The 117,065-nt window shown below is 46.8% G+C and overlaps 3 protein-coding genes across 6 annotated transcripts; 2 read left to right on the plus strand and 1 right to left on the minus strand.

Moving 5' to 3' along the window:
- Positions 1 to 2,320: 2,320 nt before the first annotated feature.
- Positions 2,321 to 46,637, plus strand: LOC139050096 (putative ferric-chelate reductase 1 homolog). Its single transcript, XM_070526306.1, has 16 exons — positions 2,321 to 2,360; positions 3,292 to 3,526; positions 13,095 to 13,231; positions 17,444 to 17,529; positions 20,014 to 20,266; positions 21,695 to 21,895; positions 24,473 to 24,571; positions 29,494 to 29,656; positions 33,860 to 33,970; positions 36,144 to 36,259; positions 40,121 to 40,207; positions 42,021 to 42,077; positions 43,809 to 43,908; positions 44,085 to 44,243; positions 44,934 to 45,148; positions 46,333 to 46,637. The coding sequence occupies exons 2-16, from the start codon at positions 3,316 to 3,318 to the stop codon at positions 46,438 to 46,440; spliced, it is 2,103 nt and encodes a 700-aa protein (XP_070382407.1). The 5' UTR covers positions 2,321 to 2,360; positions 3,292 to 3,315; the 3' UTR covers positions 46,441 to 46,637.
- A 15,254-nt stretch (positions 46,638 to 61,891) lies between these two features.
- On the plus strand, positions 61,892 to 77,452 carry LOC139050097 (putative defense protein Hdd11-like). Of its 4 annotated transcripts, XM_070526308.1 has the most exons (7): positions 62,606 to 62,645; positions 64,621 to 64,723; positions 65,536 to 65,723; positions 67,798 to 67,925; positions 70,453 to 70,547; positions 71,589 to 71,664; positions 77,003 to 77,452. In XM_070526308.1, exons 1-7 carry the CDS (start codon positions 62,621 to 62,623, stop codon positions 77,150 to 77,152), a joined length of 765 nt encoding a protein of 254 aa, XP_070382409.1. In that variant the 5' UTR covers positions 62,606 to 62,620; the 3' UTR covers positions 77,153 to 77,452. The 4 variants fall into 4 exon arrangements, with proteins under 4 accessions (XP_070382412.1, XP_070382411.1, XP_070382409.1 ...); XM_070526311.1 differs by lacking the exons at positions 62,606 to 62,645; positions 64,621 to 64,723 and adding an exon at positions 61,892 to 62,011; XM_070526310.1 differs by lacking the exons at positions 62,606 to 62,645; positions 64,621 to 64,723 and adding an exon at positions 62,099 to 62,298.
- Positions 77,453 to 89,745: 12,293 nt separating this feature from the next.
- On the minus strand, positions 89,746 to 106,360 carry LOC139050100 (uncharacterized). The gene is made up of 6 exons (XM_070526313.1): positions 106,203 to 106,360; positions 104,657 to 104,844; positions 101,153 to 101,292; positions 98,562 to 98,656; positions 94,879 to 94,945; positions 89,746 to 90,049 (listed from the first exon to the last, which is right to left on the minus strand). Exons 2-6 carry the CDS (start codon positions 104,823 to 104,825, stop codon positions 89,894 to 89,896), a joined length of 627 nt encoding a protein of 208 aa, XP_070382414.1. The 5' UTR covers positions 104,826 to 104,844; positions 106,203 to 106,360; the 3' UTR covers positions 89,746 to 89,893.
- Between the last annotated feature and the right edge of the window lie 10,705 nt (positions 106,361 to 117,065).

A 117,065-nucleotide genomic window follows, 5' to 3' on the forward strand; every position in this document is an offset into this window, starting at 1 on the left:
TTGCTCCCTCGTGGTGTTCGTTTCGGGGTGGTTTGCGCTGTGTAGCGTGCACTCCCACGTAATGTGGTCGAAGGTCGGTGTGGCCTCGCATCTCGGGCATTCGTCCCTGCAGGCTGTGGGGTGTAGGCGACGTAATATGTGTTGGTTCGTGCAAGTGCTTGTCTGGAATGTACGCCAGACAGCGGCATCGTCCTTCTTTAGCTTTCGACAAGGTGGTGGATATCGTAAGCGGCTCCCTCCGTGGAAGTTCAGGACGGCTTCTGCAGCCTTCTGCAGTGGCCTGATGAGCGCTCGGGTTACGTAGGAGGCCTCGATCTGCTTTGTCGGCGTGCAGGTTACTCGTAATGCCAGCGTGGTCCGGCATCTAGACGATGGTTAGGGTGGTGAAGTCCCCAGTGTCCTCCTTTGGTATTTGGGCTGGGACTTGCACAGCGGGTCTTCCGATTCTTCCATGTAGGAAGCTGCGGCGAAACACCAGCGGGAGGTGTAATATGTCTCTTTTAATAATTTGGTGGCCTTCCTGGAGTCACTAAGTGCTGCACACAGCCGGATGGAAGTTCCTTTCTCGGGGGCCATTGAGTAGTGGGTCTCACTTCGCAGTATGGCAACGAGCGAAATCCTCCTGTTCATGTTTTCTTGTACCTGCCGTGGAATACATAGTCCAGTGGCTATGACTTTGCGCGCCTCAGCCCGAGGTAGCAGTTTCGATCTCGGCCAGTGCGGTTGCAACTCGATGGGAGCGAAATGCAATTAACGCTCGCGTATTTAGATTTTTATTGTGCTTGAAGTTGTTGACCTGAGTGGTCCTGGATTTAAGTGCACATTAAGAAACCCCAGGTGGTCAAAATTAATACGCAATCTCCCACTACGGCGTGCCTCATAATGAGGTCGTGGTTTTGGCTCGTGCCAAAACTCCGAACTTTTGAATGTTTTCCTTCGTGACTTGCGGTTTTTTACGCACAGTCACTCATGCAAACAATAGCGCATCAACTAGCCCACTGATATATCTCAATGACTTAAGCGGGGGCGCACGTCTTTCTCCGACCCATTTTGTTAGTTCATAGTCAGGTAGACGTGGTCCTGTTGCAACTGAAGTGAAGTGGAATTTCCTGCAGTGCCATTCGGTGAGTTGGACCGTAACCTCCGAAATGGGACAGCGCACCGTGTTTGATATACCGTGCGCACCACCGTATCACGAAGGCCATGTTTGTACCCATGGTGCCAGTGACGTCACGCCGAGACCAGTGGCATGCTTACTGTCGAAGTCCACTTTCAACCACGTCCGGAAGAAAACGGAAAAAATCATTTGAGCTTGTGAAACAGCGAATTCAAAACTAGCTTTCTAAAAGGTGTAAAGCATTAAATTTGACCTTCTTTACGATAATTAGCTTTTTTTATTTCTGCTGGGAATCTATGTATGCGGGCGCACTTCTTATGAGAAACTGCATCATAAGAAGTCTACAGAGACACCAAGGACAACATAGGGGAAATTACTTGTACGTATTAATTAAATAAAAAAATAATAATGAAAATGAAAGCGGATGAAAGAAGTTGTTGGCTAGTTGTATTTTTAATACACTTTCAACTCCATTAATTGATCATCCCTTTAATTCAAATAATAAGTAATTTCCCCTATGCTGTCCTCGGTGTCTTTGTTTGCTCCTTATGGTACGACCAATAAAAATCGGGCCCCTCGGTTAAGCCAGTTAGACGCGACAAACATAACGTGATTAACGTTCATAACGCGCGTGATGTGTTAAGTGCGGCCAACATACCGCGCAAGTCTGGACAGGTTAAGACAAAGAGTGGCCGTCACTGCTTGCACGCCGGTTTTCTTTTTTTTTCGAAGTTTTTCGATGAACCATTTGCACAGAAGATTTAACAGCATTTCTAGAGCCTCACGGGCTACAATATTTGCCATATGGCTAATAGTGGCTTGCAAGTACAATATAAAAAAAAGACAGAAATAGTATTGTTTCTTTTTTTTTTCGAGCTAGGGCAGGCAAAGTGGTGGTGTATTTTCTAGAGGCATCGCGACTAGTTAAAAACCCTATAGCCGCTGTAGGTACATTCACCGTGTTTGTGCAGACTAATGTTCATACTTTCTTTTCTCATCTTCTGTCCTGCCGATTTCTCTGCACATCGTGCGTGGGTTCAACGATAATTGCGTAATGTTTCAGCAGCATGAACGGCAATAATCTTAATGGCCCAAATATGACTCGCGATTAAATGAGAGTAACGTTTTCCGCCTACCGAGGAAAATGCCAGCCGGGAAAATTAGGCGGCTCCCTCATTCGAATGGTTAGCAAAGTAAATGGAAGAAGAGGCAGTTGAAGTCGCTGACGTCCGCTCGATCCCAGGTAAGCGGCGGAACGGGATAATGGCCGATAAATCAGGCCCCTTGTCTTCTTTTACTGCATGATTCTGCGTGTTGGGGGTTTAAAACCACCCTTGATCTTCTTCGCTGACGGGGACTATAAGTCTGTAACTTCAGAGGAGAGTGGTTATGAGTATGAGTTGGAGGGCGAGCGCCTACGCCAAATCTCGTTTTGCTGCTAACTTGATGTGGTCGCTTTTGTAGGTATAGTCTTCTGCCGGTGAGCACAATGTCGTGGGTACAATAGCATTAATGCATTAGCATAGCACTAGCAATAGCATTAAAATGTTGCTGTTTTGATATTTGCGTAATTGTGCGTGCGTTTGGAACTCTGCTGAATAAGGATAAGTAAATAAATAAATAAATAAATAAATGGATGAACCAACTAATCGATCGATCGAACGATGAACGTTTGAATAAATGAATAGTCTTGATTTCGGTTAGGCATTATCATACACCAGGCAAGTTTCCCATTACATGTCAGACGGGTACCAGGGTATTCCGCAAGAGTTGCGAAGGACCAAGTATAGCTCGCTTAATGTTTCAGGAGGATCAGGTTTGTTCGACATTTACGTACACTAAATTCGAGCTGGTGGCTATTGCAACGTTAATTGTAAGTAGGCTGATATGAACAACAGAGTGACATAGAGTGAGTTTGAAATTGCGTTTTAGGTGAAAGATCGGGGTAACAGAGGATTTTGATAATGGAATAGTTTATGATAAACTTGTTTCCTTCTACGAAACAGTGTAAATGCTTGGACGATTTCCACGAATCGAGATGATCAAAGAAAGTGTGAGTGCCTGACAGAGGGTTCGTGTTGAGACGCATAGTATGCCGCAAAAGCCATAGGACCGGCGAATAATCATCACTCATTATTCGTTTCATCATCGCCTTCTGCTCTGCACACGGACAGAACCCGAAAAAGCAGCGCACCAAGATGATGTCTCTTGGCAGCTACCTGATTTTTATTTGCTTGATGACTCGCTACGGCCACACTGGCTGGGCTCCCGAGGACCCGTGCGCTGCGTTCGAAACGTCGTCCGCGTCGCAGTCGCGGTCTGAAAGCGACAACAGCGCCGTCAGGGAGCACGACGGTGATGAAGCCAAGCTCGCGGCGACGCTGCTCCCGGACAACCGCAGCGCCGAAGGTGAAGAATAGGAAGGAGTTTGCAAAGCACCAGCATAATATTATTCGCGATGCGTGCATATTTATGAACATATTATTTATTTCTTGATCTATCTATCTATCTATCTATCTATCTATCTATCTATCTATCTATCTATCTATCTATCTATCTATCTATCTATCTATCTATCTATCTATCTATCTATCTATCTATCTATCTATCTATCTATCTATCTATCTATCTATCTATCTATCTATCTATCTATCTATCTATCTATCTATCTATCTATCTATCTATCTATCTATCTATCTATCTATCTATCTATCTATCTATCTATCTATCTATCTATCTATCTATCTATCTATCTATCTATCTATCTATCTATCTATCTATCTATTTATTTATTTATTTATTTATTTATTTATTTATTTATTTATTTATTTATTTATTTATTTATTTATTTATTAGTACCTCACAGAACCCTCGTGGGGCATTGTGTGAGGGGGCAATACAGTAAATATATAAAGATTAAAATAAACACTTTATCAAAGTGAAACATCGATTACTTCAGGAAGTTGCCAATGAACCCAATAACTTAACAAGATCCACTATAAAAGTAAGGCAGTAACAATAGCATTCAGAGACGAAAAACAAAAACAAAAGCATTCAAATGCAACGACGAAAAATAAAAATCAACTCCACGGCATTACTACTTCGGAAAATAAAGGCGAATGACAAAAGATCGTTTTCAGGTAAAGAAGACAAAAAAATGTTCATATCGGTAACATTTCTATAGGCAAAGGGAATGGTGAACGTGGCAAATTCAAAAACATTAGATTTTGGAGCATATATATATATATATATATATATATATATATATATATATATATATATATATATATATATATATATATATATATATATATATTTGAGAATAACGCAAAACTTTGCATGATCTCGCTTCGATGCAAGGTTTTCCGGAAGGTCATGCCACAAACAGATAGCTTGTGAAAGAGATAAGTTAAATGCGTCGGTATCGCTGTACGTGCACGCTTAAGCCAAGGTGTTATGCAGCCTTCGTGAAGTTTGATGAGCGCGATTAAGGTGTATAGAGGACGTCATACTGGTGTGAATGAAATTGTAGAATAGTGATAAGAGCACAATATCACGATGAGTAATTAATGGCTCAAGTGAAAGATCTAGTTTAATTTCCGTTACACTGGATGTGTATCTGCATGTATGCGTAATGAACTAACTGACTGGCTCGATTCTGAATGGTTTCTAACACGTTGATAAGATATTGTTGATATCGGGACCAAATTGAGGGGGTGAACTCAAGCTACGGTCACATTAAAGCGACATAAACCTGTTTACATATACAAACCTATGCAGGTTACGGCGAACGTAACCAAATGACCTTTATGCGTTAGCACAGATGGAAGTGATAGGTGCGGACCAAGAAAGTTTCGAGCTTAGGTTTGTGCCTAGCTACTTATAATGCTTAGTATGTTCCATAATGTTGTTAACAATTTTATATAGACCACTAGAGTTATGAAGTTTACCATTAAACATGATTAGTTTGCACTTGAAGACGTTTAAAGTCATTAACCAGGTCTTACACTGCTCACTAATACGTTCAAGGTCCTGTTGAAGGGCGAGATGGTCACTAGTGTTGTATATTGGACGGCAAATAATACTGTCATCAGCAAACATGCGCATACAAGATATGCTATCAGGCGAGTCATTAGTGCAGATGATAAAGACTAAGGGGCCTAGAACGCTGTCCTTGCGGTATCCCAGAGGAAACGTAACAAAGTGCTGAAGAATTGTTTACTACAGTAACTTGCTACCGATTTGTTAGAGAGTTACGGCGCCATGTTAGCGTAAGCGAGAATCTAGTGTTAGCGATGATAGCTTTAAAATTCAAGTGGCAGTGACCTATACGATCAAAATCCTCAGGAAAGTCAAGGAATATGCAATCTATCTGTACGTTAGAGTTCATGTGAGAACGCAAGTGAGTAGTAAATTCAAAAAGTTGAGTCTCACACGAAAATGTTAAGACTATAGGTGAGCGTAGATATACAAGCTATGATATGCTGAATCATTTTGCAGCAAATGTATGTCGTCAATCACAATGATATATATATATATATATATATATATATATATATATATATATATATATATATATATATATATACATGCAGGTTTGATGCCTGCAGGTAGGATACGGGGGTTTATTTTTCAGCCGAATGCTCACAAAGTTCGCGTGCTAAGTGGCGACATGTGGCAAAGACGTTCCACCTCAGCCGCGATGGCTATAACACTCTCAGGGTTTCACATACGTAAATGCCCAAGAATCCGGATGCTGTGACAGCCGCCGACGTAGTGCATCGCAGGCGTAATGCGTAGGTTGTGGGTTCGGCTCCCATCGGCGGCAAGTTATTTTTCGCCCACTTTCATTTCCTCTTCAATTTATTACGGCAATTTTTCAATTAAGCACTACGAATACGTTCCATTGTGCTTTCCTTCGACTACATGTACATTATCTCTCTGCTCCATATAGGTTGTGGTCGACAAAATCAGAGGTCCCCTCGGCTGTTTCCCTTCTGCGCATATATATATATATATATTGTTACGTCCAAGCGCGTCAAAGGGACGCGGGGATCAAGCAGAGAGGGGAAGAGGAGAACGAAGACTGTGCAGCTGCCATTCCTGTTGTTCGTAGACTGCCGTTCCTGCTCTGGCACGCCTCAATAAACCCCTTTTCCCCGTGCTTGTAACAAATTGGTGGACGGTGCGGGGTACACCTCGTAACCACGGAGCCTACGCTGCTACAACTTCGCCGAAGCCGTCGACTTGCCGGACTTCCGCCACCCTCACCTGACATGCCTGAATACGCCTGCCAGACTCCCGAAGGATCTGACGCGGCTTCTAGGCCAGCACCTGGTGTTCCGTGGCAATACTACCGCGTGCCACTCACTTTCGGAGGAAAAGCCGGAGAAGATGTCGACGAGTGGCTCACGAACTACCGAAGGGTGAGCCGGTCTAACGGTTGGAACTCGACCGCACAGTTGTCCAATGTTGTATTTTCCCTTACCGACACTGCGCTCGTCTGGTACGAGAATCACGAAGACACGCTCACTTCGTGGGAGCTTTTCGTCGAGGAGCTCAGAGCGTGTTTTGGAGATTCTAGCGCAAAAAAGAAACGCGCTGAACAGACGCTTTCGCAACGAGCTCAGATTCCCGGCGAGACCTGTACGACTTATATAGAAGAAGTGCTGAAACTGTGTAAAATAGTCAACTCTCAAATGTCTGAAGATGACAAAGTTGGACATTTGTTGAAAGGAATAGCCGAAGACGTCTACAATTTTTTGATCGGCAAGGAAAGCTTGGATTCCGTGTCTGACGTCATTCGCCACTGCCGAACCTTTGAGACGCTGAAGATGCGACGGATAATACCGAAGTTTGGTCGCCTGGCTAATGTCACGACGGTGGCGAGTGTAGACCCAAGCTCGTGTGTTGACCTTCCATCCACTATACGGCAGATTGTTCGCGAAGAGTTGCTCCATCAGGAAGAGATGTACCGTTGCACACCCGGCATCACTGGCACGTACTCACCACACGAGATGAGAAACACGGCCGTTTCGACGACATGGCAACCCACGGTGAACTCAGCGACCATCGAGTATAGGTCTACCCCACAAACGAGAGGGACCATGAGCTATCAAGGTCATGACTACGACCAACGCCCACGCCGCACACACGCCTCCCAGCGGCCGATGCCTAGCCATGATGAATGTCACCCACCTACTGTCTATGCAGTCGACAGCAACATGCGCGACTACATGGAAGAACATCGCAATTTGAGGCATCTGCCGGTGTGTTTCCAATGCGGTGTCACGGGCCACATAGCGAGGTTCTGCAATCGTCGCCCAACGACGTGGAATGGTCGATCCGGATCTTCAACAAGGCCCACACCTCCTACGAGGACAACTCAACAGCCGTACACCACCTCTTGGTCAGCTGGCGTCCCTTCTGGCAACGATTACTGGCAGAGAAGCTTCCGGAGCCGCTCGCCCGCATCTGACAGGAGTTTGACGCCACCGCCGACTTCTCGTGCACCGCGTTTACGTCAATCTCCATCGCCAGTGCGCCGCTCAGCCTCGCCTTCACAACCGGAAAACTAGCTAGCGCGGCCGATGGGGGTGAGGTCGCTCGACACGTGCTATCGACAGAAATGCCCCCTGCAGTTGCTATGATTAAGAACAAAGTGCATGTACTTGTTGATGGTGTTGCTACAATGGCTTTAGTGGATACCGGAGCAACTGTATCCGTAATGAGTCTCGGTTTTAAAGGTCGGTTGGGGCGTAAAGTTGTATTTCGGTGGGACCAGGCTGCAACGTTTTGTGGAGTGAGCGGCGAGTCGTTGCGCCCTGTTTGTGTGTGCACTGCTGACGTATCCTTGGCTGGTGGAGTTTTCGCGACGGAATTTGTAGTTATTCCCCGATCGACGCACGAAGTGATTTTGGGCATCGACTTTTTGCGACAGTGTGGTGCGACCGTCGACTGTCGCACGGGGGAAGTCTGCGTCGATGGCCATGTTTCGTCCGGGCTCTTAGAGGAGACTTGCAGTCAAGGTGAACTTTGTGTATCTGCAGATACTGTTGTGCCTGCGTCCACCTCTGTGTGCGTGCCGGTTGTGTGTCGCGGTGAAGTGCCAGACAGTTTCGATGCCTCCGTAGAGCCAATGCATCTAAATTGTATGAAGAAGAACATTTTTGTCCCTCATTGTGTGGTATCGATCGGCAAGGGGCGTGCTGGCTTGTGGACGGCCAACTGCTCGGCAGAACCCGTCCTGCTTCCAGACGGCCTGAAACTCGCCTACTTTACAGAATACTCGTCCTCGTCCGTAGCCGTACTAACAGATCCGCCGTGTGAACCTGCTGACCTTCGCCACGTCTCAGACAAAAAGCTTCTGTCTATGATAAACAAGTCACTCAGCACGAGGGAGCGCCATACCTTGGTGGATACGCTTTCTAAGCATCTGTCAGTGTTTGACTTTGCGCAGCCGGACAAAGCGTTCTCGATTCCCGAGTCACGAACACGCCATACTATAGATACGGGATCTGCGCGCCCGATCAGGCAAAAGCCTTATCGCGTGTCGCCTAACGAGCGGAAGATAATCGGGGAACAAGTTAGTGACATGATGAAAAATGGAATAATACAAGAGTCCTCGAGTCCTTGGGCAGCTCCGGTCATACTTGTCAGAAAGAAAGACGGTAACTGGAGATTTTGCGTAGATTATCGAAGATTAAACGCCGTGACTAAGAAGGATGTCTACCCCCTGCCCCGGATTGATGATGCAATTGATTGCCTGCATTCGGCCTCTTATTTTTCTTCAGTGGACCTGCGCTCAGGATATTGGCAAATCCCTATACACCCGGCAGACAAGGAGAAAACAGCCTTCATAACCCCGGATGGATTATTCGAATTCAATGTGATGCCATTTGGGTTGTGCAACGCTCCAGCAACCTTTGAAAGGTTCATGGACACCATTCTGCGTGGGTTAAAGTGGAACATCTGTATGTGCTATCTTGACGACGTTGTTATATTTGGGCGCACATTCAATGAGCACAATACGCGCCTGGATATTGTCCTCGACTGCATCAAAAACGCTGGCCTGGTTCTGAACTCCAAGAAATGTCACTTTGGTGACCGTCAAACCCTTGTGCTGGGTCACCTTGTTGACAAAGACGGTATCCGGCCTGATCCCCTCAAGACGGCAGCTGTCGAGGCATTCAGTGCACCGCAGTCAGTGAAGCAACTTCGCAGTTTTCTGGGCCTTTGCTCTTACTTTCGCCGATTTATTCCTGGTTTTGCTGACGTCGCTTATCCTCTGACAAATCTGCTACATAAAGACGCACGGTTTGACTGGACACCCGAGTGCGATTCTGCATTTCGTCAGCTGAAGTTCCTGTTAACCTCCCGACCTATCCTTCGCCACTTCAATCCTACTGCGCCGACAGAAATCCACACAGATGCTAGTGGCGTTGGTCTGGGTGCCGTATTGGTCCAACGCTATGACGACCGTCAGCACGTGATTGCTTACGCAAGCCGCTCATTAAGCAAACCTGAACGGAATTACACGGTGACAGAGCAAGAATGCCTCGCTGTAATCTTTGCGGTTCAGCGATTTCGCTCGTACTTGTACGGACGCCCATTCCAAGTCGTCACAGACCACCATTCCCTGTGCTGGCTCGTGAACCTTCGCGACCCTTGTGGTCGCCTTGCGCGCTGGGCTTTGAGGTTGCAGGAATATAACTTCACTGTTTCCTACAAGAGTGGCCGAAAACACGCTGACGCAGACTGCCTTTCCCGTATGCCGCTTGCCACGACGGACTGCGACGCAGACGATTTTGATCATCTCGTCGCTTCTGTGACACCCGCTTTTCCGGATATCGATGCGTTCAAAGCAGAACAACGGACAGACACTAAATTGGAGCCACTCTTTACTTCTGCCCATTCAAGTGCAACAAGCAGCTACTGTGTACGTGACGGGCTCCTGTACAAAAGGAACTACTCAAGCACGGGTGCACGCTTCCTTCTAGTGGTGCCGGAGCGTCTCCGGCCAGCAATCCTTCAGGCTATGCACGATGACCCTACCTCCGGTCACTTAGGCACTGTGCGCACACTTTATCGCATTCAAGAACGCTTTTACTGGCCCCGGATGCGACATTCGGTTGAGTTTTATGTCGCCAGCTGCATACAGTGCCAACGTAGGAAACGCCCAACCACTGCCCCATCTGGTCTCCTTCAACCTGTGCCGCCTTCCAGCTCACCCTTTCGGCAAGTTGGAATTGATCTGTTGGGCCCTTTTCCAAAGTCATCTAAGGGGAACCGCTGGATAATTGTCTGCGCCGACTATTTCACACGCTATTGCGAGACGGCGGCTATACCATCAGCAACTGCCACCGAAGTGTCGCTTTTCTTACTTTACGCTATTGTTCTACGGCATGGACCGCCTGGTGTTATCATAAGTGACCGGGGACGTCAATTCACGGCGGATATCGTGGAAGAACTTGTGCGTTTATGTAACTCGCACCTCCGGCACTCGACGCCGTATCATCCCCAAACGAACGGCCTCACTGAGCGCACTAATCGAACAATCACCAATATGCTTTCCATGTATGTTGCGTCCGATCACAAGAATTGGGATGAAGTTCTACCGTTTATTACTTACGCCTACAACACCGCCAAGCACGAGACAACCGGCTACAGCCCCTTCTTCCTTCTATATGCTCGGCCGCCCCGGTATACGCTCGACACTGTCCTACCTTTTTACGACCACGACAATCCTACGGTCGCCGATGCGCTATGCCTCGCTGAAGAGGCTCGGCGACTTGCGCGTCTTCGGACTTTGGCATCACAAGAAAACTCCAAAGCCCGCTACGACGCACGACATCGGCCTGTTACATATCACCCTGGTGATCTCGTTTGGCTTTGGACTCCCACAAGGAAGCGCGGTTTGTGTCAAAAGCTGCTGGCAAACTACGATGGACCGTATGTTGTCATCGACAAAGTCAGCGAAGTTAACTATACTCTCGCGCGCCTCACGAACACTGGTAGACGTTCTGCTAGGACACAAGTCGCACATGTCGCACGGTTGAAATCATGCACGCCACGACAAGCTAGTTGACTCGCCCAGGGGGCTTTGTCTGCGAGGGGAGGCATGTTACGTCCAAGCGCGTCAAAGGGACGCGGGGATCAAGCAGAGAGGGGAAGAGGAGAACGAAGACTGTGCAGCTGCCATTCCTGTTGTTCGTAGACTGCCGTTCCTGCTCTGGCACGCCTCAATAAACCCCTTTTCCCCGTGCTTGTAACAATATATATATATATATATATATATATATATATATATATATATATATATATATATATATATATATATATATATATATATATATATATATATATATATATATATATATATATATATATATGACTGTAGTGGATAATGCAGATGTATTCGTTTTCTGTGGCTAACATGATGGTACTCGCCTGTGCAACTAGGCTTGCAAACGTTGTTTACTAGTGGTCATTATAGCACCACTATGAGTGACTTCTGGTCTCCGATCTTCCGTGCTTTTCATTATTTGGTAGTTAGCTTAAATTATCCCGAACCTTAGCGGGTCAAGTTTTGTCAGGGTAAGGCAGCCCGACGCCATAGCGCGTGGTAAACTCCCATCCTGAGTGCTGAAATATCAGCGGTAGCCTGTGCCGAGGTGAGACAACACAGGAGCGAAGATGTCGCGTTTTATTTTTTTTCATTGCTGCTTCCAAACCAACACACCGAGCCGCCCGCGTCATAGCCTTCACCCCAGAGCAGATAAGCTTAGTCAACTTATGAGCATTTCGCCCGACGTGACTCTGATAACAACCCCCGTTAGCTTTGGCCTACACCCGCTGTTCAACATGGTTTGGCTGTAATTTGGAAACAAGAGAGAACCTGCGGGAAGGCGATAAGCCACAGATTCCCACTTGAGCCACTACACAGCGTTTTTACGTTCTTTCATCCAAAAAAAAATTACTACGTCCGAATAGCGGAAGTTTCGAATCGAAAAATAACGCTTGGAACACGGAATTGAATATCGAAGTTTTTTTCTGCTAAAGAGAAAGAAAGATGATGGCGAAAGTGGGTAGAAAAAAGATTTACAATTTATTTACTTTATTTCTTTATGCAATACCTACAGCGCCTTTGTAGGTATTACAGTGGGAGAAATACAGAACATCAAGCGCATTCGTTCAATACGACTTCAATTTCATTTACTTCAGTATGCGCGATGTTACATCGAGCGCCGTTCATCAGAACAGCTCCGATATGAGAAGATATGACAGACATGAGAACTTTCTGAATAACTTTCACAGGGCATTCGATGAGCTCTGTGTACCATATGTATGTTATTTTTTTCTTCCATGTTAGGCAGGTTCCCATAATCGTAATAACTTCGTACATTCAGCTATATTTAAGTACAAGAAGTAGCCATATATCAATCTTTCAAACAAATGCTTATATTCGAAACACCTGTATTCATGCTGTAATCAAGATCTCCAACATTTGCACACCATTAAAACCTATCAGCGAAATGTGTCAAAAGTTAAGGACCGCGCAAAGAGCGGTGGAACGAGAAATGTCAGGCGTAACGTTACCAGACAGAAAGAGAGCGGTGTGGATCAGAGAGCAAACGGAGATAGGCGATATACTAGTTGGCAGTGAGAAAAGAAAGTTGCTGGGCAGGCCATCTAGCGCTTAGGGCAGATAACCAGTGGACCATTAGACTTACAGAATGGGTGCCGAGGAAAGGGCAGTGCAGTCGAGGACGGCAGAAAATTAGGCGGGGTTATGAAATTAGGTATTTTGCAGGCGCAAGTTGGGATCAGCTAGCGCAAGACAGGGGTAATTGGAGATCGCTGGGAGAGGCCTTCATTCTTCAGTGGGCAAAAAATGATGGTGATGATTATGATGATGATGAAACCATATCATAGGCAACGGTTCATTTCTTCGCCATCATGTTTGTCTTTGGGGCAGTGGTCCTGGAGGGCTCGTTCCGAGGCTTCGTAATTCAAGCCAGGAAAAGTAATGAACGCGGTTCACTGGTGCTGGGAGAGTTCAAACCCGGGTCGGACGGCAGCACCCGGACCCACACCTGCAGTGGCCACGAGAACGTGAGTGACTAAAACACGTCATTAACCTTGCGTCACGCGTACATTTCTTTAGCTGTTCGACCGGTGAAACGTTTTGCAACGGGTTATCACTGTCATCGTGCCGCCTCTCGGCGCGAGACGTGCCCACTGCATCCGAAATGTGCTTGAATGTTGCCGCGAATCCTACAGCGAGTAAATCATGTCTAACTGAGTGCTTGGTCCTCTGTAACCTCGCAGATTCTCGGGTGTACGCGAGAATCGGTGATTACGCCTAACTGCACGGCGATACGTTGATAAGTAGCGAATGGATTCGACGCGTGAGATTGTTAGTCACGAATGGGGGCTGACCTCTATCACAGTTGCTTGAATGTTGCGTTTGTTTTTGTGTACAGGTTCGCGTAATGAGGATTCGAAGTCCATATTTGTAAAGACGTTCTTTTAACGGTGCATTTCGTAAGACCAGATGTCAGTGGATCGTGATGTCACACGTACTATTGAGCCAAAGGTAGTGATCCATTAGTATTAGTATTGTATATCGAAGTTAGTGATCCATTAGTATTAGTATTAGTATATCCAACACTTAGTATTGAAAAATTTTGTGAATTACTTCCGAGGGGCCGAATCTGCAAAGACATTTCGTTCATTAGGGCAGTTTGCTTGTTGGCAGGCATTACCCTATACCTTCGCTGGCATTAGGTGCAACGTCGCGGTAGATTTGCATCTGCTCTCACGAACAGTGACACTGAAACCGGCTCCCACCTACTGCAAAGTTCTTTTGCAAAGACGGCAAAAAAAGAGACGCTTTTGGCTAGAATGTTCTCGTAAAACCGAATTCCGGTCGATTCTGATGTCGTGCATGACATTAGCGAAGGCTGCAAGCCCATGGCAAGGAGCACTTATGAATGAAGCGCTTCGTGAATTTTACCCTTGAAGCTACATCGCAAATTTAGGGCTCAGTATTAATAGTTACACACTTCAAAAGAAACTAAAGACTCTTTGATAAAAATGAAGTGCTACTGAAAGCGTTTGGGATAGCGATTTTTGTAAAAGCAGGATCAGTGGGTCGCAGCAAGTACTAGTACCTGGCTGCCACGCAGGACTTCGCTATTTCATTACTTCTTCGAGTGTCTCTTGTACACGGTGTCACCGAGGTACCGGCTCTTACTCATCAATCACTATTTCAGCCGTGCGTCAAGAAACTTCTGCTACCAAAACGCTCATACTACGGTTTAAGTTTTTTTTTTAAATGTTACTAAATAGAAACCTGGTGCTAGCGTGTACAGAAACTGCAAGCGTAGCAGTTCAGCCAGCACGGGAACAGCGGTTAGTTAATGGATCTGTCTAAATTTTGTCCTTCTGGCTTCAAACGGCTTTGTGCTTTTCGGATATTGATAATTTGCATCAACATATTGCGTTGCATATGCCAGAACTGGCAAACGATGCTGGCAGAGACCATAGGTCTGCAAACTCATGAGCCGACTCACTCATGCTCAGTTAGGCCCAGACCGATTCGTGAGTCTGAGCCTGATGCAGTGAGGCTAAGAGAAATTTTGGTTACTCCGAGCCCAAGTGAACCTGCTTGAGTAAAATTTTGCTGTGCCTGAGTCCGCACGAGCCTTAAGGAAAATATGGAATTTGGGAATGAGTCTGAGTGAGTCCAATTCATTTTCGGGACCTTTGGTTCAAATATTTGAGTGCTTAGAAATTTAGAAGAAGAAAGCGTAATAAAAAACGTCGCAAGGAAGTTTGAAGGAACAAACACGAAGACACGACAAATTCATGTATTTAAAATCATTCTCATGGTACCTTAGTGATAGCAGCGCCACAGTCCCCTATAGTATTATCTGTATTACAAACTGTATTTTTCCGGCATTGGTGTAGCCTCTCTGTTCGCTGCTGTGTTGCTGCTACACAGCAATGGAGTGGTGGCACACGCCAGTAAACCAATTATTTTAATTTTCCTTGTTTTACTACGTTTCTTTTTTCACGTAGCACTAATCACCAGCGTCCTTATTCTGCGTTTATAAGCCGATAATCTGTTTATTATCGTTATCTCGGGCCGACCAATCCCCATTATTTCGTTGCTCCATAGTTGTAGCGCTCGTTGTGGTGTTAAACTCCGCCAGTCATCGTCATATACAATCTTCGTGGTCTGTCTAATTCCGTAGCTAATTTTTATACTCTAGTCAATATCATTCAATAGAGAAAGTTCGCTTCATCGCACGTTTTGCCTTTTCTTACTTTAAAGGGACACTAAAGGGAAACAATAAATCAGTTTAGACTAATAAAGCATTGTTTGAGAACCCTGCAGGCAGTCATTTCAAAAAGATAGTTTGAATATTAGATGAGAAAATGAAGGTCCAAATATCAGTATTTGAATTTCGCGCCGAAACCCCAGCGCCGGTACGTCAGCGTGACGTCAGGGTTTCCAAAGTATGTTTTCGCATTTCGGCCGCGTTGGCTGAATAAAGGTTCCCGAAACTTGCCATGTTTAATGCTTGGTTCCTTTAGAACACAATGTAGTCAATCTGTACCGCTATATATAATTAGTAGGCCCTAGAAAATGCCATCAAAATCCAAGACGTCACAGCCCCCAGATGCGGGAACTCAAGTAGGCGTCGCCACCCGCATATCGTTCTTGCGCTTTTTCTGGCTTACCAAACGTCTGATCGTTGTAAGAGTGGTGTTTTTGGTGTTGTAGAACGGTAATTTACTGACGCAGGAGAAATAATTTTTCACTTTAGTGTCCCTTTAACATTCTTCAAGCCGTCTCTGTGTAGTCTCCACCACAGATTAAATTATTTTCCCAACTGTGCTTAATACCCGACTTCGGTCAAACCAAATACTTCCGCATGTATAATTTGATCGATGCACCGACATTCTGCCACAAGTATGGTCAGTCGTTTCGGCACCATTTCGACACCTTACACAGGAGTCAATTTTCGATAACTATGTATTCTCCAACTCGGACGCGTTCTCGTTCACGCCTGGCTTCGAGCAGTTGGTCAGTTCCTTTTGAATAATCATAGAAGCTTTACCTTCATACTTCTTTTTTTTTTTGCTATTCTACATTGCTCTATATAATGCTTCCTCTCTGTCGCTCCCATCCAGCGCACTGTTTGTGCATCTTCGACTTTACATTTAACACCCTTTCCTCTGTTGTCGCCCACTACACTAGCATCATATATCTGCCAGTTAGTTTCGTGTTCTTTTCTTTAAATAAGGCGCCATCTACTTTGTACCTGGTGAATGATGTTGCCTCAGAGATGGTGCATAGATATGCGGCTTTCTCCCAGCTTTAGTGGTGGTGTTAGACATATTACACGCAACAGGCTTCAGATAAAATAAAAAAATGAGTCTAACACACTAACTGGCTTTTACAAGGAACACTAAATGAATTTCCTCGATAGCGCCCTTGGTTTCATTGTGTTTTGGCTTTACATGGTTCCTGATATTCGAGCACATCGATTTTCCTTAGTCTCACTCAAGCGCAGGGGCCTCACTAGAGGGTCAACGGCGCCCGGGCCGGGGGCCGTTGACCCCGTAGGGTAATACGATCCCGTAGAGCGTAGGGTAATATACAAGAAAACACTATGCTCGTTTGTCAGGGAAAGTTGAAAGAATGGCTTCCGAAGGAGGAAACTTGGAAAGGAAAAGGTAAAATGAAGACGAGCCAGAAATTGTAGGTGACTAGGATGAAGAAGAATACACTCTCACTAGAACGCGTGGTACTTTAAAAGAGCTTTCGTAAGAAAATTAAAGCAAAAATTATTCTAATCTCGCACTATCCGCTAGCGCTGTAGGGCCCCGGAAGGGAAGTATTTTTACAGCAGTTACAACGAAAGCTGCGCAGGTGTATCTGCGAAACATTTCACCAACCTCTCAGGGTCGACGTCTCTAATGTATATTTCACTTTAACTTCATGTTCTAGAGCACCCAGGCACCCTAAGCTTTCCTGAGGACACGTTACTACAAATTTCCACTTCTTATTTTTCATTTTTGTAGTCAGAGCACAGTGCCACTGTTCCACTCAGCGAAAGGTACCCGTAACCTTCTCGCTTCTGTGACGAATAATTATTTGCCACTTAACCGCCACTCCCTTTCATTGCCCTGCTGCGACCCCCTGAGTGCTGCACCCGGGGCGTACCACCCCGGGTGCAGCGTTTCGTGCCTGCCCCAGTGCAACTTTAAATACTAATTGTTTGTTGTTGTTGTTTCAACTGCATTTTTCAGGCTGTCATTTCCGGCGCAGGCGGTTCGACGAAGGCGACGGCGACTTGGCAGGCGCCGTCGGATTGGACGGGTGCCGTTGTTTTCCGGTGCGTCACTTCCGCGCTTTGTTCTGTTTCTGGTAATGTATGGTGTCTAAAACTCTATGACGCCTTCCCGGCTCCCGCAGTCACTTCTGGCGCGTGCAGCCAGCGTAAGCACAGCCTTCGAGATCCGTTCCGGTTAGCCAGAGAGAGCTGTCAGTGGGGCGGGAGTTTGGACGCCGCCCATACAGTGATAGTGATTACTCGCGTAACGAAATTCGAGAGTTTATCTGCGTGAATGATCTCGAAAAACGGAGTCAAAACGTGGCTAGTCGGCGATCCGGTATGCAAATTTTCTGTGAGGAATTAAGACAATAACCAGAAGTATGCGAACGGGGAATGGCGACGACCTCAAGTTTTTCTTGCAACTCTAAACCAACACGTTTTTTGACGAGTCTCTCTTTCTGAGATTGTGAAACGAAATGGTAAGTCAGTCATCTGACTTCATGCCGAAATAAAAACTTTGTGTAACGAGAGAGAAAGAGAGAGAAGAAAGGCAGGGAGGGAGGTTGACTAGAGGCGAGTTGCTACCCGGCAATGGGGTGAGGAATATAGGGGCGAAAAGAGGGGCGAGAGAGCTTTCCCATAGTAAGGGTGAGCCCAAATTTAATTATTGATGTTGAATGCGCTATTATTTTCTCCAATAAGTTGCACACGTGTATGAATAAACCTTCTTGCGTGTCAAAATCTGATGGTTTTTATTTGAAAGAAAAACAGAGGGCAGAATTATACTTGTTTACATTCTTCTCATTCATGTCTTGACAAATCTAAGGCCAACACCTTTAGAAAAATCTCCGTTTCTGAAAAATCTACTAAAGATGCATTGGCGTTCCGAATAAAATCTTTCCGAACTCCTAGTGCGACGTTTCAGAGAAACAAAACTGGAACGGCCATATTTAAAATAGTATCGCTAAAGTTGCCTTAGTCTCAACGTTTCTGCTCAGGGGACATAATTTCATTAATGGTCGGCTTCAGTTTCGGAAATTGCAATATGTCCTAAATATATCACTGAAAAGCTAATATTACCTTCGTTAATTTTCCGATCTTTCATTCAGGTATTTCTTCTCCTCTTCCAGATACAATACACACGTTGAGAGAGAGAGAAAAACAAATGTTGATTTTCCAGATGACTCTCAGTCACCTTAACCCTTTACTGCACAATTTTTTGTTTCCTCAAAATATTATTCATGGAGTTGTAGGGAAGCATAATAGTACCTGTACTCCCATGGAAACTTCAGCGAATGTCTGTGGTTTCAATTTGCAGAATAAGGGTATGTTGCATATCTGCAACAATGTGCAAATAAAGAAGAAGTTGAAAGTAAATAATAGATTTAGCGCGATTCATACTCAGACGCTTATTTGCATGAGACAATCATTGGTGTACCTATGATTTAGTGTGGAACAAAAAGAAGCACTTGTACATGCTTGTGCAGCACAGGTGGTTCCCACACTTCGTGCAGTACGTCATGCAGATTCCCGTCCAGCCAGGAAACAATGCAGTGTTTTCGGGTTATTTTCAAAATGTAGAACATCGAAGCACAGACGTAAAGCTGTGCCCATGACGACGTGACACGGCAACATGCGGAGGCACAGCGTACTTTTGAAAAGAAAAAAGGAAATTTGACCAGAGAACATCTTGTCCACATATTGAATCGAAACGCACTTACACTCGTGGCTGTCATGACTAATTGAATAGTCACTGCCTTCATTATAAGGAGGAATTGCTGGGCCATACCAGCGGTTCGGAGCCATTTCACTATTCCGAAGAAAATAAACCATGTACACGTTGTTGCATTTGTGCAATATAGCAACGCTCTGTCGCCAGGAACAAACTATTCCGAAATTACAATGTCTTTTTGAACCTACAGAGTTAGAAGGATGTGGAGCATAGCGTAACAATATTTTTTTGCGCTTTGTCTTATGGAGAAATACATTTACAATTTGTAAAACTTACCTATATCACTGCTCGTGGGCGCGCGCAGCCTCCGCCACGTTTGTTTTGGTAGAAGATGCAAAGAATTAGCACAGATTGCAGCACAAGGTGCCGCGTTTTACAGACCAATGTCGCGGATATGCAACAACGTGTACAGGAAGCTCCAAACTGACTTTCCTTCGGTTTTTATCGCCGTTCATCAGAATGTTGCGTAAATGCAACAAGGTGCAGTAAAGGGTTAATATTTGCTTAAAGAGACTTGCTTGGCGCTTTTTGCTTATCTACCCCCATGACCCGCCGTGGTTGCTCAGTGGCTGTGGTGTTGTGCTGCTCAGCACGAGGTCGCGGGATCGAACTCCGGCCATGGCGGCCGCATTTCGATGAGGGCGAAATGCGAAAACACCCGCGTACTTAGATTTAGGTGCACGTGAAAGATCCCCAGGTGGTCAAAATTTCCGGAGTCCTCCACTACGGCGTGCCTCATGATCAGAAAGTGGTTTTGGCACGTAAAGCCCCATAATTTAATTTGTCTACTCCCACAACTCTCCACCTTTCAGGGCGCTGGTTATGAGAGACCGCGTGGAGACCCCGCACTACGTTGTCTCCGATCCCGTCGTTTTGGGAGAGAAAGCACCGCGAATGCCGCAGTCGGCCGGGCGTCTTCGCGACGTGGAGGGCCAGCAAAACGAGGAGCAGCCCAGAACGACCGACTCCCCGATAATCACGGTCGCCGAAAGCAACGACGAGGCCAAGGGGGTCGAGGCGCTGGCGAAAGGCGACGAGAACCACGAAGGGAAGGAGAAGGCAAAAGTGAGCTGTGCAGGGATAATTACTGTCCCTAATCCCACTGCGAAGCATCATTCCCTGTAGTTGCACACCTTCTCGCAATTTTCCTTCATTTTTTTTTCGCCGTCGTCGTCCGAATAATCGTCTGCGCCGCGGCCACTTACGTCATGAAAAAGTGATTCGTTGATACCAGACGACACGTGGAGCTTAGTGTTGTACGCTGCACTTGAGGTGTCGTCTGGGTGTCTACAGTTGCCGATGAGATATGCAAAGGGGTTTCTCACACGAGCTCACGCTCCACAAGAAAAAAATGAAAGAACGAAAGAAAAGGACTTACGTGGCTGATTGAACCAGATGCCCGGGATCAAGAGTGAGAGCCTTTACCTTTTAGGCTACATGCGCTTGCATGATAACAGATGATAACAATATTAACGCACTCCTTCCCTTGTACGAGCTAGTGCTTCGAAGCGTCGGTGCGTCTCTCAGGTCGCATAGCGACAATTTGCTTCTTCGTGTGCCTGAGCGTGGCAATTCTTTCTCGTAGCTATGTCTTCGAGATGTTATACACCAGATCTGCCACCTAACTTTTGTGAACATTTAAAAAAACATGCCAGTGCCACGTAGCTGTGGAGAACCAAAGTAATGCTGTTTGCCGCCACTTGGAGCAAGTCTGGCTAATGTTTTGCATTTCGCTTACTTACATAAGTTGTTATCATTAGTTATAATCAACTGCCCGAATAATATATTTAGAGCAACAGTGACAATGGGAAATTTCAGACCATCCTGAAAAATTACCAATACACCTAGCTTTATGGTTGCTCAATACGTGCTGCGTAAAAGCTTTTTTTCCAGGCCTGAGAGAAAACCAGTGCACCGCGACTAGCCGTGCTACGACACTCGCATAATTGGGCACGTGTTGCGTGGGACACGTGGTATATCAGACGGCGTGTCTAGCTTAGTTCAAAAGGATATACAGTTGGGCGAGTAGGTACGGTAACATGATCTTGTCTTGTAGCGCGAAGTGAACATGGACACAGTGTTGTGACGGGGATGACACGGGGGATATCGGTTTTTGCAATCACCCATATATATGTTCCTCGTTTTAATAAAAATTTAGTTGAGAGTTAGCGCTCGTCCTGTCTGCTCCTTTCTGTGTCCGTGTTCACTTAGCGCTACAAGCCAAGGTCATGTTAGCTTAGTTCGTTGCGCTCTATTCGAGATGGCGTTGGGGCGTCTGCAACTGTCGATGAGATGCAGAGGAAGTTATGACACAAACTTTATCTCACACAGACATACACACACTCTCTCTCTCTCTCGCACAACCCTTGCCCTTTGGCGTCGATCGTAATCTCGAGCAAACTTCATTTAGATGCATTTATGCAAAGGAGCCACCCGGAAAAATCCAACGTTCTTGCTGCGGCATTCTTTTTTTTTTTGCTTCCTTTATTTCAGGATGGCATGGGTGAAATGCAGAAGGCCTGCGGTGTGACCAAAGGATGTTTCGGCTTTCCCGACGGATGCATCGAGAAGGGAAGCTGCCAAATGTTGGTCTCATACGTTGCCGAGGAAGAGGGCTACCGCTTCGAGCTTACCGGCCCTGCCGACGCCGAGCGGATGTGGATAGCCGCGGGGATCTCCGAGACCGCCAAAATGGTGGGCGCTCTTCCTTCTTCTTCTGTAACCACGCACACATAAGAATCCTTGTAGTTTTATGGCGATCACAGCAGCTAACATATGTATACACTAGAGGCGGTGAAGCTGTATGAGAAAGTTGTCACCTCCCCCGCCGCCCCCCGTTCTGTGATTAGCTCCCCAAAACTCACACAAACATTCACAGCAAACGCTTGACTTTATGTCCGTTGCAAGTCTTTTTATTTAGCTTAGGCTTTTCAACAGCTTCACTCTATCATGAGTTCTATACCTCTGTACTTCCCTTTATTGGCATTGCGCGCGATCGCTGGAGGCGCTGCGGACGGGGCTCCCATGACGTCATCAGGGCCACTTGTCTTTGTCCTTTGCTACATAGGTGCATTTTCGTTTGTTGGCTGCTGCTATTACTGTGTGCTCGCGTAGTATGGCATTCTCTCATAACTGTCTACGTCGTTTTTGGGTTTAAGTTCACGAGTCCAAGAAATGTTTCATGTAATGTGCGCTTGCCATAAAATAGTGGCCGTCGCCGTCAGGTCACGTGACTCCCTCACATAATATCACGCCGAGCGAACTCGAGTCTGCACAATTTCGGCGAGCAAACACGATTTTAAGGCTCGATTGCAGAAAGGCGTGTCGACTAAGCCGCAGCGTAGTCGATCGCAAATTTTGGACTTCGCTCATAATTCCACATCGTTTGGTTCTACCTAAATGGGGGGATCGTTGACATCAACTTTTCAATTTCACTAACAAACGGTTACTCTTGGAATAGTCGTTATGCTATACATCGTATTATGTATCGAAATTCTCAGGCATGTTTTCCAGAGTTGGTTTGCACTGCCTTCCCGAATGGGAAGCTTAGGATCAATTTTAATTTGAAAATTTGGTGTTATTAATTTCGGCTAGCATGATGAAACCAATGCTGTTTAATGCACCTTTAGAACATAAAAAACCAGTCGCCAAGCATCACTTTGTCTTTGTAAAAATGAGAATATTGTCACGGGGATGACACGGGGTGATATCAATCAGTTGAGGGAAAGCAAAACAAACAAACAAACAAACAAACAAACAAACAAACAAACAAACAAACAAACAAATAAACAAACAAACAAACAAATGTAAGGAAGTGTTTTTTAAGGCATCCGACTGCGTATAACATTTTATTGCGCTTGCGTGCGTCTTTTTTCATGTCTACATCTGCGTTGCACTTAATTCATGAAGCATTAGCAAGCTCAACTTTATCACTTTATTGACTTATAATTTGGAAATACACATGACTCGCCTACAGAAGAAAGGCTATGCAAATCGAACGCACATGTTGTAATCTGTGTGAATGGAAGCGTTAGTGAGTGAAAGTGAACCTACGCGCGTAGCTTTTCCTTTTTCCAGCTATTTTTTTGGTACTCCCGCGGTTCGTGGTCTACCCACTTTTCTACCATCAAACCTCCAAACTCCTTTCACTTATGTCTATGGCGGACATGTTTGCTTTGGCCCTGCTGTTCCTGAACGCCGGGGTTACGAGGAGGCCAGCGGAACCTGAACCGACAGCCGGGTCGATATTGTTACATGGAAGCACAGCAGTTAAACAATTTGCACGGTGTATATATACAAAGGATAGCAAGCACTGGCCAACATGGAAACCAGCCAACATCAAAACAGGGCACGTCGTCGTCCTCAGAAAAGCCAGTGACCGCTTATGTGTATATAGTTTATATATAGCTGTGTATATATAGCTCATAACAATATATTCACATTCTAATAAACTATAACATTCCATAGCATTACCGCAGCAAGCACATACTTCTTTTTCCTTGGTGTACCTCGCTTTATATCCACGTGTCCTAGGACATCCTGTACTCATTTCGAATAGTAGAGAGCTTCCCTGTGAGTTCTCCTAAGCCACGAGCGAGCGAGCTCGGCGCTCCAGCGTGCTTACGTCACACACCGTGCTTACGTCACACCCTGTGCTTACGTCACACGCTAGAGGGCGTGTGATGCGAGCCCCGAGAGCCACTCTCCATCGGCCATTGCAGCACGTGATGGTTTGCGCTTCCTATCACTGAAACTGTCTAGACCTGAAAGTCCATTCGCGTACGGAATTTCATGCCGGCTGAAAGTGTGAGCCGCGGAACTCGGCCCGATGTATTTTATTATTTTTTCTGTTTTATTGCCCATTCCCTGCAACAATATATATTTCCTTGCGCGGAGCAGGTTTGTGTTAAAATAACGAATACAGATACAAATAAATGATAGAAACAGGCGACGCCGTGTTCCTCCAGGAGTGTTCCGAATTCGTCGCAGGCATTTGCGAGAAGGAGGAGAAGTGACCGGGGTTGTTGGAGAAGTATGGGAGAGGCCTTTGCGCTGCAGTGGGCGTAACCAGGCTGATGATGATGATGATGCTGCTGCTGCTGATGATGATGATGATTTGCGAGAAGTGTGCTTTCCGGATGTGCTCGGTTGCCGTCGCTCGTGAAACGCGAGCGGTCGCTGCAAGTGATGGCGTTCTAATGGAAGCAGTACTTTGACGCACTCTATCCTCGGTTTACTCTTTTTTTTCTCCTTCTTTTTTCTGTGTGCCAGGAACTGACGAGCGTGGTGGAATGCATCCGTTCGGGAGAGAAAATTTTCATTCGCGAGTCTTGGAACCAAGAAGGAACGAAGAATGTGATCGTGGAGACGGTACGTGCGTTATGCTATGTCATCACTCAGGTATCGTTCTCATTATGTGCACTTTGGCATTTCTATTCATGTGGTACGTTTAGCCTAAAAGAATAGTAATACGGCCGAGATAAATGAATGAATGAATGAATGAATGAATGAATGAATGAATGAATGAATGAATGAATGAATGAATGAATGAATGAATGAATGAATGAATGCTTTGGTTATTTTTCTTTATGCAAGAATGTTGTTCGTAGCAAGAAGTAAATAAAAATAATTTTATCTACCTAATGCTATTTTAAGGCCTAAAACAATGTTAAACGTAAAATTCACATCAGTTGGAGTAACATTTGTCAGCTAACAGTTGCTAACTGCGCCACCAGCTACAATATTAAAAGAACTATTTGTCAATGCGCCAGGCGCTGAAGTTAAGTACCTAGCAAAGTATGTATTTCAGACGTATTTTGATCACACAAGCAGTTCACAAGGTATTCGAACATACCAGGTGTTTTTTTTTAGGGTGTAAATTTCTTAATATCGCCAGTGTCAGATGGCATAATTTTACTACTTCTGTTGGATTGTTCAATCAGGCGGTCAATTTACGGGAAATCAAAATGCATAATTGACTAATTGACAAAAGTTTGAAAATTATCGTTAACTAGGCTTTAACGAATACTTTAACGGCAAATATTGCAATTTCAAGTTGTAGCCGGTTAGTTCACAAGGAAATAAGAACGAATTTTCCGCCTGACACCGGTTTCGATATATTCATTTCCAAGGTGCGCGACAAAATACATGGACGCCCCATTTATATTTTGCACGTCAATTCAAAAACGTTTTTTTTTTGTTCAGAAAAGTTAAGTCGAACAACAGTGCACTTTTACCGCAAGTTTGAAGGCGCATGTCTCGAAACCCGTGCCATCCTGAGACATTAATTTAGACTCATACGCACTCAAAATTCATCGGCTACAATTCGGTGATTGCTTAAATTCGCCCCCCCCTCCCCCCCCCTAAAAATATATATATATAGTGTTTTCTGTGAATTTTTCTATTTTATGTATGAGATGTATTTATGAAAAATTATAGGCCCAATAGCTTACTCCCAGTATTATATAAAGTATTTACCAAAATAATCTCAAATAGAATGAGGACAACACTGGGAACGAGGGAACAGGCTGGCTTCAGGAAGGGATACCCTACAATGAATCACATCCATGTCATTAGTCAGGTTATCGAGAAATCCGCAGAGGTTCTACAGCTACCTTAATTCTACACAAGAAAAGCAGGAAGATACCTATAAAGAAAGGAGTCAGACAGTCAGCACAATCTCTCCAATGCTATTCACTGCGTGCATGGAAGAAGTATTCAGGATATTAAACTGGGAAGGCTTAGGAGTAAGAATCGACGGCGAATATCTCAGCAACCTTCGGTCTGCCGACGACATTGTTCTATTCAGCAACAGTGCAGGTGAGTTACAGCAAATGATTGAGGACCTTAACATAGAAAGTGTAAGAGTGGGGTTGAAGATTAATATGCTGATGACAAAGATAAGGATAAACAGCCGGGCAAAGGAACAACAGTTTAGGATCGCCAGTCAGCCTCTAGAGTCTGCGAAGGAGTACGGTTACCTAGGTCAACTAATCACAGGGAACCCTGACCATGAGAAGAAAATTCATAGAAGAATAAAAATGAGTTGGATCGCATACGGCAGACATTGTCAACTCCTGACTGGAAGCTTACCATTATCATTGATAAGGAAGGTGTACAATCAGTGCATTTTACCGGTGCTGACATATGGGGCAGAGACTTGGAGACTAACAAAGAAGCTTGAGAACAAGTTAAGGACCGCGAAAACAGCGATGGAACGAAGATTGCTAGGCATAACGCTAAGAGACAGAAATATAGCGGTTTGGATCAGAGAGCAAAATGGTATGGACAATATTCTAATTAACACCAAGGAAAAGAAAATGGAGCAGGGCAGGTCATGCAATGCGCCGGTTAGATAACCGTTGGACCGTTAAGGTTACGGAATGGATACCAAGAGAAGAGAAACGCAGTCGAGGACCACAGAAGACTAGGTGGAGCGATGAAATTAGGAAATTCCGGGCAGCTAGTTGGAATCGGTTGGCACAGGACAGGGGTAATTGGAGATCGCAGGGAGGGGCTTTCGTCCTGCACTGGACATAAAACGGACGGATGATGATGATTTAGACTGGAAGCAATGTCCCCGTCTTCGAGTAACCCACCTCAAAGGATAGAATTATGTTATCTGTAACAAGCGATCTAAAAGCAACTTGCCGAATCTAAAAAAATAAAAACGTATAACGTCCTATAAAATCTTACTTTGAAACTGCATCTATCTAACGGGAGAGTTCTTAACGGTTAATATTTGAAAACATAAAGTCGGCGACGAAACTTTTCTTTTTCTTTGTGCATTTAATAATGGCCAGTGTTATTGTTCGATTTTGCCTCAGTATAGGAGGGGAAGATCCAGAAGTAGCGAGAACTGTTGGTTCTTTTTTTTTTTCAAGCTCGCGTATTTCCTCGAACATTCCAAAAACATTATCCATCGCTGAAAACTTTTTGGCAACTCTTCCAAACTGATGTTCCCCAGTACTTTGACCGCTTTCTTCTTTATCTCCTCTGAACCTTGGAAACGCTTTCCGTTAAAGTCACCTTTCCCATTCGGAAATAAGGCAGAAGGTACTAAGCACAAATAATCGGGAGGACAAAGCAGCGTTGTCACGTGGTCTTTTGTCAGGAAGATTGACACGTTTTCAGTGTTTCAATTAATTTAATTCCATTGTTTTACGTACCGCAACCACTGTATGATAACGATGTATTGGTAGTAGCAGTGGACACCGGTTTAATTTCGACCACATGGTACCATTGGGTCACATGCACCCTATGCACGGCACATTTTTTTCTCTTTTTGTGTGCATTTCTCCTCCCGATGGCAAGGCAGCATTCGAGGTCGGGAATCGAACCCTTGATCCCGTTCTAAGCGGCGCAATGCCACAGCCACTCGGCTGGTTAATTAATTAATTATGGGGTTTTACGTGCCAAAACCACTCTCTGATTATGAGGCACGCCGTAGTGGGGGACTCCGGAAATTTTGACCACCTGGGGTTCTTTAACGTGCACCTAAATCTAAATACACGGGTGTTTTCGCGTTTCGCCCCCATCGAAATGCGGCCGCCGTGGCCGGCATTCGATCCCGCGACCTCGTGCTCAGCAGCCCAACACCATAGCCACTGAGCAACCGCGGCGGGTTGCTCGGCTGGTGGGTGACGTTCAGTGTTTTGTGAGTGACAGGCGTCGCTGTGCACAAAATCGAGTTCCAAAGATTGGGTCGTTTTCTTATGTTTCTTTTTTTCTTCAATTTGGTTTCGCGCTACAGCACGCAGGTTTTTTTTATGCGAAGCATATTACGAGAGCTCAACCCAGCTCCTCAGGCGCGGCGGCGTCGCCATGAAATCACGTGACACCGTGACGTCACGACAGAGGAGAAGTGGCTTTGGCTCAACTCTTGCAAGACGGGCTGGGTGGGAATCGAACCAGGGTCTCCGGAGTGTGGGACGGAGACGCTACCACTGAGCCACGAGTACGATGCTTCAAAGCGGTACAAAAGCGCCTCTAGTGAATGCGGTGTTGCCTTAGAAACGAGCTGTTTCTAAGGCGTGCGTCTCTTGCTCAGGCGCACATTTCGTTGCCGCGCCGAACGCTGCTTTGCTCGACGCTCACCGCGTCCAATGCGGGGCGCGTAGTCGCTGCCCTGTAGCCCATTGTCTTACACCCCTTGGCGGGTCGACGGGAACGCTGTCGCGTTCCACTCTTGAAGGCGAAGAAGTATAGCCAAGCAACCAAATATAGCCAAGCAACAGCAGTTCACCAGGCTAAACGGTGGTTCAACAACTAAAATAAAGGCTAGTATGCTTCGCATCCTGGGCTTAACCTTACCTAAGCCACAGCCATTTTTTTTTTGCGCACTTCAATTTAAATATGCTGGTCATGACTGTTGACCTTGCTATACGAATTTAACAAGAGCGAGCTCTTTCACGTAAAAAGAAATTATTGTGAAAAGTTTTCCCTAAACCCTAAACTTTTCGCGCATGCGTCGTCACTAGAAGGGCGCCATCGCGAAACCGTCGTGAACAACGACAAATGCTGGGATGGGTCCAATACCGACAAGTGTCGCGTGGCACGCCTCGATGTCAACTCCGCTTCCTTCTTAAACGTGCACCAAGGAGAAAAGATAATTTGAGCTGTCTTTGTAAAGTTACCCTTCTGCAATGCTATAAAAGCCACTGTTACTGCGAAAAAAGGAAAGCTTTACAAGCCAAAACAGACAAAAAACAACTAAACAAAAAAAGACGAAAGGCGATTGGCGACACCAACGGGAAGTTCCCGCACCAGTTCACCATGACGTCATACATATTGAAGGCATCTGCTCCCGCCTAGTTGCTGTCTTGTTATCGCTAATGATGGACTACGACGCATTCTAAGAGAGTCAAAGACTCAACTTATCAGGTTTCAGTAACTTTTATTGCTACTGCAACGACTCAAATATGCAAGACCCCTTTTGAAATTCGTGACCTCACAGCGACTTGCCGGTGCTTGGGTTTTGGGGCGAAAAAAAAAATAAGTTGGACTTTGACCATCAATTTCTCTTTTGAGTGATTAACCTATTTCCGCGAAATATAACCAAAATTGATTTGTAAAGGAATACTTTGCCAATAAGTCTACACGGATTCATGGCTTCCCTTTAACGTACGTCTCCTTTAAGGGTCGTGTCGCTACACAGCGCAGTCGTTATGAGTTTAATAGCATTTGCAGTAGTCTTGAGACTATTGGGAACAGTGTTTGCTCATTACGCGCCTTCGGTATCAGCTGCCAGAAATGTACTCGCTTTTACTTCGTTTTTGTTTTTTTCACTGCAGCCAACTGCAGGCATAACTTTCGGCAGTCACGCCATCACCGACGGCGTGCTTAGGTGCAGCTGGAAGAGGAACGCTAAGACCACCGTCCAAGGGAAGACCTTCGACCTGGCCAAGAACAAGTACTTTGTCCTCCTCGCAAAGGGAGACCTTAAAGACACGGATGGTACGGCGAAACCTTCGTTTTTTTTTTCTTTTTTTTCATTCGCTTGCAATGCTAATCCGCTCACACTTTTCCCTCGCCTAACCAGTCTGTGACACTTCGGCATCACGGCTCCGTTTTTCTCTCCGGGAAAGAGGAAAAGCTATTTCGCGCAGGAAGCGCAAATTTTGGGCCGAATACTTTTATTCCGACTAGCCGTCTTTTAAGACTTCACCCAGTTTGCGGCATATATATCCCTCCTCTATATCTAAATTTGCAAGCGCAAGTTGAAATCAGCGCAATACAAGGGTAATTGGAGATCGCTGGGAGAAGCCTTCGTTTTGCAGTGGACTTTAAAGATAGGATGACGATGATGATGATCTGGCTTCTTTCGCATACACAGTGGCCAAGGTAGTCAACTAGATTTGGCCCCAGGTTAGCACTTGCTACTGTCTTACCGGGCAGACAGCATGGATATATGCTTGAATAAACAACTTGCTGCTGGCCAGAATTGTACATGTTACAGTAAAGAAAGAAACTCATTACATTTAGTTCAATGAGAAATGCAACTGATTACAGTTACCAATAACTGTCCCAGGAAAGTAATTCAGGAATTACTCAGTAGTGATCGATTAATTCTACAGTAGTTTCCTCCGAAATTTTATGAAAATTGCGTAGATGCAGTAAGAAGTGTGAGCTGCACTGGCCCCCTCACTGTGTATTCAGCAGCTCTTAATTCATCGCTTATCTGCTTTAAAATCGATAACAGCTTTACCTGCATCGATAACTGCTTTAAAAAATTTTGTTGGTCATCGCGTCCCTCGTCTTCGTTGTGGAGACAGCATCAGCATCACCGAAACCTTCTCGCGGAGGGAAAAGTGAGGGGGATCAGCCAGTTCATTTGACAGTGCAGACTGCAACTTAGGGTGGTGGTGTCTTAACGCATGTGGATCTCGCGCACAAGATTGAGGTTTACTCTGAATCTGGGTCCTCTCTAATCTATCGCGCTTCATTGTTGCTGGGACTTTAAAAAAAAAAAATTCGTCCGCATGTGATTTCCTGGCGTCAACGTGGCCTTCGCTATCGTGACATACCACCACATGTTGACTTCATTGGTCAACCCCTGGCAGAGCCTAAAGATGAGCAAACGAATACTCAGTCCCCGGTTTGGCCTGTCTGAACATTGGCATCTGCGAAGCTGCTGGCGTGGCACGATCTTGGGCGTTCTATTGTGCTTTTCACGAAGTTCAGGATCTCAAGGCTGCTTCCCTTGTTGCGGCTTGTGTCGTGGATAAAGTAACTGGTTACATGCAACTGGTAACTGAAAAAAAAGTCATTGAACTATACTGAGCGTTGCCGAGTGAATAAGGTAAACGGTAAATTAGAAAATACAAAAACAATCTGATTGATTAGAAGTAACTATTTACACATAAATCATTACAAGTGTAATCAGACAGGCTGCTGTCTGGCCTATATAAACAACTTGCGTCCCAGTGCATAGCGCCACTGGTTACCTGCTCAAACAGACAACTATGACGCGGCGTATGCGATACCGGTACGCGCCCATTCTTGTTCATTACCACAGAAATGGACCTGTCAAGGTGCGGAACAAGGGGTGGGAAGTCTTAAGTGTGGACGGTACAGCAAATGTGTCATCTTTGTTTTAGCATTCTATGGCATGAACTACGTTAATCTTCAAATGTTCGTACTGAATTGCGATCCCCTTTGGTTGAGCAATCATTTTTTCACACCGAACGTGGTGGCGTCGTGCATTTGGCGTTGCATTGCGAAGCCCGGGGCGCGGGATCATATCCCGGCCGCGGCGACCGCATTATTTCGATGTAGGGCGAAATGCAAAGACGCCCGTGTATACCGCCCATTGGGTGCCTGTTGAAATTGAAGATCCCGATGAGGTGAAAACAAACTGGAGTTCCTCACTACGGCTTGCCTCTCATTCATTCATTCATTCATTCATTCATTCATTCATTCATTCATTCATTCATTCATTCATTCATTCATTCATTTTTCTTAAAGACCCCGCTGAGCGATAAGGTGGGTTATAGAAATATGTAAAATTAAATCGTGGTTTTGGCACGTAAAAAGTGCAGAATTTTTTTTTGCTACCTATTATCTCCAAGCAATTTCGTGAGGTTCGCTTTTCCTTCTTCGTCTTTCATTGCTGCCTGCGGAGCGTCAAAGTACTGCTTTGCGAATCCTGCCTCCACCAAGGTCATTGCTAGAAATACAAAAGGAATCTTGGCGGTAGCTTCGGCTCTCTTTTCGGCCACCTTTCATTTCCTTTTATTACTACTTCCTACATTTCAATTTCAACCATACCTAATTTCCCCGATGCTTTTCTTGGCTTCATTTCATCTCCCGCTCCACGTTCGGTCTTTCATCTTTCGCTGCGCTCGTTCGCTCGGTTACGCCGCCAGCGCTGCCGACGCCGACGCTCGCCGCAAGAACGGCCGCCTAACGGCTGAGCTCTAAAATCGAGCCCATCGGTTTCCCTTCTTCACTCATTCATTCACAGCGAGGGTCTCGAATATGGCAGCCTTGATGTCATTAGGTAGCCATAGAGTTTCTCACTATAACACCTAGAGGGTAATCTGGCGCCACCGTTTATGGGAGTTCCTTAAGGGGGCACCGTGCCGTCATGGGAATGACGGTATGTGTGACTGCGAGGCTCGTGTTGGCTGGTGTTGTAAGAGGCTTCGTCTAAAACGTGGATATGGCTACGCAAATAACGCGTTCTCAAAGTAAAATCTTCATAAAATGTTTCCATTCACGCATATTACATCTTTACTCACCCACGATGCATGACCAAGCGAAGAAAAGCAAGAACAGACGACCAACTGTTTCAAAGCGAGCGCGAACCTTGTCGTCTGTCCTCCAACTTTAGCGGCCCGCTGATACTTTTTACGTAACATGTAGTCGTACACACAATAACAAGTTCTCAAAATTAAACAAAACATGTTTTCGTGTAATATTAAAGCTAAAACAGCTTTTCACGTGCTGTGTTAGTAGAGAATGAATCAGTATGACAGACGGAACGGTACTTGCCAAGCGCGTCTTCAAGGTGTCCTGTCTCTAAGAGAACGATGCCGATCCGAATCCACAATATACCGGCATTGCCATGCATACCACAGTGCAGCAGCGCCAGATTTACCTCTAAGTAATGTAGTGAGAAACTCTATGTTAGGTAGCATGCGCGGTTTTTCTTTTTTTTAGCCACGTGCCTGGACCCCTAAATTCACGTGTTACACGACGCCATCAGGCAAAAATGATGTTCCACATCCACCCACCATGGTTCTGAGTGACGCCTGCTAACACTCCCAGCGCTAGGTCTAGTAAAACATAAATGCCCAAGTTAGCTGACGCATTGATAGCCGTCGCCGTAGCGCAATACGTAGGGCAACGCACGCGCAATGTGGAGGTTGTGGGCTCGGCTCCCGCCGGCGGCAAGTTATTTTCTCGTCCACTTTCATTTCGCTTTTCTTCAGTATTTCCTATATTTCCACTTCAACCACAACTAATGTCCCGAACGCTTACCTTGGCGTCATTGCTTGTCGGCTTGATATGGTCACGACTAACAAAAATCAAGCCTCTCGGTTTCCCTTATTCTCTCGCTGATATATATATATATATATATATATATATATATATATATATATATATATATATATATATATATATATATATATATATATATATATATATATATATATATATATATATATATATATATATATATATATATATATATATATACTAGAAAGAAGGGGTACCGAAGGCTCGATTTTTGCTCACACACACCATAATACTGACAATCGCACCAACGCCTCCCACCATCTCCCATGGATAGATGCGCCGCATCGGAGGTGTTGAAGGTGACAAGACATGTAATCGTACTCACTTGTGCGGTAATTCATGCACTGCGAGAATAGTTACAGTGTTTGGAATGCTCACCTTCCACGTGGTGGAGTTATCCAGGAGTCAGGGAACGCGATGAGATGTTTGTTTGTTGGTGTATTCCTTTTTTGTTTTTGCATGTGTGTATGCTTGTATGCTTGCTTGTTTGTTTGCTGCTCGTGGTTGGTATCATGCGTGAAGCCACGGTCTCAAGCATGATAATCTGATCACTTGAAAAAACAAAACAAGACAAACGCATATGTCGTCTTATCGACAGCACGTCTTGTTGGCGTTCCTTTTTTCTGTCTTACGCAGCTAAAGCTTACCACCACAAGCATCGCATAGCGTCGACGGAAACCTTGTCGTTTGGAGAAAAACGTCTGGCCAAGAGTGGTTCCGACAGGAACCCACTAATCTTAGTGCACGGTGAGTGTTTGCCACTTCTGCAAGGAATGGTTTATTTGCTGCTCGATATTTGTAACACCTAAAACCTCGATCGCCGTGGAAGCAAATTTTACCCGACTTATAGTGGCGAGGTGGCTGATTCCTTACATCAACAGGGACAAACAAACAGGCATGAAATACGCTGCTCTGCTTGAGTGTAGATGTTGTTACGCGCGTAAAACTATTTAAAAGATGAATTTACGAATGTAGAACGTTCGCGGAGGCAAAAGAGAGTCCGCCAGGCTGTGTCCACTTTTCGTCGTCTTTGGCGCCGTAACAATCGTTACGTAACACCGTAATAATAGTTAACATTTGTCCTACGGTTACATATTGCCACTCTCACTGAGAATTGGTGATCAAGAGTACAACCCCCGTATTCATGAGTGTGCCTTAACTTGAAGCCGATGCTTGTCTTGGTAAAGACAACACCTGACGTGAAGGTCCTGAGAGAAATGAGATGGATATCTTGGGCATGGTCAAGTGACGACGTCAAGCACGGGCTTTATGTTGAGGGGTATTTCTGAATACGGGGGTAAGAACCCAAATGCAAATGCTTTCTATAGATGGTCAGTTACTCTCTGGCTACATGTGAACTTAAAGCTTTGCAGCCACATGAAAACAGGAAGAAGTAGAGAAACACACGTAGAAACAGCGCTAAGAACTGCAATTTTATTTAAAGATTTATACAATAACGATGGGGCTTTCGTATCACTCATTACAAACCCGCGCAGACACATTCAAGTTTTTAGACACGCCGAAGCGCTACTGACGCAGCTATCTTTTGTTGCTGATTTTCGAAGCTTATCATCACGAACCAGACAAGTCCGGCGTTCACTCTCATGCATGTTGTTATTCTCTATAGAGACCACCCATCTTTATGGCCTGCGAACATTTAAATTCATAGAAATTTAATTTACGAACGTACAAATCGTGAACAGATGCACGTAAACTTTCCACCGAGTAGTATTGTACATTTTATGACCAAGACTGCTCGCGGTTATCGAGTAGACTTCTAATGTGGGTGTGTGCGTGTTCTAGGCTATTATAAAGAAACGTATAGGGCGTAGTGCGCAGGAGGGCTTGTTCCACGTGTTATCTGATAATAGTTAAGGCTCAGATTGATAATAGATAATAGATAATGGCGGATAATAGTTGCTCGACAGATCGCTATGTACAGGTGGCCAATCGAAATATTCACTAGGTATCTTTATTCAATTGTTCGGCGTAAATCGCACGCTAAGATTGCGAAACTGCAGCCGAGAAATAGCGATACCATGTCTGCTTATCAGATGTTCTAAGACTAGAGCTAGTATTCAGACATCCGTTACCGAAATTTGCTAAAAAAATGCCTGTTCACTAAAGCATAACATTATTTCGTAGCACACTTTAAGGGCCTACTATCTTGGGTAATAACAGTAAAATTTTTTGCTAGAATGCTTGATTTCATTGCCTGCTCACTTCAATTTCGCAATTGGAGTATGTGCCGAATGAGGCTTAGTAAAGATTTTAATTTGATAGTCTAATTAGCTACTTCGACACTGCGCTTTTTCTTGCAGGTACTTTCTGTATCTTCCAGCGGTTCCTCTGAACAGACTTAACAGTGATATGTGTCCCAGGAAATGTTTGAAGTTTGCATTCAACCAAAAACGAAAAGCGAGCGCGGGGTACATACTTGCAGGGTTTATCCAGAAATGATTATACACGCTGTGTGAGCATTCCGCCATCTAATATGTGCTCTGCCGCAGCGACTTCGTTTGGTACAATAGCCTGTTAGCAAGCAGTCTTAAGGACATGGCAGAAAGTTGTTTGCTAAATGACGGAGAGCTAAAAATTCAATCTTGTGGACGAATATCAGCGAAAACAGGGAAAACGGTAATCGTTAGCTCTCTCTCCTAAATCCACAATATGAAACACGCTGTTACCATGCGGCACATGCGATGTGTGTAATGGGTGTGCGCAAGCTTCCGTGGTGTGTCTAAACCGAGATGTGCCGCTTTCAAAGTGGACGTGTCATATTCCTTGCATATTCCACAAACGATCCTCATCAACGAATCCTCTGCTCTCATGCATAGCTGCACAAAAAATGTTTTTTTTTTTTTCACGTTATACGCCCGTACCCGCGTCCATAAGTATAGCAGTGCGGCTTCTTCGACAGGAAACATGATGATTCTGGCTTGGCTCTACCTCGTGAGTCTCGCTATTATGATCGCTCGTCACTTCAAGTCATCCTGGGAGGGCTCAATGATCATGGGCGACAAAGTCTGGTTCATCGTAAGTACACCTTCACTGACAGCATTGCTTTGGAGCAGGAATCGCTTTTAAGGCTCACATTCATTCTGAATGTAGTTTTTCTTTGCCCAAGCACTTGGTGTACATGCCCCCTCGTAAAAATTCTGAAGGCTATTCGGCTACCACGAAAGCCTACTCGTGCACTGGTACGTTGAGGTAAACAAATGATGTTACCGGGCTTCTAGAAGGCCATAGTTTCTAGTTACGACTTTCATCTCGTGGCCCATTGAGTGTAAGAGCTATTGCAGTGCAATACTGAGGCTGAGTCGAAATAGTTCGCACAAACTTAACCGCTCCCAGAAGTTCACTCAAGTTGAAATTTATTTGAAATGATGGCAGCGTTGTCTGTCAAGATGGATTCATGAAGTTCCCTAACTCGACTGAATAGTTCGACTGGCGCATCCCTGTGGCCAGCGCCAGCGTGGTTCCGCTGCCTAGATGCCTTCGTGCTCATTCCCAACAAGCGTCGTGGCAGACACACCAAGCTTCGGTACTCTAGGCTAGCCAAGCTATCGAAACCTGGGAGCTGCGTTTCGTGACACCTAACTTCGCGTGCGCATGGCCGAAGCGCTTTGGACTTTGATTATACGACGGCAGAGGGATCAACTAATGCGGACGGAGGGTGCACCAGTCCGTAGGTGACGTTCATCGCTTCCGTTGAACTGACAGAGATCCTGGGTGCATGGCCTCATCCAGCACCACCTCTGAGAGATGTGTTCATTCTAAGGACTTTGCTCAAATGAATGGACGTGAACAGACGTTTATAGGCATCTTGTGCTCGCTACTGCATGTGCACGGGAACTCTGTCTTCGTTTGCCTTTTTCTCCTTTCAATTCCGTCCCTTGTCCCCTATACCCCTTGCAGGGTAGCCATCCGGACATCCATGGGGTTAACCTAGCTATACCCTTACCATTTCTAGTTATATTTCTCTGTTCCTGTCTCTGGTTCACTGGATTGCCCAATCAACCTGTCGTAGGGTCAGAGATTTAAAACTAAAAAAAGGAATACTAGAAAATGCGTTTTGTGATCTCCTTTTTCAATAGTGTATAAGATACTTCTATGCATGTAATCGAAATGATGATGATGATGATGACGACGATGATGATGATGATGATGATTAATTGGCATCCCCCTTAAAACGGGGCGATGACAAAGAGTCACCTAGCCTTCTTGAGTTAAAAGGTATGCTGTACATGATTTTCATTCTAGGAGTTTTATATACATCTCCTTAATTTCTTTTTCTCTCCCTCAAAACTTCTACAACTGCCTTGTACCGCTGCCTATGCCTGTAACGGATCCGGTCATATCTATCTCTTCCCTGCTATTTTTTTTTCACCAACACTCTAAACGGCTCTTGTTTATCTCGAGTGCTGATCGGTTGATGTTTCCGTCCACTTCAAATCCAGGTGCCTCTGGAAGGTGTACGTTAACCTACAGGTCCACTGCATGAATACATTTGCATTCCATTAGGATGAGTGGCCTACGGAATATTGCTGCAGCACACACATATGCGTCATGTTGTTGGGAATATTTGCTCAGGTTTGTTTTTGTCCTTAGACAACCAGCTCGAGCCTCAAATAGCAAGGCACTTCCCTTTGCGTTATCTTACAGATTTTCCCTTCTAATTTCATTCTCGCTATTCTTGTAAATCTCCATGGTGTTTTTTTTTGTTTCCATTATTTGTATCCAATTCACTGTCACTGTTTCTCGTCCTTTCTTTTTGATTACTGCTGGTTGTCTATTTACCCTGTCTATAACACTGTCTTTTCTCCAAGCCACTGGGCTGGACGCACGGCTTTAGAGATCTAACAACTCTGTGAATTTGTATGTACACATCTCTTCCTTATAGCATCATCATTCATCAGCCCTTTCCGTCCCCGTCCCTTTTCCCCAGCGTAGAGTAGCAGGCCAGAGCAAGTTATAGCTCAGGCCGACCTCTCTACCATTCTGTAAATAAATTTCCCTCTCTTTTTCTGTCTCTTACGCCGTATTTGGTTGCCAACTTTCTTGATCTCTCTATCCATTCCGTGTCCACGCTTTTTAGGTACCGATACCTATGCACTTTAGCCACGCAATTTATTTTAATCCATGTTCCTGAGTCTTCTTCATATTTAATTTTGCTCTGCGCTTACCTGATGTTAAAGAGGCCCGACCGGTATCACCCTGCACTGCCTTATCTGGGGTTTTACCGTGGGCCTATCAAGCCAATCGGCCTACCGATCTTTTTTTAAATTGCAACCTCGACAAGATGTCCGATTTTAAGCACTTCAGCTCAACCTTGTTATAGAGAGATAGCAACGGATGAGCGCGTGATATCCATGGTACATTATAACTACGGCGTCGACTCATTTCGCACAAATCAGTTAATCGTGACCTGTACGGACATGCTGTGCTGAAATTTGGAAAAAAAACTCGTAGTTGGGCACACTTGAACGTAAAGCTTGAATCAGTCGTCTTAACCAAATTTGTAACTATCGCGCGAAAGGCTGCAGTGAGGCGTAAATTATGAAACTACAAAAGAAAGTCATCGACGTAGCAGTAGCACTAAGCAAAGCATGCAATCCTTCCGAGTTTCTGAGGGAAGAACACATTGCAATATGAAAAAAAAATGGTTCTCGTCCAGCGAACAGTGCAACAGTCTATGAGACAAATTTTTCCCTTTCATGAAATTTCGCCAACCTCGTGGATTTCTGCAAAACATTTGTCGTGTTCGGTGCCCCTGAGCTAAGAGTCGCCGAATAACTCAGCCTTATTCGGCAACAAGCTAGCCTCCAACTTAGCTAAGATGGCTAAGTAGGAGACCTACTTGGCCATCGGGCTAAGCTGGCTAAGCTGGCTAAGCTGGCTAAGCTGGCTAAGCTGGCTAAGCTAGCTAAGCTAGGCCCAGGAAAGTGTTAGTCTTTGTCTCGATAACAGGGTGAGGAGGAAATACAGACGAGATTTGACATAACAAAAAAAAAATATGAGCCGATACCGAAGGCAATGACAGCGTCTCAAGGCGCCCAGGATCACGAAGAAATGCGAGGAACCGATGCGTGATACATGCGCTGGACGTAGGCTTCAAAGAGCAACTTTGGCACGAGATAATCAAGCGCGCAATTGTGAACCAGTGGTTAGGGCATTGGGCTGGTGTGCGAAAGGCAGGAGGTTCAATCCAATCAGACGTCTTGAAAAATTTTTTTTTCGCAGCATTAGAGGCATACTTCATTCACTTAGGAAACATTTTACAGAAAACTCGAGGTGTGTTGTGCGTCGTACGCGAGTACGTCGCAATGTCCACGAGATGAGAAATGTAATTACTCTAGTTGATGTAACCCACTGTTATTTGTTTTTCATTTCTGAAAGTGTTATTTGCCACCGGTCTGCCAATGTGTAAAGGGGGCCAGGAACCACTCAAGCTGCCAATAAGCAGCTTTTACCTTGGCCCCCTCCATTTGCTTGTAAATTGGCCCAAATAAAATGAAATGAAATGAGATGGCAAGTTTGTAAGAGGTACGAGGCATAGAAACGTTACTTTGAGAAATGAGAGTGATATGTACGCACGGGCAGGCTGGCGAGACATTACAGTCTAGGTATGCTACTTCGTGAGTTTGTGGCGCTAAGTTCTGATCTAGTGTTTGTTCAACTGTGAAATCGTTTTGTGTTCTTATAAACTTGCCTGGGTTTTCTCGGTAGCTTCGTCTTACTCGCTGGTACATAATCTTTCCTTTCATCAGAATATATCCACCATGCGGATTTCCGCAGAACTGATTTGCCGTAATAATTGTATGTAATGTGTAATCCACCTGTGGCGATGTCGACCTTTGATTCCGCTGCTTTCTGCTCCTTTTCTCTCGATTACAGCTCCACCGATGCTTGAATGGGACTGCTGTAATCAGTGTGCTGATAAGCGTCAGCGTCATATTCTACACATCAGGAGGATGGATCTATGTAAGTGAGCTCTCGTGTAAACCAGGTTCCAAAGATTTGCAACTTTAGCGCTGAGATTTCAGTTTACAGAGCAGCCTCGAGATGGTGGGTGGGCACAATGGTTGATGAAGAGCTGAACAGGAGGCACAGGGCCCGTGTTCAAAGAGAATTTCGTAATCAGGAGTAGCTCTTGGGAACAGACACAGGCGTAGAGCGATAAGGAGCATGTCGAAGTTCGCTAGCGAAGACTGCCTTCGATAAAAGTTGTGAAAGTAGTGACAAGCACCATGTGAAGGTTTGCGGGTTTGGTGTAAGGCTTTTTCTCACAGAGTACTGGTTTTGTATGCAAAAAAAGAACCCTCAAGACCACTGTAGTTAGCGGCAAATATTTGTAATTCAGAACGTTCAGTGATCTGTTGTCCTGTTGAATTGCAGAATTTTTGGTGGTCAGAGCCTTTGGCAGTTTTTTAGAGCGCAGCTCTTAAGCACCCGTTCCTGCGTTGAGCGTCGGTGTGCCTTGACGTCGGCGTCCCTAGGCGTAAGCGAGCGGAGGATGAAATAGCGAAGGCGGAGCGCAGTGGTTGGCGAAAAGCGAGGAGAGCACGAGGAGGAAAGTGGAGGAGGAGGGTGTGGTGAAAGCGTGAGAGGAAAAGCGTAATGCCGCTCTGCGGCGACGATGTCTACGAGATGGCGCCACCGTAGCGCACGTCTTCTGTTCAACGATGGCATGTGGCGAGCGCCTCCACCGATAATATATATAAGGAAACAAAGCGCTGCATTAGCGGAGGCATTAGCGCGCCGCCCCTTGCGATCTCCTGATTAGCGAGGAAGTCGCGCTACGCTTTGCTCCCTTTGCAACGTGCCGCAGGAGACAGATTGTCCGCACCAGCCAATACATCTCGAAATGAAAACACGTATAGAGCTGCACTCGAATTTCGCATTAGGGAGCACTGTAATCGTCGGTGAATTTTTTTTTTTCAGTAAAGAAACACAGTTTCTTTCTTCGAGACAGGTTGAAGTTTGGAACTAACTCTATCAGCAGCAGACCCGTTGGGGATGGTGGCGAACCATTCCAGAACTTTCAAAATCAGCCCCACATCACGGGTCAGAGTTGTGCCCGAGCATTCGAGTTTCTCGATGGTGTTGGTTAAAGTGAAATGAGCGAACAAGCACGCTGAATTCCTTCGAAGTCTATCACGTCGTGTCGCAGTTTGTGTTCTTCTGATAGCGATGCTCTCGTCTGCTGCAAAGCTGCTAACAAGAACGTGTGCACCGTCAAAGTGTTTGTGGTAATAATGGGCTGTCTTAAGCCTAATTCCCGAGTGGGTTATAACATTGAAACAATACGAGCCTATAGCAAAGCGCAGGGAAAAAGACATTTTTAGGCTGTGAATATCGCATATAGGCACGAACGAAATAGGCACTTATAGGCACAATAAAAATGCCACCAAAGTGTTTTTATAGGCCCATAGCTCGGGCTTATGTGTTAAAGAGGCCCAATAAAGAAGTAGGAAGAGACAGCAATCTTTCCTAAAGTTCTGGTGTCTTCTTGTCCGGAAACGCTCTACCAAAAGTGGTAGACGGTTTCCGTATACCAAATGAAATATTTGTGAACTTGATGCAAATATATGTACGCAGTACAAGAGTACAGGAGATCATGCGCACCCGTTATGCACATTCTCCTTTTGGTCCAAAATTAGCGCGTTTTTGACACTTAATGCGCGCCTTTTGTTAACTGTGCGACACTCAATGTTTATCTGCATTCGCAGTACAGAGAAAAGACGGGAGTCACCGGAAAAACAATAAATTTTGTTTCATATTCTCTGTCATTCAGAGCGGGAACCTCCACCCGATTCTGGGAATAACAGCGGTGGTCCTGGGTTGTTTTCAGGTATGCAAATGACGCATTCTTGTACGGAGTTCTTCTATTTGACGCGGCCCTGAACCAAAGTTATCAGCCTTTTTCTATAACCCACCAATATTTCATTTATGAATAAAAAAAAAATGCACGTGAGCGAGCAGACTTCACTTTTACGAACTTACTACTAATTCGGCTTGTTTTTACCGCACTGCTAATGGGTTTTAGCTACGCGGATGCCCCTGGACTTCGTAGCCAAGGAAAAAAATGGCTGTGGCTCAGCTAAGGTTAAGCCCAGGATTCGAAGCATACTAGCCTTTATTTTAACGCGACAGCGTTAAGGAGCTCGTGTCGCAGAAAAGCCGGTGTCGTCGGCGTCGGCTCAGACGCGTGCGGCGCTTGCTCAGGCGCACATTTCGTTGTCGCGCCGAACGCTGCGTTGCTCGACGCTCACCGCGTCCGATGCGGGGCGCGTAGTCGCTGCGCCGTAGCAAAGCCACCTAGAAACAGTCTCTGCAGCACGCCGCAACCTTCGCTTCTCATTCCAACGAGCAGCTCCGTCTCCAGGAGGCATCTCACCTCGTGAGTGTCTAGCAGAGTCAAGCGCAGCTGCTTATATACCGCCGCGACGGCGCGAGTTGGAGCCCCATTTCTCCTCTGTCGTGACGTCACGGTGTCACGTGGTATTGAAGGCGACACCGCCGCGCCTGAGGAGCTGGGTTGAGCTCTCGTAATATGCTTCGCATAAAAGAAAGACCGAACGTTCAAGTTACTTCCCGAGCAATCGGAGGAGCCACGCGATCGCAATTCGGTCGGATCTCGGTCGCACTTTTATGCAGGCGTTCAGAGCTCGAAGGAATTAAAGCACGTCCGTGCATTCCGAGGCAGAGCACATCGCTCTCAATGAACAAGGCGAGTGTGTTTCGAACGTTCGAGTTCCACTGACCAAATGTAAAATGCTCCGCATCGACTTGGCCGAATGTCTTATAAACAATACATTGCTCGCCAAACGCTTCGAGGGGTTTTCGATGTTTGTAGCACAGGGGTAAACTCGGTGAGAAACGAAGGATGAAGCGAATTAAGGATGAAACGCAACATAAACAGGAGGAGCGAGAAAGGTTAGGGCGGGTTTAGGCACATTTTCAGGCATTCAGTTGCTTTTTGCCGCTCCTTCTTGTACAACAACCGCGTAAAAACTCACTTATTTGTCTGAATGAGTGATTGAATGAGTAAAGGAAAAGCAAAAAAAAAAAAAAGATAGCGGTTGTCCTGCCCGAACAGCTATATTGCGCGAGTTTAACGGTAGCATCTTTAGAGGTTATACTGGCACTGCAATCGTTCAGTAACCATTACTAGTGAAGGATTTTGTTACAAGCCGCGGTGGCTTTTGTGGTGTGTTACTCAGCACGAGCTTGCAGGCGCGATAACTTGCTGGGCCTGGCAGCGTTGCGATGAGGACGGAGTGCAAAAAAATAAGCGCATCGGGCTTTTTGATTCTTGTCCAGGTAGTGTTAAATTAACCCGTAGCTCTCCATTGTCGATGCCCCTCGTAGCCCGTCTCTTTATTTACACCTTAAATTTATAATTTGTACAGCATTTCTTCATAATTCCGAATGACTTCGTTTATTAAGCAGATTACGACTTTCTTTATTGCCCTTTGCGGTTTGGTAGCATTCATGCGATGGCTCTTCGACGCTTGTTCGGACGATGCAAGTGTTAAGAAATTTTGTCCAGAAATGTGACAACAAACTTATCTCCTTCCAGCCAATCATGGCAAGCTTTCGCTGCCACGCCGAAGAACAAAACCGGTACATCTTCAACTGGATGCACTGGGCAAACGGCAACACGGCGCACATATTCGCAGGTATTCGTTGCGTGTTTTTTTTTTCATTTGTGCATGTCTTGCGACTGCATCGCACAGCCTCCTTACTTGTTGTTAAGAGCGTGTGGTATAATATTGATCCCAACCCAGAGTCTGATGTAACATTTCGCGTGCAAAATGTTGTATCCTTGCTTTCATTTTTTCACACCGGTTCCTAGTGACCAACATCGTCTTCGCCACGGGCTTGAAGAAAGCGAACCTGGGCGGCTCGAAGTGGTTCCTCCCCGTCCTGGCGCTGCACGTCACTTTCTACGTCGTCGTCCAATTGGCGCTGCAGATCCACAAGTCGATGACGCTGTCGGCATCCACGTCAAGCCGTAAGTGGTTGCAACTCGCCACGCGATCTGCTTAACTAGAGATAGACTCGATAGACTCGAGATAGGCTCAAGATAGGCTTGTTGTCAGCTCATTTTATTGAACTTGCAAAAGCTCGCCATGAAAGGGGCACCACACAAGCAAGATGGAGAAGCGCCACGAATGTGGCCCTATAGCTACTTCTGTGCGACCCCAACCACCTCGGAGGCTCAGTTGCCACGGCGTCTTGCGGCTAAATTCGAGGTCGCGGATTCGAATCCGGACGCGGTAGCAGCTACCTGAAACAGTGGGGAAGTGATGCATAAATGTTCCGGATCCAGGTGGTAAAAATACCCGGCGTCCACCATTGCTAGCGTCTTTAATAATCGCCTGTGCAGTTTCGGGAAGTCAAACTTCGCAACTGTCTTCGTGATTAGCCAGTTTGTTCCTTGGCCGCTGTAACGGCGCTGAAGAACTACAGCCCCTTTGCTGCGGACGCTTCACATGATGCGAATACAGTTTCGATGAGAGAAAAAAATTACAGTATTTTACGAGTTAACAGAACGGCTGGGACCATTCTCCAGAAGCCTTCGCTAAGGATCTTTGCGCCATCAAAAATTCACCGGCGCCTATTTTTTGAACGCGGCATCCCGTAGCGTGAGAATCTGCCCGCGAAAATGGCTGCCGCGTGCGGTTCCTCTCTTCTGCACCAGCTTCACTGGCCATGGGGAACGACGGGCCCATGAAGCCCGAAAATGCGGCTCCGCCGCCCGTTGACGCGCCGCTGTCGCCGGCGGGGGCGGCGCCCAACCCACCCGCGGCTCCTGCGGCCCCTCCCGAGCCCGCCCCGGCCAAACCGGAAGCCCAGGCGCAGCTCAGTGCGGCGTCGTTAGGACTACCGGCGCCCGGGACGCCAGCCGGAGGCCAGGTACGCTATTACACGGGCGTATCACACCATGCACAGTCCCAGTGGCTTAGCGCCTACGGAGCGGCGCTGCTGAGCACGAGGGTTCGTCACACTGCAGCAGTGGGCCGCATTTCGGTGGGGACGAAAGAAAAAAATGATAAGAGCCCCTTTCTTAAAGAAAGAAAGATGGTTGAACGCGAGGCTTTCCCCCAATGCAAACTGAATCAAAGTCCAAAGCCAACGACCCCGCAATCAGTGGCGTAGCTAGGTCTTCTGCATGGCACCCGTGGCCCATAGGTCTTCTGTCACCCCCCTGCACGGGTGTAGCCGGCGGAAAGAGGGGTGTCTTCAGACGTATATGACACCCCCCCCCCCCCCTCACTGGCCCCTTGCACCCGGGGCCCACGGCCCCCGGCCCCCCCTGTTGCTACGCCACTGCCCGCAATGAACCCAAGAAATGCTGAGCGACCCGAGGCTATGCATGTGTGTTTTGATTGCTTGTTTAGGACTGTATTTTTTGAACATTGAGGTTGAATGCACATTTCGTTAAGTTGCATAGCCTTCATTTCAGATCATGTAGCCATTGATTGCATGGACACACTCACACCTTCATGGTTCGCGCAGCCGCGCGAGCCCTGGCTTGAATACGATCTGCGATGAGGACAGAGCAGGCGTATATGCGTATATGGCCGATAGTGTCGTGTGCGCCGTAGCACCCATGCGCTTGCGCGGCACCCGCGTTCATGAAGTGAAGCGTCACCGCAACTTTTTGGCAAAGCATTCACGTTCAGCTATATAGGACCGGCATGCGCACGACGCTAGTACAGGCAGCAGAACGTAAAAAGCTGTCCACGCTGCGCTACAGAGCTGATTCGTAGTCTCACAGCCAAGTTGTCCGCGCGTCGCTCGAGACTCCGGTATGCCTGCTTGTTAAGGTAGCGAAACCGGGGCGCTTCTCTGCAGTCACTTGAGCGCTTGAAATGCCAGTGGAGCCGCGAGTGACGTTCTGCTAAAAAAAATGTCTTGCACGTCTCTTCTCCTATTCGCTCTGCAGAAGGCAAAGTTGAGCGCTATAACAACTAGCAAGGAGGGAGTGTCTAGGCAATAGGTTTTAGAGGCCAGCGATAGGCGTAAGCGTTATTTGCGATTTGTGACGCATGCGACTGAGAAGGCCTGCACACTTCGTCCCGTTTGCGCGTCTCCAGGAAGGCGAGCGATTCCGGAGAACTTTGCTGGCCCTGTACGCCGTGGTGTCTCTGGTGTTTGCCGGCATCCTGTGCGGCATCGTGTGCACATCGGCGCCGCCGAACTAGTGACGAAGTGCGGACTCCGGACGACAATGGGTTCCCACGGCGTCAGAATAAACGTGCTCCGGAAACTAGCACTGGGGCTCTAACCACGCTTTCGCTCCTCGGATCGGTCTACCAAAGCTCTCTGTTAGCACGCTGTCATTATTAGTTTCCTTTTCTTTACGAGTTAGAAAGCAAAAATAAATATACGCTATTGTAAATGTTCAAAAGCCTGGCGAGGGAACAAGAATTCGTGACCGCAAGTCAGCCTCTAGAGTTTGTACCAGGAGTGCGCTTATCTATAGGTCAATTGCTCACCCGGAACACTGGTCATGAAAAGGAATTTTACAGAACAATGAAAATGGTTTGAAGTGCACATGGGAGGCATTACCAAATACCGACTGGGAGCGTACTACTGTCCTTGAAAGGAAAGTGTAAAATCATTACTATACCGGTGATAACAAATGGGGCAGAAATTTGGAGGTTATAAAAGACGCTCGAAAACAAGTTGTGGACCGCGCAAAGAACGATGGAACGAAAAATGTTAGGCCTAGCGTTAAGACACAGGAAGAGAGCGGTGCAGATCAGAGAGCAAATGGGGATAGTTGATAGCCTAGTTGGCATTAGGAGAAAGAAATGGAGATGAGCAGGCCATGTAATGCGTAGGGTAGATAACCGATGGACCATTAGAGTTGCAGAATTGGCGCCAAGCCAAGGGCAGCGCAGTCGTGGACGGCAGAACATTAGGTGGTGTTGTTGAAGCGAGGAAGTTTGCAAGCTTAAGTTAGAACCAGCTTGCGCAAGACGCAGGCAACTGGAGATCGCTGGGAGATGCCTTCGTCCTGCAGTGGTCATGAACGAGATGATGATGATTATGATGATGATGGTTAGGAGGAGGAGGAGGTTTGTGGATGAATCGACAAAGAATGAGGATTTCACGGGGTGTAGCTACAGAACCCAATGTACAAAGGCCCCTTTCGGTTCGAGCTCTGCGCTTTTGAACGCACTGGTAAATCCTTCTTTTGATGAGGTATTTTCTAACCTCTCGAAGCCGAAATTTTTTTTCTCGAACAAGAATAATTGTACAATAGTTAGGAATACTCCTATGCAGTGTCAGAATATCTAAAATTAGCTTCAGTATATTTAGCACCACAGGGCCAAATTTCCGGGCTCGTTATAAAAAAAAATCCTTGAACGGGTCTCTGGCTCAAAAGAACACGTGTATATTGGCAAGTTTTCGCACTGTACAAAGGCTCATTTGGTTGCTGAATTGTCTCAAATCTTCAGGCAGCCTTTAAAACAATCAGTATTGAAAGATGAATGCAGTTTGTGGCACCGTTATGGCGAGAGCTTCGTGAGGGTAATTCGAACAAAAAGACCCATGAATTGAGTTCATTCGATGACCGTGAGCAAGCACTCACGCTCATAGCTAGAGACGGAAACGTTAGGCGAAAACCTTTTTTTTTTCATCCTTGTGGTGCCTATTTAACACATAAGCATGAACTATTGCTCTAGAAACATTTTAGTGGCACTTTTATTGTGCTACATATTTAAGTGTCGATTTCAATGTTAGTGCCTGTAGTGGATTTTCAGAGCCTGAAAATGGCTTTTTCTGTGTTTTGTCCTAGCCACATTTGGTTTTTAGTGTTATATAGCACATGCACTGGGGAACTTGGCTGAAGGCAGACAATTGTTAGCAAAAGCACATTGCTGGTGTAAAAACTGGTATTAAAAGCTTAACAATAGACTGTATCATTGTTAAAAGAAGGGTGGAAACTGCTCTACGCAACGATAGATTAGAAGGTGACTAAGTATACTTGTCTGCTCACTTACGTGTTTAGCCGACATCATATAGAAGTTTGAATGTTTGCGTGCAACTGTATATGCATTAAATGACAGCTTTCGTGCCTGTTATGGGCTTATAAAACAGCAATTTCAGTGCCTAAACATCCGGTAACTAGTCGTACAATTGAAGACCGTAACTTCATGTACAGTGCCTATTTTCCCCTTATATTCCTTTATGACCACAGCGCGAACTATGGGTCTATAAACATTTTATCGGTACTTTTATTGCACCTATAAATAACTCCTGCGATGTTCGTGCCTGTAGTAGATTTTCAGAGCCCAAATTTGATTTTCCGTGTTATGTCCTAGCCTTAATTTGTTTATAATGTTATTACCTGCTGGGTAATTTGGTTGAAGGTATGAATGTAGTCGATTATTACGACAAACACTTTGGCAGTGTGTAGGGTGTTATCAACAGCTTTGCAGGTGACTGGATCATCGCTATTAGAAGGGCTCGAACTCCGTTATGTTACAGAACAGTTGAAGATGACTTAGCTTACTTGTGCGCTCACTTCACGTTTTCAGCCGACATGATCGGGCAACTTGATTGATCAGCTACAACTCTGACCTGGAATGCAGAGCTCATCTTGGACGTTCAGGAAAGGTTCGCCAGCATATCTAGTGGATCTTTTGCTGACAGAGTTAGTTCGAAATTTCGGTCTGCTTCGGTCAAAAATGCCGGGTTTTCGGTACTGAAAACAAAACTGTCAGAATATTCTGACCAGCGAACATTATGGAATTCCAGAGGGGGTTGGATTGTCAAAGGTTCCTAAGTACAAATGTGTGCCTAACTTCGGTGGATGTTGAGCGTTATTTTGCCCTATACAAATTAATAGTGAGTGGGAAAAGGCGCTAGATAAAACCTGAAAACCTTGAGATGGTGCTTGTTTGTCACTGCTCTCACATTTTTTTTCCATGGTGTCAAGGCACATCATATTTCAGATAAGTCTTGTAACCTAAGCAAATTGTCTCATTACATTTTATCGAGAAACTAATGTGAATTTCGACAAATAGGTTTAGTGGGCTGCATTACTTGGAAAATCGTAACTTATCGTAAATTACACAGCGCAAGTTTTCATTGTTTGTGTCTCTACACGGGGCCTAAAGGACAGGATCTGGCGACAATACATTTGGTAAAATCGTGCTTTAATGCCTGTTGTAGGCGCCTAAAACTATTTACTTTAGTGCCTACACATGTGGTCTCTAGTCGTAACGCTTGCTAATGAGGGGCACTGCAGGGAGCTTACGTGCCATGCTGGCGTTTCCTGCAGGGGGGGGGGGGGCAATAAAAACACGTTTAAAATTGTTTAAAAACGTACAATAAAGCCAACAGCTACAGTGTTGGTTTTGTACAACTTGAAACAAGCAAAAAAATATTACGAAAGTAAAGAAACAATACGGCATACATAAGCGAAAGAATACACTAGGCGAAGAGTGGACCGAGGTAGACTTTATTAAAATAGAGTGTTTTGTGACGAATTCTAAACGGCCAAAATTGGGAAGAGAAAGTTATTCAAAGTGATGTGTTCGGTATTCACGAAATTTCTTGCTATCAGGGCAGCTAGTAACGAAGTGGTCAGGGAGCGCATTAAAGAAAAAGAAAAGAAAGAAAACGATTTCATTAGGGAAGAAGGAAGTGATCATGGCGGTTGAGCGGTCGGGTAAAGGTGCTATGGCAGAGCTGTGACACATACGAGAGGATGTTCGCAATGGCTATTTAAGAAGGTGGTGGGTTCAGCGCGTATTGTAACAGAAGGAGAGAAGCAAACGAAGTCTTGATATGATTCGGAGTGGCTTCAGTGTTGGCAGACCGAATGATTGCTTCAAGGAAGTAATCAATCGGTCTAGGCCTAGGTGACGCTTCATAGGATATGCCAATGAGCCATCATCATCATCATCATCATCATCATATTGATATTCATATTCGCGGCAGTGGTGGCGTCGGCTGTGCAGATAACTCTCATTGACGCATCCATTCCATCGACGGGAGCATTATATTAGCCTCTCTGCAATGCCAGAATAAAGCCTTCCGCGTCACACTGTTCGGACATTAAATAAACACAAACTCGTGTTTCGATTCTTTATGCATTTGCACGAGGCTTCGCCGTATATACACTAGAAATCGTTGTATCTGATTATTATTACTATTTTTGTAGTGTGGCGCTGTAGAAAGCTTGCCTCATAATTTTAAAACTTTCCTGCACCCAGCGCTCCACCTCGACTCAGAAAGCGGATGGCATCGCGGCCCCTCAACATCGCCTCCGAGAATTGAGCTCCGAGATGGCACAATCTCGAAGGCAATGCATCGACACTTCACGGCGTAGTGTCTCTTTCAGTCAAGGGACGGCGCTATGATCAACTCGAAGGAGTGTCCACTTTTCTGAAGCGCTGGGATTCAAACCGGCTGCAAGGATTAACTGGTCAGCAGTTAATCCAGGCTCTGGAGGCTCTAGCACGGGTGTGTTGTGGCGTTCCGAAGGTTTAGATGATTTCCGTTGGCGAGGCCGCTGTGTGGCTTTTGTCTGCTTTACAGACAACCAGGAGTCATCAAAAGAAAGAGAAGGAAACAGATACATTAATTGAATGGAAACTAGAGAAACACAAATAACCACGAGGATTTACAAGTACGACGAGAAAGAAATTGCAAAGAAACATTTGTGCGATACCACAAGAAGTAGTGCCTAGCGATTTGACGCTGTAGCTGGTGGACTAAGGACAAGAAACATACCTTAAAACAAGTATTCGCAACAAGGTGAGGCACGTGAGTGCTGACGCAAAAAATCTGGAGGCAACTCGGCGCATCCTTATAGAATGCGAAGCTATTCACCCGGTGAGACCCCTATGTAACGTACACCTTGCAGAAGTTGAGGGATTGAAAATGAATTGATCCACTTGCCGGTCAGCAGTCGGAATAAGGAAGAGACGATTAGACTATAAGGGTGGAAAAAAGGAGGAAGGGATTGATAGGACTACAGGCGTAGGTAACGGTACACAGTATAAAACTTTAAAGGACGATGACAAAGATGAAGGCGACGTAGACAAAATTCTAGGCTTAAAAACATGCATAACATACCTAATAAGCCCAAGCCGGCTATTTGATCATTTGTCGCCACCCCGTCTTGAAGGGAGCGCCAATGGGAATTATCGTCATCATGGAAGAGAGTAATGGCTTCGAATCGAGAATCGTTTTGAGGATACTGGGGTTAAACACATACAATAGTTTGAATGGGAGCATACTAAGCGCCCAATGTTAGGGCGCGAAAATTCTCACAGTAGTTGTAAATTTTACTGTCATAGTATAAAGTTACTCCATGTGGCTGTGCCAATTACTTCTCACTCATAGATAGATTGTATTTCACTCTGTTTAAAATTTGTAGCAAGTTATACTCTGTTGCATCATATTTGTATTTATAATTGCGAGACCACTTGGTAAAGTGCATTTTCTGGACAAAGCGTTATTACATTTTTTTTATTTTAAGAAGGGAATTGCGCTAAAAAGACACGGACGTGTCTTTTTTAGCGCAATTCCCTTCTTAAAGTATGTACGACCGACTCGCCCAACAACGTGCTCTCCTGTTATTACATTTTTTTAGGCAATTTTAGGTACTGCGAAATATAAAATGTCAAGCGTTATCCAAATGTTCGTTCTTTTTCGAAATGACATTCTTGCTACGTGATTAGTTTTGGTGCAATCGTAACAGTCAATTTGCCTTCACACGCGTATATTCAAGTTAATTTTAGTTTAGGTGGTTGTCTTTATCCACGCCAATTTTGCCGAAGCCCCCATAGTGGGTATGTGCCATTTGTTGAGGGAACAAACAAACAAACTACTGAGTTCGGAAAGGAAGTACGTAGGTCCTATGCGGTAATGCGCCGATATACAGCGTGCATAGGAAAAGAATACAAATAGTTGTTAACCTTTAAATATTGCATATATGGTTAAAATTTGGTTCAGGTACACAGGGGAAGCATTACGTCGTGACTTTCTTTCCACCAACTAAACCTTAAACAAATAACATTAAAAAGCGGAACATAAAGAACTGAAAAGTGTACACGCCGATTTACGATGAAACCACTCAAAAACGCAATCCGTGGATCATGCGTGACATAATTCATACTAAACGTAAACTCAAGAGCTTACGAAAAACTAGCAAGCAACGGAATGTTTCAGGCTACCGTTCTCAACTAAATTCCCTTACTAGATTACTTAGCGAACAAGTGCGTAATTCTAAACTCTAAACAGAAGTTCTGCGTCTCTACATTGCACGAGTTGATTAAGAACGCGCCTCAGAAATTCGGGCAGTGTATGAATGCAAAGCTGACTAATCCAGCTTCACCAGATGCGCTAGATCAGGCCAGAGCTCATGATCTTAACGACTATTCTCGTTCGGTTTTCACAACTGTTAATGGTACTGCGAAACGAAATCCTTCCTTTACAATCAGGATAATCGATTGCTAGGCACGTCTAGTTTATCGGAGGCAGGTATCCTTTCACTCGTATTAGGCATCAATAAAAAGAAAAGTAGCCGTCCAGGCGCAATTCCCAACAGCTTTCTGAAACGGTACGCGGAGCAAGTCAGCAAATATCTCTATCTCATATATTTCAAATTTTTAAAAGATGGTTGCCTTCCTGCTGAATGGAAAATTGCTAAAATTACTCCCGTACTCAAATCAGGTAATACAGCGTCTCCTTCTAATTACCGGCCCTATTTTTATCACTTGCACTTGCAGCAAAATTCTGGAACACATTGTATTAAAATTTTTAATAAGTTTTATTGAGTCGAACAATATCTTCCAAATGAATCAGCATGGCTTTAGGTCAGGATTATCCACTGTTACACAGCTTGCCGAAAGACTGCATGACCTGGCCCTCGGCATTAACGAGCGCATCCAAACTGATGTAATTTTTCTCGATTTCTCGAAGGCTTTCGACCGTGTCTCGTACACTAAACTACTCCTTAAACTTCATTACATATTAGGTAATGGCCCAATTTACCAATGGAATAATAATCACTTAACTGACCGATACCAATTTGTACAGAATGGCTGTCACTCTTCCGAACTTGCGCCAGTGTTATCAGGCGTTCTCCAGGGATCCGCATTAGGTCCAGTTTTGTTTTCAATATTTATGAATGATATAACTAACAATGCTGACGTGAAACTTAGACTCTTTGCAGATGACTGCATGCTCTATAATAAAGTACGAGACCACAAAGACCAGGTGAAATTAAATAATGCCTTAAATAAAATAGCTCAGTGGTGTGCAGATTGGCAAATGACAATAAACATTGATAAAACCGCCTTCATGTCCACTACAAATAAAGCGTCTAAGCTTGATTTTCCATGCCATTTTAACGATGTGCCACTCCGAAGTGTAAACCATTATAAATATCTAGGTCTCATAATATCGTCTAATCTCAGCTGGACAGAGCACGTGCGTCAAGTGTCAAATAAAGCATTAAACGAACTATTCTTCATTAAACGGGCCTTGTCATATTCTACACATACCCGCCGTGGTTGCTCAGTGGCTATGGTGTTGGGCTGCTGAGCACGAGGTCGCGGGATCAAATCCCGGCCACGGCGGCCGCATTTCGATGGGGGCGAAATGCGAAAACACCCGTGTACTTAGATTTAGGTGCACGTTAAAGAACCCCAGGTGGTCAAAATTTCCGGAGTCCCCCACTACGGCGTGCTTCATAATCAGAAAGTGGTTTTGGCACGTAAAACCCCATAATTTATTATTCTACACACAAAACAAAGCTTCCCGCATACGTCACTTTTGTCCACCGAGCCTTAGAATACGCCTATACTGTGTGTTTCTCTCACACTGCGCACTATATCACAATTTTGGAAAGGGTGCAGCCGAAAGCGGTGCGTTTTATCTTTAACAGATACGGACGCCTTGACTCGCCTACTGCTCTGTTAGAGCGTGCTGGTCTAGCTACCCTTGAAATTCGCGCAAAGCTTTTTCGGCTCAAATTTATGTACCAACTATTGTCTAGATCTTTCCGTATAAACCTTGACACTTACTCGAAATTTCGTGACACTAGACCGACTAGAAGGAGACATGCATGAGAACTTGTAGAATACCCGTTTATTAATAATACTTGTCGCTATTCTTTCTTCCCATGCTCAATTCGTGAATGGAATACACTGGATGTACTCGCAAAACAGCAGACAACACTAGCAAAATTGATGGAATTAATTGAGCATGCTGTATTAGCCTAAAATGAATTGTCAATATAAGTAATTAAATTGCTTTCGCCATGCAATCCATCCCGCTTCAGTTTGTGATAGGAAAGAACTTGCCTACACTTTTTGTTCTGTACATTTTGTATCGGAATGATGCTTTCTTCTCTGCATTCTTTGCTCTAGTTTCCCTGCTGGTTGGTGTACATTGGCTTCGTTGTGTGCATAATTATGTATTAATGTACTACTGCTATTCTTGTATAGTCTCCAATCATTATGTGCTCTTCTTCTATAGAATGTTTTAGTAGTGTTCACTGATGAGTTTTGACTTGTTGCTCACCCCTGTGATAGCCCCCACGGGGGATTGACTGTATTCTGTAAATACCTAAATAAATAAATAAATAAATAAATAAATAAATAAATAAATAAATAAATAAATAAATAAAATATGTTGCTTCGCGCATTGCCGCTTGTAGCAATTGCAACGCAAAATTTCTTTTTTTTTAAGTGGCAAGTTGCTAAGTCACAAAGCCACTAGAAGCCCTAACGTTGCCCTAACGTTGAATCTGTATTTTTGGAATTCGATAAAACTTTTCTTTCAGCTAACAGTCAAAACACAATAATTGGATCAGTATACCGTTCTCCATCATCTTGCTCTGCAAACTTTTGTTCTCAACTAGATGCTATCTTGAACATCATTGCAAACGAAAACAAAAATGTTGTCATCCTCGGTGACATAAACATAGATATTACTAACCCCAATGATAGTCATTGCTCTAATTATACCAACTGCTATGCGGGATATGGCCTAGATTCATTAATAACCGTACCCACAAGATGTCCTCCGTCCGGATCTCACACTTTAATAGATCATGTATTATCTAACTTACACGTAGAGCATTGTGCTGGCGTAGTCACTGTTCCCATAAGAGACCACTATCCCATATTCGTTCTATTAAAGTCTATTAACACACCGTACCAACGAAACATAAAAACGGCAAACTTTCACACCACTAAGTTCATTAGTCAAATTGCTGAAATCGACTGGAACCCGATTCTTTCTATAACAGACCCAATCCTAGCATTCGAACAATTTAACAACAAAGTTAAAAGCGTGTACTCGGAGTGTACTAACATAACACAACATACTCACTGGTTCTCCGCCCCTAGAAACCCATGGATAACAGGATCCCTCTTAAAAAGTATTAAAAAACGTGACAACCTCCACAAAAAATTAAAACGCCAACCTTTTAATGTAACTTTAAAGTCGCGGTACATAACTTATTCTAACACACTTACCAGACTCTTGAAAGAAGCCAAGCGTTCCTACTTCGAGACAATGGTTGTTAAACACACAAATAACACCCGCAAAACCTGGGATACCATTAGGTCATTTCTTCATCTGTCTTCACCAAACCACGCACTGAACCAACTTAATACAGGAACAAGGGTAGTAACGGAAGCCACTGACATCGCAAATGAATTCAATACTTTTTTCTGTCCTACACATGATCATTCACTAGACAGTATACCACAGCCAGTACTCAGGCAAACCCCTTATTCATTTTACTTGTTCCCTACATCACCCAAAGAAGTATCTGATTCAATCGCTAGTTTACGAACTACAGGTCCCGGCCTTGATAATTTACACCCTTCTAAAATCAAATTAGTATCGTTCCATATCGCCGATGTACTAGCGCACATTGTTAACTGCATGTTCATAACAGGCGTTTTCCCCGATGAATTAAAACACTGTAAAATAACTCCCATATTAAAAAAAGGTAACAAAGAAATAATTTCAAACTACCGTCCTATCTGTATGCTATCTTTTTTTAGCAAAGTCATTGAGAAACTACTTGTAACCCGCTTAACAAACTATTTTCACAAATTTAATCTTCTCTCGCCTGAACAACACGGGTTTCGTAAAGGTTATTCGACCGAAACAGCTATAACATCATTCACTGACAAAATAAAACATGCCCTTGACAACTCCCATATTGTTGGTTCAGTTTTCATAGACTTCAGTAAAGCATTCGACACCATCTGTCATAACATACTTTCTTACAAGTTAGAAGCTCTGGGCATTCGTGGCCCAGCTCTTACGCTCATCCGCAGTTATTTGACTAACAGAACTCAAGTTGTAAATTTCGGAGGTTCACTTTCACGTACTAAACCAGTCACTAAGGGTGTCCCACAAGGCTCACTTTTAGGCCCTTTACTTTTCCTGGTGTACATTAATGATCTTCCTCACTGTTTAACCAGTACTTCATCTATTCTATATGCTGACGACACGACTATATTCACTCATAGCAAATGCATAAATACTGTAATAAAACGACTAAATTCTGACCTAAGCAACTTATCTGCGTGGTGCACAAGTAACAAACTTCACATCAACACTTCGAAAACTCAGTTTATGCTTTTTCATACACATAAACGCGTCATCGCACCCGCGCCACCACTCGTCTTACAAACCCATGTTCTCTCACCTGCACATGAAGTTGTCTTCCTTGGCGTCAAACTTGATCCCCAACTTAAATTTAACTTGCATGCTGACATGGTCTCAAAAAAAATTGCCTTTGGAATAAGAGTACTAATCCTAACGCGCTCGTATTTTCCACAAAACGTTAGAACTTCACTTTATTACGCATTTATTCACTGTCACTTGCAATACTGCATCTCAGTTTGGGGAAACACATATTGCTCGCACATAATACATCTACAGCATTTACAAAATCAAGCCTTAAGGATCATTACTTTCTCCAGTTACATGTCACATGCAGTACCAATTTTCAGTTCCTTAAAAATACTACCATTACGTTACATGCTCCAGCTCAAATTGGTTTTACTAATGTACCGCACACTAAATCATGAAATAATTTCAGATGCATTTAATAACTCTGCTCTTACCAACACTAACAATACGAGATTTTCCTCTAACAACAATTTTTTACTCCCTCGAATAAACACTAATTATGGAATGTTTACTTCGCTTTTTACGGCCATTAAATACTGGAACAAACTACCACCCCATATTAAAGCCTGCCGCACAACATTAACATTCAGGAGAGAGACGAAGAAATATTTACTAACGACACTACTGGCTACTGATTCATTACTATAAGTATATATTGTGTACAAATATATTTCGCAGTTTTCAATGACTCTGTACTTACCTATTGTATCCACAGCCTTTATTTATTCGTTATTCTGTATCTTCCTTTGTCTTCTTTTTTAATCCTTTCTTAGACATTTCAAATTTTTTGTCGCATAGCCTATATAACATTTGTACTTTGCGTATTGTAAGCATATATTTATTTTTAATTATCTGTTGCAATAACCCCGTGTTCTTTGACATGTGTCATTTCCTGTGTTTCATTAACGTGTCAATTACCACATATTTATTTATGCATACGCTGTATCTGTTTTATTTGCTGTATTTTGAACTTCAATTATTATAAGCAACTTTTTGTATTTGTTTATTTTTTTCATTAACTTCGTGTTTTCTGATGTCTGTCGTTGCTATGTTGCCAAAATGTATTAATTCATGCAATGTTAAATTACTAATAGGAGGTCCCCCTGACAGTTCTTGTAATTCCGGGACCTCCTTCTGTACTAATGATGAATGATGAAAAAAATAAAATAAAGCCTGAAGAACTACGTTTGTGCAAATCCGCGTAGTGCACCCATCATTCCCACGATGTCTGAACCACCATGCTTACAGCTCTAATATATGCTATAGTGCTACCGTTTTATATAATAATTTTTTTTTGAAGCTCTATCACACGCTGCTCTCCTGACCGGTTACCCCAGCCAACATGAAGCAAGTTCTATTGCTGTATGTTCTCAGCAAGACGAGGTATCGTGTAATATGTTTTTAATCTTCATATTACATCTACAAGTTGCCTAACTTACCGTTCGTTTCCAGAAGTTCATACAAAAAACTCAGATCCCAGATAGGCCAAATTCGTCGGAATTCAGCTTGGAAGAATTTGTGTTCAAAGAAACACAATGAGACCTTTTTCGCAGATAAGACCAATTAGATTTTATTTGCTACTTTCCGAAAGAGCTGTCATAATTTCTTGCGTCCTCGTCATATATTAACACTTATGATTTCTCCAACAACGTAATTATTAACTTTGTGGCAATAATATCAGCACAAGGTTAGTGGTAGAGCATTTAAAAAGTCACGTTAACTTGTTTGTGACGCACAACCTTTCGTGTAGCTCTTTTTCATTTACAAGAAAAGACAAAAAAATCTTTAAAAGAATGCTGCTCTTAGAAACGCATATGCGTTGTAATGGCGGCATTTACACGTACCGTTTGCTGTTTCATTTCGTAAGTGCAGGACGTCGCCAGGAAGAACGAAAGTGACGTTTCCAAATGCGCTCTACAAGATTTGTAGTGAACATTGTGGCTATAAATATATTAATAAAAGTTTGTTAGTTAATGAGTACTCGTCGATCAAGAACAGGAACACATAAATACGGAAGGGCTCTCCCAGGAGGTTGCAAACGATATGCTATTGGTTTTAACTGCACAGAATGACCTCGCACCGTTTTTTAAACGTTACTCCGCGTTAAGTGGCCCCCAGCACTGATATATTGAATACGATTCGTGAAAAACAACCATCTACGTAACTGCGGCGCTCCGGTCGGTACGGTGATGATGCGTAGTACCTGGACTTGCCTATGCTTCATACTTCCCGCTTCGGAAGACTGGCTCTGCAAATTTGCGGCTTTGAATGCATCACATTTTGTGCCGCAGGGGCAGACTTTCGAACTAAAAAGACAATTGTAGCTTTGCGAATTGACCAATTTCAACAAATATGGTGCATTATAAGGGCAACCATTCGCAATGAACACTGAGTTTTGCGGTGGCTTGTTTTTTGTAGTGGTGAGCTATAGATACAGGTCGCAGTTTCGACCCTGGCCGTGGCGGCCTTTTTTTCGATGGGGAGCGATACGCAAGAACTCTTGCGCCTAAATATAGGTGCACGCCAAAGAGCCTCTGGGGGTCAAAGCTGATCAAGACTCTGCCGCAATTATATGGGAGGCGAAATGCAAAAACGCTGTCGTGCCTAAATTTCGGTGCGTGCCCAACGAACTTCAGGTGGTCAAAATTGGTCAGGAGTGTCCCGCTATGGCATGCCTGATTATCAAGACTGTGGCTAAATTTTTCAACGTAAAACCCCAGGATTTATATTTTTTTAGACTCGTTGCATGTGTTTATAAATGTGTGGTTGTTTGGGTGAGAAAAGGATACGCGGCAGAAATAATGCGAACACAATGTATGAAGCCGCAAGCATGAAGCGAGAAAAGGCAATGTTATGCCATCAATGAAGTAAATAATTAATTGATATTTAACTCTACTGTCCATACAGCAGAAATCCAGGGAACAGGGACAAAAAGTTTGTAATACAAAATCTTGAAGTAGCGAGGCCGATGCTTGTTGACAGCAGTGTCAAACAAGCCGGTAAGTGTTAAACAAGACGTAAACGATAAAAAAAAAAGGAAATCCTGATCCGCGTAGTCAGATACAAAGGTAACACTGTGATTGACAATAATCGCCACACCAACATATGAAAGGCTTCGGAGGACGGAATGAACACTGCCACGCCCCACAACAGAAACTGAAACACGTTCAGCTACCACATTCCTGCGGCTGCTGAAGGGTATCGCAGTGCCAGTGGTTCAATTGGAAAGTTTAACAGAAAAAAAAATTCTGCAGATCCAACGCATATTTTGGAAACTGGCTGAAGTGAAGCCTTAGTGAAGTGGTTAATGAAATGCCATAAGCTTTCACCATTTCATTCCTGCATCCTTTACACAAAGGAAACTGGGGTCCGTGCGCATGCGCTTTAGCGCAGCCGTGCTCCGCTTTGTGAAACACGCGACGTTTGTCTCAGAGAGCCAGTTAGTGTTGGCACGATAGAAGTATGCGTGTGGCTCTCACCAAGTGGTTATATTACGTGGATACAGTGCCGGGGGACCGAGGTTCGATCCCCGCTATGGGCCGCATAATTCACTATTATAAAGTAAAGCATTCGTTACCTCTTCCTTGGACTTTCCCACTGCTGCTGCTGCTGTCTTTCACGCCGCGTTGGGGTGTGCTTCAGAGCGTGAATATACACGGAAGGAGCATGGAATAGAGGAAATGCGACGCGAGCAACTCGTTTGGACCTTTCCGTCGCGTCATGTGCACAACACATGTGCATCGAGCATGCGCACAACGGCTTCTTGAGCTCCCTGGGCGTCGTCACATTAATCATTTGAATGCTGTAATTATCCGCGAGCCCCCGCGAAACCACTGCAGAAACTGCAGCGTGCACCCTTATGCTAAGGTGCCAAACCTAAGGAGAGGTAGATGGAATGGCACAGAGGGGGGCAGGGAGAAGAGGCAGAGAATAGGTAGAATCGCGCAGTCGCGAAACGAGTGAATGTCGAGTTATTAAAACAGCGTGTCCGGTATTCGGGTAAACGCAAGCGGACCGATCGTTTTACCGGGTGAGCGTAGACGCAAACGCGAATGACCTGCATGGTGCAACCTGCACAGTCTTCGCTCGCAGTTTCCATACAGGGGCAAATGGAGGGACAGGGAAAACGCGACGTCTGACGGCGACTGAGCACCATTACTATAAACACGACAGCGGTTGAGGGCAAACCGAAGGTATGGTACTTTCCTTTTTTCAAGGGAGCTACTGATGGAGGGTGTGTAGACGCAAAGCCGCATTAAATCACCGTATAGCGTCCGTGTAGGCGGCACTATGGAAGCGGTCATGCATCCAATCAACACTTCTGTGCCCGCCGCAATAGCTATGCGGCTGGAGCATTGCTCGAAGTCGCGGGCTCGATGCCGAAAACAAACAGGTCTCCGCTGTGTGTTCCGTGTACTACGCAGACAAATGGCTGTGGTGCACGCAAGGTAACGTTTCACATCAACTCAACACTCCCGTGTTAGACCAAACGCTGAAGAAATTACACATTCGCCGTCAACATCACCGTTAATTATCGTCAATCGTAGCAAACAGCACAGGAAGCTTCGCCTCCATCGATTACCCCAGTGCGTATAGGATCCGCATATTATTTTTTGTCATGAGCTCTTTATCGAGGCAGCGGCAGCGTCCAGCAACCCCGGTAAGGAAAATCAGGGCGGGTTCGCAAGAAAACTTGGCTTTAGTATATCTAATGTCAAGGTCGCTGTGCGCGGCCTGGCGGCGTAGTAGCTATCTCAGCGAAAATGTCCGTTGTTTCTTCCTGCGGCCGGAAAAAAAGAAAAGAGAAGACGAACGGCAATTTCCGTCCTGTTGCAGGCGGATGTGTAAAGGAGAGTAGATGACACAGACGCTGAAAAGAGTAGACGACTCCTGGACGCTTCTTTTTGTTCTCTTTTTGTGGGATTTACCCTCCTCTCCTGTTCAATATAAGCGGTGCACAGAGGTCGGTCTTTTTTCCCTGCACTCTGCCGTCTCGCGTTGGCTGATCAGCCTCTCTTCCCACGCATTATTTTTTACGTGGTACGTTTAACGTTTATTCATTTTTATTTCCACCGACAAGATAAGGTGAGCAAGTGGATTTTTTTTCTTTACCTTTATTAAAGCAGCGTCTGCTACGCCTAGCAGCTCCGTGAAGTGCAACCTGACAAGAAAACAGACATCCCAATCGTCACTGGCACTGTACTATCGCTGTCACGAGTTTGCGCGCGCCTCACTTTGGGTTCTTTTGCGTGTCAGATGCGCCCCTGTCTACGCGTAACTTCGGCTAGTGCGTTGGCCGGCGGATATTTTAACGCCCACGTCAACACTTTTGCCTGGAACTCTCGAGCGTACTGACCAGCCGAGCTACAAGCGTGAGTAGATGGTGCCGTGACATCCGCTCTCATGATTTGTGTCTCTTACCAAGCAACAGCGGTATAACTCTTGTTAAGTATTGCCGTGCGCCGCTAGCTCAGGGTTCCCGATAGATTATACCGTCTACGTTTCGTGTGCTATTGTCGCAGATGGCTGTTCTCTAGATGGACAACGCCCAAGCTATGTGGCCGACATTTCAAGTAGTTGCTTCCGTATGCTACAAGTTGTAAACCACTTGTGGCCGGGTCCCCCTAACTGCTCGGCGTGAACGCTGCTATCGTCGCGTTTGTCTCGGCATCTAATGAACAACGAAGCTCTGCAATGAGAGCCACGGGTTGGCTGCAAAGTAAAGCACTCCAAGTAGTTGTTTATCCGAAGTTCCCCTCCTCCCCTCTCTTCCACTATGACGTGCGTCGTAATCATATCGCATGTTTGGCACGTTCGCTAGGTTCAATTAGGTTCAGAGTGACACCACCGAGAAAGGTGGAGTACAAGGTACATTGGCCATGCAGGAAACCAGGAAAGCAGAAGTGCTGTGCATGGAGCCCGAATCAGTAGAGGGCAAAAGAAAAGCGCGTTACTCGAAAAACAACTCGACGTGACCACTTCATACTTAACGTCCGGCATGCGTGGTTCTTGCACATAACCGACTCTGCTTCGTGCCGTGGGTGCTTCTTGTGGAGGAGAACACGCAGGTTGTGTGGTGCGCGTCCCGTATTGTTTTCATTTGCCGCGCCGTGAAACGGGTGGGCACATGAGCATCCGAAATCGTGTAGAAATTCCTGGCCTCATTCGCAGCTCATGCGCTTGGGATGCTTACGTATCATAACCTACCACCCAACAATGACCTCGGCGTTCCAGCTCACCGCATATCCAACGGAAGATTCCGCTAGCAGGCCGTTTACACACCGCGTGTACTGTTTTTTTTTTTTGTGAGAACCTCCTGTAGGCTGCTATACTGTGGTATAGAAGTTAAACAGTAATAAACTGCCTCAGAAACGATATTCCCAACGTCATCGTCCTCACAAACGCGTCACATTTCCCGGTCGTTGTTGAATCAGTTTTCATGGTTATGGCTTCGTCCGCCTACCTTTCTCCTGCTCCTTTTCTTTTTTAAAAACTTCTGTTGCGATAATGCGTTTCGCATTTTTCTGCATTTTAATATTAGAGCATACTCGCAACTGTTATTCTTGCTTTTTTGCTCGTGGTGAGTGCCTGCATGGATAATTGAACTTTGATGCCTGCTGTTAACTTTTTGTATCAGTCATTCTTTTTTAATGTTCAAGACGATGTTTCTCTAATTTGCACTACGCGTTTCTGAATACATTCGCACCTGCAACAATATGCATTATCGCGATCAATGTGATCTACAGCGCGCGAGCGCTCGACCAAGTGCACTCCCAGTTTGAATAGTGCCGTCGATTGGTCGCGCGCTCCACGCATTAAAGAAGAAAGGTCCCGCTGTTTCTCTTTTTTTTCGAGCATCACCCCTTCATTAATGCTTCCGCCCGCTCTCCCAGGCTTGTGGATGGAATGATCATTTCGAGAAAATAATCTGAACAGACCGATGGCCGCCTTTGACACGAGCTGGGTATCATGCCTCTGCAAATTAAAGCGACGGTTATCTCGGATTATTTACGCTTGATTTATCTCCCCTCGTTGCGCCGTCACACAGGCTTTCTGCATTGCCGCTGAACGCCTGCGTCAGCCTTTTCTCTCCGTCGTTTCAACATCGCTACCAGTTCTTCGTCTCATATCGGCGATGTTTCGCCCGTAGCACGGCGCAGCACAATGATGGACGCATTGCTCGCGCATTAAGGTGGCCGCCGTCGCTGGTTGTCGCTTTCGTGAGACCAATGTCATGCGCGCTAAAATTGCGTACAGGCCACAAACGACTAGACATGAAAAAGGCGTTATTCGAAACAGCAGGACCCTCTCCCTCGGCAACACTATCCAAGCAGGGAGAAGCGGTTCGCGACGCACTCGTACATAGCGTGATGCACGGTAGTCTTTGGCAACCCCTCATGTAAAACCCCTACACGAGGTATGATGAATAAATTTCAGGTATATCCGAACGGTTTCGTAGATCTCGACAAGTATAGATGTTGATATGAGCAGCTAGTCGTTTTACGCGATCATGGCATGACGCTTAGTGGATTCTTTTCGTAGGTCTGGGTTTTTAACACCGCTCTGGCCGAGATGCAAGAGCGGGTCATATTGTGTGAAGTGACATTCAGTCTCGGGTTTTCGATAGAACTATCTCGGGCTCTTTGAAAGCACGTGTCGTATAGCCTCCGAACCAAATTTGTGTCTACGCGCAGTGGTCGCCGTGAAAGTGGAAAGAAGCACGGTTAGGGTCACACCCGCCCAACCTGGTATTTCTAGAAGACGCCCTGCACCTCATCGGCAACCTGCAGCGATAATGTGCGTGTATTTTGCAGACTGACGCTTAATGTGCTCGAGTGTATTACGATGAAAAATGCAACTGCTGTGGTAACACGTAACGTTACGAGTGTGAGCGGAAATGAGCGAGGCCTGATCGGGCACTGCCAGCTCTAGATGGGATGCTGCCCGTTATCGTAGAAACGAAGCGCGCCGTGAGGGAGCGAGTGAGTGAGTGAAAACTTTTATTGAGTCTTTCAAGAGTTCCGCGGTTACGAGGTCTCCATCGTCTTCATCTTCTTGGCGCTGACGACTTGAGACTTCTCTTCAGCAAGGGTGGGCCCCTATTCCAAGGCTCCACTGAGTCGTGCTGCATCGCTCGCGTGCTGCACTAGGGCCCTTTGAGCCGTGAGCTCGCTGCTGGTGAGCCGACTCTCCCATTGCTCCGCACTCGGGTGTTCGTGTTTGTGGAATGCTTTGTTGCGTTCGCATGCTCCCAGGTGATGTGGTAGAGAGTAGGTGTGGCACCGCACCAAGGGCAGGTGACCCTGTATTGTGTCGGAAACATCTTATTGAGCACGTTGAGCACGTATTGAACAGTTGTGCGGAGCAAGAGGCACTGTTTTCTGCACCCTTGCAGGCAGAACTTCTCTGCGCTCATCGGTGAATTCTATAGCACCTCCCTTTCCCACTCGGTTTTCGGCAGCGACCGCGCGGCCTATGGCCCCAACTCGGATATCAAGATATCCAAATCGAGCAACCCTGTTTCCTTCCACACTGCTAACAATATGACCTTTCGACGTGACGAAATTTATTTTATTTGACCTTGTTCTCTCTGTTGCTGTCTCTCGCAGTATCAGCGGTATGTCGCTACGGCATCTGTTCTTCTTGGTCGTGCTGGGCCGTGGGGCTGTGTGTTACCCCAACGGAGCACCGCCCACGGCCTGCGGCGACATGACGCCCAATCATGGATTTACGGCATCCACTGACAAGGGCAACCTCACGCTGACCGCCACGCCCCACGACAAGCGAAGCGCCAAGGGTGAGTCAACGCGCGAGCTGGGTATCATCATCATCAGCCTGGTTACGCCCACTGCAGGGCAAAGTCCTCTCCCATACTTCCCCAACAACCCCGGTCATGTACTAATTGTGGCCATGTCGTCCCTGCAAACTTCTTAATCTCATCCACCCACCTAACTTGCTGCCGCCCCCTGCTACGCTTCCCTTCCCTTGGAATCCAGTCCGTCACCCTTATGAACATCGGTTATCTTCCCTTCTCCTTACGTGTCCTGCCCATGCCCATTTCTTTTTCTTGATTTCAACTAAGATGTCATTAACTCGCGTTTGTTCCTTCACCCAATCTGCTATTTTCTTATCCCTTAACGTTACACCCATCATTCTTCTTTCCGTAGCTCGTTGCGTCGTCCTCAATTTAAGTAGAACCTTTTTCGTAAGCCTCCAGGTTTCTGCCCCGTAGATGAGTACTGGTAAGACACAGCTATTATATACTTTGCTCTTGAGGGATAATGGCAACCTGCTGCTCATTATCTGAGAATGCCTGCCAAACGCACCCCAGCCCATTCTTATTCTTCTGAGTAAGCTGAGTATTCTGAGTATTCTTCTGAGCTGGGTATCGTGTCTCTGCAAACGAATACTACCGTTACCTCGGGTAATTTATGCTCGTCTCCCCTCGATGCGTTGTCAGACAGGTTTTCTGCATTGCCGCTGAACGCCTGCATCGGCCTTTCCACTTACACCCTTTCCAGACGCAAGCGATGATACATGTTGGTATCGTAGAGTTTTTTGGGGTCACATTGAATCCTACAGGGTCAAAGTTCATCTGGAGACACCCCCACCCCCTTCCACATAAGGCGTGCCTCATCAGATGTTGACTTTGGCACGTTCGATAATTTTGTGCTTTACCCGACACGTGTTCTGTGCTAATGGCACATCAACAGGCCCAAACGGTAACTCGAGTGAAGTGTCATTGGTAGCATCTCTCCTTTGTCTTCCTACTTCCCTCTCCAAGATGATACAGCAATTACTTTGTGGGGGACCGTAGCTAATGGCTAGGCAATGGTGAAATTAGTAATGTGTACTCAGAAGCAGCCCAACTTATCAGCAATACGATGGCAACAAGAATCGAAGCGTAGCAGGGGGCGGCAGAAAGTTAGGTGGGCGGATGAGATTAAGAAGTTTGCAGGGACAACATTGCCACAATTAGCACATGACCGGGATAGTTGGAAAAGTATGGGAGAGGCCTTTGCCCTGCAGTGGGTGTAGCCAAGATGATGGTGAACTTTGGGTGCTAAAGAAACCAAAACTCTACATCGTCGTCTTTGCCATAGCGAGTGATTCTATGTGTTCTCCCACCTCGTGACCAGTCGGTGGCGATGTTCCCGGTACGCTTGCTTGACCGCTAGAAATGGAACCACGGACTAAGCCACAGTGTTAAGACGAGGGCTGCATGTTCCTGAGGGGTCGGAACGAAATGCCGCGCGTGCGCACTGCACTTAAGCTCAGCGGGCGAATTGTCCATACCCTCACTGCAGCTCGACTTTTTGATTGCGTCTGTGCGAGTTGTGTGCGCTCGATGCGATAGCTGTACCTCCATTCAAGCCGGATGTCGCTGGCGTTACACTGAAAGATGTTTGGCCATTCCTTTTGGAAATACTTTTTTTTTGTTCATAGAAGTTTACGCGTAAAAACGTTTAGTGTTGACCTTACGTTCACGTACGTAAATTGCCAAATCCAAATAATAAATTTGATTTTTAACGAAGTATATTTATTATTTGATTAATAGGTCGTGATAAATCAGTGTTTTTTAAAAGTCCGAACATGCAAGCGACTGTGGTTGGCTAGTTCAGGTTTCAAATGGCCAAATAAATAGTAGGCCCTTGAAAGAAAATTTCGCACATGCGAAATGAAAGGGAGGCAGATGTAGAAAGCTCCACCCTTCTCTCTTCTTGAAATCCTCCCCTGGCACCAAGCTATGATTGCTGACAAAGCTGCAAAGCAATCACGTGATGAACACCTAGAGCGAAGGTTTTGTCTACACCGCCAGACATCCTGGGGAAGTGTGGCAACGACACATTTCTAAATGATCTCTGGTGCAGTGACTTTGGAAGGAACCTTCAAAGGATTTCTGATCAAAGCAGTGGACAGCAATGGAATGGTGGTCGGAAATTTCACACCGGACATGCCCGCCATAGCGAAGGGAATCGAATGCGACGGTCACCATAACGTGAGTATTGCTCTTTCTTTTCTTTTTTTGTATAAACGAAATAGTACTGTCTTATGTCCATGATACGAAGCATAGTCTATCACTTCCAGTGCCACAGTCTCAGGGGATAACGTATACAGACTACTATGGCTTCGCCAGTGCTTTCGCTACGTTCTCTAGTGCTTTCCTTGGGCTTTTATTATTTTTTCCATTTCTGGTAACTTGTGCGTTTGACCACAAGTTCGGCCTTCATCACGGAGAGCTTGTTAGAACATGTTCAGTGCAAAGAACGTTAGTTCAGGTCACGCTCGCATCGACCTCTGCCTTTCTTGATCGCCATTGACCAACGCCTCGATGCGTCTGGCCTTGTGAAGGCGCTGAGAGCATGTGTAAGCTTTCTCAACGCTTCTTGTAACTTGCACGAGACTGCCATCTCTACTACCTTGATGAGCATTTACGCGAACATCTAAATAAACGTTCTTTTCAATATATTGATTCATGGTTGTAACAAATCGGTCGGTATTAAGAAAAAAATTGAAAAGCGTCCATGCGTCTGAATTGTCTCTAGGCCCGAGGAGGATATCTGTGCATCTGCCAAGAAAAACCGTTGCCTTATCGAACACGTCTCCCGGATCAAGCGTTGGCTGCCGCCGAAACATCGCTACTTCAGCTACTATTCATTGTTTCGTTTTCACCGTTCTGTGAACGTGTCTTGTCTGGAAGCACACCAGCTGGTACTGCACAAGAACTCTCAGCACTACCTTAGTTCTTTGATGGACATGTGCCTTCCTGAATCATTGCTAGCTGTTCTGTAGGTGTGCAGCGTTTGCCTACGCTTTCGAGGTACGGCATTTAGGTGCTGATAAGCAGCCCCGCTTCAAGCATCTCAAGGTACATTCGATTGGTCGTCTCCGAGCTCTACGGTGCGCTCTGGCGGCGTGCAATACATAGGGCTAATTTTTGGTCGGCTCTTTCAGAACGCCGCGCTCAAGCTCAGCGCACGAAGGAGCTCACTTTCGACCTAGGAGCGTGACCGAGATCTGGCGGAGTTGCGGTCACGTTGCGGCTCCGGCAACCTCGGTTTTTGACGCGATGTCAGCCGCTTCCGTCATGGCGCTGTGCCTTGACACCTGTGCGCCTGTTGCTTGCTGGTGAGCAGATGAACCCGGGAGGTTGAAGGAAACGAGAAACGGGTTCACTTTACATGTTCACACAACTGGCTCCAGATGTGGGCACACACTCATGTCGCTACATCACTACATGTCTGATTGAGCACACACGTGTCCGCTCGCAACTCACTACACCAAAGATATCCCCTTTTGAAACATTCATTTTCCCTAGGTAACTATACGAGGCGATCTTAACATGGTGCCTCGTCCAATTATAACGGTCGAACTCTTCGCAAAATCCTACTCACGGTCGCACCACTTTGCTGGACTCGGGCTCTGATGTACAGCCTTCGAACCCACATACGGAACAATGGCTAGACAATCTGGAAACGAATCCATGCTGTTTTCACGGAAGTTGTGTGCACTGGCTCATTGCTCTCCGCGACGGTCAGCTTGTCAGGGTCATGAGACCTCCACGGTCGTTACCGCCTTGACGGAGTACAGCGGTTGTTGTCGCCTCGAAGGGAGCGTGTCTGTTTTCCTGACGAAGTCGGCGTCAAGCCCAGTCGCCGTCCCGGCGTGCGCTGGTGAAAGGGCTATACCTCGTGCGAGACACCCAAACAATGCGCACTCCTGTTTTTTGGGACGCAAAACTACCGGCCACGACTGCCGACCAAGAAGTGGCTCACGATGACTGTTTTTCACGCCGGCAAGCGCTACCTACCAGTCGCCGCACCGAAATGTTTTACGGTTGGTACCGTTCAAGTCTACTCGTACCTCTACCTCCACGTAATCTAAGCGTCAGCCTATACGGACCATATGTTTCTGCGTCTCTGATTGGCTCAAAAGCTTTGCGTCTGCAGTGTAACGACTGAAAAAAATAGAGCAGTGAACGGCTGACCCAAAACGGCAGAAAAATGATAGAGGGCTTCTAAAAGAATAAAAATAAAGGGATGCCGTGCCTGTACCACGAGTATCACAGAGGCAAAGGTGTCGCTGTTCGACCAAAGCGGCCATTAGTGACTATTTGATACCTACTTCTTCCCAAGACCTCTGCGATTCGCCAATTCGAATAAAGCCTAACGCCAATGGTAACCCATCGGTCTCGTCTCGCGTCCGAACGAGGCGCAATGCCTGCAACGCCAGTGGCGAGGCTGTTCATGACACCACCGTAGTGAGACGCCTGGAAGATACCAGGGCGCTGTTTCTGCTCAGTAGCGGTTATCTTGCGTGGTGCGTCGCGCCATGCTGCACCCGTGTGTAACTAAAACACTATCAGAGAAGCTCAAGGTCAGTGTTGAACCGCGTTATCACTGTGAAATACTTCGCACTTCGTTCAAAACTGCCATTCTTTTTTTTCTTCTGTGTCTAGTTTTCTGTCTAGTTAATGATTGATCGACCTCGTGGAAATGTGCATTTTCGACTGCTGTCTATCGCAGAGTGCCATCACTCACACGAGCAGAGTGGAGAAAAGTTCTGTTCCAGTTACGTGGACAGCTTCGGACGACTATAAGGGAGGTGACGTCATATTCAGGTAAGAGAACCTGTGCTATCGCAAATTTCTGCTATTGTGACTGCGTCCAGCTGACATAAACGTTGCACCGGAAATGTTTGCCGATGTATACTTGCACTGTTGGCCAAGAAAAAAATTGGATCAAGTACCACGTAACTTAACCGAGAAAGGTCCATGCTCTGTCAAGCGCGCACTTGGTAATCTTATGTAACGTGCTCTTTGAACTGAAGTCCCTGCATTAAGCATGTTCAAATGTTCGATTTCTATTTGCTGGGCGAGAAATGTAATGGCAAATTCTATGTAACATAGTTACAAAAATTTGCGATAAACTGGGAGGGTAAGCTCGAATTTCTAGGGGTATTGCGTGAAGGATAATGAAAACGCTGAAAAATAAGAGAGCCGAAGGGTCGCGTGACGCGCATTTTAACTGCTTGCGTGTACGAACCTGCGTGCGCGCACCATGTAGCTTGCAACATGCGTGTAAGAAAACCTGACCATGTTTTTCTCTCAGCAAACGACCTTCGCGTCAAGTTTTCAAACTTCCTGCTCAGGAGCCATCTTGTTCGAGCAGCAAAGTAGCCTGCATCGTATTGTACTTGAATTCTTTCTTCGTGAAGCCTTCTTAAACGGTTTCACCATTTGAAAGAGACTCAAGATGACCGCTGTACGCTTAGCCGTCTATATTGCCGCCTGCGGCGAATACTGGAACACGTACAGCTCCAGTCCGTCAACATTATTCCTAAGCCCTCCGCTGTTTAGTTCCTTACGGACCCAGGGCTGGTTTGAGACGGCAAACCCACACATACCGAATGAAGTCTATGTTGTGTCCTCATGAGCTTGCAGGGTTTTTCTTACTGAATTCCTATTCGCGTGTTTCACGAATTGCCAGTGGTAAGGTAGCGCCAAATTGCTTTACACCCAGCGGTGAGTATCACTTACTTGCTGGTTTCTTGATTTTCTTACACCGTATGTATAGTGTGTACTACTTCGCTGCCATAAATTGCAGTAATTATACTTATGCTAATGGCTTTGCAATCTCGCAAAACTGCTTTCCATTGTCAGGGCTACGGTTGTGAGATCGAAGGCTGACTACTACCTCAAGCTGGAGTCATCTGCCTTGAAGATTGAAGGGCCGTCGGTGAGTGCGAAAGAGAGAACTTCAAGAAGCACTTTAGAAATTCGTAGATGGACAGTCCAAAGAAATGGTTAGCTGAAGGGCCTCTCACCAGGCCCCGTTGCAAATTAGTTGTGATGTTGATGTTGGTGCGAATTCACTCTATGGTACGGGGTCGGTGCAAGTTCCCCGCCACGGGTGTGATAGCAAAAAATTGAAACAATAAGATAAGTGTAACAAAAGGAAAAAAAGATCATTCCCCCCAGAAAAGCCTAAATTGTTCCTGTCTACTGCATTCTAATACCCCTGTCAAGCGGGCAACTTAATTACACTTACGGGGAGTGCACTTCAGGACCTTGAGTGACAATTTAGGCTATGCGAAGCTAAACGGGAAGACGGAGCACACTCTCAATAAAGAAAAGAAAAAAAAGGCGACAGTTTAAGAGCGCCTTTTTTTAAAGATGTAGATTTAAAGGAAACTCCTAAAAAGTGGTTGTTTTACGTTGTAACACAAATAATAAACTTAATCTATATTTTTAAAAAAAAACGAGACAATCCGTGACCGCTCTCCTTGAAAGGGCCGGTCTAAAACGCTTGTCTTAACGAAGAAAGATAGGGAGGCTGGAATTCCTGTATGAGCTTTATAATAAAAACTCGTAAATAGATCCAGACGTCTACCTACGGCGTCCAGTACGAGTGTCAGCTCGTACAAATCACTCTCATGCCATTCAGCCTTACGCGCCAAGGTTGGACCCATTCAAATTTTAATTTCATTAGAACCATTGTTGAATGGAAAAAGACTCGACGCCAGTGTGTTCACAGGGTGCCACTCAGCCGAAATGTTTCAGCAGAGGCGTGAAATGCTTTTTGCGCAAATGTGTTTAAAATGTTCCCCCACTCTATAACAGCCCGTAAGGGTTTAACTGTATTGGAAAGAAGTAAATATTTTTATTATAAGTGTGTTGCAAGTCAATGCCGGCCAAGACGAATGCCTAGCCAATCCAGAACATGGTGACCTACAACGAGGCGGCATTTGATCCTGTTGTGCAAAAAAGGGTGAGGCGTGCAGACAGAACACAAGAGAAGTAGACAACACAATCATGTCGTCCACTCCTCTTGTCGTGTTGTCCACTTCTCTTTTCTTGTGTCCTGTCTGCACACCTCACCCTTTTTTTTTGCATAATGAAAACTTACCAATTAGCTCAGCTTTCTGTCGTTCTAAAATTTGATCCTGCTAGAGCAGAACTTTAGCGAGTTCGCTTCTGATCATGTTGGTAAGAGCTGTTCAACAACTAAAATTAACATATTTCCTTTTTTATGCATTGCATTTTGTACCGTTTAAACCGCTGGCGACGAGGCTTACACACTCGACCAGCAAAGTGCGCTCCGTGAACGCAGTGTGGCCGGAGCGCACTCTTTGGCAGGTGACGCTTCACTTGCGACTTTCTGATTTGGTAATGTGCGCTTAAACCGAGTGACTCTCCGTAAGTGCACTTGCCCGCTTGGCAGGGGTATGACATCAGCCGTCTTCAGGGGTATAACATCAGTATAACTTTGTCGTTCAGTGAATGGTGATGATCGTTCACCGAGTTAAAGATACTCGGACCGTGGCCACACTCGTCACTGGCTCGAAAACGATACGTGCACTAGTGCAGTACTTGAAGTGCACGGGCTTAAGAGACCGTTTATAGTGTCCTTGTGTACGGTGTCCCTCTCACACGTACTCAGTGCTTACTCTCTCCCTTTCTTACTCTTTCTTAGGGTAGCAAACCGGATGCTGTTCTGGTTGACCTCCCTGCCTTTCCTACACTTGTTCTCTCTCTCGCTCATGGTGATGATGGTAATAATTTATTAGCGTCCCCTTTAAAATCGGGCCGCCGGCAAATAGTCACCTAGCCTGCTTGAGACAATCAGGTGTGCATACATGCTTCCTTTTAGTATTTTCGCATACATGTATTTTTTTTCATTTCCTTTTCAAAACTTCTCTACTTATGCCGTTCATTTCATAGACGCCGTCTAGCGAGCGTTTTTTTTTGCGAATTTTTCGAGTCTTAATTATTGCAGGGGAGAAAAAATTGACTCTCCAGTTCATGCCGCCAGGGCACGAGTGTCACTGCCAAAGGAAACAGTCTGTCTCTCGGCATTCAGTAGCATTCCCACCTGGTGTTCCTTCCCTGCTTTCTCTCACACTGGAGACGAGGGAGGTACAGCGGCGTCTAGCCTTGCCTCCTTCTTTCAAAGTGGAGCTTTTCTGGCCTCTTCCTCCGACTTCTTCACTGCTGCTGCTGCTGCTGCTGCTGTTGCTGCTGCTGTCTTGCACGCTGCGTCGAGGGGGTGATTGAGAGCTGACCACAAGGGTCCGGGAGACGAGATAGGCGGCGTCGACGACGTTTCGCTAGAGCGGGGCCACAATGCTTTCTGAAGCGCCCTGGGGGACGCAACAATGCCCTCCGGTCGCCGTAATTAGGCCGTGGTAGAGTGTAGAGGTGCGACTGAACGAGGACGAAGAAACAGACACAGCGCTTCGTCTGTGTATCTGTTCTTTCTTCGTCCTCTATCAGTCGTGCTTCTACACTCTACCATGGATTCTAACCAACTAGCCCGCCAACGTGTAACCACATAATTAGGCGCGACCCCTCGAAAAAAGGATTGCAGGAGCTGCCATGCTTGCCTTTGTGCTCACGCACTGCAGCAGCGACAGTCCAGGGAGGAGGTAGGGAGAACGCTATAGAGGGAGTACAGAGAGGAGGCAGGGTACGGGTACAACTGTATCCCGTACCGACACGCTCGGAAAATGGGTGATTAACCTTATCACTCTCCGCTCGTGGCATTTCACTTAACATGACACGGGAGAAAGCAAATGCGTCGTCAGAAAGCATTGCTCATTTGGGCTCTCTTCAGTAAAGGAATGAGTGAATGAATGACACATAGCTGTCTGGTATGTGTACTGCGGCGACAAACACGAGGGGAGCAGGCAAGGTAACGTATAACGTCGCATCACGACTGTCGCTCGCCTTCAACGTCACCGGCAAATACCATGCGTGGGATCTGCATATATTTTATTTCTTATTTGCTGCGCGGCGCATTTGCAGCGACGACGTTGCACCTTCCACATTGAATTAGTCATCGTGAGTGGCGTACATAGCACAACGAAAAGGCATTTGTTCGTGCGACTATCTGGCTTGGAGCGCGGTTTCCTCAAAGAGAAGGCTGGGCGCCGTTTCGTTTGAAATTTCATCAGTAGTTGCGAGAGCTCGCAGTGCTCTAAAACTTCGCAGACACTATCATCAGTGCTTGTAGCATACGCTACGCTTGTTTAAAGAGGCCAAATTTCTTGAGTTCAAGTTACATTTGGAGTTTACGATTCTGGGTTGAAATAATGGTAAGTCCCGCCTTTATCAGAGGCCTTGTCATCTAAGAATGACGCATAGGAGAAGCGTTGACAGTGACCCAACCAAACAGATCCCGTGCCTGCCCCCCCCCCCCCCCGTTATGTCATCAATTTTGAACTTGACACGAAGCATGAGCTACTTGTAGACGAATAGATGCTTTTAGGTATGTGGTACACTACGACAATGACGGTGATGAAACAAGAAAAAGAATGCCCAACCAGGTTCACCTACAGAGCCGTGCTCATTCTACAAGATAAGGATGACGCTACTACATCACCGCACGTTTTTATTGACATGCAAACATAAGTCTGCACAACCATAAAATAGCTTTAACTAAATCGAAAAAAAATGTGGTCATGTAGGCGGCATCAAGGCAAATAATTCTCGGAGAATGACGGAAAGTTATTGAGCAGAAGTCATCTGCCTTGCCCGTTCGCTCAGGAACTGTGTGCCACTGCAACGTCCACGCTCCCCTGTAAAGTTGCATATTTGTTTTCGAGCTTCAGCTTGGATTCGCCTGCTTTTACGCTTACTGGGTGCAGTTGGTCTGTTTCTTCTTGTCTAACTTTACTGTCTTCAAATTGAGAGAAATCCTACCTCCCTAACCTGTGGCCCCTACACTTCACCTTAACGCTTCTAGATCCTGCAGCATGCTTGGGTCAGTGGAGTGTATGAAATCTATTTCATTTCTTGCTTCTCCATTAGGGCTTTTCCGGGTCCACTTCCTGTTACTGCTCTTACTGAACAAATTATACATTATTCGGAGCCTATTCATTCCCGCGGATACTACCAACATCTGTACTCTATTGTTCTTATAGAATTGAGATGCCGTATATAGTTGCCCATTGCTTGATCCTTCTATGTGTTTTCTATAGAGACCAATATTGAGATTGAATATTCGTCTGTATATAAAACACACGGGACCGACAAAACCCTTGTCTGCATGGTGTTGTGCTACCTCGTAACATTTCAATAAACTTAACGAACATTGTGATTCTTGCAACATTCAACCCCTTCAGCGCCAAGCTCAGCTTACTACGGTATTCCAGAGTCCGGTTCTCGGAAATGAACCGCGCGTATACACACACACATTCTCTCTCTCTCTCTCTCTCTCTGGTGCCGTTTGCTCCCACGACGAACTAACTAGCGCTTAAATACGTTTGTTCGTCGCCGGTTCTTGTGACCCAATAGCGTATTTCAGTTCGACATGTTCGGAAGTTTTTCCGACAGTCTCCATGCAACTTTACTTGTACAATGTGTGATCTCTGCGAAAGTATTGCTCCTCGCCTGTTCATAGGTTTCGCGGGCCTTTTTTTGGTTCTTCTTTGAAATGCCGCTACTTTCAAGGAATGTCTTAGCCCTGTGATGAAAGATTAAATTTATGGGGTTTTACGCATCAAAACCACGATATGAATCCGAGGCACGCCGTAGTGGGGGATTCCGGATTAATTTTGGCCATATGGGGTACTCCAGCGTGAACACAATGCATGGTACACCGGCGTTTTTGCATTTCACCTCCTTCGAAATGCGGCCGCCGCGGCCGGAATTCGGTTCCGTGCCCTCGGGTTACATCGTACCAACTGTGGTGGTGGTGGGTACCATGTAACACCACGGTGGGTACGTACCACGTAATGCACAAATACATTTCCGGCGCAAGCAAAATTGGAGCAGCTCCACCTTTATTTTTGGCCATGGAAGCTACATTTCCATAAAAGGAAAAAAAAATACCGAAATAAATGTTTAGGATTAGAACTTCGTTGGTATAGTAATAAATTTGGCTGAACTACTCGCAACTGAAAAGTCGCTCAATCGTATCAAGAACTCTACTGTAGGCTATATGCGGTGCGTTTACAATTCTTAAACCGGTATTTCGAGGTATCAAACTCAGACCAACGTCTATGACACGACGTTGGGAACTACGGGTTGACAAAGGTTTGCCATTATTTGATGTTCTCTTTTGTTTTGCGCAGCCAAGCGACCGAAACAAGAGTGACAAAAAAGAGGAGGGGCCCGGTAGTAGCCCCACATCGCGCTCCACATCGCACACCGCCTGGCTGGTGGCCCCAGTCCTCGGCTGTGTCATTCTGAGCGTCCGACATCGCTGCCTTGCGTACCTTTAGGAAGTCGCCGAACAGACGCGGGTCACCACCGTGCTGCCGGTTTTGTTTCGAAGAAGCTGTCGTAGATTTTGTGACCACGAGATGGCGCCCCCGTGCACGTACCGATCGTAGTCCTGAAAATTACTGGACCGGTATATGCGCACAGAGCGTCCGGAAGCTTGTTTTTTACAGGACTGCATCTTTTGTGCGCTGTTTGAACGAGTGATATTTTTTTCGAACGATATGTCCTCGGCGCCGTGCAGTCGGTGCTCGCACGTTTATCGTTGCTTCTGTTATAATATTAAAAGGTTGGAATTCCGGCGTTCTCTCCATTCTCTGCTACTTGAACACGTGAAACTTGTAGAGAAGTTTTACAGGTCTTTAGAGAATATAAATGTATTGGAGTGCATACGGCAGACATTGTCAGATCCTGACTGGAAGCTTAACACCGTCTTTGAAAATGCGTACAATCAGTGCATTCTACCGGTGCTAACATATGAGGCACTAACTTGGAGACTGACAAAGAAGCTCGAAAACAAGGACCGTGCAAAGAGCTATGGAAGGAAGAATGATAGGCGTAAGGCTGAGAGGGTGGGAAGAGAGCGGTGCGGATCAGAGAGCAAACGGGTATATCCGATATTCTAATTGACATTACGAGAAAATTGGATGTGGGCAGGCCATGTAATGCGTAGGTTAGATAAGCGGCGGTACATTAGGGTTACAGATTGGGGCCAAGGGAAGCCCAGTCGAGGACGGCAGAAGACTAGGTGGGGTGACGAAATTGGGGGGAACTCGCAGGCGCTAGGTGTTAACGGAGGGCGCAGGGCAGGGGTAATTGGAGATCGCAGGCAGAGGCTTTCATCCTACAGTGGCCATAAAATAGGCCGATGATGAGACAAACGAGAAGGAAAATATTGATTTGAGCAACAAAATTGAGAAGTCGAAGCTTTAGCTCGGGGGCAATTGGCTCTGGATTTGTTGTTCAGAAGCACATTAAACGCGGAAATGCGTTTGAGACGACCGTTGGACGGATTTGAATGAAATCTGTTGCAATTGACAGGAGTAGGCTAGATTTTTCAGAAATTTAGGGTGTTAAAAATGATATAGATGCACCAAATTATTAAATCCGTAACTCTATACGCACAAGAAACAGATGCCTCAGTTCTGCAAACTGTTTCTGTTGTATTGTGTAGGTGCTGTTGACAGGACTATATCTTCAATTATTACTGACTTGGGAGTTTTACTGATTTGCAGTCCTGTCTTAAGGATCGGCTATATAAATAGACGGACAATAAGAGGCCGCACCATCACGACTGAACATGGCTGAAAAAGTGAGCCACGGAGTCTTTCCTCGAAAACGTCCTCTTTCCGTGTGACGTGTGCCGTCGCAGCCTCTTTTCTCGCCTCTTTGCTTAACGCTGGGTACATTTAAGTTCAGCCTCCTTATAACGTAGTGAAAACGGCAGCCACAGCTGCTTCGTTATATCCATTCATGCGTTGTATCCAGTATTGCATGTACTGAAATATGAATCCCTGGGGATTTCAAGGGGTAGTTTCACTTCATTAAATCCCGTTTCGTTATAGCATGTTTTGTCTTGGAGCATCGTCACCCGCTAGGGCAGCTCAGCGTCTATGATGTGGCGCTGCTGAGCTAATACAGATCGCGGGTGCGACTCCGGCCACGGCTTGTGTTTGTGTTTGTCTCGCTCTTCGTGCTTGTGGATTCAGATTTTCTTGTGGCTTTGTTTGTTGCGCTTTTTATGCCTTCATTGTCGTAAATTTGCAGAGCAACCTATACTTTTCGAAGTGCAGAAGACGTTGCGAACGCGCACAAGCCCTGCTAATTGCGACGGTTCAGCTTGTCGAGGAGGCCAAATCGAAACGCGGCAAGCGTCTCCAGGCACCGGCTTGCCCACGACAAGTTTCATAAGGCCGCTGTAGGTCGCTTGTCGATACATGCGTCCGTGGCGTAATGATTTCAATATCGGCCCTCCGTGCTAGTGGAAGTGCTGTGTTTGAATCCTGCCATCGGACAACTTTCGTATTGGTTGCATAGCAGCTCCCGTAGTCACTAAGCGCCAGAGTTCCCTCTAGTGATTACTGCATGAAACTGTGTCTGTAGGGCGAAAAATGCTATGGCGGCTGTGGATGGTCTTTTTTTTTTCGCTGTACATGGGGAAAGGGAGGAAGAGTGTGGAGCGCGTGATGACTAGATGCAACAACGGGTTGTTTGGCAGTGCATGTAGAAGCGACCACATTGCAAAAAAGCAGAGTGACAAAAGTCGGAGACTCGCGAGTGTTACCCGACAGACAGACAGACAGACAGACAAGAAACTTTAATTGGTCCGAAGGGACTACGTTGTCGTAGTAGCGGGCCGCACCCGCGCCGGGGGCGGAAGACCGTGATCTTCAGCCCTGGCGCAGGCCCTTTGGACAGCCCGAAGTTGGACTTGAAGCTTGTCGCTCTTGACGGCTTCATCCCAATCTTCTTGCCTGTTGAAAGGCGAGTGGCGCAACACAGAACATTGCCACAGCATGTGGTTCAAAGTGGATCGTTCCTCGCCGCAGTCTGGGCAGCGGGGATCCACACCCGGAGTGTAGTGGCTCAGCCTTGAGCGAGACGGAAAGGAGCCCGTCTGCAGCACTCTCAGCACCGACGCCTCGGGCCTGCCTAGCTTCGGGTGAGGAACCGGAAACTGTCTGCGTCCCAGCTGGTAGTGAGCAGTTATCTCGTGGAAAGTTAGCAGCGGGTCCGTGGTTCGGTCGATCCCCTGCGAAGCTGGGCCCCTCGGACCGGCGCGGTTGATGAGACCTCGCGCCTGGTCGTGGGCCAGCTCATTCGGGTTGATAGAGCCAGGGGAGACGTTCCGGCCCATGTGAGCCGGGAACCAAGTGATGACGTGACGGGCCGTGCCTGTCTTGCGGGTCCTCAGCACTGCTGCAGCCTCGGCCGAGACCGAGCCGGCGAGAAAGGCCATCGCCGCCGACCTGGAGTCTGTGAAGTTATGCGTGCGCCCGGGTTCGCACAGAGCCAGCGCCACTGCGACTTGCTCTGCGACGGACGCTGTCGAGCGCTGTATAGACGCCGCATTCAGGATCTTGCCCTGGGGGTCAACCACCGCGGCCACGTAGGAGTTTGATCCCGGATACCGCGCCGCGTCGACAAAGGACGCGAGCTCTGGGTGCTGCAGAGCAGTCTTGATGAGTGCTCGGGCTCTGGCTGCGCGCCGGGCCTCGTTGTGCTGTGGATGAACGTTCCTCGGGAAGGGGGAGACTCGAAAGCTTTCCCTTTCACTCTGGCAAAGCGGGACGGCGCACGACTCCTCGGCCATGGCTGCCAGACCCGCCATCTCGAGTATTCGACGGCCGGCCTTGGTGGTAGAGAGGCGAACGATCTGTGCCGTTTTCTGTGCTTCGACCACTTCGCTCAGGGTGTTGTGGACCCCGAGTTGCATCAACTTCTCCGTGCTGGTCGTCACGGGGATGCCGAGGACTCGTTTGATACTCTTCCTCATGAGTGCGTCGATCTTGTTCTCCTCCGACCGCGACCAGCTTAGCGCAGAAGCCACGTAGTTGATATGGCTCATGAGGAAGGCGTGGTAGATCCTTATGAGGTTGGCTTCGCTGATGCCCCCTTTCCTGCTCGTCACTCGCGAAACGAGTCTGAGCATGTTCTCCGTCTGTGCGCTCAGGCGCGCGATCGTTTGCGCGTTGCTGCCCTTTGCATTGAGGACCAGTCCGAGCACCCTGAGAGAATCCACCCTCTGGATTCGCTGACCCGTCTTCGTTCTGAGTTCAATCGGTACTTGGTCCAGCGTCGTGTCGAACTTGTGGCCTTTTCTGTCGGGCCGATACAGCAAGAGTTCCGACTTGGTCGGCGAGAGGACCAGTCCCGTGCCCTCGAGGAATTCTTCCGTGACGTGCAAGGCCTCTTGCAGGGCCCGCTCCACCGCTGCGTCCGACCCACCGCCGCACCAGACGGTGATGTCGTCCGCGTAGAGAGCGTGATTAAGATTGGCGGCCCCGATTCGGTCGAGTCGGACTGATAGGTCTCTCATGGCGATGTTGAAGAGCAGTGGAGATAACACCGCACCCTGCGGCGTGCCGCAGGCTCCCAGCGCGTATCCGTCCGACTTGATCTGGCCCAACTTGATCGTGGCCGTGCGATCTCTTAGGAAAGAGCTCACGTACGCATGGAAGCGTTCGCCAAGGTTCAGTCTCGTCACAGAGTCGAGGAGGTGCTTGTGTTTGACCGTGTCGAAGGCCTTGGCGATGTCCAGCGCCAAGATGCCTCGGACGTCTCTCGTGACCACGTCGACTATCTGCCTCTTGATCAGCAGCATGACCTCTTGAGTGGACGGCGAGGGTCTGAAGCCGACCATATTCGGTGGGAGGAGGTGTCGTTCCTCGACATGTCTCGATATTCTGTTGTGAATGACATGCTCCGCCACCTTGCCAACGCACGACGTGAGCGAAATGGGTCGCAGACTGTCTATGGCTGGTGTCTTGCCCGGCTTCGGAATTAGAATCACCGTGGCTTCCTTCCAGGCATCCGGTACGATGCCGGACTCCCAGACGTCGTTGATTTCTTTAGTGAGCAGTTCGATCGAGCCGTCGTCCAGATTTCGAAGGAGTCTGTTCGAGATACCATCCGGCCCGGGCGCCGATTTTCCGTTGAGGCCTTGAAGGGCCGCTCTGACCTCCGAGACGGAGAAGGGGGAGTCCAGCTCCTCGTCCGCCTTGCCGCCATAGGCCGGGTAATCTTCTGGTCCGGACTGCCCGATGGGGAGGTAGCGACGCGCCACTTCGTCCATCACTTCGTTCTTAGATGCGCCTTCGCTATTGAGCTTGTGGACCAGCCTATCGATGGCCAGAGTGTGGTTTCTCTTGGACTGTGTGTCGTCCAATAACTGCTTGAGGAGGTTCCACTTGCCTCCCGCACGCATCTGGCCGTCGACCGACGCACAAACTTCGTTCCATTGCTGCTGGCCGAGCTCTTTGCAGTGTGATTCGATCTCGCGGTTGAGGGCCGTGATCCTCCTCCGGAGGTTGCGATTCAGCTTCTGCGTCTTCCATCTGGCCGTGAGGGAATTCTTGGCTTCGAGCAGGTGCGCCAATCGAGCGTCCATGCGGTCGACCTTGAGGTCCGTTTCAACGGTCCTGGTGACCGCAGCTACGTCCCTCTTAAGCTGCGCTGCGAGGTCCGCAAACGAGTCGTATTTTTCGTGGTCATCCTGCCTTCGCTTTCGGAAGGCGTCCCAGTCGACTATTTCGAAAGCCCTCTGCGGGGCCGCGCTGACCGGTAGGGAGATTTCCACGATGTAGTGGTCACTGCCCAGGTTCTCTTGTAAGTTGTGCCACTCCGCTCCCGGCGCGTTCTTGACGAAGGCCAGGTCGGGGGTGGTGTCTCTCGAGACCGAGTTTCCCATGCGCGTGGGGTAATTGGGGTCGGTTATCAGTTCCAGGGGGCTGTCAGTCACTGCCTGCAGGAGTCTGCAGCCTTTGGGAATGCTTCTCACATAGCCCCAGGCTTCGTGCGGCGCGTTGAAATCTCCAGCCATAACAAGCGGCGTCTTCCTCGCCTTAGATGATGCCTTGGTTGTTAGGCTGTAGAAGGTCTGCCGGTTGTCCCTAGGAGAGCTGTACACATTGGCAACGTAGACGCTGTTCTTCAGCCAACTGTTGGGTATGAGCTCGACGAGCAACGTTTCCAGTTTGGTGTTGCCAAGACGGAGATCGTGCTCCTGGAAGGCGCACTTCTTTGCAATAAGTATAGCGATGCCGAGCCCACTCTCCGCCAACGAGGAGACAGCTCGGTATCCCTGGAGGGAAATAGTTTCCATTCCTGTTTCCTGTAGTAAAATGACGTGGGGCCTCTCTTGCGGCTCCCGGGCCTTGATGAACTGCACCAGTTGAGGCCTGCGCCTCCGGAAGCTGGCGCAGTTCCACTGCCACACGATGAGCTTACTATCCGGTCTGGCCATGGCTGGGCATGTTGGACCGGAGGTGGGCTGGGGTGCCATCTTGCTCGTCAGCCCCCGACAGCTGATCGTCCTGTAGCATTTCGCTGGACACCGCCTCCGGCCTGGCGGCGTCGCCGTAGTGTAGGTCACATCGCTTGGCAAGCTCGTTCTCAAGCAGTTGCACTCTGATTAGAAGGATCTGGTTACTCTGTACCAGCTCGGCAAAAGATTTTTGCATGCGGTCCAAGGACCTCTGCATGGCAGCCTCCGCCGTGCTCACATCCTCAACCGTAGCGTGGGAGGAGGTGGCTCTGCGCTTGACCGCCCTTGCTGTGGCCCCATATTCCGTAGACGTTTGCCTTGCCGCGGCCGCTTGGATGGCGCTGGCGTTGCGGAAGGCCTCAAAGTCGGCCTTCATTCTCTGAATTTCCTCCTTGAGACTGGCGTTTTCGCTCATCAACTGCGCGATCCTGGGATCGTGCGCCCGCTCGCTCTCCTGTGCGGCGGCGTGTTGCGTCCGGCCCGTCTGCGTCGTCTGTTTCACTCTGTCGGCCCAGATGGGACCTCCTGCGATGCGCACCTTGGACTTCGAGCGGCCCCTAGATTGAGAGCGCCCTCGTTGCACGGAGCGCCCACGTGAGCGGGAGCGCGTTCTAGAGCGGGAAAGACTGCGCGAGCGGGAGCGTCCCCTCGAAGAGCTCCTCTTCCGTAGCGCTGACGTCAGTGCCTGGCTCACCTCACGTGCCGCGTTTGTACCCTTCTTGGCGTTGCCAGTTTTCTTCCGCCGACGCCTTCGGCGTCTCTGCCTGACGACATACGGCGTTTGGAAGCGTTGCTCGCACTTACGATCAGCCGTTGGGTGAGGGCCTCCGCATATGCCGCATTTCGCCTCACATTGGTGGCCTTCAGTGGGGGACGCGGCTCCGCATCCCCTGCACTTCTTAACGCTCGGGGTCGGGCATACGTCGGCCCTGTGGCCCAGTTCCCCACAACCGTAGCACACGTCAACTTGCCTTCTGTATAAAGAGCGGGGCAGCATGCCCGCTCCACACATGACAAAGTGCGGCACCCTCAGTCCGTCGAACAGGACGATAACCGTGGTGGTGGTCTTGATGCGACGCACCTCCAACGCGGTGGGGTTCCGCTGGTGTACGATCATGGCGCGGAGCTGAGCGTCGTTAACTCGATGTCGACTCCCCTCACAACACCCTTGCATGTATTGTCCGAGGCGGCCATGTACGCGGCCACTTCAAGGACCCCTTCGCGCAGGTGGATCTGCTGAACCATCGCGTAAGCACGCGCGTTCCTTTCTTCTGGCGTTGAGACGACGTAGATGTTCTGCACGTTGTTTGGGCAGACGATGTCTTCGCCAACCTCGTTGGGTGAAAGCGCCGCCGCCATAGCCAGCGCTTGTGCCACTCTAATAGTGCTGATCTTTTTCACGTCGAGACCACCCCTTGGCCTAACGATGATTCGAATATGGTCCCGTGGCAGTCTCGGGAGCCTTGAGGCTGCGGCCAGCTTCTTCAGCGCGTTCCGCGGGGCTGCCGTGCGGCGGCCGCCCCTGCCGCCTCCCTGCTGTACCGGGCTCGGCGTCGACTTGGAAGTTTCTTGCCTCGCCTTCTTAGTCTTGCCCGTTGCCGTGGTCCAGCCGGGGCACCTTGCTTCTTCGGGGGTGATTTCTACCCCCTCCACCATCTCGACTTCGGGCATGATGCCCCACCACACCGGAGTTAGGCCAAGGCCTAGCCCGTACTCCTCACCAGCGTTAACCCGTTAGGGTTAGAACCGCCCGGCGTTGCGAAAAGTTCAAGGTCGTTTAAAAGTTCGAGAAAAGCACCTACCGATATAATTCCGGTATCGGCTTGATCCCCGCAACAAACTGCGTCGAATGAAGCACAATGTTCAGGCGTTTTCGCGGACTGTACCACCGAAAACATTTGAGGAAACGGGAGCCGATGTTTGCGCGTCCACACTTCTCGGCGCCCCCCTGTTACCCGAAGAATCAGAAATACGCCGGATCTTTCTTTCTGTCGTATTTTTTTATAAGCTGCAGTAAAAAAATTTGACAAAAGAATAAAAGTGATGGTGCAGTGGCAATAGGATTCTGCGGCTGAGCGTAAAGTCGAGTGCTCGATTTCCAGCTGCGACGATCGCATTTCCATAAGAAGGAGGTGGAAACGCAACAAGGCTCGTTAACTTTAATTTGCGCGCGTGTTAAGGAACATCATGAGGTCAAAATTTATCAGATAAACACCGCACCATGTGGCGTTTATCGTTGGCCCCACTGATAAACTCCCCGTTAAATCACGTCCATGAATCGCATCTACATGGAAGCGCAGGATCAGATGAAGGACGAATAAAAGAGAACAACACAAGCGCATTATTTGACACTTTGTTTCCATGTTGTAGTCGCATCAATGAGGCGGGGCGGCCTGAGGATGACGCGGTAAATGAGGACGACTTTATTGTTATTACGGCCGTCCTCGTCAGCGTAATGGAAGGGGCTGACGGGACGGATAAAACACAACCACTTTTGAGCTCACCAGGCCCCGTCTGAAATTTTGACCGCCAGGGCCTCTTTTTGCGTGCATCCAACGCATCCGGCTAGGGAAACTACGGAGCATGTTTCATTAGAATGTGAAGACGTCTACCCAGCGGTCGATTTAGGCACCACTGGCCTCCTTGAAGCCCTTGTGTTCAGAGAGAGCAGTGGTAAAGCAAACATGTCCGCAATAGACATTAGTAAGAGGCGACTGGAGGATTGGTGGAAGAAAAGTAGGGAAACGACAAAAGACAGAGACGTACAAAAGCACAGTTCACAATAGGGGATCAGAAAATTTGGGCGTGGTAGTTCATAGTGTTTTTTTTTTGGTCTTTTTTCATTGTTTAACCTAGGTAGAATATTAGGCAGTATGTAGCAAGAGCTTGGTGGAGCAACCCACCGCCCCGTTCCAAAGGGGACGCTCATAACATCCATCCATCCATCCAACGCGCGGTATACACGGGCGGGTTTTTTTTGTTTCGCCCTCATCGACATGCGGCGGCGCCGCGACCGGGAGTCGCTCCCATGACCTCGCGCTAAGCAGGGCAATGCCACAACCACCAAGCTACACCGCGGCGGATGCGAGCTATATATACCTTCGCTGCCAACACGGATACACTCTCGCCATACCTCGACTGTAGCGTCCGCCTAGGAAAATTACTTCCCCTGCATCCCTTCATACAGCATCCCATGGGCCCCGTCACTTGCACGTGACCAGCCCCGCCTTCTTTTCCTATTCCTGACCCCCCCCCCCCCTAGCATGGCGTAAATTGAGTGGCGGCTCTGCTCGCTTTCTGCATCGAATTGACACGTGACCGAAGTCACGTGTCATAATCGGTGACGCCGTAGAGCAATGCGCCTTGCGCAGAGGCCTTTAAGCGTGGAACCTCGAATCTCCGGCAGGAAGCACGCATCCCTCTAGGCGAAGGGCGGAAGGAATCAAGTTGAAGTTTGAGCTGTTTTTCACTGTCCTGGGAACGGCCATGGCTGTCGCATTTCGATGGAGGCAAAATGAGAAAACACCCGTGTACATAGATTTAGGTGCACGTTAAAGAACCCCAGGTGGTCGAAATTTCCGGCGTCCTCCACTACGGCGTGTCTCATAGTCAGAAAGTGGTTTTGGCACGTAAACCCCGATAATTAATTTTTTTTGCTCAAGGGAGCAGTTAGATACTTTGCAGATATGATAACGAGCGCGTGATCTAACGCACCGCACTCTTCCGAAATGACGAAACATAGTGGGAAGCCCTTTGGTATGAAGCTTTAGATCGGGAGCTCGCATCTGAATACATGAGAACGCAAAAATGGGCATCTACAGCACCGAATATGATGTTTTTTCTTCTTTCTTTTGTATTTAAAAGAAACGTGTGAATTGCAGTGAGAAACAAATTTCATACTTAGGGTTTTAATGAATGCAAAAATATTGTTATTGCAAAATGAAAAAAACAAAACAAAGTCCAACTCTAACTGGACGAAAAAAAAACGATATCTGGATTCCGTTCGTATTCTCGCATTATGTGGCGTACGAAGACGAATACTGACCACAGGAAGGGAGACAGAAACTAACGCAAGGAAGTGGAAACTACCGACTGGTTTATTGTGAGATCAAATGACATATTTAAAGAAACAAAACGAGGCATTGCAACTGCTTGAACGAGTGGCGAATGAAATCGACAGATCGCCGGTTCTTCCCGGCATTCCTGGCAACGAGGTCGCAAACCACGTGGCTCGAGATTTCGACCCACCGAGCCGACGCCGAGGAATCCGAACCGGAGCGTCGGCAGCCTCTAGTCTCGTGCCAAGACATCACACAACGTTACAAGGTAACCCGCGCAGCATACAGAACACCCACAGAACATACAGAACACAAATCACCACCTGGAGAGCAGCGGTGATTCCTCCGAGCTCTACAAGTTAATACATTCCCCGACTTGACGAGAAATCACCTCATAGCACCTACACAATTCTCTCCGCAATGCCGCTTCCGCTTAGAACGCGGGTCCCTCAGGCCTATAGTAGGGGGTGGCAGACAGGCACCATTGCATTCTCCGAACCTTTATCAAACCGACGAGCTTTGGGAGAGAGCCTTGGCTAGCGCCGACCTTGAGGATCAGCAACGGCTGATTGCGAGGGCCCAGGACGCGGTCCGAGCTCAAGGCATTCTGGAGTGACGACGCCTCTCCAAAGCTTCCCTTAATAAATATGTTTATTCGCTTCTCCCAGATTAGGTCTTCACATTTTCTTTCTCCTTATATATTAGTATTTTCTGTGTATGCGTGCTTCACGGGCGTATGTAATTTCGGCGTCAGTCATACGACTGAAGGCTCATTTATCGATTTCCCTTGTCAATATCCTTTTTTTTTTTTAATGACGACTGTTAATTGTCACAGTTCGGCGGGCATTTACACAATTCTACAATGCCTGATCAGGTTGCTAGACACAGCTATCTGCTGCCACCTGTGTCGGTGTTCTCTAAGCTTGTCACAGAGACAACGTCCGGTTGGGCCTACGCATATACCTAGAGTGCATTTTACCGAAATATTTTTTCAAGTTGGTTGATTATTAGAGGAGATGGGCATACAATTTTAACTGCCCCGTTACCGTGACCCCGAGAGGCGAGCATCTCGGCTAACGGCGAAACTCTCTTTTACTCGACTAACGTCAGCCAGCGCCATTCCCTCCCTGGCTCCTCCTACACCAAAGCCCAGAGACCACGTCATCAACGTCAAAAGCCAGGCCAGTTTTTATGCGAAGCATACTAGCCGCACAACCACGCTCTTCCTTGCTGCGCCGCGCGCGGCCGCGTAGCTACCATATGACGTCATAACAGCTGCAAAAGCGGAGGGTCAACTCGTGCGCTCGCTAGCGGCCGCGTAGCTACATGGCCGGGTCTCAGCTCGCGCGCTCGCCTGCATGAGTTGTTTCTTCGTCTAGCCGAACCAAATATAGCCAAGCAACAACAGTTCACCAGGCTAAACAGTGGTTCAACAACTAAAATAAAGGCTAGTATGCTTCGCACCCTGGGCTTAACCTTAGCTAAGCCACAGCCATTTTTTTTCCTGGCTTTTTTATTTCCGTGGGATGTAAGGAGCGGCGACGTTCTAGTAGCGGCATTAATTCGCGCCCATCTCATTAGGCGAGTTGCCGAAGTCGCGTGCCGTATATTCGGCGACGTTGCAAGCAGTACGAGGCTGTGTGCGTCACGCTTGACACCCACTGGAAGTGGGGCTCTTTCTAGAGAAAGGGCTGGCGGCATTTTTTTGTTAAAGGTTCAGTCAATATTACGCATCGCTTTAGTTTTTCGCAGGCAGAGTAGCCAGTGCCTGGTCCATGCACAGTCATTGTCTTTTCTCGGGGTGCAAACCTGGCGAGGGGCCCTTTACACGAGAACCTTGAGGTAATCAAACTCGGCGAGCAAGACTGATCCATTGGGCATTAATTACGTGAGCCGCGTTCACATGAATGCGACAGTGGCGCGTCGCATTTCTTAGCGCATCGCGGCAGCACCAGGCGACAACGTTTACATGTGGTGCACGGATCTATGCCCCCGCTTTCTTTTTATCGTTCGAAGCAGCCTGGCGCTAAGATCTCCCTGCACCCCTTGATGCGACACGCCGGCGTCTACACGTACCGCGCGTGTCGACATACCCGTGTCAGTGTTGCCATCTCCTGGCGTGGTGCATTACCGCCGTTTACATGGACGCGACGCGCTCGAAATGCGATGCGATGCGTCACTGTCCCGCTGGGGCACACCCGGCTACGGTTAACTGCTGTCGCGGATTCACAACAGATAGGAATCCAGCGGCGACTTGACCATAAATGCGCGACAAATGCGTTTGCAGCGTGTGGCACCTCAAGACTTCAACCCCGTTCACCGCATTGTAAGGTGTCGTTCAGGAGCTCGCTGGACACACGTCCCGCCTCTTCGAAGAGCGAAGCGCAACTGACGGTGGCGGTCCGGGCCAGAGACGCACCGTCAGCTGCGCTTCGCCTGACCACGTGACCGGCTTCCCCCACTTCACGTGCACTTTTTTTTTCTCACTTGGACGCGCCTAGACTCCTCTCACGCATTGCAAAAAAAAAATGATGACAACGAAAGACAAATGGCCGGGACAAGCAGGTGAAGCCTCTTTAAGAAAAGAAAATGCCGAGCATTCTGCGGAGACCGTTGATCGCATTTGATGCAGCATCAACCATCGCTGTTCGCACGCTGGCGAGTGGGATCCCTGCCGGACGGGCCCCTGTAGTGAGCGGCTAGTTCACAGCCTCGCTCAGGCGATGGCCGCAGACCACGATGACTCCCATCGCGACCATGACCATCCACGCGGACAGGCCGGCTGCGGCCGCCTTCGAGTCTTTCTTTTTGTCCTTGTCCTTGTCTTCCGCGTGCGGCGCGTTGCTGTCTTTTGCCTGCGCAGAGATAAGCACAAAGTGTTGGTGAATGAAACGGTTCCCATGCGCCAGTGACAACCTGAGCATAAAAGGCAACTCGAAACACGACGCGCACGAATCGGAAGAAAAGTTATTCACCCGTAGGCACGCGCACGACTGCGTTATGAACATTGAGTACAATGCAACGTATCGCAAATGCTTGATGTATGCACCATTACTTTCGTGTGAACGAAACAAAGGAACAAGCAAAACAGTGAAAGTGTGTCTGCTTGACACCGGCTTTGCTACTCGCCCATCCAGAACACTATTACGGTGTGCATGCAAAAAACGTTATCGTCAGCCTCAACCTCACGAAGGACAACCGGGGAAACACACGAGTACAGTGTTTGTACTCAGGCAGAGAGAATTTGGGCATCATTCTGGCTGGGAGAAGACTTTGCCTCGAGAGACGGTTAGGTACCGCGTAGAGCAGCGGCGAAGGAACTCGTCTTCGCCGAGTGTGAACAGTTGTTCGTCCAGCTGAACCCATACTATGACCCGCAGTCTGCGAAGTCTGCCGTACATTGCTCTGTTGGATTGCCGAGGTCATTCTGCGGTGTATCGGAAGCTCCCCGCAGCATGGCTAGCGCTGTAGCGGACGAGTCTTGCAAGCTGATTTCACCGCTGTGGTGGCCACATGATGAACATTACGTTCTCGCAACCAGCTTGCAGTTCTATGACGCATTCCTTTACCACATGCGTGGTCGTCTCTTTTGGTGCAGTATGTGCATTTATCATTACGTACCATACCACAGCGTTCAAGCCTGTCTCTTGTAGGTAGAATGCCCCGCTGTTGTTGCCAATGAAGATCCTTCACTTGAGAGGGCAAATCAGGTGAAAGCACGGCTGCATACGTTTGTGTAGTAGCTGTCCCTGGAGGTATACAGCCGTCTCGGACAACATTTCACAAAGCCGTGAGGTAACGCACGTCACTTTGTCATTTGTTAGTTGTGCGAGCTGGCTTTATAAGCGCGCAGCCGCTGAGCAATGCGGTTGCCGCTGTCGGAAGCAAGTTGCCTGGACTTCGCGGCATTAGCGTTCGAGGGCTACCCAGCCAATAAATGAGCAGCGGCCTATACTTCGTTGCTCATTGTCATCAAGGATGTGACGTGCACTCTTAGTGCACAGCGGTCCACTAAATGTAACTATGCTCGGCAAGCTTCATCATCGCTGCAGCTTTCAGCAGACGCAATAGTTGCTGCGCTACGTATTGTGACTTCTTTAGCCAGAACTATGAGAATATAAAGATTGTTTACTATGCCGACTATTGGTGACGGCGGGAGAGCTGCCCTAGCAGCAAACAGAATTTACTGCACAATGGGTTCTTAATGACCAAAGCCCTTTCTGCTAGCGGTAGTGGTGACGTAGTCACCTTTTCCCGCTTTTCTCTAATGGAACTGGCAATGCCTCGCCGCGTGCGAAGTAGATGCGCCACCCAACTATAGGTTAGCTTATTTCTGTGACGTCGACAGTTTTTACGGTTATTTTTTCTATACACGTGTCTTCGTGGTTTTAGAGTGAAGCACGGACGTCTTGGCAAGTTTTATGGGTCGTGCAGATATCAACGCTCAGCCGGAGGTTATATTTTATCTCCATACAATTACCTTTTCTCTCTACAATTAGCTTAGTGTTTACATTAGCTGAATAAAGTCAGCAATTTGTGCGAGGACTCCAGCTGGCTTAGTTCTCTGTCAGATGTGAAGGCAGGTACACTGCGATTTTTTTTTTTTTGGGGGGGGGGGGGGCTTGTACTGAATTCTTAGGTTTTCACCGATTCACTGCAACATAATTTGCACCCTTCAAGGTGAAATTGGGTGCGAGTTAAATTGGGTGCGACCCTTTCACTTCGGAGTGTATATATATATATATATATATATATATATATATATATATATATATATATATATATATATATATATATATGTATATATACCTTGCAGAATTGCAGAAATATGCAACCGCGTAGCCATAGCGTTTTACCGGCACTGATATAATAACATATGGGGTTGAAATTTGGAGGTTAACATAGAAACTTGCCCTTACTAAGCAAGCAATGACATGAAAAAATGTTAGGCGTAAAGTTGAGACAGAGGAAGCCGGCGGGGTCGATTAGAAAGCAAGCGGGCGTAGCCGATATTCTCACTTTCGGCAAATGTGGCTTTGCAGTTTTTTTAAACCACTCGGCAATGGTCTCAAATAGTAGTCGATATTAATTCTTTCTTTAAAGTAATACTGTGAGGCAAAAATAATTTGCTAGCTTCCTCGATATGTTGAGCAATGTTGGTTATTTTCCACCACTCTCACAGTCGGATACGAAACTGCAAACTTCCGCAAGGTACCATAGTTTATCTGCTTTTAAGGGGGAACAGAAAAATAAGTAAAAAGAAAAGCTTTTGACGAACTAAAAATTTGGACGACGCTTAAGCTTCGCCCTTTGGAGTGGAACGCTGATAGCATTGAAAGATCCCTGACTGCTTCTCACGCTTCCCGGGCAACTGCAGAGCATGTAACAGTAATGTTTACCGGCCAACGCTCGCGGCGAACGCTATGCAAGAAGGCGGACTTCCTGGCAGAAACGCGGCCTCTTGCATGGGCCGCGATGCGGCGGAGGCGAGCGCCATCTGGAAGTGCTTCAAGGAAGCGGGCGCGCCGCTCCGTGGACTCTGAGATACATACGCGCCGGCGCGCGCAAATGGCCGACCTCGTCTCCGGTCTTTACATCGTAGAAACGCTATTGGGGTTTAAGTTTTCGCGTAAGATAATTATGCTATCTCGTACATTCCATATACAACCAGAGAGCTATCGTGTCTGTAGGTTGTGCGTAAGTCATAGTTTACGATTTTTCCACGTATTTTAGCTTCAGAAATTCAGTTAGTTCAGTGAATTCGTTGCGTCACGTGAACGGACTGGGTATGTGTGGTGCGAAAATATTTTTGCTGTAACGACGTCTGACGCAGCACGCCGCACGCGTTACGCTGCCGCCAACACCAGATTTTCTGCGACACGGGTCTATTGCCTCAGAATTACTAAAAATGCGAGACTATATAGAATCTGTACAATAAATAAACTTCATTCAGTTAACGTTATTGTTAAATAAGAGACTTCAGAGGCTCGTTTCACGTTATAATTGACGCTCTAGGTGAAAAAGGAATGGCTTTTGTTCGACAGCACAATTTTCATTTCATTTCCAACAAAATGTTTAGAGCATTTTATGTACGTTTACGGCAACATATGGCACTCTGGAGCGATTTAAAGTGAGCGACAACTGTGTTGTGCAACGCTTATCGTCTATAGACATCATAACCTTGGCCACGCGGAGCTACTGTCCCTCTTGAGAGCACCCTCAATGTTTAAAAAAACGAAACGGGACCTCCCAGAACGGAAACTGTCCCAGATACGCCTAGCATTATATGGTGGTTAGCGCTGTACGGAATGTGTTTTGCGTGTTAATGATGTTCGTTAATGATGATAGGGAGGCGTATGCTGATGCAATATGCGTTATATATATATATATATATATATATATATTTATATATATGCATGAGGACTACGAGCCGAGAGATGTAGTACATGTATACACTTCCCAGCATAGCTTTGCCCCGGTTTAACACATTTATTTACTTAAATACCTCAAGGGCGCGAGGGCATTACAAAAAGGAGTGGAACGCATTAAAAACAAACGTATATAACACAGAAATGCGGCAACACAGAAAACAATAGCAAACAACAGTTAACTATGTTGCAGCGAAATGCAGATTACTGAAAATAAACAAGGCCTTCAATGGTAGATTTAAACAAGTCAGCGTCGGTAATTGCGGCAATTGAGGTGGGAAGGCGGTTCCAGTGGTTGCTTGTCTTGCCCTTAACGTTATTGCGTTTAAAGTAACTGGAACGCCACTGCATTGCCTCGGACACATTGAATATCTCCATTGTCTCTTTAACGGGATAGCGCAAGGGCCCCGTGTGGCTAAATATCCGCTGTCGGACGTCTCTTGGCGAAAAAAAAATCATGCGGACGCACAACCACGCAGGCCCTCCATGTGGTCCGGGTTCGCTAATGAACTAATTGAGTGACTCATAGTAAAATACGTAAAGAAAAACATTAAGTACGACTTAAACACGACCTACAGACATGAGAGCGTCGGTCTGTAATTTGAATGTACCAGAAAACATAATTCTGTTGCGCGGAAACTCAAACAGAAACCCTTTTTCCGAGCGGCGTGCCCCACTCGGTACCTTGCAACAACGGCATCGCGCTCGGCCCCGCTAATCCGCAGTAAAGCTGCCGTTGCCGGGAAGCGTGACAAGCAGTCAGGGATCTTAGAAGTCTATCGCCTTCTACTCTTACCGATGCTTAAGCGCCCTCCGATATTTTCGTTTTTATTCTGGTTCCCCCTCCCCTCCCCCACCCGGTTGTTCATTTACACTTTCAAGTACCCTGTATGGTGGCGCCCTGTAAGATGGCGCTATCAGCAACAACGCTGGGAGCACCATCTTCCGGCGCTTCGTCTAACTACAGTGCCTCTAGACAGGTTTTTGTGTTCCGTAGCGCTCTTGTAGAGAAACAAATACACTTAAAATGGCGTCTTCACGAATACGTCGCTCCTGAACATGTACACCAAACCGCGAACTAGAATGCACTTGGGGACTGTAATAATAGCTTCATGTTTATCTGGTTGCGCTCTGCCCCACCAGGTGGCGCGACCAACCAGGCTGCTCGCGTTTACGCTCCCAATAGCCTGGTAATTCGCAAACAGTAAGAAGTTTGTGGATAAGGTAAAGCTCTCTAATAGCAAACGTGTACATACCGGCTCGAAGTCGTTTGCGGCTGTTGTGCTATTGTAGGTGGTCGTTGCATTATGGATGCCCAATGCCCTGCGAGATAAAAAAAAAAAAAAACGTGGTGGAAGAAGGACGCCATCCGTGTTTATATACAGACATTCGGAAATCAAGTGCACGTGCGAAGGCAAGGCCCTTCTTTTAGCTGACGTCGATAAAGGCAGTGCACTGTGTTGACACTTCTGCAGTGATAATCTGTGCGGAAGGCGAGCCTGCTGTTTGCCATTTTTTACAGGCGTCTTCAGAGGGCGCTGTTCAACTGTAGCGCTGTGAATGGAAAACTGCGAAATCGCCTGTAGCCGACAGAAGAAAAATCATCGCGAGAACCATTTCCCGCCGAGGCCTTCCACGCAAAGCCTGGTGCCCTCGCTGCGTGGCGTGAGTGGATGAGATGGAATTTCACTTTGATTTGGCTGCACTTTCTTCCCGAATTTGAGGGGGGGGGCGGCAGCGCCTGCGTCCCCGATTTGACGACGCAGCGCCCGCCAGGTGCCCGAATCGCGTCCTTCGATAGCATTTCGTGCCCAAACCTGTTCAGGAAGAGGCCGAGGTTCTCTTACATTCGCTATAGTTTGGGAGTGCGGTGTCGAGGAATGTCCCTCCGTAGCGGACCGCGTGACACAGCGCGAGGTGTGCGTGCTTACCTGTTCTCAGATATTGGTTCAATTATTTTTCAATGCCCAGAAGCGTTAATTCAACTAAAAATGTAGTCGTTCAATAAAAACTGTATCTTTATTAACAACTTTCTCTAAGCAGAAAGCCTGCTATGTGGAATGTCAAATTCGAAGAAAATGTATTCAAGGAGTGCAAAAATTAAATTAATTTCATTTAGTTCAGTAAACAAAAACGCGATATTGCAACGAGAACGTGAAAGAAGTTTCATCGCACTAGTAAAATAGTTATCATAAAAATGTTCCTTAACCATGGTAACGAAATTGTTTTATATATGTTTGTATAATTTCTTATTCCTTGATATTTTGACTGAATTTCTCTATGGGACAACTAGAGACTAGTCATGATATGTCTGCAAGTTTTTAAGCGTTTATAACATGCAGAAGTTCAAATGTTAGCTAAAAAAAGCTCAAGATAATAAATTTCGGTACCGTCCCCTTAAAGGCAACAGCTTTCGTTGGCTCTTCCTCCCCAATTAGGGTTAGCCAGTCCGTGGCCCCTTACAGACAACTTGGGTCCTGGGGCACTGGTTGCCACTATTTGCCACTATTTGCCACTATTTGCCTCTAGGCACCAAATAAAGGTACCAGCGAGCATGATTATGTAACGCTGGTAGGCTGACCAAGTATGGCCACCTCTGTTCAACGCAAGGAAAAAGAAAAGAACCTCCTACATCGTTCCTGTGCATATAATGTGCGCGCACAGGTCTAAACCACGCCTGCCTATTTATTAAAGGATTGGCGAAATATGTTTACCGGATTCTTTGACTTTTTTTTTTCCATTAGGCCACTCGGAATCTGCCAGTGGACGTGTGACTGTTCTAGCCAATCCTGCAGTTTGGGCATGTTCTACAACAATTCCGAGATAAAACTCGCCAAACCAAACCAGATTAAAGCAGTCTTCGCATAGGAACCAATGGATATGATCAATAAGCAAAGGTTCGCATATCTGCGAAATGAAACGGCAATATATATATATATATATAGACGCGTATGAAGTGATTTCTTGTATTTCGGCTGGGGTCCGGTTCATCAGATTACTATGCATGACATAAGTGCAGTTAATATACACAAAAAAATGAACTTCGATATGCAATGGCTAGGTAAAAACAGTAAACGACATCAAATAGGTGCTACGTTAGCAAGAAAAAACAAAAAAAATGAAAACAAGGAGTAGTGATGCGGTAGCAAAAGGGAAACGAGGGAATGTGTGACGAGCTACGAAGACAGGCAACTCAATTTTCCCAGACTTTCATTTAGACCAGACGCGAAGGTATTAAACATATAGGTCAGAAAGGATATATATATATATATATATATATATATATATATATATATATATATATATATATATTGTGATCATGTCAACGCTACTCTTCATAACATGAAGTGTCGAGGGACGCTTACAAAAATAAACCGAACGTTGACTCCACCTGGATTTTTTTAAAGGGTATATTAGACCACATACTGCGGGCACTGTATACAGTATTACTGCAGATAGGCAATCTTAAATTGCGCGGGCGTTAACTCAGTGTTTATATTTATATTAGCATGTGCCTGTTGGGTTCGTTCATTCTTTGTATTTATTTTAAGTGCATTGTAATGCCGTAAGTGTTGTTACCATTCTTTCTTTTTGCCTATGCCCCTGCCCTCTGTTATGCACAATGTACCTTGAAGGTATAATAAATAAATAAATAGATAAATAAATAAATAAATAAATAAATAAATAAATAAATAAATAAATAAATAAATAAATAAATAAATAAATAAATAATATTTCGTGTGACATCAAAATCGTGGCGTAATCGCCAAATGCGCTGCTTGGTTGCCAGTTAGCATATTTTACCTAGTGCGCGCCTAATGCGATTGCGGTATTGACGCCGGGCAGTGGGCAATTCAGTTTGGATTTGGCGGGAAAAAAAATATTGGGAAGAGCACTAGTTTCCAGATTTACTGTCCCAGAAATTCGATCGACGGCGCAGTACATCGCTGCTCCGCGCAGTTTTTTGTCCCGCGCAAGGCGTTCAAGAAGCACGTTGTAAGAAAGGCGAGAAGTGCAAACACATTTCGTTCCAAGCTCGGATACGAATACCCGGACAATTGCACAGTCGCTGCTGGTGCGCTAACCCTCCCTGTTTCAACGGTTACAAGGTGTGAACTTTGGTCGACACCTCAAGAGGGCTGGTGAAATTGTAATTAGCTCTGTAATTTATAGGCCCTTGTCGCACAATTGCCGTGCAGCTCCTGTGAGGGTAGGCCAATTGAAGCAATAATTGTCCAATTTTTTGGCTCATTGGCTCGAGGGGTTCGCTGCTGAAACAGCCAGAATATTCTTGGAACGCGAGGAAAGTGCCGTCGGCTGCTGTTCTGGGGTAGGTAATGAGCGTCGTTACGTGGCATGCCATTGGCTTGAATGTTAAGCCTTAAACTGGCCCGTTGCAATGGCTCGTACCCGAAATCAGCGCCATCTAGTCCAGCGAGACGAAACATATCAGGAATGGCTCATCCCCGGCCCATAAGCATTTAAAGATGCAATGGCTGAGTATAAATGAAGAAACGCAAGGAAAAGAACGAAGGAAGGAAATAAAGAACGGAAGAAGGAACGAAAGAACGAAAGAAATGAAGAAAGACGGAAAGGAAAGGGGCGATGAAAGAAAGAGCTTATAGGTATACTGCATTAGGTGCCCACATGCGTTGTTGAGACCTACAGCGCCGATACGTTTACTTCGCACTGCGGCTGGTTATGTCTTGCGTGAAGTCTGACCAACTCCGAGCGCATAACTTATTGCATGACCACGTGTCACATATAGTGGTCACGTGTTACATGTGTTCTCAAGAACCAAGTGAATTGGAAATATCGAGGTATTTTGTCACAGATTGACGAAATAATACTATTTTCTTTCTTCCACCCTTTCCAGCAGGCGTGTTGAGTGAAGCCCATCAAACCATGACGTCAGTTACGATACGTTTACAATACTTACTCAAACATGACCTTGCCCTTATAATCAGGCTTAGCCATCCACTTGACTGTGATTTTAGTCGCAGTACCGGGCGGGTCCATGTTCACTACACCGTTCTGCACAGAAAACGAGCGAGGTCCACGCTTATGAGGTTTTTATGCATCCGACTGTACTCGTCACAATGTTTCAAACTTACTTTCTGAACGGTTTGCAAAGAAGGAGAGAATGGTGAACCCACTCAACCATTTAGATAAAATAGAAAAGCGTCACAGCAACGAAACGGACAACACAAGCTATCAAGCTTAGTCACTTAGCAAAAAGGTCCAAGTATGGCTAGGAGTACAAGCACCTCAACAAACGCGCGATGATCGCACGTGTAAAGTTCTGGAACTTAGGAGCGCGTTTGTTCACTTAGGTTATCCACCACTTGTATCGATGAGCCTGTTGCCCGACCGTACAACTGTGCACTGACACCCTCAAGGCTGCATAAAGGCGTAAATCGGCCTATAGTCCCCCTACCCTACACCCTTAAAAAAGTTGCACCCTTCGGGGTTTGTCTTGTCCCACAACAATACTCCTTGAAATTTCACACCTTTACACTCTTTACACCCTTTACACTCTTAAGATAATTTACACCCTTTGGGACGTATCTTGTCCCACAACAGTAATCGTCATCTGTCTGGCCCGCGTTTCTTTAACGCTGCGAGCCTGGTACTTCCCAGTCATGAACGGTATGCGCGTTATCAGTGTGACGCAGCTTCTGGACAGGAAAGTAGCGAGCGCCGAGCTTTCAAGAAAGGAAACGCAAGCAAGGCAGATGACGATTATTGTTGTGGGACAAATATACACCCCAAAGGGTGCAACCGTTTTAAGAGTGTAGGGCTCATCTCGTCCCACAACAGCACTCTGAAAAAAGTTTACACCCTTTGGGGCTTATCTTGTCCCCAAACAATAATCGTCATCTGCCTTGCTTGCGTTTCCTCTCTTGAAGACACGGCGCTAGCTACTTTCCTGTCGAGAATGCTGCGTCAAGCTGATAACGCGCAAGCCGTTCGTGACTAGGAAGTACCGGGCTCGCAGCTTTAAAGAAAGGGAATCACCGTACATTCTAAAGGGAGCGTAAAGTGTACTATAGACACTGAAGGGGCCAGCTGCGATGAAATTTAAGGCCACGTAATAAGCGTACTGTCAAACAGTGTGGATATAACGCAGCCAGCGCGCAAAACCTTTGTTTCAAATAGGAGTGAGCCATGCGCGACACCCTTAGCCACACGCACACGCACACGCACGCACGCACGCACGCACACGCACACGCACACGCACACACACACACACACACACACACACACACACACACACACACACACACACACACACACACACACACACACACACACACACACACACACACACACGCACGCACGCACGCACACACACACACCTCCAAGCACGCAGAAGGCACTTTCCCAGAAGGCACAAGGCACGCAGAAGGCGGTGGAGCATGTGGAGCACGGTGGAGCATGTGGAGCACGGTGGAGCATGTTCATTTAGCCTGTGCTAAGAAGACTTACGATCCCGCATCGCTTGGTGCCTGTAACAAGAGGGCGCGCGGGATTATGGACTGTCAGTTGCTCCACCGAACCCACGGTGCTTCTTGATGGCTCGGAACTTGCAACCTTGTGGCAAGATGCACCTTCATCGGCAGACGCGGTTGCACATGTTTCGGCCGATCTAGTAACTTTCGGCTCGTGAGGACTCCGATATTTTAGGCACGGTTAGCAAGTCGCTTTGCACAAGTGAGCACCAAACCTTCATGTACATTCCATGGATGCACGCGCCATTGTTTTATTTCTCTCGTGACGCCAAAGCGTGAATCGTCCCCACATACCGGGAAGGGGGGGGGGACGCAGATACAAAATTACGGAAACCATGTCGGGTATCGGCATCGGAGCGCAAGGTCGTTGGTGAGCAAATCCACGAAATCCCCAAAAGAATTTTTTTTTTATTCTGGAAGTGGGCAGTTCATGGGCTGTTTCTGTAATACTCGTCAAAAAGAAAAACGCAGCTAACGGTCGTCTAAATTCAGTAACTAAAGAGGATATTTACCCGCTACCGGGATTTGATGATGCCATCAAGTCCCTCTATTCGATCCCTTGTAGGTTACAATAACCTCATTGTGATGTGTTAGATTTAGTTTACACATGTCCAAATGAAGATTCTGTAGGTGTCGGCGTTCTGAAAATTGTTGTGCAGTAGAATCACAGCTATAGTGAGTTGCGATGCCAGAGTGACATGCTTTGTCAAGAACGGCTAGGCCAGGCTTGCTGCCAGGAATCCACTTTAGGAGCTGAAGTGAATGAGCTTATCGTGTGGGCAGCGCAAAACGACCTCCGAGTTTAAAACAAAAAAAGAACGCAATTACATTCACGCCAGGAAGAAATACCCTGCTGGGTGCGGCCAGTAAACTTTCCCGCGGTGGGCATGACCTCCCGGTTTTCCACGAAAAAAAAAACCGTTTCTGCAACGCGATCCACCTTTTTTAACAACCTAGTTATGGCCATCTCTCAAGGAGAGGAAATAAGAGAGAACGACTCCTGCGGCCAGTAACTTACCTTGTTCATGTTTCCGCACATCATCTCCTTAGCTGCCGTTTTGGAAGCCTCGTCGACTGTAAATTCTCCCATCGCAATAGCTCCTGCGCTGTCCACGGGCGTTATTACGAACGTCTTGGCATCTCCCAGCATGAGGGTGACTGCGTGAACAACACTTGTTTTTTTCTGTGGGCCGCTACCACGTGCGATCTGAGCAGCAATATCTTTTCCTGGGGGAGGGGGGGAGGTGCTCTTTTCTAAATGCATGGGAACGAAAGAGTCGTTTGCCTCGGCAATCACTGCACCGAAGGTTAGTGGCACGAAAAAAAGAATAGCAGTAATTTAAAGCCTAGTGACCGTAGAAAGCGGGATCTTGATTTCGGTCGTCACTATCTTAATAACAATGACTCGAAATTGCGAAATTTCGAAAAAAAGAAAGGAGGAGCTATCACATTTGCAACTCTCTTTGTAAACTGGTCAATGAAAAGCGACGTCGCCATTATATACACTGTAGCTAATACTGCATCTAAAAGGGGCAACATAGATATATTACACATCGCTGTGAATATACGAATATTATATGAGGAGAACTTTGGCAAGACACATGTAAACATTCTAGCGAATTCACGTAAGCTTTAAGTTCGTATAACAAAATCGTTCCGTTTCGCGCGTTCTTTTGTGCTAGAATATGGTTGTTTCCTGCTAAAACTACTAGAGGCAACTTTGGCCCTGCGATCCTTCGGCCATCATGGGAATAAGGTTTAGTACGTGGATTCACGCCATTTCAGACGTGGTGTTTTTTACTACGCTTTGCTTGGCCTTATCGGTGAGAATTTCGCAGCAATCCCATTTTTTCTAAACGCAAGAGGTAGTAAAGCTTTAATAATATGGCGAACTGAGAGAGTTGGGGGTTGTGGTTCATAACACCGTCGCGTGCTCACAATCATTCCTTCCTAGGGCTTCAGTCGACTGGAATAATCTACCTACATCCTTAGTAAACATCAGTGACCCCACGCTTTTTAAGAATGCACTAATCAACATAACATAATGTATCGTGGCAAATGGCATAATTATGTACTTATTCGTGAACCTTGTCTGCTTGCTAAAGTGTACTCTTTCTGTATTTTCATGTTATGTAAGTCTCTGTTATTTGTTATGAATGCATTACTACTTTTTTTCATATTGCTTTTGTTCCTTGGAAATTCCTTTAACTAATCCTGCATTTTTTACTCTTCGAATGTATTCTCGCCCCTCCCCTCGGCAAAGTACAATTATGTATCTTGAGGGTATCACAAATAAATAAATAAATAAACCGTTATATGGCGCTTGCTTGCTTGGGGGTTTTGATATGTTGGGCGCTTTTGTTTTAACGCGCTAATAGAATTAAAAAAAAAAACTCCCGTGGCGTTTAGCGCAAGTCTACCTACTGAGGCGAAATACGCAACTTGATGCAAGTGCTTACCCTGATGGTAAACGCACGGAATTGACTAATTAGGAACATTTTAATACTTTTCGACTAATTACTTTGCCGCAGATCTTGCGCCGTGTGCGTACTGAAGCCTTCAAAAGGCGCATACACGTGGGACTAACCTTGAATCTAGCGCCTCGTTTGAGATAAACCGCAGTCAAACGTGCCTTAAGGATCCACTGTGGCGCTTTCGCGACAAAAAGTTTCTTTTATGCACTGAAGCGCAAAGGTTGCTGGAACGCCCGTTCATTGCGTCTCAGATTCTTTCAGCGCATATCTCTAATCTGGCATGATCCTCAGAATTTGTTCCAAGTGGATATGACTTCGAAAGAGGCCGGCTAAAATTCACAAGTTGCAATAGATGTGGCGCAAGGCAATTAAAAGCTAATCGACAATATTTCCTAATTATTCAGGTAATTTTCTTTTTCTTTTCGGTGCCTATAAAAAGGCTCTTTTATATAATGTCTGCCTCTGGGAGTAATCTAGCTTAAGGAATTTGAATTTCGCGACACTCCACGAGTGACATTTACAAATTCTACTAACGACGAAACGTAACACCGCGTGCGCCAGCTTCTAGTAAAATGATTTTACGTCCGCATCGAGGGCTCGTCCTTCGTTCTCCTGACGTCTTTGCGTGTTCGCGCTTTTTCGAACAATCATCATCATCATCATCAGCCTGGTTACGCCCACTGCAGGGCAAAGGCCTCTCCCATACTTCTCCAACAACCCCGGTCATGTACTAATTGTGGCCATGCCGTGCCTGCAAACTTCTTAATCTCATGCGCCCACCTAACTTTCTGCCGCCCCCTGCTAGGCTTCCCTTCCCTTGGGATCCAGTCCGTAACCCCTAATGACCATAATTTCTAACAATGAAATGCGTTAATTCAGCCCACACGCAGACTGACTGACTGCTAACTGTCTCTTAGAACGCAATAACGTGTTGAAATTCATATAACCGCCTGCAATGACGCAATGCCGCTGAGAGCCAAGGGCCAGGCTTCCACCAAATTCACGTATACTAAGCGTCTTTCCCGTGCTGCCCGAACCGCCTTGCTTACAGCTCCTGCGCATGCGCACTGTAGCGCCGAAAAAATCATTCCCTCCCATTGACACGTCACCGGAAATCTCTTGTGGTTAGGGCCATCCTACTCTCCGGAGAAGCTTCTGGAAGTATGACTACTTGTTCTGCTTAAACCTGTAGTATGCCCTTTTAAAATGTGTCACAAGATTGTTCTTATTTTTTTTTTTTTTGCTTGCGTCGTTGGCAAGACAAGTCGTGTCTCGCACTAATTAGTTTCCACTGTTCGTTTTTGATAACTGCATTTTCGGTAAGTTGTGTACAAGGTTTATCACTCTTACAGGAAACAAAAGGACAGTTACCGCTTATATATATATATATATATATATATATATATATATATACGCGGTTTAAAAGTAAGAACACATGCGCATTTCGTGGTACGTTCTCTCATGTGGGCCGTTGTGGCGAGCAAAACTTATCGTAACGTGCTCAGCGTTAAGGTAGCGTTAACGTAGCGTTAAAAGTGTTAACGTAGTGTTAAAATAATTTAGCTCAGCGTTAAAGTAGCGTTAAGTAGTAACGTGCTCAGCGTTGACAATGCCTACGGTACTGGTAAAACACTCAACGAGGCCAAAGCGCACTCCTCTTCAAAATCCGCTATGTAACGGTCCACTGGTGAGGGGACTTCAACTCGGCGTCGACTCTGGAGCAAGCTCCTTCGCACGGTAACGCATTTTTTTTAGTGTCCCGCCAAAGTGATAAAACACGCTTGAGTGCGTCAAAACTATCCAATCTTTCGAATGGCGGTACGGTATGTTGTAACCTGCTGGAGGCCTGATCGAAACTTGTTTAGAAATCTGCAGCGTGCCTCGTCGGAATGCACTACTCCTACCATGCGTCGGATGGCTTTAACGCCAACCGAATTTTGTTATTTAATTTACACTGCCGTGGAACATACATCGGTCTGGTCGACTATAATGCGTTCACGAGGTAGCGTTACACGTTACATCTCAATTGCGCCTAGCGAGCCTCTCACCCTCTGCGCTGCGTTTGTCATTCGACACGGCGGTCACTTTGAAAGTACCGCCCGTCATCGGTGTTGCAGAGATGCCTGCTGGAAATTTCTTGCACTCAGAGAACTTCACATCGTCCGCCCTTACGCCACAGGCCAGCACAGTCAGCAGGAACAGGCCACGTAGCTCCATCCTGCTGGCTCCAAAGTCCCTGCACATCGCAGGCAGCGAGGCAAAGGTGACAAGTTAGCGGTTAAAAACGTTTTTTTTAATGTACTATGTGTTTACGCGCCAGCGTAACTTGCCGGTAAGCGCAATCGGCGGATGTATGTTCGAATCCGCGAAGGAAGCGGAGGAGGAACGCGCCTGGAGGGGAAGAGAATCTCGCGCTGAGCATGCTAGGGATAGAATGCCTCGATGTCCTCCTCGCCTGCCGCTCCCTACGGATCGGCCGGTGAGAAGAACATCGAGGCATTCTAGCTAGGTAGCCTGCATGCAAGCGTTCATTGCATGTAGGCTCCCTAGAGCGTGCGGCAAAAAGCCGACTAGAGGAAAGTCTAGGTGACGTTGAGCGAAGGGCAGAAGGAGAAAGGAGGCGAAGCGTCGCGGAGGAGGAAGGTAGGCGGAGGCGCGCTGGGTTGACTTCCTCTGGCAGTTGCTTCACCTTTTGTTGGCGATACAGACGTACCGCGTTCGTCTCGTGATAACATCGTCCTCGCGCGCTGTGCGCGGTGTGTGCGAGTGAAAGCGTGCGACTGTGGGCCGACAATGGCGGCTAAATTTCGCTTGCGCAAGGAAGGAAAGCGGAGGGAAGCGTGCCGTATTCCCACTGGGGCGGAGGGGAGGGCTGCTGCTCCGGCGGCTGCTGCGTATGGCGCAGCGGCGCGAGTCCTGTCGTGAACACGATCTGCGATGCTGACAGTGTAGGCCTCTGGCGCGTCGTGGGCAGATGGCTTCGCGCGTGCTGTAGCTCCCATACATCCGTCACCCGCGTTCAAAAAGTGAAACGTCACTGTAACGCATTTTCTTGTCACTTTCTTCTGCAGATGATCTTCAGGAATCGTAGAAGACATCGGCACTCTCGCCTACAAATAGGTGTCGAGCCCTCACTCGTAGCGCTCACGCTTACAACTGCTTGTACGCGGCCAACCCGCTAGCACACGGCAGGGGAGGCATTCTGTAAGAGTTCCACCTAGTGGGCACGTCCATTTCGTCTGCTGCTGAGGTTCTGATTGGTTCCGCCCGGCTGCGCGTCCAGGCAACAACCAGGCGCCACAGCCAATCAGCATTTCAGCAGCAGACGAAATGGACGTACCCACTAGGTGGAACTCTTGCAGAATGCCTCCCCAGGTCTCATCGAGACCGACAAGTTTCCCGCAGAAGTGAACCGCCAAAGGTGGGCTGGTACGTGCCTCGTAAGGCGGTCTCAGTCCGAGTAATAATGGTATCGACGCGCTAGCGTATTCGACGTTAACCCCCGCCTGGCCTCGCCGAGGCGGTAACGCCCCGGGACTAGGTAAACGAGAGGCTTCGTATAAGCCCAAGATGAGTAGGGCTCGCCAGGCTCACCGTGAAATCCTGGTGCGCGGAATCCGTTGGGTTGCAGCTAAACGCAGCAGGAGACAATCACGCGCCGCATGCTGCAAGCGTGGACTTCCACTTCCTCGCTCTTGGGGGTGGCGCGAAATGACAAGCGGAATGGTTCGGAGATTGGAGCAAGAAATTAAACGCTTTCGTAAAAAAAACTTACGTAACTGAAAAGGGGAACTGAAAAAAACATTATGAAAGTAAGTTTAGAGATGGCTTCGGGGCCTCGCAAAAATGAATTAGTTCAAGATCAAGCTCGACTATAGACGGGCTCGCTGTTCCACGCGCACCGTTCTTTGTAGGGGTAGTCTTCCGCCTCTCGTAGTGACAACAACAACAGCGACTGTCTTTGGAGCTCCTCCTGCTGCTGGCCTGTCGATGCTAGGCATTCCGACAACGTTTGCTCTAAACTTGGTGCGGTTAGATGAACCCACAGGAGGAACTTCAGTCGTTCTCTCGGTGGTGGCAGCTAGGTGACCCGCCCCGTTACACTTCATATGACGCCTTCGGCGTCGCCCTGCTGAATTCATGGTTATGGGCGTGATCGCCGCCGTAGTGATGGCCGTATATCGTCGGGGAAGGGGGGGGGGTGAGGGGGAGGGGTGGAATGCAGAGACGCTCGTGTACTTAGACTTAAGTCTAAGATTGCAGTTAAGAAAAACGCAGGTGGTAGACAAGTGTTTCGTTCTTGCCCACTGTGGCGTGCCCAGAGTGTAGCTCTTGTGCGCAAACGCTTTGAATTTAAGCTTTCTTTTCTTTTCTCTCTTGTTTTCGGTGATGGCTGCGTGTGCGGCCGGTCAGCTGCGGTACCACTTTGCAGTTTTCGGCGCGGATAGGTGGCACCTATAGTGTTATTGGTGCCCCAGTTCTCATTCCTGTAAGTACGATGGAGTCTCTTCATGTTTACGTATTTGTTCATAACGATGCATCAAAACATCGAAAAGACGAACAGAATGATAGAAAACACAAATGTGAGCGTAATAATCGCATGTATTGTGATAGCGTGCAAGAAGAGATCGCATGCATGCAACGGTAACACAAAAGACGCGTGTGGCACATGATAACAGAGCTGAGAGAAGAGGAGGAAGGAGACCTTCGCAAAAAGAAAAAAAAAAGGAACTAATGACTCTCACGTCGTCATCATCATCACCACCACCACCAAGAAATGGGAATGACCGCGACAGACATGGTTTGGGGCAGTGTGCCTGGCATTCGGCCTGGGCTCTTTGCTCCGCCGTCCAGGATCATTCTTAAGTCCAGCCGATCGCCCCGTTACGTTTGCTTATGTTTTTCCCCTTGTTTAGCGCTTGGAAATCGTTTGTTCTTACTGTTAATATTTTCACTTTATTAGGTACGTTCGAATTTCCACAGTGTTTACTGTATATCAGTTCTGATAATCTATTTTTGATTACGTTCTAGAATAATCCATTCATGGCGAATGCGCCATAGTATGCGTCACATCTTGGCCGAGCAACAACTGCACCAACAGTAACAACAACAACAACAACAACAATAAAGCTGTTACAGTTACCCGCAATATTAATGCTCCGGGACACTTGCCAGAGACTGTAGTTACCTTTTGACCATCTATGCCTGTGCTTGTTTCTTTGGTTGTGCATCCTGTACCTGTGTGTACTGCAATGTGTAGCAGTGGGTCATTTCATGATTCACTTATGTCATCTGGAGTAGCATGTTAGGCGCATGGGCGGGCACACATCTCAAGTACCCATTAAAGAATATTTGTATTCCTTCGCAGGAAAGCGGCAGCATTGTAGCTATCTTCATGGGCACGAAAATTTCAGAGAGATCTCATTGACGGCTCGCATCATTCTCGCGAAACCAAAGAGCCATCGATGGGAGGAGAGCAAGTCTGTACGCACTGTGGGTCAGTTTCAATCTAATGTTAAACGCTTTCCTTGCCTACTTGTTCCTTCGTGTGTGATTAAGCATAAACGATTGAGTTAACATAAAAGCAAGATGGGGCTATGGTAGAACGAAGACTTGCAATCAAAATTTCTTTTAAGAAAGCGTGCGCTTGTGCAGCCGTGGCCATGCTTTACGACAAGACATGCACTTTCGTGATCAGCCAAACTGTCTTCATACCAGCCTTCTCGCGGTGACACTGCGCCCCGTGAGGAAGTTCGGGCAGACAGTGACGTCAGATTTCCACGTGCGCATCACTGTAGCAAACATTGATGTGGGCGAAGTCCATCTATACAGTAATAATGAAATGCACGGCCGACAGTGAGATCGAACATCGACTTTCAGTACTGTAGCCCAGAGCCCCAACCATTAGCCCACGATCGCGCGCACGATTTTTCTCGTGCCAAAGTCACCGTTTCAAGCGTTCGGAGCGCGCGTAATGTGGCAGTTTCTGGAATTCTTGCCCCGTCACAGTTGGCGCTTTGAGACGGCACTTTAGGCAGCAATGCCTTCGGGATCGGACCATATTTCCGGTTAGACACGTCCAAATGGGGTCAAGTTCCCCTAAAACAATGTAACATTTACTAAAATAAAGAAACAAGGAATCGCGGGATAAGGTACCCAAGCAGGTAATGGCAAGCGGTCGTTTCTATACGGTGACCGAACGCGCTTAACCTGTAATGTAACTTACATCCATAGGTTTGAATAAAGTTGTAAACTATTTGCTTAACCCGGCGTGATTGCTCAGTAGCTATGGTGTTGGGCTTCTGAGCACGAAGTCGCGGGATCGAATCCCGGCCACGGCGGCCTCATATCTGTGGGGGCGAAATGCGAAAACACCCGTGGTGCTTAGATTTAGGTGCACGTTAAGGAACCCCAGGTGGCCGAAATCTCCGGAGTCCTCCACTACGGCGTGCCTCATAATCTGAAAGTGGTTTTGGCGCGTAAAAGCACATAATTAATTAGTTAAATTATTTGCTTGTCTGGGACGCCGTTCTGGAGTTCTAACGCGCGTCCCATCGTGTGGACGTTGCGAGTTCAATGTTGCCATGGCGACAACGGCAATGTTTCTAGGTATTATGCGGACAACTAGAGGTATTAAACGCAGGGAGCTTAAGTCTAGCGACACGAATTTGAGCAAGCGGCGACAACTATGCGGCGGCCAGCGGAACTCTAAGTGCACCACAAACCCAGCTACCTACAGCGCACGATGTGGGCCATGCTCCCACGTAGCACCAAGGGAAAACCTAGAGAAATGGCGGCGGATGAGGTTGCTACGCGAAGACTTGCTGCCTGACGTCATGCTTGCGTTTCTCGCTCTGTGGTAGGATGGATGCTTCCATTATAAATGTCGTGTATACCTGCGCTACAGCTGACCAAGAGTTCGTTGGAATTACATTGTTCAGCGTTCGGAATAACGCACTCGGAAGATATTTCGCATTATATGTGGTATCGAACGTTACTTGGAGTCTAAATTTAGTGAAATGTTCAGACTACCAGATTAAGCAATCGCTACTGAGTCAAGTTACCTACCTTTACGTGTACCTATGTGTAACATCATACCGTTATCATCAGTAAGAACACACCCGAAGTCGATAATTAGAATTAGGAGCCGTAAAAATTACTGTTTCTCAAGATAGTTATCGTCGTACGTTTTTAGATTATTGTAACTGCAGAGCTTGTTAGGGATCACCTTAAATGTTTAAAAAAATATATATAAATATTAAGTGCATTTGTAGAAACTAGGGAAGAGCATTTCAGTGGCCGGACATCGCATAGTGAGAATTGTAGGAAACGCGACCTATGAGAAGGGTTTGCATTTGTCTGGGCCGATCGGATTAGCACGAAGGCCACTTTAGCGAAAGAAAAAACAAAACAAAGCAAGAAGAACCGCAAGCGATGATACACCATCGTCAGTTTCGGTTGCAGCCCGTGCCAACGACGGCAAAGACGGAAATTCATCGGCGTATAATCTCGCTGTTCAGGAACGTAGAGCTACTTTTCAAGTACCGTGCTAGGCGCGTCTATTTGCCATTGGCGGGGGAACGCCATGGGCAGGCAACGGCTTCTCGTTCTCCGTAGCGTCGATTTGCGATGACGAAGCAAAATACCATTCGTAGCCGTCTGTTCTTCGCGAGGGAAGAGCATCCGGGCATCTGGCGGATCAAGAAACGCTGACAGTGACGATGCAGATCAGTGGCCGCGCCACTTGAAACCAAGCGCCCAGCCGGCCCCTGCGAGCTGAATATAGACATGTAGACTCGTCTGCCGGGACGTTATTGACGTTATCTCACGTAGCTGCGCAGTTTGACCTTTGGCTTGGCCACAGGAGTCCTTCACAGAAGCGTATCGTCGACGCTTGCATGGTTCGAATTGCATTTGGCGTGACTTATAGCGGGGAAAATAAGCAGTCCTTGTGGAAGTTTTACCAGTTTTACTGGAGCGGGCCGTCTAACGAGCTTTGTCTTTCACGTGCAGTAACTTGAATGTCATACGCCTTCTGGAACATTTTGAAGACGGGTTCGACGAGCTCGCCAAGCCAGGAAACATCGTGTACGCCACAGAACTTAAGTGCGGCGTCGTGGTGGTCCCAACCAGAACAACGGTGTCCACCTTCACAGGATGAGGGCAAAGCTAAGAGCTGCGAGTAGACGGACGGCAAGGTGCAGCAAAGGTAAGCGAGCCCACTGCGTGGTCTCCAGCCGCGCGTTTGCAGTTGTTCAATAGTACAACGGGCGCAAGCTTCCAGGCCCTGCGCGGCGCCTAAGAAGGCGCCTAACTTTAAATATAGCGCATATCCGTTATGCGGGATTGTACAAGAATTGGATGTAATTGCTACTTGCGTTTGTCTTCACGCTCGTCACCGGGATGTCACTGAAATGATCGTCGGACCAGCTGCTAATTTTTTTAGGGAGGCACAAGGTAATTAGCCTGCTGAGCAGGAGGTTGTGGGTACGATTCACGCCTGAGGCGCGCCCGAGTAAACACTCGTGCAACGCGCTTTGAGTACACATTTAACAGTCCAACGTGGCAAAAAAAATTTTTAAAAAATCTCGCGTCATCTCACTATACGGCCACTAACACAGCCTGCTAGTTTGAAGCGGGGGCGTTAAGCCCGGTTATCTAGCCGGCAAGAAAAACTGGTGTAAAATTTGTTAGGTTAAAGAAAACTCTTTCTTATAAATACTGAGGCACTCATTTCACGACAGGTGTGTATGTTAATGAACTAGTGGTACGCAGGAGTAGGAAAGGGAAAGCCTCCTGGACTATAATGACTGTGTATGCTGCTGCTGCTATGAGGCGCAGCTGCCCCTGTATTTTCGAACGGTTCCCACACGAAACGGCGTTCCTATATAGGATGTGAAAGGCATATAGTGTTAGCCAAGCTGCTTAGAGGAAAGAAGGAAGCCAAGAAATAAAAAAAATGAGCGACGTACGATAACAATACCTAACATGGCCGGTCGTCATACCTCCAATGATTGAACATCATCGGTCCTATTATCGTTAATGTTAATTTCCTTGTTCTTTTTCTTTTCCTTTTAATAGATTGACTAACGTTAGCTAGGACCACGGAGTAAGACATATAGGAGGTGAAACTCCCGTCAGCGCGAGCGAGCGCGGGCGACCAGATAAAGTCACAATTGTTGCATGCGCCGACGCTACCCTATGCAGTGGCGGCACCATGCGGCGCGTCGTAGAAGCAGCAGCGGAAAAAAAAAAAGCAGCGCCCGGCGCTCACTCCGGCGGCACCCGCTCAAAGAAGACGACAAGCAGACGACACGGGTGTTTGCTTCAGCGGGCACGCCGTAACGTTGTATTTGTACGCCCTTAAGCCAAACAACAACAGGTTTTGTCGGTGTCGGTTCGAGGGCCGCAATACTAACAGCGCTGCTACGCGCAGTGCGATTTCCTTCAGAATTTGCTAGACTAAGATGGGACGCAGGTGTTTTGTTGAAAATTGCAAAAGCGGTTACAAGTGTTGCAGGGAGAAGGTGAGCTTCTTCAAGGTACCGAATGATCCTGCGCGTCTGCAAGCATGGGCTGCGGCAGTTCCTGGGGGCGGCCGTCAGCTCACGTCGAGGCATTACGTCTGCGAGAAGCATTTCACGAGCAATATGATGAGACGTGATAAGTACTACGGTGAGCTTGGAGGCGAGGTAATTCTTGACCACCCGAAGAAACCTGGACTGCGTCCAGAGGCTGTTCCCTGCATCTTTCTTCCGTCTTCGGCAACATCGAGACCTTCGAAAAGGAAGCGGACTCCCCGGGAAGCGTCATGTCATGCCACCAAAGCACCAAAAATGAGTGTATGCGACAAGCCGGGAACATCAACGGCAGGGAACGTCAGCGATGTTGACACAGCGGGTGAGGCCCTGGGGCATGACGAACATCAGCTTTCTTTGCATTCACGCGACGACCTTCTTCCATGTACCAGTACCAGCAGCTCCGACATGTGCGCTTCAGAAAAGCAGGGCAAAGCTACCACCATTCCTGCGACTGACGTGCAGTCATGCGGTTCCTCGTCTGAACAATGCTTGCTTCACAAACTCATGAAAGAGAAGCCTCTCATGTTGCCGAGCCCAGCATGGAATCGCCATGAAATAAGTATGGAAGGCGTCGAAAGTATTTGTTTCACGGAACTCAGGAAAGCTTCAGCAACTTCACCACCTACTATGATCAAGAGTTTAGAGCTAACAATGTGTGGAGAGGGGCTGAAAGTAAGCCAATATGTTTTCGAGTGCGAAGTGAGCACTAAGGTGTTCAAAGTTCCTAGCCTCCACGACGTCCCAGACATCACTGAATTGCTTGCCACGTTTCATAAAAGCGTTGTCTGCGACGGGGGTCCTGCAAAGAGCAAGTTTCTTGGTATCCAATTAGAATGCGCCACAGTTGACAAACTCGGATTCTGGAGGCATAAAAATTGTTCCCTGCTTCTTGATGCGTCTGAAACGCAATGCGGATCATGCAAATCCTTAGACAACACGCTGCGTCTTCACAAAGCGCGGAAAGAAAAAGGAGCGAAAGGGATACGCATACGAGTCCCGGTGACTCCTTCGAAGAGACCAAAGTTGGAAGCATTGCGAAGGCAGCGTATTGCCTCCTACCGCTCTAAGTTAAGGCTTTTGAAAAGACAGAAGGAACTCATCGATGAACTACTCAAGTACAAAGAGCAAGTTCAAGACCTAAAAGACAACGAAGTGGAAGATCTGGCAAAGAAAGCGGGGCTCCCAGAAACGCACCGTATGTTGTTAACGGAGTGCATAGCTGCTGCGAAAGCTACATCAAAACAGGGAAGGCGTTACACGGACAACTGGCTGCTACTGTGCCTACTGCTGCACATTCGTTCGCCATCAACCTACAGGTTTCTTCGGGAAAGCGACATATTGCCTTTGCCCTGTGTTAGAACCGTGAGGAAATACATCGCTACCGTGGGGCTGAAATGTGGTTTCGACTTGGATTTCTTCGCAGCACTGAAACAGAAATTAGAAGTGAAATTTAACTTCCAAAGGCATGGCATGCTTCTCTTCGACGAGGTGCAGGTGAGGGAACGAAAATGTGTACAGTCGAAAACGCTGACCTAAATCGGCCTCGTTGACTACGGTGAGGGTAGAAGTGAAACGTCTGCGCTGGCCAACCACGGACTTGTGTTCATGTTTTGACCTTTCGGAGAAAATTATGCACAACCTATCGGGGTGTTTGCATCAAGGGGAGCGACAAAGGGAACTGTTTTGAGCCAGTTGGTGCTGCAAGCGATAGTGATGTTGGAAAACGCAGGCGCAATTGTTGACGGCATCGTATGTGATGGTGCCAGTACCAACAGGAAAATGTGGACTCAGCTTGGTGTCAGTGGAAAACTGGACACAGCCAAGCACTTCTTTGAGCACCCGATGTATGAAGACCGAAAGGTGTACGTATTTTCCGACGTACCGCACCTCTTTAAGTGCATTAGAAATAGACTATTCAAACAGCGTTTGCTCAAAGTAAAAGGAGAGTGGGTGAAGTGGTGGTTCTATGTAGCTGTCCACAAAGAAGATCTGAAGAATGCCGGTGGCTTGAAGGTATGCCCCAAGATAACAAGCCGCCACGTACAACCCTCAAATATGGACCTCATGCGTGTCAAACTTGCAACGCAAGTCTTCAGCCGATCCATGGCTTCAGCCATCAAGTATTACAGCGAGCGGAACGTGTTCAACGCACTGGAGGCGGCGGGTACTGTGGATTTTACAGAACGTGTCAATGACCTATTTGACGCAATGAACAGGCGACACCCCGGAGACGCCGTGCGAAAAGAAGGCAAAGACATTCTTGTGATGAAGGAGTCCCTAAAATGGCTCAACGACTGGGAACGCGATCTCAACTCTGATGTTATCACGAAAGAAATGTTCCTGACTCCATCAACAGCCGAAGGCCTCCGAGTTTCCATCTTATCCACGTTAGACCTCACAGAATATCTTCTAAACGCATGCGGCTTCAAATACGTTCTTACTGCAAAATTCAATCAAGACCCTCTAGAACGATTTTTCGGAAAAGTCCGACAGGCAGCCGGTGAAAACGACCACCCCGACATGCCAACGTTCCTTCAGCTGTACAGAATGCTCGCTGTGTACAGTCTGCTGAAACCGCCTAAGCTCGGCAACTGCGAAGCGCGAGAGGAAGCGCCTGTTATTGATTTTGCTGCCTTCAGAGCTGCATACAAAAGCAAGAAGTCCGACATGTCTAACATAGACATGCTCAATGCAAAGCTCGACGGGCTCATTGAAACTGAAGAATGGGACTGTGACGACATCGTGCGACATGACTACCGCAGTGCCGATGTTGTCGACGCCATCCTGTACTATGTAACAGGGTTTGTCAGCCGAAAAATGACGAAGTTGCTTCCCTGCGCAAAATGCAGGCAGTCTCTCTCAGTCACAACCACGAGTAGGCCAGAGGCAGCGCTGACGCACATCAAGACACGAGGTGGTCTCACTCACCCCAACTCACAATTATACGAAATGCTTCGCTGTGCTGAGAATTTCTTTTCGAAGAGCATGGACGACTGCGATGTGTTCTGGAGCACCATTGAGCACGTTCTTGACAATTTCGCACTGACCTTTCCATGCCACGAGCACAAGAATGAGGCCATTGCAAAGATACTGCAGTATTACGTCGCTATGCGCATGCGACAACACTGCCTCTGCGAAGCCAGGAACACTGTGAAAGTCTCGCAAGAGAAAAAAAAGCTATCGAGGCTGTGCGCTAACTGAGTGCTTGTGCTACTATTCACATTTGTGAGTGAACCTCCGTGTGTGTGCGGATGTGTCTGTCGTGTGACGTATGCGTGTGGTTAATAACGTTCATTAAAAGTAATGTGTACAAACTATATTTTGCGTGCCTTCTTTGTAATACATGTTGACAGTTACTTTTTGTTGTCCCTAAGGGACACTGATATTTGTATTTGTATATTATTACCTATGCGCCTTTTTCTTAACCCTTTGAGGGTCGATTTTTTTCGCTATATGCGACCGCCCAGGGTCGATTTTTTTTATTGCAGATTCCGATTCTTCTTAGGGATCTATTTGGAAAAAAAATTACCGTAATTTTTCTAGTGTGACTGTAAAGTGAGAAAAAAATATTTTGCGTAAGTATATATGCACTCTTCATTCATGAATAACAAAAATAAAAAAGGAAATATACTTATCAGAATTAAAAATTTCATGCATGTTTATGCACATAGTTCAAGGCTTTGAAAATCCCCAAGCGAGAATATTTCGCAAGCCTCAAATGTTCTTGCTCTTACACTAATACGTACGTCCATAGCATACTCGAACTGCGTAGGTGCGCGCACTCAAGAAAACTGTTTTGTTGTGTGCCCATCAAAAAAAGCAACACGTGTGGCAAACTTCCGCTAATCTTCCTCTTATCGCCAAGCAGCTAGAGCAACTAGTTTTCGCGAGTCTTAACAAAAAGAAAAGGAATGGAAACACATGCACGGCGGCATACTTCCTACGCGCAACCCTGTGAGCACTAGAGCGAGAAACAAGCGGTCGCCCTTTGAGCGAATAGGAACGAGATAGCCATCAGTTTCGCAAGTGCAAAAAGCCGAAAACCGCCCGCCACGGAGCAAGATAGCCCTGGCTACAACCAGAAGCTACGTATCATTTTATAGCTGTCATGGAGAACGCGTTTTATTTTTTACTGTGCTCAAATGGCTGAAGCGTAGCAGCAGCTGCTCTTCGGGCTACAAGCGGTAAAGAAGCGCGCGAGAGTTCCCTCAGTAGAAGCAGAGTAAAAAAAAAAAAAGTCAGGCGCGCGCGGCCGAACGGGAGCAACACTCGACCGGTTGCCCTGGCAACCGAAACAGCGGTAATTTCTTCCCATGCCGCCAGGTGCCGCCAGCATGAAAATATATCCGCGGGCTTGTGACCTTTTCTGGTCGCCGCAAACAGCGGAGTTTCCACTCCTATATTTCTTGCTCCGTGGCTAGGACACAATGTATAACTACACTGTTAAACAAAATTGCACCCTTTTGGTCGTATCTTGCCACACAACAATAATCGTCATCTGTCTCGTCCGCATTTCCTGTTTCCAACGCTGCGAGCCCGGTAAGTCCAAGTCACGAAAGGCATTGCGCGTTATCAGCATGACGGAGCATTCTCGACAGGAAAGTAGCGGCCGCAGCGTTTTCAAGAAAGGAAATGCAAAAAGCAAGGCAGATGACGATTATTTTTGTGTGGCAAGATACGACCAAAACGGTGTGCATTTTGTCTGAGTGTAGTCTGCTTGTATGTACGAATATCTCTACTCACACTACAGATGTGCCTCTGACCGACTCTGCGCCCTACCGAATTACGCAATAAAATAACAAGCTGTACCTAGATATACTCGCTGGAGCAAGTATACTCCATCATCCACATAATTTCTTTACTGAAACGAAGCTTT

This window comes from Dermacentor albipictus, chromosome 9 (genome assembly GCF_038994185.2).
Source record: "Dermacentor albipictus isolate Rhodes 1998 colony chromosome 9, USDA_Dalb.pri_finalv2, whole genome shotgun sequence".
NCBI classification, from domain to species: domain Eukaryota; kingdom Metazoa; phylum Arthropoda; class Arachnida; order Ixodida; family Ixodidae; genus Dermacentor; species Dermacentor albipictus.

Excerpts from the sequence above, each read along its gene's own strand:
- LOC139050096 (XM_070526306.1), top strand. The coding sequence starts at position 3,316 with ATGATGTCTCTTGGCAGCTACCTGATTTTTATTTGCTTGATGACTCGC. Across the intron at positions 20,267-21,694 it reads AAGGGAAGGAGAAGGCAAAA|GATGGCATGGGTGAAATGCA; the intron begins GTGAGCTGTGCA and ends CCTTTATTTCAG. Across the intron at positions 36,260-40,120 it reads GCGACAAAGTCTGGTTCATC|CTCCACCGATGCTTGAATGG; the intron begins GTAAGTACACCT and ends TCTCGATTACAG.
- LOC139050100 (XM_070526313.1), bottom strand. The coding sequence starts at position 104,825 with ATGGAGCTACGTGGCCTGTTCCTGCTGACTGTGCTGGCCTGTGGCGTA. Across the intron at positions 101,293-104,656 it reads TGACAAACGCAGCGCAGAGG|TCACCCTCATGCTGGGAGAT; the intron begins GTGAGAGGCTCG and ends TTGTTCACGCAG. Across the intron at positions 90,050-94,878 it reads CCGCAAACGACTTCGAGCCG|GCAAAAGACAGCAACGCGCC; the intron begins GTATGTACACGT and ends ATCTCTGCGCAG.
- LOC139050097 (XM_070526308.1), top strand. The coding sequence starts at position 62,621 with ATGAGAGCCACGGGTTGGCTGCAAA. Across the intron at positions 67,926-70,452 it reads AATGCGACGGTCACCATAAC|AGTGCCATCACTCACACGAG; the intron begins GTGAGTATTGCT and ends TGTCTATCGCAG. Across the intron at positions 70,548-71,588 it reads GGAGGTGACGTCATATTCAG|GGCTACGGTTGTGAGATCGA; the intron begins GTAAGAGAACCT and ends TTCCATTGTCAG.